The sequence below is a fragment of the Mytilus edulis genome, chromosome 7, assembly GCF_963676685.1.
Source record: "Mytilus edulis chromosome 7, xbMytEdul2.2, whole genome shotgun sequence".
Classification (NCBI taxonomy): domain Eukaryota; kingdom Metazoa; phylum Mollusca; class Bivalvia; order Mytilida; family Mytilidae; genus Mytilus; species Mytilus edulis.
In genome coordinates this window covers 19,552,798-19,696,976 of record NC_092350.1, presented here as the reverse complement: position 1 = coordinate 19,696,976, position 144,179 = coordinate 19,552,798, and the positions used below count along the sequence as shown (strand labels likewise).

Below are 144,179 nucleotides of genomic sequence, written 5' to 3'. Positions count from 1 at the left end.
TATGCAGACGACACATCACTTATTCTAGATGGGACGCCTTCTTCACTGGATGCATTTCTCTGTATATTACAATTCTATGCTGAGATATCAGGACTGAAAGACAAAATAAAAGTTAAAAGCATAGGTAGCAAAACACAGAGTCAGGACTACATATGTGAAAAGTTGGGACTGAAATGGGATTTCAGTACCTTCAAATTATTAGGTATCACTTTCTTTGTTGATTTAAATAGAATGTTAAATCTAAATTATGCCCATTTCGAATACAAGAAATAGAAAAAATATTACAAAAATGTTCAAAACAGTTACTTATAACGTTTGGTTATTTTGAAATTATTAAAAATTAAAAACAAATAATTTTGGGATGATGTTGTTCATGCTTGGAAAAGTATGTCTAAACTGAGACATCCATTTCATTTTGAAGAAGTCATTTTGACATTTATATGGCATTACAAACATATTTAAATTGCTTACGTCAGCGTTTACTATAAAAATTGGGCACATCCTGACTGTAAATGACCTGTTAGATTAACAAGGAAATAAATTATCATATGAAAATTTTGAAATAATGTATAATTTCAAACCCATGTTTCTACAGTTTTAAGGGCTCATATTATCACTTTAAAAGTGGCTATAAGCCATTGGAATCAACACCGAAAAAGAGAAAAAAAACATCAGGGTTTTATATCTTTTAATATTAATATTTTTTCAAGTCCGAAAAGTGCTCAAAGGACATGTATACTATGCATATAGATTATATAGCAGAAAGAAATGGGAAGGTATTCTTAATAAATTGTGGAAAAATGGAAAAAAAACCTTTTGTGTTACCAACGTTTCAAAATACATCAGGTTATGTTGGTTTCAATATAAAATTATTCATTGGGGACAAATGCTCTAGTCTTAATTGTAATTTGTGTATATTATGCAAGGAAGGTCCCGAAACTATCCTAATAGCACATTTACTTTTGGGTTGTCAACTTGTAACCAACATTTGGCACAATATAAATTCTTAAATTTTCGATATAATCCATATCGGAATTCCACTAAATTTGAATATTGTCAATTTTGGCCTCTATGACAATTATGAATTGAAATATAAAGTTATCTTACTGACAAAGGACTTCATTTGCAGATGTAACATGCAAGATATAAACCTCATATAAAAGGTCTTAACAATAATATGAAAGAAAACTTGATTTAAGAAAAACATATTTCTTTAAAATATTTTAGTTTGGAAGAACGCAACGTGTACTGGAACCCCTGGACTAAGGTCACTTATTAAATTTAAATTAGGTAAATGTATAAACATGTTTGTATATGAGTATTTGAAAGAATTTGTAAACTGTTAAACCATATGCATGCTTATATATATCTTGTACTGCTATTACTATTAATCCTATGTTAATAAAAATGTTATTACTATACTTAATCCATAGATTTCATAGTGTTAGTCCATAAAATACTTATTATGCTCAGTAATTGCACTTACTTGATTATTGTTAAACAAGATAAATATAGGATTTTACCTGTAAATTTATGAAGAAAAATAAATTATAGAATAAAAGGAAAGAAAAACAATGTGCCAATTTGGAAGATGCAGGTGAGCTTTTTAGAACCTCTATGTTAATGCATACCGTTTACATAAAAACAGTTTGATAGTAAGAACGAGTTAGGCTATTATTTTGACTCAAACTTTGAATCAGATTAAAACATATATATATGTATAGGAAAATACTTATGATATGATAAAATCTAAAATACATAGTGTTACAAGGGCAACCGAAAATGAATCATGTATATTTAAAACCTTCCTTGATTTGTTTACCACTTCTGACATATAAACTTTTTACCAAATGTAACAGAAAATATGAATAATTGAAGGAAACAACATCATATTAAACTCTAAAAAGAGGACCAAAAAAAAAAATTGTTGTTCATGCAGTTTTTAGAGACATCGTAACGTGTATGACCCATTGACATATACATTTCTACATATTGATTTGTATTACCTCCGTTACTCGTACTTTCCGTGTCTTTGTATATATTAATCACTTGTGTCTGTCCCAAGTCAGGAGCCTATAATTCAGTGATATTCGTGATTTGCTATATATTATATTTGTTTTTCTTTTATTGTCTTGTGCATAAATCAGGACATAAGTTATCTCGTTTGAAATTATTTAACATTTGTCATTTCGATACCTTGTATAGCTAACTACTAGTATGTGGTATGCGTTTTTCTCATTTTGATGTCATTTGGTTTTTGATATACATATAGATTATTAATTTTTATCAAACATGACTGAAATAATGTTTGTGGCTTTCAACGTATAAACTTTCATCTGAGTTTCATCACAGTTATTTGATCTCTTTAAAGAAAATCCAGTGGTGTCCTAAGAAAATATTTCGGCCTCTACTTGTAAAGTGTTAAAAGCATACACATGTAGCATGTTCTCAGAATAATGGGTACGTTAGGTGGGAAGATATTTATCTCTAAATCGCCATGAATAATCATCAATGTTAGGTTATTTCATATTATTTAGAGCTGTGTTTTTAAATAATGAAATGAAAAAAGGGGGATGGATATATTGACATTTGGCTATATTTTCAACATATCTAACGAATGTGTTAGAAAAATTAGGTTAAGGATACGAAACAGCCCTCTTATTTTAAAAAAACAATTGCAGGTATTGTAGTATTAAGGTATTCTGGTGTTGTTGTTTTTTTTAAAGTACCTCCTTTTTGAAATATACACCACACAAACATTTATTTATGATAAAGAATCATTTATCCTGTAAACAGAATAATTAACATCGAGTTCATTTGTGTGATAATCGCTTTTAAGCGACTTTATGGACGTGTATTATATAATGTTACAGTGTAACAAACCTAATCAATCACACCCTTAAAAACACCCTGAAAATGCCCAACAACAAGACATATAAAACTGCTACCTTTTTTGGCCCTATATCACATATTTATGAAAACACATTAGATAGATAGGGGATACTGTTGTGCTCATGTTTAAGTGTATAGGTGGCACACTTTCCCTTCTAGCTATTTCTGATTATGAATTATTTTACAACATGCATTTATCGCAAAGCAACACATATTATACAACTCACCTATACTAATAGGTATCGTCTAGTTCCAAACTGATTCCTTAAATCTTACCTGTCCTGAAGACACCCATCGTTGTCGCGTCTACCATTGGAGGCAGCGAAACGACATGATTTGAACGGAGAGCTAAATACACAAGGGAAGCATTTTTATCGAACCGCATCCCGGACTGTAATGGATATATTACGTAGGAAAATATTTATCTCTAATTATTATGAATAATATATGGTAGAATCGTGAAGGAAATATTAATGAGTAGAAGAGAGAAAAGGCATTCTGTTAAACAAAACATTGACCTTTTAGTCAGATACTTATTTCTTTGTAGATTGTATTTCACTCTGTTTTGCAGTTTCGTTTTTTATTTTATTATGCCCCATGCATGGGCATTATGTTTTCTGGTTATGTTTTCAAACGTAAATACTGGCGATCATAGAAATCAAATCCAACTCTCTTTCAGAGAATTGATTTATATTTTTATAAGAAATTTGAAATGTAATAATAGATATTTTGTGGATGTTGCACTCATTTGTTGACGAATTGAACATCTGGTGCAGTAACATTGTTACTGTTAATGTTATTACAATGTAATATTCTTTTAGATTTATATGTAACCATCTACTCAATCCTGATAAAAAAAAAATATTATTTATTATTGGGCAAATTTTTATTTCACCTTTTTCAGATGGTACTGGTGCATAAGTGATATTTTAAAGTTAAATACTAGGTAAATCGTTTACAAAAATCTGAAATAGATTGGGACTGAAATTGTCTCCTTGTCGAACACCAATACTAAATAACGAGAAGAGGAATGTTTGCAACGGGACTTCTATCCACCAGTGACTAAAGAACGAACATGTTAACAACTTTATATGGTCAATGTATGACCTTTAACATTGAGCAAAACTAATACCTTATAAAGCTATTGCCAACTGAATGCACCATAATGAGAACACGAGAAACAATTTAAACAAAAAAACAAACGTAGAGTTTTAAAACTAAAAAATAATTAACGAGAGAAACAGCAACTAACGACATGATCATCCACTAAATGTTAGGTTCCTGCATTTAGACAGACATACTAGTGTGACAATATTTAACATATTTGAGATATCTTGACCCTCTCCTACCATTTGAAGTGATACAGCAAACGAACAAAAAGGCATAACCAATAGTATAACAACGACTAATACAAAAGACAAAAGATGTCAGTTATAAAGATGTCAGATTTAGATATATTTGTTAATTTATTTGAACATAAGTTGCATATCTGACACTCAATAATAAACACTCGACTTGGATATAATTGTATTGTTAATGAACGGAAAGTATGCAGGTTTATACACACGACAATTTATGATAAATAAATGTTATTTCTTATGCGGGGTTCACACATTGCCGATTATTTCTCCCGTTTGAGATCAGACAGCGATACGACACGAAAAGTGAAAAAGTCGGATTAGTATCCTCAATTATCTGGAATGTCCTATTATTGTCTGAACGCAGTCGTTTTAGTTCGTAACAGATTCCTACTGGTCGGGAAGGGTCCGAATAGTTCGGCAAAGCACCCCGACAGTTAGGTGCGTCCCGTAACATTCGGGGAAACTCAGCCGATTTTGTCTAGTCGGATTACAATCGTGCCTATGTCGTGGCAGATTCTGCTGTATCGGATCGAATTCCTAACAATGTTCTGTGTATTCGGGACGGTGTCCTGTGGAACGGGAATGATCTGGAGAAGTCCCGACAATAACAGAATACAATACGACTGAGACCAGACAAAGCCGTTTGCAATGCGATAGAGCGGACCGTGATAGGATTACGTTCCGACAGTACCTGATCATCCCGATTATGCCGACAGTTTTCGAACGGATAACTTCCGTCAGCGTCGGTTCATTGTCTTGTCACTATCTGATCTCTGTCGGATTACATTCGGTAGAATCGGGACAAAGTCGTGACAGACTCGGTCGAATTTTACCTGGCGAAAGATACAGATCGAATTTCAATCCACGATTCACAGGATCTTGATCAGACTTTTGACAAATTTTAATCGGGAATGGTCCTGTCAAGGACGGCAGTAAAAATCCTGAATGTGTGACCCCAGCTTAAAAGATTCACTCATTTTGAATAAAAGATTATTATAAACTTTCTTTACTATTTAAGCCTGTTGTGGTGTTGAAAGAGGAAACTACTGCTTGTAACGGATTGTATACAGATAGTATATACATATATCATATAACCAATTAGTACTATAATTCAATATATACTAACATCCTGCCTTCAAGTACTTGTGACTTTTGACTGTGGCGGTTTTAAAGGACTTTTGTGGTCATTATTTGAATGGAAACTTGCAAAATTTATTTAAGAATATGAGGAATATAGTTTTGCAATTTATTTTATCATTTCTAATGTTGGAAACTTTGCAAGGTAAGACATCTGAGTGAAATTTGAATAGAAAAAAACACACAAAAGAAAAAATAATAATTGAAAGTACTCTAAACTTAATTCACATTGTTAATTTGGACTGAGAAAAAACTTTGAACTTTATTCATATTGTCAATTAGGAATGAGAAAATGTTTTGCGAAATCTGTAAACATATTTGACACGTAAAAATTGAAAACGTTTTTTCTGCTCACAGTCTAGTTCAAATTCGGTTTCGCATGAGAGTAAAATGTAACAGAAATCTTCATCATCTAAGGAACCAAGAAAGGCACTGGGTTTTAAGCATAGTAGCTCGCACCATAATTCATCCCGAATGTCGGATAAATAGTCACACGACGAAATTGCGTGAATACACGGGTCGGTGAAAAGTTTACCACATTTATCACATAAAATACTATCACTGTTCGTATTTTGGAGCAAACAACACAGGGATACTATGTAATTTGCCTGTTTACGCAAATACGGAAAGTCTAATGCAACTGTCCATGCAGGATGAGGCTGAAATACTTTATGTATCTTACTGAAAATGTTAAAATCACTATCTATATACGTTGTTGCCATTCCTTAAGTTCATATTCAAAAATAGATCTGTGAACTATTCGCTTCCATATACGCTGAGACGGAAAATGTCCGCTATCCATAAACTTTGCTTTGTTAAATAGTCCGATAAATGGTATTTGTAGAGTTAATCCACAAATACCATTTATCGGACTATTTAACAAAGTTTATGGATAGCGGAAATGTCAAATGTAACACAATTTAAACGGGAAAACTAACGGCATTGATGTACAAAAAAATGAACGAAAAACATATATGTAACACAGCAACAAACGACAACCACTAAATTACAGGCTTCTGACTTGGGACCGGCACATACATAAAGGATACATGCAGGATTCCAACCCTCTCCTAACCTAAGACAGTGTTGTAACAGTACTGATAAAGAACGAACTGTAAAAATCAGTTTATAGATTTTTAACTCATCAGATGGATACAAATAGAAATATATCTAACAAAACACAGAGTGGACGTAGCCGGGTTCTTGTACATCCCAACAACAAAAAAACACTAAGTACAAATTTGACAGTATACTGAGTACTCGCAGTTACTGACAACTAGTTCAAAGTAAAAAACAACCATTTAAAAAATCATGCATCTAAGACTTAATGTATTTGTTCTATGCTTTGCAAGGAAAATTATTAAAAAAAAGGGGGAAAGATCATATAACCTAACAATACCAAACGCTCAAATACATGTATATCAAACAATTATTAACAAATGGAAATCAATGTCATATTCATGGCATAGGCAATTTTTAAAGAAAATGGTAGGTTAAACCTATCAAAACACAAAGAAAACCATCATTTTTTTTTATATATATATTTTGTTTAAATATTATACCGGTTCAGAAGTCAATATGTTCATATTATCAGGGCTGAATTGTGATTAATATAAAAAAAAAAAAAAAAAAAAAAAAAAGAAGACATTATTTATTGTATATTTGGAATATTTGGAATATTTAATGTATTTAAAATTTCTAATCAAAATAAAATCATACGGTTCTAGTCGGAAGTTAGAAACGCCCATGAGATAATGTAATGGAAAACTATTGGGTTGAATAAAGTCATGAAAGTGTTCATTTAGCTTTTTTAATAATTTATCATTTTTAAGAGTGTGCGCATGTATCACATACTACATATATTCCGTATATAGTATTAAAAATATAGCTTTTGACGTTCATTGGCACTAAACCGGTACACATTTTTGTTTGGGGGCAAGCTGAAGCTAGACTCCGGGTGTGGGATTTTATCGCTGTATTGAAGAGCCATCGGTGGAATTTGGCTGTTATCTGCTCTTTGTTTGGTTGTTGTCTCTTTGACACATTCCCCATTTCTATTCTCAATTTTATTATAGGTATCTTTTCTGCATCAGCGGCGTCTACGTTTCTCGACGTTTACAAGACTTATATTCTGATGTGCACTTGTCTTTTTTAATATCCTGAATGCATTGTTACTGGTTGTGATGTAACATGAAAACTCCGGAAACGGAGAATAAGACTATAGTCACATACTTGACATTCTGATTCCATATGTACATGTATTATTATGTTAAAAAGAAATTACAATTAAAAAAAGAAGATGTGGTATGATTGCCAATGAGACAACTGTCCACAAGAGACCAAAATGACACAGACATTAACAACTATAGGTCACCGTACGGCCTTCAACAATGAGCAAAGCCAATACCGCATAGTCAGCTATAAAAGGCCCCGATATGACAATGTAAATCAATTCAAACGAGAAAACTAACGGCCTTATTTATAAAAAAAGATGAACTAAAAACAAATATGTAACACATAAACAAACGACAACCACTGAATTACAGACTCCTGACTTGGGACAGGCACATACATAAATAATGTGGCGGGGTTAAACATGTTAGCGGGATCCCAACCCTCCCCTTAATCTGGGACAGTGGTATAACAGTGTACAACATAAGAACGAACTATAAAAATATAAAAATAGAATATATAAATACACAATAACAACAACAAAAACAAACACAAAAGACTTCAAATGGACATCAATACATGCAAACAATAAGCAATAATCGGTCTACATGTACAGATATTCCACTGTATTTCACTTGAAAACTTGACTTTTCACCATAGTGCGTGGTTATTAAAAGACAGATTTAAACATGAGCAGCTAATTACTATCAGTAATATATTTTATTGAAGTGAAGTCTTTACTTTTCTATGTTGTTTCTTGTGTACTATTATTGGTCTGTTTGTCTTTTTTTATTTTAGCCATGGCGTTGTCAGTTTATTTTTGGATTAATGAGTTTGACTGTTCCTCTGGTATATTTCGCCCCTCTTTTTTTGAAATATATCTGCAAAAGTTGTTATCTATCTGTTACAAAAAAAAATCGAAATGTTCCCCCTGAATTTGTTTCTACCGGTGCTTTTTTTTTATATAAAGTCTTCAAAACTTTGCACGAATTCACAGTATTACAACACTTACATGTTTTTTGAGGTTCTAACAAAATTACAGCCAATTTGTAAAAAAACTATTAATCTATGAACGCCTAAAGATATATCATAACAGCAATTTGACAGATTTTGTCAACTCTTTAGTATTGATCCATGTCAATTTCGTCATATTTTTTTCTCTCTTTCAATTAAAAGTGAAGTGTCAAGGACAACTTTAAAATAAAATAGAATTTTATGCGACTGGAAAGAGATTTAGCTTCAAATGTAGCTATAAAACCAGGTTTAATTCACCATTTATTTTTACATAAATGCCCATACCAGTTGTTAGTTTAAACATATGTATTCGTCATCATTACAAATATATCATCATACAAAATACGTATCAAGAATAGGATTCGGAAACAAGCTGACAGTTGTAATCCATTCGTTTGACGTGTTTGGGCTTTTTAGTGTGCCATTTGCTTAGGAACTTCGGTATTTTTGTTATTTTACTTATAACATAAATAGATATACATATTTGTATGCTTACATAAGTCAAACAACCTATAAAGATATAAAGACAACACATTTAAGTTATTGCGAATTATATTTTATGTATTTTAAGCATGCGTCGGCGTGTTTGATGTCAGCACTTGAGTCACTTATCGTATCTCAAATGTTAACAAGTTAAAGAAGCTACATATTATATTTCATTGTAAGCCTATTAACTATGTATTATATATTAGTAGTACTTAAAATGTACAATAATTTTACAAGAGTGTTTAAATTTCTAGTTAAGGAAACATTAATTCCTAACATTAAGTATTTGTCTAGATTTATAGTACGTGGATTCCTTTGCATCTTGAATTTCCTAGCATCGAGGTCTTATGTTTCGGCTATGCTGCGTTTTACATACAACCTTTTTTTTTTTTTTTTTTTAAATCAATGGAATAAATAGGGTTGCAGAAACCTAATGATTTTATTTATTGAACGCCTAATTCATTTTCACGTGCCATTAGATACACAACAGTAAAACGGTATCTACAAGGCAATAACTAGCAGTATGTAACTAGTGCAATAAAGAACTTGTTAATGTTAAAAAAAACTTGTTTTTACCTATAATTGCTTACATCAACTTCATTTGAACTTTGTTGGATAGTTGTCTCATTGGCAATCATACCACATCTCCTTAATACTACATTCTGTAACGACTCATTCTCCTGGGAAAAAACATCGACACATTTGCAAGTTGTACTTTTTGACAGAAAAGGATATTAAAATAGCCATAATTTGTTTTATTTAGCAACATGCAAATAATCCACGAAGCTTAAAGGTTTTCTGTAAAACCAACTTCTTAGAATCTCAAAAAAAAAAAGGCATATGCAAATTGTCACCAAAAGTAGGGCCGTATTTGTAAAACCTGTGTATACTACCGCTGTAGAAGTATGAGTGGGGATGTGTTTAATTAATATTTATACGTTGATTCCTATGCAATTTACTGCTTTTTTAAATGCGAATAAATTAAACTAAGCTGGTATTTCATGCTTTTTCTTTGTCTATTGACAGCATATTTGTCGTCTGGGCTATTTCAATGTCAACAGTATGTTTTAATTTGTCCTATTGGACTTAAGTTTTCATATTTGACCATTCTTCTTTTACCAATATTTATATTTTGATTTTCAGTTTTTGGACAAAAATGTGCAACCTTAGAAAATCCAGCACACGGTCGAGTAAGACTGCGAGCAAGAGGCAGAATTGCAAAGTTCAGATGCTATCGTAAATACAAGTTATTTGGAAAAAAAATTATCATCTGCTCAGGCGACAAATGGAGTCTCCCACCACCTATATGTATACGTAAGTATGTTAAATATGTCCGAAACAAACTCAGATCTTTCCCGAACCTCCTTTACGATACAGTTACAGGGGAGGTTATGACGTTGCTAATGTGAAATGTTATTTTCGGGACGTCGAACTATGACTTATCGGGAAAGGATGCAGTTCTCGACTGATTTTTAACATTCAAACTTATTCAACTTGAAAATGAGTTCATGGACCCCTCTTTTTTTAAATGTCATAAGGTTTGATAACGTAAGAAGATTATGTGTGCCAATTTTCATGAAAACACCAATAGCGCAATTTTTTTTAAATTTGATAAATATACAGCAAAAAATGATGTTTTTTCTACATTCATGAACATTTGATACATATGAGTTATTTGAAAAAACAAAATGCACAAATTTAAATGATTATTAATAAAACAGAATTTTCAAAAAATTTAACAAAAAACAGATTTCTTTTTTTCAAAACAAGATACAAAAGAGATAAGTATTGCTGTTGAAAGGAAAAATACGTCCACTAATTCGAATTTTGAGCAAATATAAAAAATTTCGACCTCATTTTACTCAAAAAGTAGCACATGAAGGTATATTTTTTATTACATATTTGATTTAATCAGGCAAAACATAGCCTATATGCAATTTGTCAGCAAAATTTCAATATGGGATCAAAACTGTATCGTATGCCCTTAATAGCTTTCAGGCAGCAAGGAAAGTCTGACAAATCTGCTTGTACAGAATGAAGTGTCTGACACCGGTTTGGCTTCTTGTGAGTGCTGTTTGTGTGTTGACACACGCTGTACTTAATCAGCATAATCGTATGATTCCCAAATGCAACCCAGACAAACTACAAGCTAATTTGAAACTTATTCTGCAAAATTGCGGAGGTCATGTCCTTCGAAAAGAATAATAATGATATACACTGCTGTAACTAGTTATATTATACAAAACGCTAACTTTGTGGGCAATGTCAAAGTCATAAATAATTTGACAGTGAAAGAGACGGAATTGACAACATATCTTATATTGATTTTAGCGTACTAAGCAAATTCATAGTTCACAATACTCTACCAAACCTTAAAAACGAGAGAATAAAACACTATTTAAGGTGAAATGCACTATTATATCTTCACACGAGAATCCATCTTACACTAACTAAGCAACGGTTTTACCAGGTTTAATTCATATCAACTTGTAAAACATTTTAAAACAAAAATGGTAAAATCATTTCAGGATAATCACATATACATGAAGTCAGGTGAAATTTCAATGCATGGAATTCCCTGGAAGACTGTGTCCTGTAGGCGATTTTTATTGTAGTTTTCAAAGAAATAAACACACCGAAGCAAGCAATGAAACCCAAAATCAATAGTGTAAAAAAAACCCAGGAAAACCAACGGTCTAATTTATATAAAAACGAGAAATGAGATACACTTATGAACCACAAACGACAACCACTGAACAATAGGTTCCTGTGTACATTGACAGATATTCAACTGTTCTAATTGACAACACATTCACTAAGTTCACCGAAGGCTATAAGGATAGAAAATAATTTTGGCTAACATTTAAGTCAAAACTTCAGACATTACACAATGAACTGTTACATTCATTACACAAGTATCTGTAACATTCATAACATAATGAGCTGTAATATTCATTACACAATGATCTGTAACATTCATTTCACAATGATCTCTAACATTCACTACACAATGAACTGTACCATTTATTACACAATGATCTGTAACATTCATTACACAATGATCTGTAACATTCATTACACAATGATCTGTAACACTCATTACACAATGATTTGTAACTTTCATTCCACAGTGATCTGTAACACTCATTACACAATGATCTGTAACACTCATTACACAATGATCTGTTACATTCATTACACAATGATCTGTAACATTCATTACACAATGAGTTGTAACACTCATTACACAATGATCTGTATTTTTCAGTACACAATTATCTGTATCACTCATTACACAACTATCTGTAGCACTCATTACACAATGACATAGGCGGATCCAGGGGGGCCCTGGGGGGCCCGCCTCCCCCCTTTCGTGGGAAAAATTTGGTTGATTATATAAGGAATCATTGAAGCATGACTGGAGCGGGCCCCCTCTTAGGTCAGTCAGCGGGCCCCCTTAGGAAAAGTTCTGGATCCGCCACTGAATGAGCTGTAACATTCATTACACAGTGATCTGTAACATTCATTACACAATGATCTATACCAATCATTACATAATGATCTGTAACATTCATTACACAATGATCTATACCAATCATTACACAATGATATGTAACTTTCATTACACAATGATTTGTAACATTCATTACACAATGATCTGTAACATTCACTTCACAATGAACTGTAACATTCATTACACAATGAACTGTAACATTCATTAGACAATGACATTCATTACACAATGAATTGTAACATTCATTACACAATGAATTGTAACATTCATTACACAATGAACTGTACCAATCATTACGCACTGAACTGTAACATTCATTACACAATGAAATGTAACACTAATTTCAAAATGATCTGTAACATTTATTACAAAATGATCTGTAACATTCATTACACAATGAACTGTAAGATTCATTACACAATGATCTGTAACACTCATTACACAATGATCTGTAACTTTCATTACACAATGATATGTAACACTCATTACACAATGATCTCTAACATTCACTACACAATGAACTGTACCATTTATTACACAATGATATGTAACATTCATTACACAATGATCTGTAACATTCATTACACAATGATTTGTAACACTCATTACACAATGATCTGTAACTTTCATTACACAATGATCTGTAACACTCATTACACAATGATCTGTAACACTCATTACACAATGATCTGTAACATTCATTACACAATGATCTGTAACATTCATTACACAATGAGTTGTAACACTCATTACACAATGATCTGTAACTTACATTACACAATGATCTGTAACACTCATTACACAACTATCTGTAGCACTCATTACACAATGTATCATGAGCTGTAACATTCATTACACAGTGATCTGTAACATTCATTACACAATGATCTATACCAATCATTACACAATGATATGTGACAGTCATTACACAATGAACTGTGAGATTCATTACACAATGAAATGTAATAGTCATTACACAATAAACTGTAAGATTCATTACACAGTATCTGTAACATTCATTACACAATGATATGTACCAATCATTACACAATGATCTGAAACATTCATTACACAATGATCTGTAACGTTCATTACACATCAAATTCATGGAATAGAAAACAGGATTTCAGTTAGGCAAATTGAACATGTCCGTTGTCATCTGTGAAACAGATATTCTATAAAGGTCAACATACTCTGAATGGTGTCCGTAAAATTTACCACAACTTCGCCACTTGGAACTCTTGGTTTAGTAGTTTCCTTGTAAGAAGCAACCATCTATCACGGAATGCATGATGGTAAATGTAAGCCCTGCACTATCGTATCAACTGTGGACTTAAATTGGGAAGTTTAAATCATTTCTTTTGTCTTAATGTTTTGTTTTCAATCGACCCTCATTGTCAATTTCTAGATACAAGTCAAGATATGAGGTAGGCTTATCTGTATCTGTTGTATCCTTTATTTCAATTTTGATTGGAAAGTTGCGTTTAATATAAACAGATTTACCTAACTGTTTTACAAATTCGATCATTACAGAATATAAACCCTCAATGTCCCACTCCGACGAATTCCGCCAAAGGCAAGACAGAAACCAATAAGACATAAGCATACATGCAATAGCGGAAACTTTGCTTAAGAATAAATACACAAATGAATGAAAGAAAATTTGCTTTAAAAAATATAATCATCTGGAAAAGCAGACGAAATATCATCAATTCAACAAATATTATCAGAAAACTATTTATTTTCAGGAAACGGTTGTGATAAAATTCCATCTTCAGGAAATCTTACAGTCACTACAGATCAAGGCGGTGCTGTATTAGAATTCAAATGTGCACCACCACTTAAATTAACAGGCGAGAAATTGATAACTTGTGATGGAACAACTTGGAGTGCCCCAGTCCCGTCATGTGAATGTAAGTATGTTTAGTGTAAATCATATTTTAATCTTTCCTGCAAAAGTGTTCATTCAAAACAAAACTAAGCCAAACCATGTTTTTCATCAAAAGGGGTTAAGTTTATCATGGGACAGATAAAATGGAAGGTGTACTTGCACAAAAAAAAACCAACAAAAATACTGAACTCCGAGGAAAATTCAAAACGGAAAGTCACTAATCAAATGGCAAAACAAAAGCTCAAACACATCGAATCAATGGATAACAACTTTCATATTACTGATTTGGTACAGGCATTTTCTTATGTAGAAAATGGTGGATTTAACCTGGTTTTATAGCTAGCTAAACCTCTCACTCAAATTTCCCTTCACTTGCTATAGAAATAAACGATATCAAGGACATAGTTTTTATTGTTCTTTCTTTCCTTGGCAGTAGTTGAAAGACTGCAATGATAGATTTCATTGCCTTTACCCTAAACCAACTGTTCACTGAGGGGTTACTTTTTGGCATTGATCAACATACAGGCATAGACAACTGTATTATAATTCGGCATAGTATAACAATTAAAAATAAGTTCTGATAAGTTTTTATCCGAATAAAGAAATAAAAAAACCCATATACAAACCAAATAAACCAAGGGAACATGCACAAATACAATAAGACAAATTAATTGAGCCATGCAACAAAACAAATTTTAGATTTCAAAAAAGCTTTTGTAAGAATTTTAATTTAAGTTTTATAGATAGAACTGTTTGACAATTATAATTAGCAGCTCGTTTAGCAAGCGCAACCATGGGTCGCCCGAAAGAATGTCAGTAGAGATTCGTTTTATAAGTCGGTACCTATTAAAACATTTCAACCCGCTGCATTTGTTTGCACCTATCCTAAGTCAGAAACTTGATGTTCAGTAGTTTTCGTTTGTTGGCGTGGTTCATAAGTGAATCTCGTTACTCGTTTTTCTTTATATAGATTAGACCGTTGTGTTCCCCGTTTGATTTGTTTTACTCTAGTCATTTTGGGCCCTCTATAGCTTGTTGTTAGGTGTGAGCCAAGGCTCCGTGTGGAAAACCGTACTTTGATCTAAATGGTTTACTTTTACAACTTGTGACTTAAATGGAGAGTTGTCTCATTGGCACTTATACCACATATTTCTATATCTTGAAAACAAAACTTTACAACAAATGAGATGATGTCAGCTTCCGAATTGTGAACTTTCCATTTCTATGTAGCAACATTCCAGAAGCATTCTCCCAACCTATCGTAAGTTCCTTGATAGAGGGTTGCTGTTCAATAGGAAGCTATTAAATCAAGAGTTTCAAATGGTGAAGTTGAAATCATCCCTTCGTACATTTTACGGACGCCATCACGAGTTGGTTGACCGTTATGAAATATCCATTTCACAGATGATATCGAATATGTTTCTTACGTCGTAACTACAATCCCCTTCCGTTTTCATGAATGTGACCTACCGAATTAGAATTTAACCGGGTTTGTAATATCATGAGCAACACGACGGGTTCCACATGTGGAGCAGGGTCTGTTATATATTGTTTATCTATAAAATATTGTTTACCATGTTGAAATATTGTCTGCTACTGCATACTTGATACATGTATGACGCAATTTTGTATGTTTCCTGATCTTCTTAGTTTTTATTCAAAAAGACATATGCTTTATCATTCTGTATGACACGATGAATATAATTTTTCATATTTTTTTTTTAAGTCAACTTATTAATATTATACAACTTTATTTTGTAAGCAGATGTAGAACCAGGAAATTATTGTGATTTTGAAGATGAAAATATTTGTGGCTGGCAACATGATAAACTAGCCAACTTTGAATGGAAATGGAATTCTGGTACCACACCTACTCGACGAACAGGTCCAAAATATGACCATACCTTGGGTAAAGATGGAAACGGTAGGAAAATTAACATACAATTATGGGAGTTCCCTTCTTTTTTTTTTACAGAAAAAGGTCGGCAAAAGATTAATAAACATTTGAAGGGGGAAAATATGTGTAACTAAACAATGATTTTATAATTAACAATGATTCGCTCTAATGTGTCAAAGAACTATTTCTTTATGCACTAGAAGTAATTTTAAGACAGAAAATATACATATTTCAAAATATAAAGTGATATATTATTTGAATTGATAATTGCTTCGTAAGACAGATACCAGTATGTGAATTGAATTTCTTGTTTTTGCAGGGCATTATATGTTTATGGAATCATCATCTCCTATAAAAAAAGACGACAAAGCAAGACTACTATCTCCGTACTTTCCCGCTACAACAGGTGGTCTGTGTTTTGAGATCTGGTATCATATGTGGGGAGTAGTAGGATACAACCGTAAGCATTTGTCAACAAATTATACAACCATTTCATGAAATACTAGCGTTTCAAATTGATCACATCTCCCATAGCTTGTTGTACTTCATGGGTTTTATTGATACCATATTTTCTTATTGATAAATATAGCTGTTAGGTACAGTAGTCACAGTTACTATACTTCATTATAAAACATTTGTGTCACTGATGAACACGTATATGTTCCAGTTGTTATAAACATAATTCCACCTCTTGTCCTCGGTCACTGAATGTGTAATTAAAACGAGTTTGACGACGGTTGCCACTAGCAAATGAGATCTGGTTACCCCTCCGAGCACATGTTTTAACCCTCAGTTGTTATGTTGTTTTATTCATGTGTAAATCACTCAGCAAATACATTGTACCTGGTATAACATTAAAGATAGTACTAAATATGTACGGGATTTTTACATCTTGGAATATTGTATATATACAGCGAAATGTACTGTTAAACACCACAACACTATCTGTTTAACGTTTTAGTCTTTTTTTTTATTAAAATTCTGTTCTAAATTTCCCTTTTTAGATATTGTTTTCATTCAGGAAAGCTTCTTTACAAAATACAAATCAAGATTTGACCTTCAATCGTTTTAAAAAAACACTGAATGTTTTTTTATTGCACTGTTACCCGTATTAAATAAAAAAAAAAAAAAACAATCAACAATATGTTCATTACATTATAAGGAAAACAAGTTTTTCTTGTTGAAAATAATAATTTGTATTTTAATAAAATTATGTAGATAAATATACTTTTATATAATATAAAAACAATTAGAGTGAGGGAATTTATTTATGCAAATGACCCAACAGATTGTCACGGAATATAAGTTCCTTCATAATAAAAGTTAAAAAAGGAAAATATATTCTGGAATATGATTTCCACAGGAATAAATATTACAGTATATGTTCCTAACGGAATAAATGGTATAGAATATTTGTTCCAACAGGAATAGATATTATGATAATGTTTATCACAAAGTTTCCATTGGAACTTCTGTTAGGCGGAACACATATATGTTGACAACATAACCTTTGTGCAAGAGTTTGAAATGTTTATCAGGATATTTCCTTTAATTTACGTATGATATTACTGATATTCGTAAAAGAAAGAAAGACAATCATATTTTTTGCTAAACAGAAGTTGGAAGATTAAAAATATATATTGGAGAAATTGGACAAACAGATACGTTAGCACAAAAAGCAGAGTTCGACGTTTCTGGGAATCAAGGTGACGAATGGATTAAAGCACAATTTCCAGTCGGAGAACAAAAAAAGTCTTTCAGGGTAATTATGCTTGCAAAAATCAAATTTTCATTCAGAGGCAATTTAAATTGAAAATAAACTTATCTTTATATATTAACTCATTACTATTAGGTGATAAACAGATATCAACTAATTAGAATTCTTAAGTTTTGCTATAGGAATTAGGGAAGATCTTTTTAGAATTCATTCAGCATATGTGCACATTGATTTTTGAAATATGTGTTGAAATTAAGTGCATTTGCTGATTCATTATTTAGCATGGGTCTACTCCACATGCAGTCTATTGTTTCATATTATTCATGGTTACCAAATAATTTAACTTTGGATGTAACGCGTCTTCTGATTGGCTGACGTTATTTTGTTATCAGCCCATAGACATAATTTAGTCATGTGACCGTGACGTCATCAACGTTTTTTCATGGTTTTCTACGGTTTAAAATGGAATTTAGAATTGAATTATAAGAAATGACTGTAATATTTTATCTGTCTATTCGAAATAACATAAAAAATGTTGTGCACACTGTTAAATAACCCACTACGCGTGTTATTCAGTGTGCACCAAATTTTTAATGTTATTTTTTCATAGACAGAAAAAATATTACAGTCATTCCTTAAATAAATTTAAAAAAATGTGTCACGCCCCTATTGTTAAACAATTAGAATTTTCTGTATGTAATCATAAAGCAAATTCTAATTGTTTAACAAGAGGGTCGTCACATAATTCTGCTTATCATTTAGCACGCTGTTTAGTGCTGACTTCGGTACTCGCATAGAGAAAACACCTATAGATCTATATTTCTAGTTTATTTGCCATCGAAGAAAATAAAACGTTTTTCTGGTACTCAAGATAACATTTTTATTACACAAAATTGTAAGTCACACAGCTTGCAGCATAATCCTTAATAAATTTGTTTTATTTATTTTTTTAAGTTTCGTCGTTGACCATTATTTATCAATTACTTTTCACTTAAATAGTCAATATATTTTTTTTCATTTTAAGATCTAGCGTTAAGTCATGAACGTATCATTTAGCACGCTGTTCAGTGCTGCCTTCGGTACTTGCATAGTTAAAAGTTCTCCGTTGACATATTTAGAAATTGTTTTAAAAAAATAAGGTTTAGATTCCCAAACGGCAAAGATAAACAGTTGTGGATTTGGCTATACTTTTTGGGGAACCCTTTGGTCATTTCGCTGCTCATGTATTCCAGTATTTACTCAAACTGGGCATTTTATGTTATCTTATTGATTTGAATATAACTTAAAAAAGTGCTTCATACGCTCCAATATAATGCCATGCTATGTTTTCATTTTTTAGCATAGAACCGTTACTGGTAGAGTACTAGTCTCCGATGGTATCATCATCAAAGTATTTAATGCTCGAGGCTGACATTTATTTACTACACACCATTTTAAAATTCCTCATTTTTAAATATAGATTGATTAAGAATCTATGATTGTAAGTCTGTCAAATTAAGTTGATCAAATGTGCCCAGTCGTTTTAGGTCAATTTGGGCCATATAGGTCTTCAAGTATTCATACAATAAAGGACACAATTTTTGTTTTGAAAACAACAAGAATAGAAAAAAATACCGAACTCCAAGAGGAATTTAAAATGGAAAGTTCTCCATACTAATAGTTGAAACACAGTTTGAACACCATAGATAACTCTCAATACATTTATCCACATACTCGACAGAACATAACATAAACTGTAGGTTGTGCTTTGATATATTGATACCGCGTTGGTACCAAGCGTCATGTTCCCATGGGATCATACTCACACCAAAATTTGAAATATTGCAACTGAAGCGTTTTTCTTGATTTACCTTCATCTGAAACACCCAAAATCGATAATTGGAAAGACTAGGATGTTTACGAACCGGACCAGTTAAAAAGTTTAATCCGAAAAGGACCATTCTTCTTCATCGTAAGTTAAATTTGCAAAGATATAGTAAAGTAAGTACCTTTGACTAATTTGCAATTGCGATGGCATGGTCAGTTTGTTTTAGACTTATGAGTTTGATTGTTCCTTTGATATCTTTAGCCTATCGTTTTCCAGTGTTCGTATATGTTAATAAATTTCCTGTTCATGTAAAGGCATTTTTCATCAGAAACTACTGAACTTTTGTAATTTCTTTGTATTTTCAGTTCATAATTGAAGGAACGAAGTTGAAAAGTTACTTGAGTGATATTTCTGTAGATGATCCTAAACTGTACAACTGTTCGGATGGTAAGGGTTTATATTACATCGATTATCTAACTGTTGATCATTGCAGAGAGATAACAATTTATTACATATACTGAAAATATATCACTCAGTTAAAAACACAAAAATTTCAGCGTATGCATTGATAAGGGACTTTCCGATTTAAATTTTTCCTCGGAGTGATTTATTTTTTAATATTTTATTTTTTCATGATGATGAAGCAAAACGATGAAATATGCTGCAAGGACGAAACATTTCACACAAAATACACGCACAAACTGATTCGAGCATTTGCTTTCTTAGTACTTAAGCCAGGCTATGATTGAAATAATTCCAAACAGCTAAACTTGCTCAAAACACATACTGGTTATTTTATGAAACTTTTCGTTGATCTTACTGACTGATAATTTCCATTCTCAATGGAGTCGAGTGATATAGAATCTAAGGACGCACATGGCATTTGTCAATGAAATTAACAACGTCGTCATAGATAAAATAGCGACAAACAGGTTATCATTGGTCATCTCAACTCAATTGCTTTTCTCACGTACGCCGTATCGGCTCAAGCGAGAAAATCAATATCGTTGAGATGGAAAACGATAATCTATTAATGCTATCACTAACATATTTCACATGAATCGCTCATCAATATGATTTTTCAAAACATCAGGATTTAAGATTTATACTTTAAAGTGATTTTGCTTATAGTACAGACGAAAATGAATACATTTAAATAAAATCTTCATATTAATTACTATAGACTACGACTTGTGCCAATGAAGAAAATTCCAAGATGGCAACCACATACAGTTTTCAAGTATCCGTCACTTTTCAACCTTTATTTTTATATCAATGAAATGATCTGAACTCACCTAATACTTTCCTTTTGCCCTTATCACTAGCCTCAAACATCTTTATACATGTCAAATAAACCATAAAGTGTTCTTATGAATTCTAAGGGTTATATTTGTTCATATGTTCCGAATTGCTGTCTCCATCGTAGTTATATTATGTGCCTGTTTTCTGTTCAAGGTTAATTGAACTCCACATATTCTCAATACTATTAAGGTCTGGACCTCGCGCTGATCATTCCATACCATGAAGTTGATTTTGTGCTATGTATTCTTTCACCGTGTTAACAACTTTGGCTCTATGAACCGGGGCATTGTCATCTTGGTATATGCAATCGTCACCGGGTAAATGGCGAGCAAAAACAGGCTAACCAAAATCATCAAACTCAGACGTGACCCATGGTCAGAATACTAGCAAGAAGGACTTAACTCCTCATCGTGTCGTCTCCAGATTAACACACGATTATCCATTCCAGTTTCCGCCTTCCAATCATCACTATAGATGATCCTTTTCCAATGAACTTCCACAGTTTTGTGCCTGTTCAATTTACACCATGCCAGCCCTTTTTTAACATTTGCAGCACGAATGCTAATGGATTTGTTTACAACAGGCTTTTAAAACCCTTCTTTATACAATTTTCGCCGAACAGTACGCTCATACACTGGTTCTTCCATATATTCATTAAAAACGGTGGTTATTACATGCAATGGGCTTTTTCTATCTGACTTGACAGTGATGCAGAGTTTGTGAGTATCCCGCGGTGTAAGCAAATTTGGCCTTCCCGTTTTCTCGTTGTTTTTTTCATCTCCTTCGTCCCTTAAAACGATGTATAACCCTATAATGCCTTATTTGCCGTGCAATGTCATGTCCTTTTATACCAGCGTTATACAATGCTGCAATGGCATTTTTCTCTGACATTGACAATTCTTTACGTTTTAAGGTCATTCTCAATATTATACAAAATGTTAACGAAGCAGACGATTCTAAACTTTCATTTAAGATTTCTTTAACAAAAAAGAGAGACAACTCCAACTTAATTACCGAGAAAACCCTTTTTGAAATTATCACTTCAATTGACATGACGACGTTAAATTATTTTCACTTTTGGCACGGTGTTGAAACAAAAAATGGTTCCTTTCGCGTCTAAGTACTTACTGTAATACTAAGCATTGTACTGTTATAATTTTTAATATTTTTTTTTTGTACATTGATTCATATCAAAAATGAGAAATCTTTTTAAAACTATTATCATATTTTTTAAATAAAATACTGTATACGATACATAAATTAAAGGTCACAAACTACATTAAAAACAAAATGATAGCGGAGGCGTCAGAAGGATCGATAATGTCTGTTTCACTAGTCGCATCATTCAAAAAAGTAAAATAAGTACCGAGCTACAAGGGAAATTCAAAACGGAAAGTCTCTTATTAAATGGCAAAATCAAAAGCTCACACACATCTCACGAATGAAAAAACAACTGTCATTATTTGATTTGGTACATGCATTTCTTATGTAGAAAATGGCGGTTTAGGAATGATCTCTTCTTTAAGAAATTACTAGAATTACATCACAAATGCATTTGATTTCTATCACAAATAAACATAATGTAATGTAAAAAAAATTTGAAATAACAAGCTTGCTGTTCAGGAGAATGGATATTCACTTTTACTATGAGAGGCAAAACACACTTTGAAAAATGAAAAAATAAAAATTTCAACACAGAGTACAAACGTGAACCTATTCAATTGCATAGAACACTAGAGGTGAACTCATGTGAACCAGAGGGCTTACAAAAAAATCCTGCTTCTTAAGGAATCATTGTTTTGTTCGTGAGCCATTCAATGTATTCGGTATGTGGATAGTCTAAAAAGCAATTTAAAGATACTTTTATTGTAGATTTTGAGGATTCTACAATAAGTTATCAAGAAACAACTGCAGCTGAGACCACAGAAGCCATTGTACAAACAACAGCTCCGTTAATCAGAACGACACCACATCAAGAAAGCATGACAACTCAACCAGTAACAACAACAGACGAATTTATAGATTTGTCTACACATGTGTTTTCTAGTAGTTCTGTTATACAGAATACCGACAGTTCAACTGAACTCAAAACAAAAGCAATAAAAGTATCACCATTAACTACTACAACCATGCTACCAACTACTTCCACAGTAGTAGAAACAACGATCAAAAATCATATAACAACTTCACCAGTTAAACAATCAAAAACTGTCATGACTTCTGAACCGATGACATCAAAAAAAGTAATAACAAAGCCACGTACGACTATCGCGAAAACAATTGCAACAATCAAGCAAACAAGGCCAACCACAAGGGAAACTACTGTTTCTTCAACATCTGCCTTTACGACGAAAGAAACTACAACTACTATTACAACAAGTACGAGAAGAAAAACAAAAATAACTCCGAAACCTACAACAGTGACTACTTCAACAACACGGAAACCCGAAACGACTTTTGTTGTAACTACGATAAAACCTACAACAACTACAACGAAGGCATTACCAACAACAACTAAAAGGACTAAACCAACAAATAAAAAGACTAAACAATCAACAGTAAAAACATCAACTACAGCTATTTTGTCAACTACGACAGCGAAACAAACGACGAATATTCCTGTTTTAAAAACGACGAAACACGTATATATATCATCAAAAAGTGTGTCAACTGAGTTAACTACACAAGAAGTGGTATCTTCGGACAAGAAATTAGATATTTATTCTAAAAATACTACAGCCTCGTCAGTATCAAATTTGACTACAACACAAGGTTCTGTTGATATAGTTGAACCACCTAAGAGGTCAGACAATACTCCTATAAAGCCTCTTATGATAGGTATAGGAGTAGGTATAGCAATTGGATTAATAATAGTGATCGGTGTCATTTATACATATCTTAAAAAACGACGGAAAGACGATATTTTTGAAGATGAAATGGAACCTATTGCTAAAAATGCTGTATATGACTGAATCAAAATACAATTGTGGTGAAGCGATATTAAATTTGTTTTGCAACATTGAACAGTTGACAATTATCCTTTTTCTGCTGCATCAGAAACTGTGCCTCTTCCTAAACTGTTATAAATGAGTAGATTATATCCCCAAACTCATAATCTTTAGTTTGCTTGACAAAATCAATACTGGTACTAGAAACACCAACGTGCAAACCCAAATCCCTGCCGTGAATTTATCTATAGCCCTGCCTATGATATTTACCTTGGGTAATAGTCTTCCAGTGTTATAATCACCTTAATATGAATAATTAGTTTTAATGAAATAGATGTTTGGAGGTTTGTGATATTATATGTTGTATATAAACTCTCCATGAATTGACCAACAATTGGATATGCAGATGTTTGACGCAAAACAGCGCAGATAAATATCGATCCAAATAAGCGTGTTGAATGCAATACGTTTTTATATGTAAACGTCTCTATATCATTTTTGAGATTCGAAGTAATACGGAGATTTTTTATTGACTTATTTTGAAGAAGAAACATATGTCAGTATAGCTTGTAGAGAAAACAAAGGAGGGGGCGTTTGAGTGAAAATTGATGCTAACAAAAGATCTTAATTGTACATTACGGCCTCGGTTTATTTGGGTTATTTTGCATGATTACTCCATGTTGAAATGAATCGGTAAGTTTGATGGCCCTTTTGGGGTCGGCTTTCGCCACAGGCACGTGTCTCTGAACACATTACCTGTTTATAATATTAAGTATATGGGTACAAAATATCAGAGACAGGTGCTTGTTAAACATTATTTCCTACAAAATAACAAATTGTAAAACCTTATTTCCTACAAAATAACAAATTGTAAAACCGTATTTCCTACAAAATAACGAATTGGTAAACCATATTTCCTACAAAATAACAAACTAGAAATTGATTTTCCTTTGAAATATCTTATTTTCCTGTGCATTAAAATTATGCAAACGTACTTTATGAATAATTAAAAACCAATTGTTCAGAGAACCATTGATGGTCTTTCCACCAGTAAAGATATTCTTTTATATGAAAATATTCAAATTTGGTTGTAAATGTCAATTTTAGCGTCAAATGACAGCTTATTGAACTCTGATTCCAAAAATATATGGTTTCTATACAAAAAGATATAAATAAGGAAGATCATTCTTTACTTCCGGTTTAAAAGATGTTACTTCCGGTATTTTTTTTATGGTTTATTTGACACTGATTCCAAAAATATATGGTTCTATATACTTTTACATTAATTTAGTACAAAAAATAGCTACTTCCGGTTTACAAATTGTCACTTCCGGTTGGCTTTTTTCTAGATCACATTGCTTGCAACCTAATGCAAAAAGCCCCATGGCTTTATCATATATACATATGAGGTAAAGGTCAAAATCTAGAACGTTAAATTTACCTATGACCTTGAGCTCAATTCCAAGGTCATCAGCCAAGGACCTCAAATCAAAAGACTCTAGGTCTCTACCTTATACTGTTAATTAGTTATATTACCATACAACTAATATTAGATATAAAAGGGGGGAAAACTCACCTCAAATGTCTACATACTCTTTCAACTAATATTTACGTGTTACGACATGTCGCAACTAACAATTGTGTGAAAATATTTTGTCGATATCTTATAAGATTTCTGAAAATAAGAGATCACAAGCCAAAATCAAAATTTTGAACATGACCTTGACCTTTGACCTTGATCTCATTTTTATTTTTTTTGACCAAGGACCTCAAATCAAAATACCCTAGACCTTTATCACTTATGGTTTTCCAGTTGAAAATACATTTCACTTATATCAAATACAAAAGGGGAAATTACTCTCATATGGAGTCTCCGGATAGCTTCGGTCAAAATAAATCAAATCATCCTGAGGATATAACGAGCAATTTCGTAAAATAAATTTGTCGGTTTCTTATACTGTTGCGAATATTAAGCGATCACAAGAAAAACAGTGTTCAGAGAGATAACTCTTACATTGAAAAGATTTTGGTCACGTGGTGTCAGTTACAAAAGCGTAATATCTGTTCGATATTATATACCATATGTCTAAGCGACATCTTGCGAAACAAAAAAAAATGCGAAGGAAAAAAATAATAATAATAATAATAATCAGAAGAAATCCAATAGGTCTTTCCACGGAAAGGTGGAAAGACCTAATAAATGTGCTAGTTTTAAGAATAGTTCATTGATATAGACAGTAATATAGTCCTACAATGAACGGAAAGACTTAAAATTTCAGAAAATGATTAGGAACGGTGATCCTGTCCTTAAATTTATATAGTCTAAACCGAAAGGGATTGATCTCCATCCTATTGTATTTTAATAATAAAAGTTTGCTACAATTCTTCACCTATTTCGTCTTTTTAAGATATAGGGGTATTCATTTCAGAATCATTTTAGAGAGGGGGTTACCATATTTGCAGTTTTAGTTACGCTTTGTATTTATAGAGGCAAGGAATTTATAAACCAGAAACTCCTTTCCTGTACTAACTCCTGTCATTTTTCTTTGTTTCTGGATCTTCCTCTATCACATATTCATGTCAGTTACTGTTTGAAATTATGTATTTGATTTAGATCGCAAACCGATTTCATTGTAAAAATGTGGTTATATTTATACCTTGCCTTTGTCCTTTTAGATAGAGATCTAGTGATCAACCTTCCTTTAATTATGTTATACTATATATCTGAGTGACGCTCAACAACATTAATATTGGTACAATTATTTCTGATTAAAAAAATTGTGTTTAATAAGTATATCACTTTTTTATTCAAAACATGTGTGTAAAATAGTTAAAATGTTGTGTGTGTTAAGAAATTTGCATACAATTATTGTCAACTCTATTGTTATCATTCTCAATTGCTTAAAACTCCTATGATTTGTTTATATAAATAATAGTATGCAATTAGTCCTGCCTTTGTCCAAATTGATTGAAGATGATTGAAAAAAATGATTTTAGCTAATGTAGTTTGCTAGTTTGCATCAGATATAAGACAACCAATAGTTAGCTTCACGATTAAAATTTATATTCTGGAAATGTGTTGTACTAAATTCTGTGAATTTACCAATACATATACCTACATGCACGTGTGTTTGTTTGAATTACTATGCATAAACATAAATGACATTTAAGCAACACAGGAATATCATATTCAACTTTCATTTTTTTGTTGCACTTCAGTGTTCTGTTGTGTAGTTGTTTTCCTCCTATAGTTGATGTGTTTCCCTTGGTTTCAGTTTGTAACTCGGATTTGTTTTCTCTCAATCGATTTATGACTTTTGAACAGCGTTATACTACTGTTGCCTTTAATTATTGACCATAGGCCAAAGTTACGCTTAAAATACGTTTTAAGAAAGTATATTTTCAGTTATTTCATTATTTGTCCCGCATTTGAATGTCATATGCACCTCTCTTATTAAACCACAGGAAGTCATATTTCATTGAAACATTATAACTTATCCAAACAGAAAGGCTTATAGTAGGAGTCATTATATGACTATTAGGAGAAGACAGAAAATATCGAAGAAACAATCAAAAATAATAATCCAAAGAAAACCTGACAGCACCATCGTTAAAAAGAAAAACGACATAAAGGCAAACATCACTCCGCAAATCCCTTTACAAAGAACTAAACACTATTTATTAACTCCGTAAAAAAACTGGGGTGCTCTAGAAGAGGAAGCATATTCTTTATAATTCAAACTGCTAGGTTTTACTGAATATAAGAATTATCATCACTAGTTTTAAAATGGAATGTCTAGAGCCAAACCAGCACATAACCTTTGTTGTTATTACAATGTCGTGATTCAATCTACTTGAAAGATAAGTTTTGAGTTTGTGTTGTCATATAAATAAAGGCAATAATAGTATACCGCTGTTTTAAAGTCAGGAATCGATTGAGAGAAAACAAATCTGGGTTACAAACTAAAATCGAGGGAAACACATCAACTGTAAGAGGAAAACAACAGGCACAACAGAAACACTGAAGTGCCACAACAACAAAAAACACAATGCAACACACATAGATACGAACTTTAAGATAACAACTGCCAGTTTCCTGCTTTGGTACAGGACATTAAATGGTTTCAATCGAATTTTGTTTTTCTATTGTTTCTATCATGTATATTTAGGAAAAACTGTTTTGGTCCATGACCATATATATGGAATTGCACATGCAAATATTTTTCAAATGCTTTTCATGTGCCAGAGTTGTTGCGAAGATCAATTTTGAATTGCCTGACTTCAGCAATTGAATTAATGGTCCCTATAGCTAAATCAAATTAAACAATAACATTTTAATTTATTTTTCGTATGAACGACTGATAACAGGGGGAAAACATTGTGATACCTATATCATTCAAATATTCTCATCGAAACACTGCAACGTAGTATAACATGAGGTAATTTGTTAGATTGGGATAGAAGTTTGCATATCACAGTCATATTTTTGTTTACACTTATATGCATAGTATTTATTAACCATATGTCTAATTATTTCAACCTCTCAAATAACAAAGAATTAAATAACTGGATATAGCTTGCATGAATATTTTATTACACTGTACTTCCTTCATACCGACAACCCTTAACTACCAATGGTCAAAAATGTATTACAAGTGTATTGGTTAAATAGAATTCAAATTCAAACTGCAACTTGAATACATATGTTGGTCAATTGGTATTATTAAAGGAAAACGATGTTTGAGCACAGTAATACAAAATACAATTTTGAGTACCCAAAATTGTTTAATCTTTAATAAGTTAGTTTTACATACTGGAGAAGGTATAGCTGCATATAGGCGTGGGTCAACATCGAGGATACAACAACTCAATAACATAACCAAAGTGTTTAACAAAATACCATTGATGAATTTCAACTGGTTGGGTTTAAGCGGTCCTGATGAAGATACATCCAGAAAAGCGTTCAGATGTACATAATTTAAAAAAAAATGTATTTTCCATTATGATAACCGGTACGTTATTATGTCATCCTCTAAGTCTTGAATAACTCATCATTATTAAACCATCAATGATGCAAAATTCTCATAATAACGAACACGATTTAAACATGAGATAATTACTGACAAGGTTAACAATATTTGACTGTTTTCTACACTAATACATATTGTTAATTAGGCCTAACAGATGTTGCTGTACTTCTCTTCATCCGGTTTATATAAACTTAAGATGAAATTGACATCTTCTCCTCAAAATGTTATATGATTCATACTGTTTTTTGCTAGTAGTATGTTGCTTAAACAGTATTACTATTGACCTTGAAATAAAATAGAGGCCATCATATTCTATAATAGGATTGACAATCATACTTACTATTATGAGAACCGGGCATACATTTTAAACTAGATGACCCAATCCTGATTGTGTTTTTAATTGTTCTAGTAGTTTCAGAGGAGAAGATATTTTTTTAAACTTTAACAGCGACAGATGACAATGTCAAGTGTTAAGAATAACTAACTTGACCCTTTGTGTCAGGTTGGAGTCAATTAATATCGACGAGAAACGTGAAGAAGCAGCAAAAAGAAAAATTGCAGTCGAATAATTTAGCAAAATGAAGATTTTAGAGTTTAGCTTAAAACAATCTAAATAAGATACAATATTTGGTCTTTTTCGACTAATTTATGCTATGTGTTGTTTACATAACATCACTAATAATTGTGACCACTATCTCATTATCAAATCCATATACCTGACATGTACAAATTACTGACACATTGGTGGAGGCTATTCACATCTTTATTTATAAAGAACAGGAATCTAACTACTACTTATGATATTATATATATTTGTCTTATGAATAAAGGCAACAGCAGTATACCGCTCTACTGGTCGATTTCTGGTAACAAGCAGAAATTCTTTCTCAAATATTGTTATAAGGGAACTGTGCTTGGAAATGTTCATTTAACATGTAAATAAACTCATCATAGATACCATGCTAGATTAAATTTTGTATTTATGCCAGACGTGTGTTTCGTGTACAAAAGACTTATCAGTGACGCTCGAATCCAAAAAAGTTAAAAAGGCTAAATAAAGTACGAATTTGAAGAGCATTGAGGACCAAAATTCCTAAACGTTTTGCCAAGTACAACTTAGGTAATATATTCCGGAGGTAGTTATCAAAGTTATCAAAAGTTATGTTTAGCACAATATTTCATTATTAGCCATTTTATCAATACATTTATCCTTCCTGTATGTTACTTGAAATCAGCAGGTGTCACTGTATTGAAAAGGAGCTCAGCAGTTAGTTTTGTATAATCAAGAACGTCACAAAGCAATACAATGTCCAAGCTCACATTACTTTCATCTACACTTTAAAACAAACCACAGAAATGTTGGTATTTAATTTATCTTTCTATCAAACAAAATAAACGATTTATAAACAAGAATGTGTCCACAGTACTATCGTAGGTGGGGCATAAAAATTGTGTGAAGATGATAGCAGTATGTCGTATATATGCAACACTTTATTCATTGCATAAAATGTATGACAGGAACTAGTTCCAAAGCAGTGAATAAAATCTGACCTCTTTTGATTTATTTCAGTTTTGTTTTTGTTTTTTTTGGTGTTTTACCGCTGCTTTATAGGAACGCATTTACGCGTTACCACTAGTTTTTGGTGGGGTTCGTGTTGCTTATTCTTTAGTTTTCTATGTTGTGTCAATTTATTTTTGATTTATGAGTTTGACTGTCCCTCTGGTACTTTTCGTCCCTCTTTTATTGGTGGAGGAAGCCAGAAAGACAGTGTCTGGAGAAAACCACAACCTTCGATAGGAAAACTGACAATCCTAGTCAATTAAGATTGGAGTCTTGTGCACGAGTGGGGTTCAAACTCACAACCTCAGTGTTGACTGGCGAGTGATTACAGTAGTAACTACTTAGACCACTCTGCCACCGAAGCCCCTGACTTATTTGCAATGTGTAACTACAATTAAAATAATGGATAGAAATGGATGTCATGAACACTGAATATTTTATTACTGAACTCATCAAAGAACAATACTCAACAAACTTTAAAAATAATACAAAACTAAATAATCATTAACCAATCTTGTTTGTATAAATATAGGTAACTTTTAACATCAAACAGAAACATGTATATGATAATAGTATTTGAAATTTTAAAAACTTGAACTTCAGAGTGAATGTATTGTTTCCTGGCAGAAAAACTAAGTCCACTTATACATAAAATACAAAAAAAAATGTTTTTTTTTCTACAAAATTTACCTATGGATACTATCTTATCATCATAATCAGGCTTCTGTCCAAGTTTGGTAGAAATCTGAAAAGTTTAAGAAAGTTATTAAAATTTCAAAACTTTAACCAGAGAGTGAATATTTGTGGACGCAGCCGACGCCACTGATGACAACAATGCTGACACCGATTATAGGATCGGTGTGTGTCCCTTTTACGACTAAAGTCGAAGCCTCAACAAAAAGAAAGTTTGTTTTATGATCTTTTATGTCATATTTTAATATTTTTTAATATCTGGAGAAATTGTAGACTGATGACCATTTTGACTTTGACAAAATGGAAAGATACATGTCTATTGTTTCATCCAAGATGTCTTTTTGTGGTGCTTTTGTGTATTTTTTGTTATTGCTCTACTATCTCAATAATCTATACTCCAAATCTTCTTGTAGTCATTATAAAATAAAATTTGTTCAAAAATATCCTCATAATATAGATGTTATTCTTCATGGTATAAACACTAAAAATTACAAAACTTTGATGAATCTACAAGATTGTTCATGGACAAGTTAATATAAATTCTTCAATCTTTAAATCAAAGCCATTTGTTTATGAGTTATGCTTAAAATCTGTAAAAATTGAAAGATTGCAAACTATGACACAATGATTGGAATGATAAAGCATGTAATAACATACAACCCACTAAATAACACAACCCTAACAGGCATTACATTAACATTAGACCTCATACATACATTCTACAACTCATGGACTTTCACCCTAACATGCCTTTGCAAATTTTCACTTAATACCTCTTCTATGGCAACTAAAACGGAACTTGTGGAATCAAATTGAAAATTTGTATATTGGTGCAACCAACACTGCTTCACTTGAAATTTAAACTTTCAAAATATATGAACTAGTGCAAGGCAAAAGTATTGTACTTTTACATTTTCTAAAATCAATTTATTATAATGATGTTGCTCATATTAAAAAAAACTCATATTAAAAAAAAAAAGAGAAAAAAATGAAGTTATGTAGAACATATTTCAGTTATATAGAACATATTTCAGTTATGTAGAACATATTTCAGTTATGTAGAACATATTTCAGTTATATAGAACATATTTCAGTTATGTAGAACATATTTCAGTTATATAGAACATATTTCCGTTATATAGAACATATTTCAGTTATGTAGAACATAATTTTCTGTGGGTACCATTTTTTCCATTTAAATGAATGGTTGATGTTATTAGTTAGGAAACTGATTTGATGGTCTTTCATTTTTCTTTAATCACATTTTTCAATGGGCTAGTATTCTCCTAGGTAGTCAAGATTTAAAATATAATTGCATTGTATCCTATTGAGTTTCTGCATCAAATTTATATTGAGTGTAGCAAACTTAGTTTAGTTTCAGTGTATCTAAAGAGCCAGTTTCTACTTATTTACAATCAGAAGAAAACCATTAATGGATATCAGAGAGCATTAAAACAATATGGTGATACCTCTCATTATAATGTAGCAGTGAATATAATGGCAAAAACTTTTTATTTGTTATAATCAGAATATATGTCAAGTGCATGGAGGAAATTCACATGAACATTTTCTTATATTGTATTAGAATGATTAATCAATGGTATCTCTTAAACCACAAATTCAATATTTTTTTTTACAACATACTGAATACAAAAATATCTTGCAACAATAACCAATATTTTTAAAAATACATACCAATATCTATATCCCAAATATATTAATAGACAACATAATGCATTATTTTCCTTCTTAATGAATTCTTCTTAACACAGGCAGTGAAAACAATATAAAAAGTTTAAATATACATTCTCTGTAATCTTAAATCTCTATAAATTATAGGCAGTGTATATCATGTATATGGGGCAGGGCATGAATCATTTGGAGAGACATAGTGTGCACTTTATAAGTTTTACTCTGTGCTTGTTTTCAAGATAAAACCCTTTGAAAATTTGACAGGAAATGAACCTCTCTATACTTTTTTTGTACTATTATCAATGGCCACTTTTTTGTCATAAAAGTATGAAAAAATATCAAGGATTTGATCAGATTTTCAAATATGGCTATTTAAACTACATGTACATGTAATAAAATTATGAAAAACGAAGTATGATTTAGCGTGTAAACTTTTGTATTGGCAATACATGGATAAAACCAGATCTAGAGGAGCAAACATCTTTATATAACTATTTTTGTATGAAAACACTTTTCAGAAAAATTTCTTCTGAATCTTTGGGTCTTTCAAAAGTATGTTGATGTTTTAACAATTTAGTTTTTTTTACAGTGCAGTCACTATACACTTTGTACTCACATAAATAAGAAGACTGTGAATCACAAGAACTGTTTGGAAGCAGACTGGACTTTCAACATTTCAAATAATTGGATGAGCAGACATCAAATTTATAATATATAGACCTCTGTTTCTAGTACTTGCTGCTTGGAGTTATATACATATACTAGAGCACTAATGAACTTTATATTAATAAAATAACTAGGTTACATAATAAATAATATTGAGATTGCAAATTTTAAAGTGGAGATTTTATTTTGTTCTTCTCTGGCCTATCATGTCTCATCTTTTTTTTCTTCCTGTAGTTTTGAAGCCCCTGTATCATTTTGATTGTCTTCCATTATCATAGTTAACTGTTGTTTTGCTGTCTCTAAGAACACATCTAAACTGGATAACTGTCTGTGCCTCACAACCTTGTCCTTCTGTAATAGAGAGAAAACAATACAGTGAAAAGATAAGGAGACACTTTAAGGGGGCTCCTGGGTAAAAATCATTTTTTTTTCTAATATAGGATTTCGCTATATTTTTTTTATAAATGAACTTTATCATATACTTTAAAGAAAAATGAAATAAAAAAATGGGGTCCCCATTCATTTAAGCTCACAATCTGCCTACGGAAGAAGCATACATGTTTGTTCATATCCTTTTTTTCTGTTGAGCTAATAGGAGAAATAGAGGTAATATTGAAGTAAAACTAGGACTCTAAAGAGCCTGTGTCGCTCACCTTTGTCTATGTGCATATTAAACAAAGGAGTCACAAATGGATTCATGACAAAATCGTATTTTGGTGATGGTAATGTGTTTGAAGTTCTTACTTTACTGAACATTCTTGCTTCTTACAATTATATCTATAATGAACTTTGCCCATTAGTAACAGAGAAAAATATTTGGTAAAAATTTACATAAATTTACCAAATTAATGAAAATTGTTAAAAATTGACTATAAAGGGCAATAACTCCTTAAGGGGTCAATTGACCATTTAGGTCATGTGGACTTATTTGTAGATCTTACTTTGATGAACATTATCGCTGTTTACAGTTTATCGCTATCTATAATAGTATTCAAGATAATAACCAAAAACAGCAAAATTTCTTTAAAAATTACCAATTGGAGGGCAGCAACCCAACAACCGGTTGTCCAATTCATTTGAATATTTCAGGGCAGATATATATTGACTTGATTAACAATTTAACTCCTTGTCAGATTTCCTCTAAATGATTTGGTTTCAGAGTTATAAGCAAAAAACTACATTTTACCCCTGTTCTATTTTCAGCCGTGGTGGCCATCTTGGTTGGATGGCCAGGTCATCGGACACATTTTTCAAACAAGGTACCTCAAAGATAATTGTGGTTAAGTTTGAATTAATTTGGCCTAGTAGTTTCAGAGGGGAAGATTTTTGTAAAAGATAACTAAGATTTACGAAAAATGGTTAAAAATTGACTATAAAGGGCAATAACTCCTAAAGGGGTCAACTGACCATTTCGGTCATGTTGACTTATTTGTAAATCTAACTTTGCTGAACATTATTGCTTTTTACAGTTTATCTCTATCTATAATAATATTCAAGATAATAACCAAAAACGGCAAAATTTCCTCAAAATTACCAATTCAGGGGCAGCAACCCAACAACAGGTTGACCGATTCATCTGAAAATTTCAGGGCAGATAGATCTTGACCTGATAAACATTTTTACCCCACATCAGATTTCCTCTAAATGCTTTGGTTTTTGAGTTATAAGCCAAAAACTGCATTTTACCCCTATGTTCTATTTTTAGCCGTGGCGGCCATCTTGGTTGGTTGACCGGGTCACGCCACACATTTTTTAAACAAGATACCCCAAAGATGATTGTGGCCAAGTTTGGATTAATTTGGCCCAGTAGTTTCAGAGGAGAAGATTTTTGTAAAAGATTACTTAGATTTATGAAAAATTATTAAAAATTGACTATAAAGGGCAATAACTCCTAAAGGGGTCAACTGACCATTTCGGTCATGTTGCCTTATTTGTAAATCTAACTTTGCCGAACATTATTGCTGTTTACAGTTTATCTCTATCTATAATAATATTCAAGATAATAACCAAAAACAGCAAAATTTCCTCAAAATGACCAATTCAGGGGCAGGAACCCAACAATGGGTTGACCGATTCATCTGAAAATTTCAGGGCAGATAGATCTTGACCTGATAAACATATTTACCCCATGTCAGATTTCCTCTAAATGCTTTGGTTTTTGAGTTATAAGCCAAAAACTGCATTTTACCCCTATGTTCTATTTTTAGCTGTGGCGGCCATCTTGGTTGGTTGACCGGGTCACGCCACACATTTTTTAAACTAGATACCCCAATGATGATTGTGGCCAAGTTTGGTTCAATTTGGCCCAGTAGTTTCAGAGTAGAAGATTTTTGTAAAAGTTAACGACGACGGACGACGACGGACGACAGACGCCGGACGATGACGACGACGCCGACGCCGGACGCCGGACGCAAAGTGATGGGAAAAGCTCACTTGGCCCTTCGGGCCAGGTGAGCTAAAAAATAACCGAATTACAGAAATCTCATAAATTTTACAATTATTTAGTTTATGTACAGCCTATTTGAAAACAATAAAAAAAAAATATAGTTCACCGATGAGTTAATAAAAATATTTCAAATTTAATGACAAAAAATGGCATTTTTGCACCAAAGGGAGATAATTTGGAGCTTTTTCAATGATATAAACATTTTAAAAGTCATCCGGGGCCAAACCGAATCATTTTTTTTGGTTGATTTTTGTACCATATCATAATGTAATAATTAATTGTGTAATAAATAAAATTTGTAATGAAAAAATAAAGGTGCATTTTTTTGCTGAAATTTTTGTACCCACGAGCCACCTTAAGAGGAGTAAGATCTTGTTTCTTTATTTTCAATTTATAACTTTTTCCCTTACTCCTGGGAATGGAAATTGGACTTAATTTTTTATTTTGCTGCAAAAGCAACAACTCTGTGATGCCTCCTGCAAATAATTGTATATTTGAAAGAAAGGATTAAATGATTGGAATTTGTTAAATGTACAGTGGCAAATATTTCATGCATAATCAGGACAAGAACAATTTAGAAATATCCCTTGAAAGACTCCACAGCAGCCCTTACCTGTTTTTGCTGCTCGATATAACTTTGAAACTCTCCCTAGACTGTGTCTACAGCAGCCCTTACCTGTTTTTGCTGCTCAATACAAGTGAAACTGCGAGCTACTGCTCACTGATGATACCCCCGCCGCAAGTGGATAATATTAATAGTGTAAAAATATGCAAGTGTTCGGTAAACAGGAAGTTGTCGAGTGATGAATCTGAAAACGCATCACACGGTATAGCTGACTTATAAAAATCCTGAAACCAAATTTCAGAAATCCTTGTATTGTAGTTCCTGAGAAAAATGTGACAAAAATTTTCAACTTGGCTATCATGTGTAAAATCATACAAGTGTTCGGTAAACAGGAAGTTGTCGAGTGATGAATCTGAAAACGCATCACACGGTATAGCTGACTTATATAAATCCTGAAACCAAATTTCAGAAACCCTTGTATTGTAGTTCCTGAGAAAAATGTGACGAAAATTTTCAACTTGGCTATCATGTGTAAAATCAGACAAGTGTTCGGTAAACAGGAAGTTGTCGAGTGATGAATCTGAAAACGCATCACATGGTATGGCTGACATATATAAATGTTGATACCAAATTACAGAAAGGGTGGATGTGTAGTTCCTGAGAAAAATGTGACGAAAGTTTCATGGGACGGACTGACTGACGGACGGACGGACTGACAGACAGAGGTAAAACAGTATACCCCCCCTTTTTTAAAGCGGGGGTATAATAATAACTTTGAAACTCTCCCTTGACTGAATCCATAGCAGCCATTACCTGTTTTTGCTGCTCAATATAACTTTGAAAGTCTCCCTTGACCGACTCCACAGCAGCCTTTACACATTCTCTACAATGGTTCTTCTCTTGGTCCAGTAACTCCCTTATTGATTCCTGTAAAATCATAAGTTTTTTATTTACCATTAATAAGCATATGGTTTAACCCCCAATGCAGCTGCTCTTTTAAAGTCCTAATTATCTAACCAAAAACAGTAAATTAAAGTCAACAATGTTCTGATTGGTTGGGTTGACATCCATAAAGGCTTACCACAGGGTTCGATGCTAGGGCCATTGTTGTTTAACATATTTATAAATGATATTTTTCTTTTTGGTAAAAATGGTAGTTTATATAACTATGCAGATGACAATTTTTTGTCTTTCTGTACTCCAGGTTTTGATTTATTAATTTCAACTTTGGAATCTGAATCAAAAATACTTATTGAGTGGTTCAGGGTGAATAAAATGCAAGCAAATCCTGACAAATTTCAAAGCCAAGTTTTGGCTGTTGGCAAAAAGACCTTTGAAAAGAACCCATCTATACATATTCAAAATTCGAACCTTACATGTGAAAAAACAGTAAAATTATTAGGCATTGAAATAGACTACCATCTAAATTTTGATGTTCATATCAGCTCAATCTGTAGGAAGGCATCACAGCAATTAAATGTTTTAAAACGTTTAGGCTCAGTATTGGATAGACTTAGTAAACTTGCTATATTTCATACTTTTATTCTTAGCAATTTTAATTTTTGCCCTTTGGCACGGCATTTTTGCACTGAGAAAAATTCCAAAAAACTAGAAAAGGAGTGTTCCGTTTTGTATATGAGGATTTTACCAGCTCCTAAGAGGACCTCTTACTTAAAGCTAAGGTTCCCTCCTTGCAGATCAGACGGACAAGAACAATGGCTCTAGAAACTTTTAAAATTATAAACAATATAGCTCCTGCGTGCTTACAAAATTTAGAGAATGTAAAAAGTCTAAATATTCTTTCAGGTATGTAAATATTCTTGAAATTCCACAGGTTAAGTCAACCTGTTACAGTAAAAAATCGTTCAAATTTGCTGCTGCTACTTTATGGAACAGCCTTCCAAACCATTTCAGGACTGAAAATAGTTTTTCACATTTTAAAAGTCTTCTTCAGTCCTGGAACGGTTTGGAATGTCCCTGTTCTGCTTGCAGATAATTCTTGAGCTGTTTATTATTTATGTTCCTTTTGGTTGTACTGGTCTAGCATGTTTTTACTTCATTCGAAAATTTGTTGCTTATTTTTATTGCATGCTATGTATGTGAGATTTCAACTTTGTATTACAGGTTGTTTTTATATTTCAAAATGCACTGTTTTTATGTTATTTATAAGTTTTTATATTCTGTCAAAAGCTCCTTAGAGCTTGTGTTGCTTAATTGTACTTATGCCGAATCAAAATAAAGTTTTCTTATCTTATCTTATTAAAAATATTCCCCAACTAGTGCTTAAACAAGAATGTGTTCATAGTACATGGAAGCCCCATTCGCACAATCAATTTCTATGTTCAGTGAACAGTGAAATTGGGTTCAAAACTCTAGTTTGGCATTAAATTAGAAAGATCATATCATAAGGAACATGTGTACAAAGTATCAAGTTGATTGGACTTCCACCTTTATCATTCAATGTGCTTATAAGAACTGAAGGGTAACAAGAGTGCACACACTGAAATGTCTCGCCTTCTTTACTAATCATTGATATTATGTTGATACTCCTAAATATAAAGCTTTATTATGACTGTCACATAAACTTAACATGAATCATGAAAATAAGGTCAAGGTCAGTTGAACCATATGCCAGGCAGACATGTACAGCTAACAATGCTTTCATACAACAAACATGACAAATATAGTTGAGCCTATTGCTTATAGTTTAAGAAAATAGACCAAAACACAAAAACTTAACACTGACCAATGAACCGTGAAAACCAGGTCAAGGTCAAATAAAACCTGCGCAACTGACATATAGATCATAAAATATTTCCATACACCAAATATAGTTGACCTATGACATATAGTATTAGATAAAAAGACCAAAACTCAAAAACTTAACTTTGACCACTGAACCATGAAAATGAGGTCAAGGTCAAATGACATCTGCCCGCTGGACATGTACACCTTACAATCATTCCAACCAACAAATATAGTAAACCTATTGCATAAAGTATGAGAAAAACAGACCAAAACACAAAAACTTAACTATAACCACTGAACCATGAAAATGAGGTCAAGGTCAGATGACATCTGCCCGCTAGACATGTACAACTTACAATCATTCCAAACAACAAATATAGTAAGCCTATTGCATAAAGTATGAGAAAATCAGACCAAAACACAAAAACTTTACTATAACCACTGAACCATGAAAATGAGGTCAAGGTCAGATGACACCTACCAGTTGGACATGTACACCTTACAGTCCTTCCATACACCGAATATACTAGACCTATTGCTTATAGTATCTGAGATATGGACTTGACCACCAAAACTTAACCTTGTTCACTGATCCATGAAATGAGGTCGAGGTTAAGTGAAAACTGTCCGACGGGCATGATGACCTTGCAAGGTACGCACATATGAAATATAGTTATCCTATAACTTACTGTAAGAGAGAATTTAACATTACAAAAAATCTGAACTTTTTTTCAAGTGGTCACTGAACCATGAAAATGAGGTCAAGGACAATGGACATTTGACTGACGGAAACTTCGTAACATGAGGCATCTATATACAAATTATGAAGCATCCAGGTCTTCCACCTTCTAAAATATATAGCTTTTAAGAAGTGAGCTAACACCGCCGCCACCGCCGCCGCCGTAGCCGCCGCCGCCGGATCACTATCCCTATGTCGAGCTTTCTGCAACAAAAGTTGCAGGCTCGACAAATATGGCTTTAACTTGTCAGTGGGGAGTAAAATTAAACATGGCATTGTAAAAACATTGGTTGTAGGTGATTCAACTACAATTGTATATAGACAAAGGAATATCACTCCAATTTTACAGATTACTTTAACAATGACATAATTTTTAGAACAGATATAAGATTACTGCACCTTCCACAAGTTATGCAATTTCTTTTAAACAAGTATAACATCATTTTGCAATTTGAATATCCAAGCATATATTTCATTGATATGTTTCTGAAAATGTTTATGGATAGAATATTTAAAATTTAATAATCAATGCACTATATTTTGTGTATCTCAAAAGGAATGATAAACCTTGGAATATTTAAAAATCAAGCCAATACCATAGGGTTTTGATTGCATTTCATGCAATTTTTACCCCAAAACTACCTTGACCAAAAACTTTAACCTGAAACAGGACAGATAGACAAACAGATGAAAGGACTGATGAAGGGAGTTAGAAAGAAGGAAGGAAGAACAGATGCAATGACCAAAAAACATAATTTCTCTAGGTTGGGCATAATAAAACATGAGATTTAAAGAAAAACAACTTATGTTTCCAATTGTTACAGTATGAATTCACAAATTTACAAACTAATAATAATTGTTAACATTCCACAAAAATTAGCATCTACAAGTATAGTTATAGTTGTGTAATTTCATAGTGACTTTTTGTAATAGAAACATGATACAAAATGTTTCTCATGATGTTTACAAATAATCTTGTTATAAGACATTGATGAAAATTTCACTGCTCAGTCAGTACAATATCAAATTCAAAGAATCTTCAAAAACAAATGCAGAACGTGACTGGGAAGTCGATCTAAAAATCATCTACACAGTTAAACTCATCATAAGAAAGTTATAGATCAAATATCAAATCATTCCTTTTCACAGAAGCTGAGAAAATGTGTGATGAAAAATCCCATGCTCAGTAGGCATAATAAAGAAGATCAGAAAATTGTCCAAACAGTACAACTCATTACAATGAATATCTGGATAAAATGTCAAATTATTTCTTAATATAGCATCTGAGAAATATGTAATGAAAAAAGCTCACTTGTAGTAGGCATAATAAAACAAAACAGAATTTTACCAGTGTCGGCCTTGCAGATAATGAAAATTTCTCACTTGGTACAACTCAGCGGTAGAGTGATATAAAACATAAATACATAAACATGTCAAAAATACCCTGCATTGTTGGTACATTAAAAATTCAAAGTGTTGACAAACAACATGTAACTGTCAAGCAAGTCTGGAACATGCTTACTCAGTATAAATTATTATTAAGTTCCAGACCAAAGATTAACACATTTTCAAATACAAAAGGGGAAAAAAACATGTGCATTGTTTAAGGTAAATGATTTAGAATCTATTCTTAATAATGAGGAATACAAGTATTGCATTTCTCATCTTATATAAATTTAAGACCTAAAATGTGTTAAAAATCATTTAAAATGTATCAAAAAAAACAAACTTGGTTGAATTTACATTCCTTGTGAAAAGAGAGGTATCTGCCATGTACACCAATAGTAGTAAAGGGAAGTAGCTAGTATTTTGAAAAGAACAATGTATTGGGGAAACAACATAGACAGTGAAAGACACAAACTTCTCAGATACCGAAACCCCATCCAAGTTAAGACTTTCATTATCTCTAACTTCCACACACTAAGTAGTCATAGACATGAAGTTTTACAATAAACGTTCTCCTATCCTGTCTTTTCATGTTACATACATAATATCATACCTTATTTTTTTCTTTTTCATCCAATAAAGCAGTTTTCATTTCTAGCAAGTATTTCTGCCTTTCCTCCTGTAAGTCCTCTTTTAATTTCTCCTGCAAAACAAGACAAAAGTGCACAATGATAAAAAATGACACAAACAATTGACATAAAAGCAAACAAATTCTATTATTCATTTGGCATAATTCATCTTGTTTATTGCATGTTTAGTTATGAAAAGTAATTTCTATATGCTCTGACTTGTAGATGAGTGTGTTGGAAGCAAGACATATAAGAGAATGCATCATAACAAATCAATTAATATCAAACCTGACATTTAACAGAGTGTTACAATATCATTTTACTTGCATAGAAACAGCTGGCCTCAGAGGTCATTCTAAAATTTAATCTTATTTGTCTTCCAATCCAATGTACAAAATACATATATGTCAATATGAACATTTATATAGCGACTAATTTTAAATTGGAAAGTCAAGTTGGCTTCTTCAAGTTCTATAAAGCTCATCTTTCTCCTAAATTCAATTTTCTAGTAAAACAGTTACCTTTTCTTCTTCCAATTTTTTGTTCATTTGAGTTTTCTCATTTTCTAATGCTTCCTCTAATTCTTTCCTACATCTTTCCTTTTCTTCCTATAAAATATTTCATCTGATGAAAAAGCAACATGTGTCTCTTATAGTTAACACTGAGTTATCTGTCTTGGACTTGACATACAAACTTATGTAATAATTTGTTTCTGTCATATATATTTGTTTTGCCTATATGGACATTTGATAGTGCAATGCAAATGCTGTAACTTAAATATATATGGCAACACTTTAACCTGCATGTAAACTGGAAATAATTCAAAGTCCATGGACAATAAATGTAAGGGTGCAGCCAATTAAACTCTATTGAAATCAGATGTTGTTGTTATACAAACATCATTGACTAACAATATGTTGTTCCTTTGAACTAAACTTATAACACTTGTTGACTCCACCAACCATGGAAACAGTATGCCTAATCCCTCCTCAAGGACTTCTATGAGACAAAACAACTTTTTAACTTAAGACTGAAAACAAACATTAAGACGTCCAATTTTGACTTCTTCAATTGATTAATCACTTTTATGGTGAATGCTAAGCTTACATCTGAAGATAAAATTAGCATAATATTTTTCTGCATGCAAATTTAGGAGCTTAAAAAAATTAGTCAACATCTTTATCTTGTAAATACTAGCTAAATAGCATTTTTGATATCACTAGTAGAAATTTAATATTTTTTCTTTGAAAGTTATGACAAATTTTTCTCGGACTTGTTAAGATTCTAGATTTTTTTCTTTTTTTTCAAAAATGTAAAAATTTGATTGAAATCCCATAAAGTTAATCATGAAATTGAATTGTGTAAAAATATCAGGAAACTAATTCACTTAATATTTTCTTTATTGTATAAAAAACGTATTATTTTCTCATATTTAGCAGCAAATGTTCTTTGTAATTTTCTACAAAGATTTGTCAAAGGAAAAGACATCATAAGGCCACTTTTGGCTCCATGATTTCAGATTGTTTAATGTAATAAACCTATTGAATAACATCCTTCAGCTGTTAACAAGACAGTTTGAAGTACTTATGTATCAGAGTTTTGTCTTACAAATTTGTTTTAGGTCTTCCAGTATATTGAATTTAAGTGAAAAATGAAGAACATAGAGTTTAAAGAGAGAATCAATCTTCTACAGGAAAACTGACAATCCCTATCAGTGAAGATTGGAGTTGAACACACCTTGCCAAGAGCCGTGTTAAAACTATTAAACTCAGTGTTGACAGGCTTGTTATTCAGTGCTGATCAATTTTTTAGATCACTGAGGCCAACATTTGAAACATTGACTAGAATGTAGATTTTTTATACCTCTAAACCTTCTTGTAATCTCTTTTCATAATTTTCTTTTTCCTTTTCCATTTGGAAATCAAATTCTTTCTGAAATTAAAAAAAATCTCTATTTACATATTTAAGCAGACATTAATTCTTTCTTACGAAAGTTTCAAGGAATGTAAAGGGCAAATAATGTTTTATTATTTAAGTACCACTTGACCCAAAAATCATGTAAAATGTGAAGCATGCACAATTTTATATTTGATATTGGGTTTATAATGCAAAATTATATCTTAACTACCCATTAATTTTACTTTTATCCATGGCTATGGCAGATAGAAAATATATGAAATTCAATAAGATGTCTAAAAAGGGAAATACCATCATCTTCAATCAGGACAGACAGACGGACAAACGGTACAACAACCAAACGGACGGACAACAGACCCAAAGACCAGAAAACATAATGCCCCTCTACTATTGTAGGTGGGGCATAAAAATCAGGCCAGACTGAGATGATTAAGAAATACACACAGTTTCTGTATCAACGGGGGTGTTTGTTCCACAGCAGGCAGTATTTGATCTTAAACTTATTAAACAATAAATTGATGTTGGGGGACTTAGTTTAGCATAGGACCCTAAGGACAATACATACACATGTCTAATTTTAGAGAACCAATTAATGAAATGAAACCAATCATGGCATGAATGTTCCTTATGAGGAGCAGACAAAGTGTTGTTACATTGAAGCCAATCCATCATCCAAGATGGCTGCCAGAGAGAGACTTAAAAACCCTATCTCAAGTTCATAATATAAAATAACAAGATGTAATGCAGATTTGTTAAATGCCAAACCTTTTGTTCCGCCACCAGCTCTTGTATCATTTCAGATGATTCCTTCTTTAATCTCAATTTCTCTTCTTCCACGGCTTTTGAAAACTCTTCTTTCTGAAATAATTGAATGTACAGTGGTTATATATATACTGCATGAATTTCATGCAGGGATGTTTTCTTGCTATTCTTATTCTAATTAGTGTCATGTCTAGCTAGTTGTTGACAATATTACATCTAACTTTTGTGTGTGAAATTATCACACTGTTGGAATTCAAATTACCATAGTTTTACTTCAAACTGTCATATAATGTTTCATTTTTGTCCTTTCCAGCAAACTTCATGGCAATTATATTATATGATTTTCTAATGTTGTGGTTGTGTTCATACAAGAGATGATCACAGTTGGATACATGACAAATCAGATTTACATTACATTGCTTCTAAAGAATGTGACGTCCAACTCATTAGTGTTCATGCCACATAACTATATGACTTAGAAAATGCTCAATGATGTCCGATATCAGTGTCTGCTTATTACTAAGATCAAATGATAAGATATGATAACCTTTATTTCAGACTCAAAGGTCCTAATGTATATTTACATATCACAAAATATTCTGCCTCAAGAGGATAAAATGTAAAATAATTTACAGTACCATTCTTACGGAAGTTAGCTTATCTGATTTATCACTTTCTTTTCAGATGGTGCTATTTAAAAAGTTTGCCCTACGATCCAAATTTTCCTTTCATAACATACAGTCTAAATAGCATTTTAAAACTCTTACCAAATCCTTGTTAATTTTTTAAAGAAAACACTGTCAGGTTAAATGTATCGGTATGAAAATTTTAGAAAATCTTTTCCAGTTCTAAAATTTCAATGGCTTATATCTCAAAACAAGGTCAGAAATTTTAGTTCTATAAATATATATTATCAATTTGTAACAATTTTTAAAAAATCTTGTTATTTTGAAACAGAAAAGCTAACATCCTTATTTAATAGATGTATTTCTGTATTGTTGTTTCAATGATTTTTATATTGTGTCTCTATGTATTTACACTGAACCAGGAAATACCATGTACAGCAATGGAGACTTTATTTCTATGACATAAAATCAACTCTGTGTATTCTACTAAAATATTTCAATTAACAATTAAATTGTAATATTGACTTTAACATTAAACTGAAACATATTTCAAAAATAAAAAATAAAAAAATCTGGTCTGTCGGATTTTTTTTCCCCATAGAATTTTATTAACTTACTGTTACATGATAATTAAGTTACAAAATCAATTAGTTTTAAAAAAAATTAATCAGCGATATCAATATCTATTAAAAGTTAATCTGATGAAATCTGATCATAAAATTTCTAGAATGTAAAGGAAATTAAATACATATCTTGTTGACATTACCAGAGCAGTGCATATATGACAAACATTAAATATTTATTCTCCAATAGTGGGAACATTTCTGTGTGTGATTCTCATCGGTTTAAAATAACAAAATGATAACTTCAAAAAGCAAGTTTTCACATAGTAAACACAAATGAAATACATGTCAACACTAAATCTCCATAATTATCTTTGTAGTATTTGACGGATCATTTAATTCTTTTAATTATCAGCTGTAATTCCTGAGGTAAACTCCTATCATCCCTTATCGCTTCCTTTCCATTATGATAGTATAAGGCATTCTTATACACTCTTGTGATTATTATTTCATTGAAATTTTTACAGGGAGCTAAAAATAGTCACACAACCTGTTTGATCAACCCTTCTGGTTTTCACCTATCAGTTGCTGTTATATGCATGGGTCTGGACAATTTGGTCCTGTTTCTTCATTCAACCTGTTGTTCACTTACTTGTTGCTGCCGTATGCATGCATCTGAACAATTTTGTCATGTTTCTTCATTAAACCTGTTGTTCATTTACCTGTTGCTGACGTAATGCCTGAGTTTGAACCTTCTGCTCCTGCTGAAGTATTTGTTTACATTCTCTTAGCACTTCCTCTTGTTGTGAAATACATTGCTTTGACAATTCCTGTAAAATTTTCAAATAATTTAGTTTTAGTTTTAATGATAATACAAATGTCAAATTCTTTCACTATAATTTAAAACAAAAGTGCACATTCTGAAATGTCTTGTCTGATTTAACTATCATTTACTGTGCTAATCCAGTCACTTCAACTATCCCTATCATTTTCTATGTTCAGTGGACCGTGAAATTGAGCTAAAAACTCTTATTTGGCATTAAAATTAAAAAGATCATATCATAGGGAACATGTGTACTCAGTTTCTAGTTATTCAGACTTCAACTTCATCAAAAACTATCTTGACTATGAACTTTAACCTAAAGTTGGACAGACAGAGGAACGGACGAACGGATGAACGAATGATCAGACGAACAAAAGATTAGTGTAACCCGACAAAGTGACACTACAACTTTTGAATTGGTTTTTATTTAGAAAGCAGTTGTGGTCAAGTGGTCTAGAGTGCAAGACATTAGTTTGCAAGTCACATGCAAACAGAATTTTACTATAGTTTAACAATTTCACTACAATTGGGTGTGGCCTAATTAGTTTTGTAGTAGCAGTAATTATTTAAGCCAAGATAAACTTCTAAAGGCTGGGATATTGATTTAGAATCAACAAATCAATATTTCATTACTTTATTTTCAATTTTTTCAGAACTCTTATCAAAAGTAAATCCTAATTTTTCCTTATGTGAAATAAGAGGTTCAAAAGCTTCAGTTTTTGTATAGCTGTTCACATTTTCATTGATGAAATCCATTTCTAATATCGTTCTATCAATGTACAATTTTTTCAGTCAATAATATTTATCAAGCACTTGTAATCTTTTTCTGGTATTTACTTTCTAAAAGTAAATCACTACTTTTGAAATGAAATCTGAGTCTAAATATCATTTAAAAGTTTTTCAAAGTAGTTTTTTACAATTAACACAAAACAGGCTGCCACAAGCAACAGTCAAATAGACAAGAAGATAAATATCTACCTCCACAATGAGCCTAGCCTAGCACTCAAAATGTAAAATCACAAAAATACTGAACTCTGAGAAAAATTCAAAACGGAAAGTCACTAATCAAATGGCAAAATCAAAAGCTTAAACACATCAAATGTATAGATAACAGCTGTCATACTCCTGACTTGACACAGGCATTTTCTCATGTAGAAAACGGTTATTGAACCTGTTAAACTCAAAGTTGTGAAACCATTACATTTCCTTAGAACTGACAGATTATTTAGCTATATCTTTAATTTCTAAACATGTTTTTGTTTTTCTTACTTTATACTGTTCCACAATGGTTGCTATGGCAGCCTGACTTTCAAGTCTGGCCTGACGGATTTCTTCACAAATAAGTGGATCCACCTGCACTTGTGTAGGTTTCGTCTTTGAGATGGTCCCATTTTCAGCCTGAAAATATACAGTACATTATTACACTAGTATAATTGTTTTAAAAAAACTTATTTTTAACTTTGTACATAGATATTTTAGGATATCGTTACTATAATTGTAAAGAATACGACAGGATAAACATCAAAATAGTAAAAATAATAAATAATTTTGAAATAATTTTTCATGAAATTCTACTTGACACTTTCCAATGAGGATTTTCTCAACGAATTTCATACTTATATAAAAAGAGAATGTGTCAATGAATCTCCTGTCTTATCACATGTACATTTTATTTGTCTTATTACCAGTACCTTTTACTTGTTTAATTACCAGTACATTTACTTGTCTTATTAACAGTATATTTACTTGTCTTATTACCAGTACATTTACTTGTCTTATTACCACTACCTTTTATTTGTCTTATACCGGTGCATGTACTTGTTTTATTACCAGTACATTTACTTGTCTTATCACATGTACATTTACTTGTCTCATTACCAGTCCATATATTAATCTACACTGCCAGTCTAATAACTCGTTTTATCACCAGCCTATTTACTTGGTTTATTATCTGTACATTTATTTGTTTTATTACCAGTACATTTACTTGTTTTATTACCAGTATATTTACTTGTCTTATCACATGTACATTTTATTTGTCTCATTACCAGTAAATTTACTTGTGTTTTTACCAGTACTACTTGTCTAAACTGCCAATCTTATTACTTGTTTTATCGCCAATCTACTTGTCTTATTACCTGTACATTTACTAGTCTTATTACCAGTATATTTACTTGTCTTTTTACCAGTACATTTACTTGTTTTATAACCAGTACATTTACTTGTCTTTTTACAAGTACATTTGTCTTATAACCAGCACATTTACTTGTTTTATAACCAGTACATTTACTTGTCTTTTTACCAGTACATTTACTTGTTTTATAACCAGTATATTTACTTGTCTTTTTACCAGTACATTTACTTGTCTTTTTACCAGTACATTTACTTGTTTTATAACCAGTACATTTACTTGTCTTATTACCTGTACATTTACTTGTCTTTTTACCAGTACATTTACTTGTTTTATAACCAGTATATTTACTTGTCTTATTACCAGTACATTTACTTCTCTTATTTCTTGTACATTTATTCCTTTTATTACCAGCACACTACTTGTCTAAACTTCCAATCTTATTACTTGTTTTATCGCCAGTCTACTTGTCTTATTACCAGCTAGTACTTTTACTTTTTCCTATAACCAGTACATTTACTTGTTTAATAAGCAGTACATTTACTTGTTTAATTACCAGAACATTTACTTGTCTTATTACCAGTACATTTACTTGTCTTATTACCTGTACATTTACTTGTCTTTTTACCAGTGCATTTACTTGTTTTATTACCAGTACATTTACTTGTCTTATCACATGTACATTTACTTGTCTTTTACTAGTACATTTACTTGTTTTATAACCAGTATATTTACTTGTCTTTTACTAGTACATTTACTTGTTTTATAACCAGTACATTTACTTGTCTTTTTACCAGTACATTTACTTGTTTTATAACCAGTATATTTACTTGTCTTTTACTAGTACATTTACTTGTCTTTTACTAGTACATTTACTTGTCTTTTACTAGTACATTTACTTGTTTTATTACCAGTACATTTACTTGTTTTATTACCAGTACATTTACTTGTTTTATAACCAGTATATTTACTTGTCTTTTACTAGTACATTTACTTGTTCTATTACCAGTACATTTACTTGTCTTTTACTAGTACATTTACTTGTTTTATTACCAGTACATTTACTTGTTTTATAACCAGTATATTTACTTGTCTTTTACTAGTACATTTACTTGTTTTATTACCAGTACATTTACTTGTCTTTTACTAGTACATTTACTTGTTTTATTACCAGTACATTTACTTGTTTTATAACCAGTATATTTACTTGTCTTTTACTAGTACATTTACTTGTCTTTTACTAGTACATTTACTTGTTTTATAACAATTACATTTACTTGTTTTAAATACATTCAAATTACTTGGTTTATTATCATATCATATTTCTTTACATTATTTTTTTCTTTAAAACATTCTCTGTGGACATTTCATCTCAAAAGACAACATCACAACTCATTCAAATATAAGAAGATGTGGAATGATTTCCAATGAAACGACTCTCCACCAGAGACCAAATGACATAGAAGTTAACAACTAATAATTAAGTCACTGTATGGCCTATCAAGTAAATTGTTCTTGTCTTTGAACTTTTAATATAAAAGAAAGATCTATGTCAAACTAATTGTCTGTAAATTAAATCAAGATCATTTCTTTCTTTGACAACCTTCTGGCTGTTAGTATGCCTACACTAGGAATAATCATTAATCTATATTTTATGATCCTTCCACAAATTAGTTGACATGAATTTTTCATTCAAACAATGGCCACTTTAAATAGAAATATAATGAACAATCACAAGTTTTAATCATAATAAATCAACACGAGAAGATCCATAGTGGTATCTTCCCAATGACATTTTTCTTGTTACAAACAGGGTTTTATCACATGATAACTTGTACATCTTTTTAAATAGGTCTGTCCTGTAACCAGGGACCACAAACTTTTAATGTCATAAATCAGTATTTATACTTGATTTTAGATAAAATACTGTTGTTGGATAAACCTTATTCTCAATGTAGAAAAGATTAAAGAATTGTCATTAGAAGAGTAGACTTTGACAACCCTTTAAATAGCTTCTGTGTAAAGAAGACTTAAAAAATGTCATAAGTAGAGTCTACTTAGTAGACTTTGCTAACCTTAAATAGCTTCAACGAAAAGTATATCAAAGAATTGCCATAAGTAGACTTTGACCATCCTTAGCCACAATATGAAAAAAAAACAAATAATTGCCATAAATAGACCTTGACAATCCTTAGCCACAATATGAAAGAAAACCAAATAATTGCCATAAATAGACGTTGACAATCCTTAGCCACAATATGAAAGAAAACAAAATAATTGCCATAAATAGATGTTGACAATCCTTAGCCACAATATGAAAGAAAAACAAATAATTGCTATAAATAGACGTTGACAATCCTTAGCCACAATATGACAGAAAACCAAATAATTGCCATAAGTAGACTGACAATCCTTAGCCACAATATGAAAGAAAACCAAATAATTGCCATAAATAGACGTTGACAATCCTTACCCACAATATGATAGGAACCAAATAATTGCATTAAATGGACGTTGACAATCCTTAGCCACAATTTGAAAGAAAACCAAATAATTGCCATAAATAGACGTTGACAGTCCTTAGCCACAATATGAAAGAAAACCAAATAATTGCCATAAATAGATGTTGACAATCCTTAGCCACAATATGAAAGAATACCAAATAATTGCCATAAATAGATGTTGACAATCCTTAGCCACAATATGAAAGAAAACCAAATAATTGCCATAAATAGACGTTGACAATCCTTAGCCACAATATGAAAGAAAACCAAATAATTGCCATAAGTAGACTGACAATCCTTAGCCACAATATGAAAGAAAACCAAATATTGCCATAAATAGACCTTGACAACCCTTAGCCACAATATGAAAGAAAACCAAATAATTGCCATAAATAGACGTTGACAATCCTTAGCCACAATATGAAAGAAAACCAAATAATTGCCATAAATAGATGTTGACAATCCTTAGCCACAATATGATAGGAACCAAATAATTGCATTAAATAGACATTGACAATCCTTAGCCACAATTTGAAAGAAAACCAAATAATTGCCATAAATAGACGTTGACAGTCCTTAGCCACAATATGAAAGAAAACCAAATAATTGCCATAAATAGATGTTGACAATCCTTAGCCACAATATGAAAGAAAACCAAATAATTGCCATAAATAGACGTTGACAATCCTTAGCCACAATATGAAAGAAAACCAAATAATTGCCATAAATAGACCTTGACAATCCTTAGCCACAATATGATAGGAACCAAATAATTGCCATAAATAGATGTTGACAATCCTTAGCCACAATATGAAAGAAAACCAAATAATTGCCATAAATAGACGTTGACAATCCTTAGCCACAATTTACAGAAAACCAAATAATTGCCATAAGTAGACTGACAATCCTTAGCCACAATATGAAAGAAAACCAAATAATTGCCATAAATAGACGTTGACAATCCTTACCCACAATATGATAGGAACCAAATAATTGCATTAAATGGACGTTGACAATCCTTAGCCACAATTTGAAAGAAAACCAAATAATTGCCATAAATAGACGTTGACAGTCCTTAGCCACAATATGAAAGAAAACCAAATAATTGCCATAAATAGATGTTGACAATCCTTAGCCACAATATGAAAGAATACCAAATAATTGCCATAAATAGATGTTGACAATCCTTAGCCACAATATGAAAGAAAACCAAATAATTGCCATAAATAGACGTTGACAATCCTTAGCCACAATATGAAAGAAAACCAAATAATTGCCATAAGTAGACTGACAATCCTTAGCCACAATATGAAAGAAAACCAAATATTGCCATAAATAGACCTTGACAACCCTTAGCCACAATATGAAAGAAAACCAAATAATTGCCATAAATAGACGTTGACAATCCTTAGCCACAATATGAAAGAAAACCAAATAATTGCCATAAATAGATGTTGACAATCCTTAGCCACAATATGATAGGAACCAAATAATTGCATTAAATAGACATTGACAATCCTTAGCCACAATTTGAAAGAAAACCAAATAATTGCCATAAATAGACGTTGACAGTCCTTAGCCACAATATGAAAGAAAACCAAATAATTGCCATAAATAGATGTTGACAATCCTTAGCCACAATATGAAAGAAAACCAAATAATTGCCATAAACAGACGTTGACAATCCTTAGCCACAATATGAAAGAAAACCAAATAATTGCCATAAATAGACCTTGACAATCCTTAGCCACAATATGATAGGAACCAAATAATTGCCATAAATAGATGTTGACAATCCTTAGCCACAATATGAAAGAAAACCAAATAATTGCCATAAATAGACGTTGACAATCCTTAGCCACAATTTACAGAAAACCAAATAATTGCCATAAGTAGACTGACAATCCTTAGCCACAATATGAAAGAAAACCAAATAATTGCCATAAATAGACGTTGACAATCCTTACCCACAATATGATAGGAACCAAATAATTGCATTAAATGGACGTTGACAATCCTTAGCCACAATTTGAAAGAAAACCAAATAATTGCCATAAATAGACGTTGACAGTCCTTAGCCACAATATGAAAGAAAACCAAATAATTGCCATAAATAGATGTTGACAATCCTTAGCCACAATATGAAAGAATACCAAATAATTGCCATAAATAGATGTTGACAATCCTTAGCCACAATATGAAAGAAAACCAAATAATTGCCATAAATAGACGTTGACAATCCTTAGCCACAATATGAAAGAAAACCAAATAATTGCCATAAGTAGACTGACAATCCTTAGCCACAATATGAAAGAAAACCAAATATTGCCATAAATAGACCTTGACAACCCTTAGCCACAATATGAAAGAAAACCAAATAATTGCCATAAATAGACGTTGACAATCCTTAGCCACAATATGAAAGAAAACCAAATAATTGCCATAAATAGATGTTGACAATCCTTAGCCACAATATGATAGGAACCAAATAATTGCATTAAATAGACATTGACAATCCTTAGCCACAATTTGAAAGAAAACCAAATAATTGCCATAAATAGACGTTGACAGTCCTTAGCCACAATATGAAAGAAAACCAAATAATTGCCATAAATAGATGTTGACAATCCTTAGCCACAATATGAAAGAAAACCAAATAATTGCCATAAATAGACGTTGACAATCCTTAGCCACAATATGAAAGAAAACCAAATAATTGCCATAAATGCACCTTGACAATCCTTAGCCATAATATGATAGGAACCAAATAATTGCCATAAATAGATGTTGACAATCCTTAGCCACAATATGAAAGAAAACCAAATAATTGCCATAAATAGACGTTGACAATCCTTAGCCACAATATGAAAGAAAATCAAATAATTGCCATAAATAGATGTTGACAATCCTTAGCCACAATATGAAAGAAAACCAAATAATTGCCATAAATAGACGTTGACAATCCTTAGCCACAATTTACAGAAAACCAAATAATTGCCATAAATAGACGTTGACAATCCTTAGCCACAATTTACAGAAAACCAAATAATTGCCATAAATAGACCTTGACAATCCTTAGCCACAATATGAAAGGAACCAAATAATTGCATTAAATAGACGTTGACAATCCTTAGCCACAATATGAAAGAAAACCAAATAATTGCCATAAATAGACGTTGACAATCCTTAGCCACAATTTACAGAAAACCAAATAATTGCCATAAATAGACCTTGACAATCCTTAGCCACAATATGAAAGGAACCAAATAATTGCATTAAATAGACGTTGACAATCCTTAGCCACAATATGAAAGAAAACCAAATAATTGCCATAAATAGACGTTGACAATCCTTAGCCACAATATGAAAGAAAACCAAATAATTGCCATAAATAGATGTTGACAATCCTTAGCCACAATATGAAAGAAAACCAAATAATTGCCATAAATAGATGTTGACAATCCTTAGCCACAATATGATAGGAACCAAATAATTGCATTAAATAGACGTTGACAATCCTTAGCCACAATATGAAAGAAAACCAAATAATTGCCATAAATAGACCTTGACAATCCTTAGCCACAATATGAAAGAAAATCAAATAATTGCCATAAATAGATGTTGACAATCCTTAGCCACAATATGAAAGAAAACCAAATAATTGCCATAAATAGATGTTGACAATCCTTAGCCACAATATGAAAGAAAACCAAATAATTGCCATAAATAGACGTTGACAATCCTTAGCCACGATATGATAGGAACCAAATAATTGCATTTAACAGATGTTGACAATCCTTAGCCACAATTTGAAAGAAAACCAAATAATTGCCATAAATAGACGTTGACAGTCCTTAGCCACAATATGAAAGAAAATCAAATAATTGCCATAAATAGATGTTGACAATCCTTAGTCACAATATGAAAGAAAACCAAATAATTGCCATAAATAGATGTTGACAATCCTTAGCCACAATATGAAAGAAAACCAAATAATTGCCATAAATAGACGTTGACAGTCCTTAGCCACAATATGAAAGAAAACCAAATAATTGCCATAAATAGATGTTGACAATCCTTAGCCACAATATGAAAGAATACCAAATAATTGCCATAAATAGATGTTGACAATCCTTAGCCACAATATGAAAGAAAACCAAATAATTGCCATAAATAGACGTTGACAATCCTTAGCCACAATATGAAAGAAAACCAAATAATTGCCATAAGTAGACTGACAATCCTTAGCCACAATATGAAAGAAAACCAAATATTGCCATAAATAGACCTTGACAACCCTTAGCCACAATATGAAAGAAAACCAAATAATTGCCATAAATAGACGTTGACAATCCTTAGCCACAATATGAAAGAAAACCAAATAATTGCCATAAATAGATGTTGACAATCCTTAGCCACAATATGATAGGAACCAAATAACTGCATTAAATAGACATTGACAATCCTTAGCCACAATTTGAAAGAAAACCAAATAATTGCCATAAATAGACGTTGACAGTCCTTAGCCACAATATGAAAGAAAACCAAATAATTGCCATAAATAGATGTTGACAATCCTTAGCCACAATATGAAAGAAAACCAAATAATTGCCATAAATAGACGTTGACAATCCTTAGCCACAATATGAAAGAAAACCAAATAATTGCCATAAATAGACCTTGACAATCCTTAGCCACAATATGATAGGAACCAAATAATTGCCATAAATAGATGTTGACAATCCTTAGCCACAATATGAAAGAAAACCAAATAATTGCCATAAATAGACGTTGACAATCCTTAGCCACAATTTACAGAAAACCAAATAATTGCCATAAATAGACCTTGACAATCCTTAGCCACAATATGATAGGAACCAAATAATTGCATTAAATAGACGTTGACAATCCTTAGCCACAATATGAAAGAAAACCAAATAATTGCCATAAATAGAAGTTGACAGTCCTTAGCCACAATATGAAAGAAAATCAAATAATTGCCATAAATAGATGTTGACAATCCTTAGCCACAATATGAAAGAAAATCAAATAATTGCCATAAATAGACCTTGACAATCCTTAGCCACAATATGATAGGAACCAAATAATTGCCATAAATAGATGTTGACAATCCTTAGCCACAATATGAAAGAAAACCAAATAATTGCCATAAATAGACGTTGACAATCCTTAGCCACAATTTACAGAAAACCAAATAATTGCCATAAATAGACCTTGACAATCCTTAGCCACAATATGATAGGAACCAAATAATTGCATTTAACAGATGTTGACAATCCTTAGCCACAATTTGAAAGAAAACCAAATAATTGCCATAAATAGACCTTGACAATCCTTAGCCACAATATGAAAGAAAATCAAATAATTGCCATAAATAGATGTTGACAATCCTTAGCCACAATATGAAAGAAAATCAAATAATTGCCATAAATAGATGTTGACAATCCTTAGCCACAATATGAAAGAAAACCAAATAATTGCCATAAATAGATGTTGACAATCCTTAGCCACAATATGAAAGAAAACCAAATAATTGCCATAAATAGACGTTGACAATCCTTAGCCACGATATGATAGGAACCAAATAATTGCATTTAACAGATGTTGACAATCCTTAGCCACAATTTGAAAGAAAACCAAATAATTGCCATAAATAGACGTTGACAGTCCTTAGCCACAATATGAAAGAAAACCAAATAATTGCCATAAATAGACGTTGACAATCCTTAGCCACAATATGATAGGAACCAAATTATTGCATTTAATAGACGTTGACAATCCTTAGCCACAATTTGAAAGAAAACCAAATAATTGCCATAAATAGACGTTGACAGTCCTTAGCCACAATATGAAAGAAAACCAAATAATTGCCATAAGTAGACTGACAATCCTTAGCCACAATATGAAAGAAAACCAAATAATTACCATAAATAGACCTTGACAATCCTTAGCCACAATATGAAAGAAAACCAAATAATTGCCATAAATAGACGTTGACAATCCTTAGCCACAATATGATAGGAACCAAATAATTGTATTTAATAGACGTTGACAATCCTTAGCCACAATTTGAAAGAAAACCAAATAATTGCCATAAATAGACGTTGACAGTCCTTAGCCACAATATGAAAGAAAATCAAATAATTGCCATAAATAGATGTTGACAATCCTTAGTCACAATATGAAAGAAAACCAAATAATTGCCATAAATAGATGTTGACAATCCTTAGCCACAATATGAAAGAAAACCAAATAATTGCCATAAATAGACGTTGACAATCCTTAGCAACAATATGACAGAAAACCAAATAATTGCCATAAGTAGACTGACAATCCTTAGCCACAATATGAAAGAAAACCAAATAATTGCCATAAATAGACATTGACAATCCTTAGCCACAATATGAATGAAAACCAAATAATTGCCATAAATAGACTGACAATCCTTAGCCACAATATGAAAGAAAACCAAATAATTGCCATAAGTAGACTGACAATCCTTAGCCACAATATGAAAGAAAACCAAATAATTGCCATAAATAGACATTGACAATCCTTAGCCACAATATGATAGAAAACCAAATAATTGCCATAAATAGATGTTGACAATCCTTAGCCACAATATGAAAGAAAACCAAATAATTGCCATAAATAGATGTTGACAGTCCTTTGCCACAATATGAAAGCAAACCAAATAATTGCCATAAATAGACATTGACAATCCTTAGCCACAATATGATAGAAAACCAAATAATTGCCATAAATAGATGTTGACAATCCTTAGCCACAATATGAAGAAAACAAAATAATTGCCATAAGTAGACGTTGACAGTCCTTTGCCACAATATGAAAGCAAACCAAATAATTGCCATAAATAGATGTTGACAATCCTTAGCCACAATATGAAAGAAAACCAAATAATTGCCATAAATAGATGTTGACAATCCTTAGCCACAATATGAAAGAAAACCAAATAATTGCCATAAATAGACATTGACAATCCTTAGCCACAATATGACAGAAAACCAAATAATTGCCATAAATAGACATTGACAATCCTTAGCCACAATATGATAGAAAACCAAATAATTGCCATAAATAGATGTTGACAATCCTTAGCCACAATATGATAGGAACCAAATAATTGCCATAAATAGACATTGACAATCCTTAGCCACAATATTAAAGAAAAACAAATAATTGCCATAAATAGATGTTGACAATCCTTAGCCACAATATGAAAGAAAACCAAATAATTGCCATAAATAGACATTGACAATCCTTAGCCACAATATGAAAGAAAAACAAATAATTGCCATAAATAGACGTTGACAATCCTTAGCAACAATATGATAGGAACCAAATTATTGCCATAAATAGATGTTGACAATCCTTAGCCACAATATGATAGGAACCAAATAATTGCCATAAATAGACGTTGACAATCCTTACCCACAATATGAAAGAAAACCAAATAATTGCCATAAATAGACTGACAATCCTTAGCCACAATATGATAGAAACCAAATAATTGCCATAAATAGACCTTGACAATCCTTAGCCACAATATGATAGAAACCAAATAATTGCCATAAATAGATGTTGACAATCCTTAGCCACAATATGATAGGAACCAAATAATTGCCATAAATAGACGTTGACCATCCTTAGCCACAATATGAAAGAAAACCAAATAATTGCCATAAATAGACGTTGACAATCCTTAGCCACAATATGAAAGAAAAACAAATAATTGCCATAAATAGATGTTGACAATCCTTAGCCACAATATGATAGGAACCAAATAATTGCCATAAATAGATGTTGACAATCCTTAGCCTTTAATGCTGAGAAGACCAAAGAATTGCCACAAAGTTGACTTATAAAATCCTTAGTTTTAATGCCAAGAGTAAGAAGACCAAAGAATAAAAAAGTTGCCATAAGTAGATTTGACAATCCTTAGCCTTACAAAAAATAAGACCAAAGAATTTCCATAAATAAAATCTAATCACTAGATCCCAGTTTATTAAATATTCTTTATATACCTGATGCATACAAAATAAATATTTCTGCTTAATCATAGCAACTTCTTTCAGAAATAATTGATTTTTTATATATAAAAAATTGCAATAAGCACATGAATATTAATCTTAATAGCTAAGTGTTTACCAATATCTGATAATTTCATCAATGAGTTTTTGATCAGATTTGTAAACATATAAAAGAACATCAATACTAATGATCTGCCCAATAATGGCACAATTAGCTGATAATATATCCAGGAGTTCATATAGGTAAAGGTAAGTGGACTTTTATTTACATGTACTTTAATTACTTATTTGTGCAGTAACAAACATTCATATATTAAATGTTAGCGCGAGACGGATAATAAGCCACATGCTCAAATGTTTGTGAAAACATGTGGCACTTTAAAATTTCAAGCTTCCTTTAGTACCAATTACAAAAGGTTCTGAAGAGAGTCTCAAATATGGGTAGGGCCCCCTGCCACACTACCCCCCCCCCAAATTCGCTTCTGAGTGTAATGTTGACTTAAACAGTGAGAACATTTATCAGTTAAATACAGATTTTTAAAAATTCAAACTTTATGCTGCGTTGACACGTAATTAGAATTCAATTCTCATTAACTAATTCGAATTAGTTTATTTCGCATTAAAAAACATCTGAACTGAAATTCTAATACAAATTGAAATGTGTGTCAAATTCACTTTACTGTCTGAACAATGATAACTTTTAATTTGCATTATCAAATAATTGATTATATAATTTTAATCATATTATTATTTAGAAAAAAAAAGAAGAGCGTGGATAGGCGGATCCAGGGGGGCCCTGGCTCCCCCTTTCGTGGGAAAAATTTGGTTGATTATATAGGGAATCATTGAAGCATGACTGGAGCCCCCCCCCCCCCCTTTAGGAAGTGTTCTGGATCCGCCACTGGTGTGTGAACAACTTTAGCGAATTTGATTCAAATTCAATTTGAATTAAATATACTTCTGAATGCAGCATTACATGCTATTTCTTAGTCTTGAAGATAAGCTTCTGTCCAAGTTTCATAACAATCCATGAAAGTTTACTAATCTATCATGTCAAAAAAATATAATCCCAGACTGTCTGTAAATATCTATGACAGTGTGATATATTAAAAAGGTGTGAATTATTTGATTACCAAGTAAATCACAACATGTTCTAATGAGTCTAAAATCAACACAAAGTTGGATATTTACAACACAACAGGAGTCAAAAATCTTTGAAACAATTAAATTCCCAATATAAAATAAGATATAAATAACTGTTTAATTTAATTGTGACTACAATAAGGTTTATTAAATGAAGGGAGGCTAGCTTATAATTAGCATTAATTGTTTCATCAATGAATAGATTTTACATAAGAAAAGAACTTTTGCAACAGCAAAAAAATAAATAAAAAATAAATTGTTGAACAAAAAGTCGCAGCACATAAGGTAACAAATATATATTTTTCATTTAATTGTAAATTTTAATTCATTTCTCAGTTGATAATTAGAAAATAATACTAACAACCTTTCACATGAGCAAGCTGTTAAAATATTTTACCAGTTGATGAGTTTGTGGGAGAAGAAGAATTCAAACTGCAATTTGGTAAACTGTTTTAGCCATTGCTAATAATATACCCCAAAAGGTTACTGTATGAGTGCAGTAAATGATTTGTTGTTTTACATTTGTTCTTTAAGAATATTTTATTACTATTTATCATCCAGAACATGTTTGTTTGCATTCTTTCATGTAACGCTTTTTCCCTTGCACTTGCTCTGTGCAACAGCGCAAGTTTTAACTAGAGATCTCGTAGTTAAGGTCATTGCAAACAGAAATTAAAAAACCTTTGTGAGTACTCTCATATACCCCACGCCCCCACATTGTCACTGGACAAACAAACTGGCCAGAGGAATTGCGTTGACAAACTGTTGCAGAAGTATATATTGGCCAAAATTTTAAGTTCATATAGGGGCATTACTCCTAGAAAAAAAATTTCATCTTAATATTCCATCGATATGCACATCTAAATAGTATGTCCTTATTATCTACAAAGTTTCATAAATAAAATAATAATAAATTGCCTGTGGTATAATAATTGGCAAATTTATAAGTGTCTGGGAAGTCAATAATTCAATATGGGTACATTTATGAAGATTTTAATAATATACATTATTATAATGATCAATGCTCTAAAGAACAGTAAATCAGGATACAGCCTAAACAATCATATACTTATATATATAAGTCACTACGGTCACTAACTTTATCGTAAATAGTTATTAATTACAGTAATATAGTTATTTTTAAAGGGTGAATGATCAATTACCACAATGGGAGAGAATACATGTAGTGATAATAAAACCTATTTTAATTATTAGAACTGATCTTAATAAAAGCCATCCCTTGCAAGGCATGATACAATTGCAGAATTAAAAAAAAACAAAAAACATAGAAAAATGAAATGTCAGAGAGATACAGAAACAAACAATTAATTTTGATAATACAAAGCAATATGCTTTCAAGGTTTTAAGAAGCATCAATTTTTATATAATTTGACACTAGGAAAAATTCAGGATATGTTCTACATAAATAGTGTTAAGTTGAAATCTGAGCTCTATAAATTTATAACAAGTCATATGATAGATACATTTTTAACAGGGAAACAATTTTGAACAGTATACTATACCTATGTGTCAATTTTCTTAAAGCTTTCAAGGTTTAAGAAGTATCAATTTATCTAAAAATAATATCAGGAAAAAATTCATGATATTGTTCTATGTAAATATATAGCGTTTCACTGAAATCTGAGCTCTATAATTTTTTAACAAGTCATCTGATCGTAATTTTTTGAACAGGGAAACATTTTTGAATAGCATACTAAACCTATATTTCAATTCTCATTGAATTCCAAGAATAAAAGATGTTTCTCAAAATTTGTGATTTTTCTTATAAAAAAAACTTATATTTATATATATTGTGTATATTACAAGTTTGATACATTTGTACCAGGAAAAGATACAATCAAAGATCAATAAGATGATTCTCAAACTTTGCGATTGTTTTTCACAGAAACCAAGTTTTTTCCAAATATCTGTTTCTAAATTCATCTAAAAAAAAAAAGGGGGGGCCAAGAGAGCTCAAAAATTGATACTTAGGTAGCTGATTTCAAAAATTTAAGCTGTTTTAAATAATCATAACTCATTATCATAAATAGGATTACCTGTAATCAAAGCTGAAAACAGGGAACAAAACTATCAAGTGTGAACCAAGTCTTTTTTGGTATGTTTATCAAATATGGTGTGTAGCTTACTGAATAATTCTGCTTAAAAATATAACGACTTGTAGTTTTTATGCATTGTTTGTTAACTAGAATGAAAATCAATGTATGCCATTGTTTGGATATTTATAGATTATCGTTGGTCATCTCAAGGAGACTGATTTTCTGAGAAAAACCAGCAAATTGAGATGACCAATGATAATCTGTTTATCATTATTTTACCTATGACAACTTTGTAAATTTCATTGACAACGGTACATGCACCCTTAGTCTCTAGCAATAATTTTTTATATCACTCTACTGTTCTGACAAAAGAAATTATCAGTCAAAAAGATCAAAGGAAAATTTTCGTGAAATAGCGATAAATATATATCTACTGTATCAGACATTGCTAACCAATCACAAATTTTTTTGATACACTTTTGAAAATTACAAAATTGTTTCCTTTTCGTTAGAATAATCTAAAAAAGACTAATTCTTATCTTTCAAAATGTTGCAATAAACTGTGAAATGAAATGACTTCAATTTTATCTTTCAAAATTGTGCAATAAACTGTGAAATGACAAGTATACAAGCAATTATGATTCCCATTCTATTTCATACTCAATTTTTTTACGGTTTACAGTGGCGGATCCAGAAATTTTCATAAGTGGGGGCCCACTGACTGACCTAAGAGGGGGCCCACTTCAGTCACACTTCAGTGATTCCCTATATAAGCAACCAATTTTTTTCCCAAAAAGGGGAGGCCCGGGCCCCCTGGGCCCCCCTCTAAATCCACCTCTGCTTTAGTCACCTCATTAAAAAGCATACACATATGGGTTTTTTGTAGCTGTATTACTGTCTTATTGATGCTAACCTACTTTTATTTGTTCATGTTTAAATTATATAAACATGTTTACAAAAAAAGTATTGAATTTCATCTGAAAAAGGCATTTTCACAAAAATTTGATCAATCTTTTTTTTCATTAAGTTTTTATATCAATGTTATTTTTCTTGTGGGAGATATTTATTTCAGATTTTTACAGCATCCACCAGACGACATACTTATCACTATAAATCATGAAATAAAATTAATTAGTATTTCTAACAATCATTGGAATTAAGCAAAATAGATTCAGGTTTTATTACAGCTTCATGGTCATTGAACTTGACACATTGAAAAATGAAACAAAATGCGTGAAAAACCTTCCCAGTAATCCAACATAAAACAGAGTGGTACGGTCAATTTCCTGTAAATTTATTCCACTCGTGCAAATTCTGAAAGTCTTAGCATTCTGACAAATCACAATAAGGATATTTTCATATATCACTATAAAATTTTAACAAATTTGGGGCTAACGGTAGCAGAAAATGACCATTTGACGCCTGGCGTGATTTAGTTAATAATGTTCCTGAAACTTAAAAATAATTCCAAATATTGTCCTCTTAAAAAAATTATCAATTTCAGTTTTAAGTGTCCTGCAAACGAAATTTTGCAAAAATATGTAAAATTTGACATATTTCAACATCAATATGTACCCTAGTGCTGAATAAATTTTTTGATTTAAAGAACATATACATTCTGCCGAATTTCATCTTACATATAAATAAGAAGATGTGGTATGATCGCCATAAATTGTTATAAATCATTGGAATCGTTTAAGGTATATGAACACTGATCGACTTATTAATATAGAATTCATAACTGGGCAGAAAATAGTTTTAAACGTTATCAAGCATGTAAAGATTCAAATTATAGACTTTATCAGCTGTTTGAATCTTGTAATATTAGTGACTGGTATAATGACAGGAACATTCACAAAACTACGGTGTTAGCAAATTACGGACATATAAAACATTCAAAAACGAAATTAGTTGTGAACTTTACCGATTTAGACCATTTACCGGATTTGTTATCACAGAAGCAACACGACGGGTGCCACATGTGGAGCAGGATCTGTTTACCCTTCTGGAGCACCTGAGATCACCCCTAGTTTTTTGGTGGGGTTCGTGTTGTTTATTCTTTAGTTTTCTATGTTGTGTCGTGTGTGCTGTTGTTTGTTTGTCTTTTTCATTTTTAGCCATGGCGTTGTCAGTTTGTTTTAGATTTATGAGTTTGACTGTCCCTTTGGTATCTTTTTTGTCCCTCTTTTATTTAAAAACCCTGTTAACTTTTTTTGTCCCTCTTTTATTTAAAAACCCTGTTATCTCCTGCTCAACGTAGAGCATATTCATAATTGAGATGTGGGGTTGCAACTTGCACCTATATGAATCGAAACCGGGCGCTTCAAACATTAACTAATGCATGAACGAACTTGCCTTATGTGTGATAATAAAACTGAAACTGAGGAACATGTACTAATTGAATGTCCGCTTTATTACAATTTAAGGAATGAACTTTATGAATCTATAAACAGTGTAGATGAGAACTTTAACATGTTTACGAACCGTGAGAAACTGTCTTTTGTATTGGGATGCCAAAACGTTAATGTTATTTATAAATGTGCCAAAACCTGCAAATCAATTTTAGACAGAAGGAGACATTTTTTATATCGATAATTTTTAGACTGTAAAGTTTTTGTAATTTGTTTTAGAAATTTTAATAAGTACATGTACATAGTTTTATAAAAAGTCCTTTATTGTTTGATGAAATTTTACTTTTTGTCTCTCATAATTCTTTTAAGAATGGCATTAATATCTATTTATGTTTTATGATATATGTAAATATTGTATTGTGTATATTAATGGTGAGACGTTAACAAACTATTTATCTATCTATCTATAAAAAAAAAATGACAAAAGTATATTTGATACCCATTTTCACATGTATTGTAATTAGAGTGATTACCAGTTCTATTTTTAGAAGTTTTCCCTGAAAACTAATCATGTCCTGTCATGTTTTGATAAAACAGTTGAATTAATTATAAATATTTACTATTTTTAGAACATTTGACTTAGAAGGAACTTTTACAAAATGTTTGGTTTATCCCAGTTCATGTTTTGACACCTTTGAGAAGAAATCAATAGATTAAAAAAATATTTCCTTATTTTATACAGGGGACATCTCCATTTAAGGTAAAACTTACTCTTTATTTATAATAATATATCGTTTATTATTTCTCTACTATCTTTTTGAAACACTTGCTGTAGAAAAAAGACAAGATTTTCACTACAATGGATACATGTTTAACTTAATTGTTTCGGTGTCGTAAACACAAAACCTTTCCTTTGAATTTAGAGAATATAATTCTTCACAATCAATCTAATTTCATTCAACCCTCATCCCTAAAATTTCCATGCATATTTCATAAAGATAGTAAATCAACTAGAAATATTATGCATCAAAATAAAATAAAAAAACAATTTATTTGAATTACTTTTAAAACAGTTTCTTGTTCCAAATGAACAATTTCTGAGTATGTTGTAATTGAAAATAATTTCAGACATTTCCGGTAAAAACAATGTCTTTCACAAAAAATCACCATATATTTTACAATAATCAATAGCAATAATTTTCAACTTGAGAGAATCTATTTGTTTGACAGGAAAAAGTCAACAGGACATTTATTAGCAATGTAATATATCTATTTAGGAATTATCATAAACTACCAGTCAGCCCTCAATTGTGATTTGTCAATAGAGATTCCCAACAAAACATCTACAAGACAAAAGGTGTGACGTACAATAACAGCAAATCGACAGATACAACACATCTTAATTCAGTCGACTAAAGCTCAGATCGGTTTATCAGAACTAATTGCATAAATTGATTTGGTCAGAAAGATTTATCTAGATCTGATTTACATTTCATGAAGTTATTATTACTTGGAATATTTTTAAGAAATACAAGACAATGTTTGTTTTTTTTTCAGGAAAATTTACAAGTGGATTTTCTGACAATTTCTAAACAGATTCTATATGCGTAATTCTACATGTTTGGATGACGAACTAGAGAAAAACTTTAAAAGGACATCAGTATGATTTCAGTTACAATTTTAGTACAATTTATAAATTATATAGATCATTATTAATATAACAACAGGAAGTTAGATATTAAAGTGAAACAGGAACTTTACTTTACACCTGAGTTATCTTAATGTATATCTAGGAGTGAAAAAATAATGTAAACACATTTTTTTGTGAAAGCGAAATAAATTGGAAAAAATACTTTTCTTTTTCACTAAAAAAAAAATTGTGCAGGATGTCTTGACAGATTATCCATAGCTGAGGAAACACGATAAATAAAATGCCACGATGTCCAGCCACACCAAAGAAGATGGATTCTAATCAAAGGAAAGACCCTAATGGAGTATTGTCACACAACGGAATCTGAATATTTAAGTGTATTAAAGACTTTGATGAAATGATCAACTGTACGGCTACAACAAACTGTGATACAGAAGAGGAATATAGACATCTTCCTACTATTATTTTCCTGGCTATCATTATGGTATTATTCATATTCTTTTCTGTTTTTGGCAATGTTCTGGTTGTTTTGGCAGTGATAAAAACACCATCTTTAAGAGAAGAAAAGTCAAACTATTTAGTGATCAATCTGGCAGTAACGGACATGTTAAATGGAGCCACTGTCATGCTGTCCACTTTTGTTGCTCTAACAACAGATACTCATACTGTTCCCTATTCGTTATGTAATTTAATGTGTGCTGCTAACTATTGTTTTATCATTTCATCCATGATGACATTGTGTTTTATCAGTGTAGACCGTTTATATGCTGTTGTTTTTCCGTTAAAATATTTAGATCTTATAACCAGCAAGACTTTAGCAATACTTATAGCTGAATCTTGGATACAAGGAATAATATTCTCAATGGTTCCTATAATAGAAGATTGGATAGAGTATGACTACTATGAAATAACGTGTGCCATACAGTGGCACAAAAAGGGAGATAATGCAATTTATTACGTTATTGTGGCATTCATTTTGTGTTTTTTAGGACCAGGTCTTGTACTTGGATTTAACTATATGAAAATATTAAGAGAAGCCAAAAAGAAAATGAAAATATGGGCTGTCACATTACAGACTTCAAAAAACAACTCTGTGAAGAAGAAAGTTAAGAAAGAAAGTGCTAGCGCTAAAACAGTAAGGAGTTTATTAATTGTTGTCTGTGCTTATTTCATATGTATGACTCCATTCAGTGTAACCAAACTTATCAAAGTGTCATCTCAAAGAGATATTATATCAGGCCCAGTTAATTCAACTGCAAGCTTGTTTGCCTTCGCCTCTAGTGTTGTAAATCCAATGATCTATGGGATATTTAGACGAGATTTCAGAAGAGCTTTCCAACTCATAATGCGCAAAAGACAGTCTGAAAATAGTGTAACCAGACCATGCAGGACATCATATGCATTAGATCAGTCGACTAATACATGATAAATTATTTTTAATATGTACATGTATCTAGCATTCTGTGATTGTCAATATATTTTACCAGTAAAATACAATTAAAATCATTTAATCTTTTGTGTTTATTTAAAAAAAATCATTTAAAACACTGTTTGTCATACACTTCAACACAAAATTTAACAATTTTTTTAATTAACAAAACCCTGAAGTTTCATTTTACATCATAGATGCAGATTAGTTCAAATTTCCATAATTTAAATAATTTACCTTATTTTGTCAATTTTTGTGGATGAACCTAAAAAAAATTAAAATACTGAAAATTCAGAAATTATAGTGTGCATTTATTATTTTAATTTCTGAAAAATGTGCATCAAATACTAGAATGTCAATATTGGACATTAATCGCATTCACAAAAACGTTGCAATAATATCTGAATTTACAGTTAAGAATCTTCATTTTTATTGTGTCTTGTTAGGAAACTAATTGCTTTCCCACATCAAATAATGGCTTCTGATAACCAGACATTCTTTGGACAATTGCTCTATTAATTATTTACAACCATTTGAGCCCCAAAAATAACATAAAACCATTTGCATAACTGATTTTGAAGAAAATAATTATGGTCATAAAAGAGATATCAGGTGTTCTGGAAGGGTAAGCAGATCTTGCTCCACATGTGGCACTTTTAATGAAGTAATATATTTACCAGTAGGTCAAATCCAATCGCTAACGGGTAGAAAATGTATTAATTTAAGTTACACTGGAAATGTTTGATACCAAATTAATCAACAAGTTAAATCATGGACATAACACAGGATTAGTGTCTCTTTGCAATGTTCAACATGTTTGTTGTATGAAAGATACTGAGAAGTAAAGTGCTAATATTAGAGTGAAGGAAGGAATGGAAGGAATGGTTTCTTTTTCAGCAGGTACTTAGAGCTTGCTTTCAGCAATTGCAAGCATTCTGTGATTTGATATCTCTATAAGTATTGTTTCAGAGAAAAAAGTATCTTTTTTCTTTGCAGAATTTTGTAAGCTAGTTCTTCTAAATTCCTCTGATATTTACTAATGAAGATTGAAAGAGTGAGGGTAACATGTGCTTGAAAACAATAGTTTCACCCAAAAAATTTCATATGACTGTCCAAGGTCATGAACTTTGTCAGAGATTGTTTTTAGATATATATCAATTTTTATTTTGTTTTTATGTTAATTTTGTGTTTATAGCAGATCTCTGATATACTGTGTTTAATCCATTCACAGTTTTTAAAAGACTCAGAACAATTTCATGTCTGACATATAGTGTAGACAATAGTCTATTGTTAAAGACCATAATGTTGAACTTAGGATGACTTGTTTTTCATGTAGTTCTGTTGTTATTTTATTGACGTAAACAATATCACATTTCATTCACATCAAAAACAGAAATTTATGAATACTTTTTAAAAACTTTAAATCAATGCAAAATATATATTTAGTTTCATTAAATCACCTTTAAATCTTTTAAATGAAAAAAAAATGAACAGCATTCTAATGTCCCCTACTGGTGCACATCTTTCACTTGTCTAAGAGCGATAACTGAAATTTATTCATTTATAAACTTTTGTATGAATTTCTTCCAAGGTGTGAGATAGTAAGTCATTTTTTTTTCTCATACAATTTATATTACCATGGGGCAATAACTTCAAAGTACTTATTGCTGTGAAAAAAATGATTAACACTAATTTTCAATTTGGTACAAATCAAATCAAATCAAATATATTTTATTGTCAATTAAAGACGCCCATTACAGGCAGAATAATCACACAAGTTAAATTTGGTACAATGATTACAAAATGATTACAATTATTTGAGTACAATTAATCAATGATTACAACGAAGAGAAAAGAAAGACACACTAATGCATATTTATAAAATGTATCATGTTTCAACTTTGACAAATACAGTGTTCCTAAAAAATATAGGAAACTGAATTTAAATATTCTGGTTTTTCCCCTGGTACAAGCTGAGACTAATATAGTAGTCTCAGGTACAAGACATTACTTACATAAATCTTTCCTTTATTCAAAAAGTTTTTAAAAAATCTAACAAGAAATGTAGTCATGAATATGTTTAGAATGCAATTTTCCTTATAATTCATATTTTCAAGGGACATAACTCCTTTTAAAGAAAGTTGATTAGTGCTGAATTTCAAACTACCGGTAGTCTAAGACATTGCTGTCATAAAATCCATTGATATATATCTCATGAAAAATTTGCAAAAATTGTGTGTGTGAGAGCGCTGACATTACAATACACATGGTATTTCCATACCTGTCAACTGACCCGTATTCTGCGGGTGTGACCCGAGATTTTCACAATTCTGAGGGATCATCCGGGACACCCGTGGGGTCATTGAAATAACCCGGGAATTCCAAAAATGACCTGATTTCACCCGTATTTCTTAGCCTTGAGATTGATTTCATAAGTAATATTCCTTTGAAATACCGGCAAATTCGTAATTCTTCCATGAACAGGAAGTTCATCTAGCTATGTAAACTGTCAAATTAAGTGACCCATGAAGTGCATGGCTTCACTTAACAGCTTTGGTGTCAAACACACTGTTAATTAACACCAATTGCCAAAGCTTTAGGTCGTAAATAAATTGATTGGTTTACAAACATATTTCAACTAGAGTTACTTTCCCTTATTTGACACCATTCAAAATTATTCCTTATATTTCCGTTTTAGGGTGAAAAAAATTAAATGTTAAAAATATCAAATTCAAATACATATTGAAAAATAACTTTTCATTATTTTTATACCTTTATACAATTTTTTAAAAAAAGTTGAAAATTATTTTTTACATTATTACTTCCTTTAACTGTATTACTATATTTTATCATAGTCTAATTTCCTTGTCAATTGTAAATTGACAGACCGTGCAAGGGCTGTATAGCCACTCAAGGTCGTTAAAAACTTCCATTTGTATTGTAAGTTGGTATGTTTAGGAAGGCAACATAGCCAGTAGTCACAAACATTTTAAAATAGCATTTGAAAAATAAATTCTTTTATTTGATGATCACAAAAAGTAAAGAACATAGGACTGTGTTACACAAATTTATAAAAATCTTTAAAAGTGTAATGAAATATTAATAAATAAGATTTAAAATGACTTAACCAAGTGAACATGCATTGATGTTTTGGTATCTTTGATATACATTATAAGAAAATGTACCATAAATACTGAAATTCAGCTCGAAAAAGTTCGTACGCGTTATGACCTGAGATTTGATTCTTCAATGCAGGTCATGACCTGCATTTTCATCGTCACAGGTTGACAGGTATGTATTTCTATTTCCACAAAAAAAGTTTTGCTGCTGGAGGACAATAAGTAGATGACAGCAAACACTTTTTAATTGTATTCCAGATATCTGATAGCATTCTATACATGAAAACTATTGGCTATAAGTGCTGATAAAACAGTCACTTGTTCATGGGTGTGCAATAGGACGTCTCATTACGAGTTGTCTATAATAGTTCAAAAATATAAATATACAAATAAGAAGATGTGGTATGAATGCCAATGAGATGACTATATACCATAAGACAACACAACAATAACAGAACACCATACATAACTTTCACAATAAGCCTAAGCAGATAGGTATAAGAAGATTGTCTATGATTGCCAATGAGACAACTCTCCATCCAAGAACCCACTTAGTTAAGTAAGGTCTTTAATTACAATTTTTTTTTTAAATATATAAGAGAGCATGCAAACTTGATATATTTTAAATATATTCAGATGAAATTGCACATGCTCTAGATACACACAAAAAATATTTCCTATTAGTCCAAAAGATTAAAGATTTATCATTAACGTAACAAAGCTGACAATAGAGCATAACATTTTCATCTCTATGATACATTGTAATAGTCATGATTATAGGTGATTAGATGATGATATAAATCCCATTCTGCTAATAATTGTACATGTATTCCAATATTCATGAGCCTTACATCAAAAACATCTATAATTTTGTATGACAATTTTAAAATTATGTTTGTATTTTTTTTTAAATATTGATCAATTAAACCTAAATTTACTTCAGATTTTACTTATTTAAGGAATTTAACCATCACCTTGGATATCTATGATTATAGGAGATCCTCAGATATATATGCTTGTTATATCAAAAGACTAGCCACAAATGCTGCAATAAAAGGTATTTGATTATTTTGTTTTGTACAAACAAAACAAATGCAAAATTAATGCCAGTCTTCCATGCAATCCAAATTGCTCAGCACAGTTGTTGATTGAGCCTGGCACACTTTAAAGTGACAAAGGAAGTGATACATATTTGACTAGGAAATGACTGTAATTGTCATGATTATAGGATAAAAACATAAAGAGGAGATGAAATAATTTGCATATTAGTTCATGTTGTGACAGAATATAATTTCCCAATAATATTTGTTCCAAAAAACTTTTAGCATATGACAAAAGTTCTATTGGGAACTTTCCTTATATAATATTTTATCCAATGCTATAAGAAAATTTCCTTCACAAAGAATAAAAAATGACATAAGGAAAGTTCTAAACTTCTGTTATCCAAAGTTTTGTTCCAGGGGGAACAAGTATTATGCGGAACAAATATATGTTCACAATGTAACTCTTGAAATTGAAAAACAAAGTTAAAAAGAGAAACCAATCCATTCATCAAATATTGTAAAGTAGACATACAATGTATACATACGGAGGAACCAACCTCACCCTTAAAGTGAACCTTACCACTTGAGCATGAAATTGAGGTCAATACCATATGATATTATTATATATATGTCAGTTAAATTGAGAATGGAAATGGGGAATGTGTCAAAGAGACAACAACCCGACCATAGAAAAAACAACAGCAGAAGGTCACCAACAGGTCTTCAATGTAGCGAGAAATTCCCGCACCCGGAGGCGTCCCTCAGCTGGCCCCATAACAAATATATACTGGTTCAGATGCACATTACTATTTATCTGCACATGCATTTCTCTTGCAAAATATTGTTGACCTGCTACTGTTACTAAGGAATAGACCATAATCTGAAAGCTTCATTATAATAATCTGACCACTGGAGCATGAAATTGAGTTCATGGTCATTTGTCATATGTCAGACCAACATTCATTTTTTGCAACCTATTCTCATACAAAATATTGACCTCTCAATATGAAAAGAAGGAGATGTGGTTTGCTTGCCAATGATATAACTTATCCAACAGATCTTAAGTTAAAATATCTTTCTTACAATTGTAGGTAAGGCAATATGGCAGACTCACAATTATACACACTATATGTACACTTTTTGCAATGCATCCACATATCAAATAACTTAACTTATTCAGTATAAATACTGAGGAACAGAGGTAAGTCAGAAAATCACTCCAACCAACAGATCAACAAACACTGTCTATATCACTCTGTTCAGCTTTTAATAAAATAACATATCACGGCTTTGTAATGTCAAATACATTGACCCAGCTTAAATAACTTTGAATCAGACATATCAGCAATGTCATAATGATAGAACAGACTTGATAAGTTTGACCGCAACTTATTAAGTCATCTTCCGGTTTGCTGGAAAAACAAAGAAAACACTTCAAAAAGACACAAATGTGGCCTGATATATTGATTATCAGGTTATCTGCATATTGAGATTGTAAAATATTGTCACCTATCATGTACAGCTACTGAGGACCAGATCTAAACATTTTATATGATTGGCTTTCCAAGCTTTTGATGCAAACCTGATAAAGATAATACAAGAGACATGTGATAGTTGAAAGAGTAACCTAAATGTGACAGATTATAATCTATATCAGCACAACTGTTGCTAGGGAATTTAGGGTGTTTGAACAAACCCTAGCCCTCCAAAAAAAATCTAGTAAAGAATATACATTACTGGATTCCATTTAAAGATATAATTATCAGAGCAATGATTCCAATTTACCCCCCCCCCCCCATCCTGTTTTTCCTAAAAGACATATGGCTACAGGTATAATGACTCTACTCTCATACAGATATAATCAGCTAATATAGGCACAAGTTTAAGAGGCTTGCTGGTTAAGTGGGTTAAATCATTGAACATTCTGTGAAGTATAGGTACAATTAGGGTCTTAGATTTCCACACATATTGATAGTTGTAAGTAAATGCTTTGTGATTTAGGAAAAATAGCCGAGGTTCAAATGTGTGTTCTTTTGACAACCGAACTTTAAAGTCAATATTGTCTAGTAGTGCCCATCTTCTTTTCTCTTTTTTTGTGTTTTAATTATTATAAAATGGTAAATGATTATATTTCCTAAAGTACTTCAGTAAATAATACACTGATATGATTTTTTGATTTCAGACTCCTGACCTCAGCTTGTCAAATGACTTAAGGAGGCTCGAGGGTATAAAAATTTCAGAAAAAAATCTAACATTTGTTTTTCATTACAAATTTTTTTTATTTCCTTTTGTAGTTGTTACTTTATCATATGGTACTAAAATCATTCAAAACAATCAATTCGTGTTGGCCCCAGACGACTTTCAAAATGTATACATCATTGAAAAAGTTCCAAATTATCTCCCTTTGAAGGAAAAATGCCATTTTTTTGCCTCTAAAATTGAAATATCTTTTTCAACTCATCGGTGACCTATCTTTTTTAATATAATTTCCATACAAGCTGTACTTAAACTAAATAATTGTAAAATTTCAGCGATTTCTGTAATAAATTTCTTTTTTTTCTTTCGATATTGCCTTTATTTCTCCTATTACTTCAACAGAAAAAAACCGCCTTCACACAAATGTATGCTTCTTTCGAAGGCAGATTGTGAGTGCAAATGAACGGTGACCCTACTTTTTTATTTTATTTTTCTATTAACTATAAGATAAAGTTCATTTGTAGAAAAATATAGAGAAATCCTATATAAATGATTTAGACCCGTGAACCCCCTTAAAACATCTATAGGGGTCAATTTATATGGAGATAATGTATACTAAAGTTTGAGAAGTTATAATTGTTTATGTCTTTTTCTTTTGTTAGTACATGTTTATTTAAAATGGATTCCACTGGTTCCCTATATTGGACCTAAGCTGCTTGTGTTTGGTTTAAAAATTTAAAGTTTAGAAACCACCTTTTTTAAATGTGTTCTTTCTGCTAATGGTGTTTTGTGCATTAAAGATTTGTGGACTTAATTACATGGTTGCAACATCTCTTAGGTGTTGTTGTAAAAGTCAAATAATATAGCAGTAAACTGCATTGTAATTTTTCTGCTTTTACATCTATTTTTTTTTATTGTTGCCAAAAAACAATGCACCTTTTACATTTAAAAAGATACAATGTTCCAAACTTTTGAACTCTTTTACGAATGTCTATGTTCATTCTGTTACCAGAGATGAGTCCAAATGGATGTCTTCCAAGAACAATATATGTTTACCATATCAAAACATGTATATAGATTAAAATAATCATATCAACAATTCAAAATAGCAATATTGCAATTAGGTAGTACTAAATGTAAACCAATTAAATGTGAGATAATTGAAGCATTTCCTAGGCCTATTCATCACACAATCAGAATGGGTAACATGAAATATAATCAATTGTGTTAAAATAACAATATGGTTGACACTTGACTACTACTGATTATACCAATTATCCTAATTAGACTAAAGTTTTTCACAGTTAGAACAAGCACCTGCTTGTAATTGTTAATAACTATAATAACTGATCCCACAAATAAAACACACCCTTTGTTCTGTAATAAAACAGATCACTACTTTTTTATCATATATTATCAACCCACTTGCCATTTTATTTCCTATTCTCATGGTTACACAACAAAGATTATATGACTGGTGTCTACTGAAAGTATTTATGGACAGTTTTATGTAAAACGTCAGTCTATAACATCATTAGAGGAACTATACACAGTGGTGTTAACCACAGATTATGCAAATTAGGGCTATACATGTACCGGTACATAAGTACATGTAGACTAGTTGCACTAATGAGCCTGTGGGTCTCTTACCTTTTAACATACCGGTATGTGCCATATGTCAGCAGAAGACTACAATCTAATTTGCAACTTAAAATATTTTTTATTTTACTTGACTTTATAAATAATTTTGCTGTGTACAATTTTTCTTTTATTAACTATACTTCTTGTCAAAAATGACAAAAAAAATGTTCAGGGGCAATAACACCTACAGGGAGTCAAAGGACAGTTTCAGATATTTTGACAACTGTTAAGCTACTGCTTCTCTTTATATTTTGGGAATCTCTTTATCTTATAAGGTTTTCAAAATAATAAGCCAAAATGCAATAAAAGATAATAATCATTATTTATGGGCAATCACTCATTGAAGGAGTTGAGTTTATACCTATTATAGTTTTCAATCTAACAGACTAAAATGGGAAAAAAAGTTGGTAAAATTGTCATTAAAAAATCGTCATTCAAGGGCGTTAACTCCTTAAGGAGTCTCTAAAGGATTTCAAATATGATCTCTGATTAGTTTCTATTGATTACTTATTTTTTTCTAGATAATCAGTAAAATTGGTAATTGTGGCAATGCTGACTAATTTATGTCTTGCTAATCATTTTTGCTATGTAAAATTTCTTTCTATATATATCATATATTCAGAAATAACAATTAAATAAACAACCAGATGCTCCGCAGGGCGCAGCTTTATACGACCGTAGAGGTTGAACCCTGAATGGTTGGGGCAAGTATGGACACAACATTCAAGCTGGATTCAGCTCTAAATTTGGATTGTGATTAAATAGTTGACACAGCATAGGTTTCTGACACAGAATGAATGTGGTCTAATGAACTTAAAATATTTTTTTTGCCTTTGAGCAATTCACTAACTATGCTGTTGAATATTAATCTTCTCAAAAAAATGTTTGAAGAAATTTTCTTTTTATTTATGAAATCTGAAATGAAAAAAATTTAATCCCCCCCCCCCCATTTTTTTTTCCACATCCCCCTTTCCCTTTTTCCAAAACTGATCTCATTTCAAATTTCTAATGGAGTTTGCAACAATAATTACTCATTTAAATACATCATCAAATATTAAAATGTAAAATAAAGTGCTTGTTATCACTGAATGGTAAAGATTGTTTTAATTTATCAGTTGGTAGTAAAAGTGAATATACCTTGTATATTGTATAAAACAATGATTTCAGTTGATTCAACTTAACTATTCTGGACCAAGAAAGATAACTCCAATTGAAAATTTCTAGCTATTGCACAATATTGTGCAATTAGATATTTCTTGCTATTGCGCAATACTGTGCAATTGAAAATATTTGCTATTGCACAATACTGTGCAATTGAAGATTTCTTGCTATTGTGCAATACTGTGCAATTGAAAATTTCTTGCTATTGCACAATACTGTGCAATTGAAGATTTCTTGCTATTGCTGAATACTGTGCAATTGAAAATTTCTTGCTATTGCACAATACTTAATATAATAATTTTGGATCCTGATTTGAACCAACTTGAAAACTGGGCCCATAATCAAAAATTTAAGTACATGTTTAGATTCAGCATATCAAAAAAGCCCAAGAATTCAATTTTTGTTAAAATCAAACTTAGTTTAATTTTGGACCCTTTGGAATTTAATGTAGACCAATTTGAAAATAGGACCAAAAATTAAGAATCTACATACACAGATTTGGCAGATCAAAGAACCCCAATTATTCAATTTTTGATGAAATCAAACAAAGTTTAATTTTGGACCCCGATTTGGACCAACTAATGAAAACTGGGCCAATAATAAAAAATCTAAGTACATTTTTAGATGCAGCATATCAAAGAACCCCAAGGATTCATTTTTTCTTAAAATCAAACTAAGTTTAATTTTGGACCCTTTGGACCTTAATGTAGACCAATTTGAAAACAGGACCAAAAATTAAGAATCTACATACACAGTTAGATTCGGCATATCAAAGAACCCCAATCATTCAATTTTTGATGAAATCAAACAAAGTTCAATTTTGGACCTTTTGGACCCTTCCTAAACTGTGGGACCAAAACTCCCAAAATCAAACCCAACCTTCCTTTTATGGTCATAAACCTTGTGTTTAAATTTCATAGATTTCTATTTACTTATACTAAAGTTATGGTGCGAAAACCAAGAATAATGCTTATTTGGGCCCCTTTTTGGCCCCTAATTCCTAAACTGTTGGGACCTCAACTCCCAAAATCGATCCCAACCTTCCTTTTGTGGTCATAAACCTTGTGTTTTAATTTCATTGATTTCTATTTACTTATACTAAAGTTATTGTGCGAAAACCATGAATAATGCTTATTTGGGCCCTTTTTTGGCCCCTAATTCCTAAACTGCTGAAACCAAAACTCCCAAAATCAATCCCAACCTTCCTTTTGTGGTCATAAACCTTGTGTCAAAATTTCATAGATTTCTATTCACTTTTACTAAAGTTAGAGTTCGAAAACTTAAAGTAATCGGACGACGACGACAATGTGATACCAATATACGACCAAAAGTCTTAGCAGTTTTCAAAGAATACAAAAATATGACATTTAACTTCTTTCTTTGATTTTTAGCCATGTCAGCCATGTTGGTTAATCAGCAGGATCATCATACATATTTTTAAACTAGATACCCTAAAGATGATTGTGGCAATGTTTGATTAAATTTGACCCTTTAGTTTCAGAGCAGAAGATTTATGTAAATATTTACAGACAACACCAACAACAACACCAACACCAAGTGATGAGAATAGCTCACTTTGCCCTTTTGGCCGGGTCAGCTAAAAAAGTGTAAATTTCACTTATCTACATCAAAATTTTAAAAGTACTGGCAAACCTTTTAGCTGAATTCAATGCATTTTCTTTATTTATATGTTCCTTAACCAGGAACAGGCTGATTTATCATACAGTGGTTTGCACTTTTCAGATGTTTAATTGCTTTGTGAGAAAGAATTTTATTGCTTGATCAAATCTTGCATACAATTATATATATAAGACTATACTGTATACATAGAGTTAACCAAATTTCCAAACAAAATCTCAAACTATACAAACCTGTTTATGACTAAGCTTTGTCACATCAACAGTAGCTTTGGGATGTAAAGCTTTGCGTAGACTATCAATCAAAATAGGGCCACTCATGTGATGACTTTCAGAGGAGTGAGTGGATCCACTAGGGGATGCTGGTAATTGTGGAAGTGGATTGGTTCCATCAATAGTCTTACACTCTCCAGAACTCTCACTGACAGATATGTGGAGAGGAGTTGGTCTATCTGAAGAATTTCTATTCTGGACCAATGGACCATTGGACTCTCCAAGGTCTAGGTAATTATTTTCTAAATGTTCATCCTCAACTAGAACTATCCCTGGTGAAGCCCCTAATAAATCACCAACCAAATCGACCGTCTGACTGTCACTTCTTAATGTCTGAATCCTATTAGTTGTTTCTAAATTAACAGTCCTGATCAGGTCTGCAGATGTAGCGCCAGAACTTGAATGTTGGCTAGAAGTTGATTTAAAACTTCCATCTAAAATATCATTGGCTAGGATTGCATCCTCTAAGTTCTATAAAACAGAAGAAAATTGTATTATAAGTTTGTTTTAATCCATTCAATTCCCTACTCTTATCATTCTCAATCAGGTTTCTTTTGTAGTTTGTAGACTTTTTACTATGAATTACATTTATGTAGTTAGAAAAAAATTGTACCTACGAAAATACATCCTCAGGATTAAGTTCAGTAAATAACTATTTGCAAATTACCTATTTTATCCTAAAAATCCACAAATTACTGATACTTTGAAACTTTATTCTAATTGGATCCTAACAAACTGTGTATTCAGAAATGATTGTAAGTTTTATAAATGTAAATAATGAGATTGGGGGAGTATAACAATGATTATAACTCACATTCTGAATTTGATACATATATGGATTTTTGTAGGTAGATTTTCCAGAAATTGCAAAATAATAATTAATATTTCTGTCCATTCTCGAAAAGTCTTACTGTTATTTAAGAATGTTATGTTAGTGATTGAATTAAAGTACCTACACCTTATTTTTCGTCTGAATTTCTGGTATTCGTATTGTCATTTGATAAAGTCATGCTGATTATAAGGACTTAGGTGCAGACAGTTTTCTCTGCTTTTAAAATCTTTCTATTTGATCTTGTTCTGGTTTTTTTAATTACTACAAATGTACAACCAAAAACTTCTTGTAGAAATATTTTTTTTGGTCAATGATTGAATTTAGTTATGTCAATCTCTGTATACTGATGAAGTTCAGGTGATTATGACTCATGTATTAATAGCAAAATTTTAATTTCCAATACACTGTTTGGTGGTGCACCTGATAGAGGCAGAATGTACAGAGTAGGTAACAGGTGTGAATAAGCAGTATAAGGACTGAGCATGATCGAAAGCGTATAAGATAAGAGATTGACAACAGTCACAAATTTGGACATTTTCAAAAAAAAAATGGCATTTTCTGCAGAAAAAAAAATTGTTTCAAAGACAAATTTAGGAAGTACAAAACACTACGTTTATATGTCATATTAGAAATACTTCAACAATGGAGTTGCAGCTCCTTTAGAAGTAAAGATGATAATTAGAACCACAAGATTGCTTTACTAAAATCTTTGTCTACTATTTCATTCACTGACCCCATTTTGGTCTCCAGATGTACCATCATAACGGTCTGTGTTTATCGAACTTCCTTCATTGGAATTATTAGTATCATCATTCAGTATAATGTCTGCTGATGAGCTTGGTACAGAAGGGTCAAGAACGGGAGGAAATCTGTTCTGACCACATAAAAGATCTGGTTTCACATTACTACCAGGACTGCTTCCTACAAAAAAGGAACAAATAATTTAATGATTTTATAATATAACATTATACAATTAAATGTCATCAGATAATAAATTGCAGAGTTATGTCCCTTTTAATTATTGCTTTACTTGTGTTGCAACATTAAAGTTTTGTGTCCATAATTTCTATAACTTATAACAGTTTTTGGAAAAGTTAACAATGCTTGCCACTTTCAAAACAGGACATTGTTGTGTCTGTTGATTACATGTAAACCTTGGCACCTTTTGATTACAAACCATTTTAGTTCTTACATTGCTGTCAAGATTTTTTTAAAGCTGTAAGGTTAGAATAATGCACACAAAATTATTGTTTTTTGACAACTTCTCCAAATAATCTTTGATCAGTAGAATATAATGTACTTTTATGGAGAATTTCCTCATTTGACCTCTGGAAATGTATTTTTGATACACTTTTTGTATCAAATGGCAGTATTTCTCTCTAATTTACCGTAACTGTTTACTTGATCTATAGCTGAGAATAATATGTAGTATTATCAATGTGCAATATAACACACAAATAACGATAATGGTTGCATTTCATATGACAGAAAATACGACAGCTCGACGTCTGTAACGTAACATGCCGTACAATTACGTCATTCGATATATGACGCCACGACATAATGACCCTTACATTTGGGACCCATTGGAGAAAAACATAACACTGTTAAATATTCTTTTAATTGAAAGAGATGCAGCAATGATGAGAAGCTTGCATAAATTTAACCATGGCCACATGTGTCCCTTCGGCACAGCCAGTGTGGACATATGTGTCCCTTTGGCACAGCCAGTGTGGACATTTGTGTACCTTGGACACAGCCAGTGTGGACATATGTGTCCCTTCGGCACAGCCAGTGTGGACATATGTGTACCTTCGGCACAGCCAGTGTGGACATATGTGTCCCTTCGGCACAGCCAGTGTGGACATTTGTGTACCTTCAACACAGCCAGTGTGGACATATGTGTCCCTTCGGCACAGCCAGTGTGGACATATGTGTACCTTCGGCACAGCCAGTGTGGACATATGTGTACCTTCTGCACAGCCAGTAAGGACATTTGTGTACCTTCGACACAGCCAGTGTGGACATATGTGTCCCTTCGGCACAGCCAGTGTGGACATATGTGTCCCTTCGACACAGCCAGTGTGGACATATGTGTCCCTTCGGCACAGCCAGTGTGGACATATGTGTCCCTCCAGCAGCAAGAGGGTTAATTAAGTTCTCAGTTTCTCCACTTTTACATATAGTCATTGTCAATGAGTCATTGCTGTATGACAATCTTGTAACCCTAACTCACTTGAACATTCTTAAAGAAATATATAATCCTCTAACATTAAAGACGTACATCATTTCATTTTGACATTGAGTGTTATGCAGTAAGTTCTCATCATCAACAATGTATGCCTACTGTGGATTCATTATTGTTTGGTGGATACCTTTGTTGATTTGGTGGGAACAGGTAAACCGTGAAATTAAGTGTTCAATGAATGACATACTACACAGACTTTGACAAAACCACGAAATTAAATATTGATGTGTCACAGGATAGAAGTTCCTTCATTACGTATGTTCCAAAAGGAAAATATATTCTGGAATATTATTTCCACAGGAATAAATATTACAGTATATGTTCCTAACGGAATAAATGGTATAGAATATTTGTTCCAACAGAAATAGATATTATGACAATGTTTATAACAAAGTTTCCGTTGGAACATGCAAATTTTCCTTAATTAATCCATGAAAAATTAGTACAAACGAAAAAAATAAATGAATACATAGTATATCATGATATATATTTCTGAAGCATATTTTCAGGGTTTTTTTTTACATTATTTTGTCTTCAGTTATTTCAATTTGATTTGAACTTTCATTGTCATTTTTTACAATTTAATTTGTTGACATATATAACAAATTTCAGGATAAAAAATAAAATTTGTGCTTATATCACCTGGCAATAAAAATATGACCTAACAATTAAATAAATTTCTAATTCTATTATGATATAAATTGATCCCACCAGAAATGACCTAGTAGTATTTTTTTGAAAAAACAGTATTATTTGAAATAAATTGTGTAATTTGTAGATGACAAATAGTTCTTGCATTTAATGCTTTTCTGAACATGAGATATTTCATCAGCCTGATGCCAAATTAGGGCACATCAATATGTACTTTGTAAATAACTCTAAGCAAGTTTTTAAAGACATTGTAGATTCAGTAAATTAAGTTTTGCAGAATTCCTGAATAGTAAATATTATAGGGATGATCAAAAAGATAGAAATCAATCAATTAAAAAAAATTCTATCATATCATATAACTTGTAACGAAAATAAAAATTCTAGATATTTCGTGATGTTTTTTTTATCAATTAGTTCTAAAGAATAGAGGTTGGAAACTGGGGTATATTTTTCAATTAAATATCAATTCAAAATAACTTCCATCAATTATTTTACAGTATTCCAAGACATTTACCACTCTTAAAATTTTACAGCTAACACTGCTTTACATCCTATCATTAATTACAACTTTGAAGAACAATTACACCTTTATACAAAATTTACATAAACATTTTCTAAATAAAACAAATAATTAGATGACAGTCAGGAAATTATTGTCCTAAAATAAGAAGTTCATAAAAGATAAAAAAAATAATATGCAATATCATGCAATGAATGATTCTTTATAGCATAAAAAAATCATATAAAACATGAAACTCAACTTTTATATCTAGTTTCAGTCAGACAAAATGTTTTTTACAGTCACCACACAAGACAGATAGTATCCAGTACTGAGTGCTGGTAACAGGCATGCATGATGATTGAAGTTTATAGCTGTCAACAGTTATTTGTTTAACCCATATTTCTTCCTCCCTTCTGTAGATCAGTCGCCATAGGGAAAGGAGAGAGAGGTAAAATCCTCAACTTTTGGATTTAAATTTCAAAATTTCTCCTCCTTTTTTTTAACACTTTGATCCTTGTAAAAACAGTGTCTTTGATATAAAAACAAGAATGTGTCCACAGTACATGGATGCCCCACTCGCACCAGATCATTTTCTATGTTTAGTGGACCATGAAATTGGAATAAATTCTCAAATTTGGCATTAAAATTAGAAAGATCATATCACAGGGCACATGTATACTAAGTTTCAAGTTGATTGGACTTCAACTTCATCAAAAAGTACCTTGACCAAAAACTTTAACCTGAAGCAGGACAGACGGACGAACGAATGGACGGACGAACGAACAGACAGACGAATGAATGGACGGACGAACGAACAGACAGACGAACGAACAGACAGACAGACGAACGGATGCACAGACCAGAAACATAATGCCCCTCTACTATCGTAGGTGGGGCATAAAAAAAAAGAAATGTGATATGACTGCCAAAGAGACAACTTTCAATACTACTTTATAGATCAAAGGACAAAGATATGAACAATCACTGGTTACTGCTGCTCTCTAACATCAATGATCAAAACCACAACCATTTTAAGTAAGTTATGTCTGCACAGTGTAAAGTATCCTTCATTTGTAAATGCTCCCTTTTTTTGCACTGCTATTACCTATCAAAAGATTTTAAAAGGAATCAAAGCACTGTGAGCGCTAAAAGGCATTTAATTGAAAACCAAGATAGTAAAAAGATGAAAACTCTAGAAGAGTTGGTAAAATTATATATCACAGCTTGTTATATCTTAAGCATCAACATTATTTTGAACTGTTCTGTCTTTCATGTACCTAAGCACTTCTATCAACCACTATACCATGTGTCTAAAGAAGTTGATTATATATACTATTAAAAGAAAAGACCTCATTTTGTGTGTCGCTTCTCTTCTTTCCACAATAAATCAATCATCATGCCTCTGGGTCCTTTATGTTCCATGCATAGTCCAATTTGTCATCCATTCTTATGATTATACAGTTTGAGTTAGGCCAGGATTTTTTAATTTCTTGGTTTACGGATCCGCCGACCCGATTTTGACGATTTCCAGAATAAAAATAAAATTTACTTTTCATGTTTTTTTATTCCCGCCGACCCTAAAAAATGCATTATCCCTGAAAAATAATTAAAATAATTTTTTTTTATGAAATGAAATACATTAATCACTAACAAAATTGATAACCCTTTCTGTTGTGAAAAAATAAAACTTCCAGTTTACGTTTCTAAAAATAGACATATCAATTATAACTGACCTTGAAATGTCGTTTGCGGAAATAATTTTGCGGAACGAAACTTGTGTTTAAAACCAATTACACAATAAGTTCGTTTCCCTTATTTGTCATCAGTTCGTAAGATGCATCATCTCATAGAAATAGACTTAAATGTGGACAGGGTGTTCAAGGCATCAAGTTAAAGTACTGAATATTAACAAATCATTTTGAATTTTCTTGTTTGATAGGTAATAAAAAAGTTACCGTCCATATGGATAAAAAAAAAAGAGAGAATGCGAGACAACAGCTTTATCCGATAATCTCGTTTTTCCATTGGACGAGTCTATTAGGTTTTTGACACGTGTGTTGAAACTTATTTTCGAACGACGTTTTTACATTTTTTTCTTTATCAGTTTTCGTGCTTGAAGATCACTATTCACCAAGTTTTCTGGAATTGATTAAGAGCTACGCGAATCTATTTTTCTTGTTTCTGAAATGACGATTAATTTCGTCTTTGTCCGTGCACCCCCCCCTTTTTTTTACTGTAAATTATTAGACAATGTCATGCGATGTTTATAACAAATGAGCAATAATATTTCATCGAACTAAAATTTAAGAAATGACGATAAAATAGCATGACAAACTTATTGTTAGAAAGGTGAAATATATATTGATTTTGCATATTTTTCTGTCTTTAAAGATGATTTTTTTTTTTTTTTCCCTGACCGACCGACCCGACTTTTTCATTGGGAAAATCCGTAAACCAACAAATTAAAAAACCGTGGCCTTATTTTGGGAGAAAAACAAGAAAAAAAAACCTCCAGATACTATTTTCTGTCATTGGACGGAATTTTAAGTCAGACTAGACTTCTGGTTTGCATAGTAATGAATGTTCATAATATACAGATTAACGCTTACATTATTGAAATTAATAGAAAACAAAACAAGAGGCTGTTACAACGGCCAGGTGAGCTAAAAAAAAGGAGGAAGGGTAGAAAAACAATTGTCCTGTCCCCAAGTACTTTTGATACCTTTCATTAAATCTTTTACAAAAATTCATCTTTCAACACTTAACATACTTTCAACTTAGCTCTGAATGTCCGCGATTTCGCAGGTGTGTTCTAGTAACATTTTAAATGACTAGGTAAACCTATCCTTTTTTAAAGACTCATAATCATAAATTTAGTTGAAAAATGTAAATGATTCTATCTTTGGAGATTATGCATACAATAATCAATGAGACAAATTGAAATAGTTGATTTTCCTTAAAAAAAACCAGGCTTATATCATATTCAAATTAATACGGAAAACATATATGGCACAAGCTAAGTGCACCCCACAAGAAGGGTTCAAACTCACAACCTCAGTGTTGACTGGCTAGTGTTACAGTAGTAGAATTTCTTTTGCCACTTGGCCACCAAGGACCCTATTTAGGAGCAGAAAATTAGATATTCAAATTTTGTTTTGTAAATCAAATCTAATACCAAGAACAATTAAGCAATATGAGCGTTTAAAGGTCATGTTATATTTGGCAAAACTAACAAAAGTCTTAGCCATGAGGTACAAGTACAAGTTCGTGACTGGCTTTTAATTTTCTGTGTTTAACATAGTTTGTGAGTTACTCATTGAAGGAAGATTAATCATTTATTTACTTTATGTGTTTTTAACACCACTTTTAAGCACCACTTTAAGACTATTTTGTAGAAGCCAGTTTTTTAATGGAGGAAGCTGGAGTGCCAGGAGAAAACCACTAACCTTCCATTGAAATTGAAGGAAGATGCAGCTGTACAAAAGTATAGAAAATGACATTAAACAAATTCAATAAATTTTGCTTGTTATGAGAAGTGAAAATGAAGGAGAATTGTGTTCCCATATATATCCATAGTAACAACAGTTTTAAGGAGGTGACAGGTTGAAAAATCTATCAGAAAATATTGAATAGTGTGAATTCATTATTTTTTTTGTTGGTTCCAATTATCATGGATTGAAGAAAAGTTAAAATTTTCATTGACATTTAATTTACGCAGTTTTTCAAAAATCAGCATACAAGCCCAAAGAAAATTTGTAACACATTGAACACTAGAATTTTTGGTTTACCTTGCCTGTTCCCATATCAACATTGGCATAGAATAATAATAAATCAACCAAAGGCTTTTCAAAATAAACATTCCTTTTGCATATCATCCTTAAGAAAATAATATTTTAAAAATAGAATCAAATACTGCTTTAATTCAAAATAAATTTTTAATGAAAATAAATTAGCCTCTTTTTTTGTTGTTGCTACCATAAAGAAAGGCAGAAAGATCAATTATGTTTCAAGAAAAACTGTTCTAATGTTTTACTGTATGCATGTTTCCCAGCACTGCACATTACCAACTTCCTGAGTGAGATAAACTGCATCCAGATAATTACCTAATGCAACCAAATTTCTGTAATCTATTGACAATTTTCACACGTGAAAATTATTCCTGAAACATCATCACTTATTCTTCAAAGAAAGTTAAATGTCAAATGAAAAAAAATATACTTCAGATTACTATTTCCATCTTAGCCTTTAAATTATGTTTCAATGATTTGGCTAGATTTCTTTTTTTGAAATATATTCTGAAATTTTTTCATGGCTTCACCCAAATGAATGCCATTCATATGTAAATTTGCCAATTACAGAAAAATATCTAGGAATGAAAAGATCTTTCAATTTACATTTTTGTCATTCAAATATCATATTTTCTTTGCATCAAAGAAAAAAATCCATTTATCTTGATTGCAAGATTTCTTCGTTCTCAAGTTGTTGTTTTTTTATTCAAAATAGTGTATTATTTTCTGTTTCATTTCATAAGAATTATAAAATGACATGACTGATGTTTTAAGCTATGACAATTTCTCCAGCTCTAATGAATACCTGTAGTTCTTATGCAATTATGCATCAATTTTATCTATTGATAGATCTAAAACCTTTTTATCTTTTAAAGTTCTATCGATACCTGACAATCATGACAATTAAGATTTCCAGATAATTTGAAATATGTGACTTCCTTGAAACTACCACAAGATCACAATTAAAAGAATACATCAAGATCTGTTTTTCATTCTTTTTTCTCCACTTGAATATCTCTGTTACAACAGAAGACCCCACCCCCTGTTTCTCTATAACTTAATAAAACAAAAACATGTTTTTTATTCATTTAGCTTTCCTCTCTTTCTATAATTGTTTTCTTAAATAATACATGCAGGAGCATTGTTCAGTCAATTATTTTAACATGCAATGTATAAGGGATAAATAAGATAGGGAGAATAAGTTAATTCTGAAAACAATATTTTCATTTTTATAGCTGACGATACGGCATGGGTATTTCTCATTAAATGAAGGCTAAACCGATGCCTACTATGTCCTACATCCTCGTTATTGGAACTTTCCATTTAAGAATTGAATGCTTCTCTTTGTAGTTTTATAAGGGTGTAAAAGCATTGAAAGTAGCACATTTTTCATTAAGGGCTTTATTTAAAATGTGTGCATTGCTTTTACCACCATAAATATTGTTTTAAAAGAATCATTCATTCAATTGTTATACCGGTAATTAGATTGTATGCATCATTGCTACAACCATGACATTAACAGGTGTATCAAGCTTTTCGTGTGTTAATTACTGCATTGCTACAACCATGACATTAACAGGTGTATCAAGCTTTTTGTGTGTTAATTACTGCATTGCTACAACCATGACATTAACAGGTGTATCAAGATTTTCGTGTGTTAATTACTGCATTGCTACAACCATGACATTAACAGGTGTATCAAGCTTTTCGTGTGTTAATTACTGCATCGCTACAACCATAACATTAACAGGTGTATCAAGCTTTTCGTCTATTAATTACTGCATCGCTACAACCATGACATTAACAGGTGTATCAAGCTTTTCGTGTGTTAATTACTGCATTGCTACAACCATGACATTAACAGGTGTATCAAGCTTTTCGTGTGTTAATTACTGCATTGCTACAACCATGACATTAACAGGTGTATCAAGCTTTTCGTGTGTTAATTACTGCATTGCTACAAACCATGACATTAACAGGTGTATCAAGCTTTTCGTGTGTTAATTACTGCATTGCTACAACCATGACATTAACAGGTGTATCAAGCTTTTTGTGTGTTAATTACTGCATTGCTACAACCATGACATTAACAGGTGTATCAAGCTTTTCGTGTGTTAATTACTGCATTATTTTAACATTGCCATGGATAACACATGCAGTAATTCATTGAAGCTGCAATATTTTATATAGAAATAAAATATGATATTGCAGTGCATCACAGTTGTTGTCAGCCAATTATAATTACCCACGCTGATGGAACATACATGTAATGAAATTATTTATCGATAATTTTAGGAAATAACAATACATGTTTTATTTATACAGAAAACTCAGAAATGAAGAAATAAGAATATTTTACACAAAATTTATTCTGAGTATCATAATTGTGGTTACAGTATAAATATTCCATTACTAAACCCATTTTGTTGTTTACTTCAGATGAAATTTACATAAGTTAAGGTCCCGATTAAACAAATAAAAATCAATAAAAAGGATGACTAGTTGATTAAGACTTATGTGTTTCACAAGTTATATTATAGACAAACATGCAATCTTGCACTAGATATTTCAATGAGATAATCTTTGTTCAATTACATCACATCAATAATGTATTATTAACTAATTACATTGAGTTTACAATTGACACAGAAAATATCATATCCTATTTATTGTATTTAAGAACATCTATAGTATAAAAACCAGATGCTCCGCAGGGCGTAGCTTTATACGACCGCAGAGGTTGAACCCTGAACGGTTGGGGCAAGTATGGACACAACATTCAAGCTGGATTCAGCTCTAAATTTGGATTGTGATTAAATAGTTGACACAGCATAGGTTTCTGACACAGAATGAATGTGTTCTAATGAACTTAAAATTTTTGTTTTCTCTTAGAGCAATTCACTATGCTGTTGAATATTAATCCTCTCAAAAAAATGTTTGAAGAAATTTTCTTTTTTATTTATGAAATTTCAAATGAGAAAAATTGAACCCAATTTTTTTAATCACATCCCCCTTTCCCTTATTCCAAAACTAATCTCAATTAAAATTTCTAATGGAGTTTGCAACAATAACTACTCATTTAAATACATCATAAAATATTAAGATGTAAAAAAAACTGCTTGTTATCACTGAATGGTAAAGATTATTTTAATTTATCAGTTGGTAGTAAAAAGTGAATATACATTGTATATTGTATATAACAAAGATTTAAGTTGATTCTGGACAAAGAAAGATAACTCAAATTAAAAAAAAATCTTGCTATTGCACAATATTTTGCAATTAGATATTTCTTGCTTACTATTCTGGACAAAGAAAGATAACTCTAATTAAAAAAAAAATTGCTATTTCACAATATTGTGCAATTAGATATTTCTTGCCATTGAGCAATACTGTGCAATTGAAAAGACTTGCTATTGCACAATACTTAATATAATAATTTTAGATCCTGATTTGGACCAACTTGAAAACTGGGCCCATAATAAAAAATATAAGTACATTTTTGGATTCAGCATATCAAAGAACCCCAAGATTTCAATTTTTGTTAAAATCAGACTAAGTTTAATTTTGGACCCTTTGGACTTTAGTGTAGACCAATTTGAAAACAGGACCAAAAATGAAGAATCTACATACACAGTTAGATTTGGTATATCAAAGAACCCCATTTATTCAATTTTTGATGAAATCAAACAAAGTTTAATTTTGGACCCCGATTTGGACCAACTTGAAAACTGGGCCAATAATCAAGAATCTAAGTACATTTTTAGATTCAGCATATCAAAGAACCTAACTGATTCATTTTTTGTCAAAATCAAACTAAGTTTAATTTTGGACCCTTTGGACCTTAATGTAGACCAATTTGAAAACGGGACCAAAAGTTAAGAATCTACATACACAGTCATGACAGTTAGATTCGGCATATCAAAGAACCCCAATTATTCAATTTTGATGAAATCAAACAAAGTTTAATTTTGGACCCTTTGGGCCCCTTATTCTGTTGGGACCAAAACTCCCAAAATCAATACCAACCTTCCTTTTATGGTCATAAACCTTGTGTTTAAATTTCATAGATTTCTATTTACTTATACTAAGGCCAACTAAAATTAATTAGTAGATTTTCATCCAAATTTTTTAAAAATAATGGGCGGGTGGGAGGATTTTATTTTTTAAATTTTATTTCATATGAAACCCTTTTGTGACGAGTTATTTATATATGCAAGTGTAATGATAAGCTTATATCATGTATACTCAAGTATGAGGAATCTTACATAATTTTTCAAATCCATAAATAAATTATACTATCTAATTGCGGCTTTAAAAACTAAACAACGAAAACGTGTGAGAAATGCTCTCTTCAGTTGGACTACCTTCACAAAATGTATTTGGGTTTCTAAACGATGGTTTGTATTCCCTTAAAATGAAGCAAATGCAATGGTATGCAATACATTTATTATCTATTATGAGTACATAATAAAATGAAAACTCGAATAGTGTTGAAATAATAGGGTTGGTACTTATGCAAGCTGAAATTATAATTATCATGTAAAACATGAACTTAATAAAAAAAAAAAGTATTGTTTAATGACTCTTTTGTGTGTATTGGGACATATGCTGTTTGTCAACATAAAAATAAAATGCGTATGTTTGTCGACTTTTTAAATTCAAAATACAGTCATAAATCTAACAAGTTCGTGCTTGTGTTTCAATATCTTTAATCCAGTCATGTTTTCTGTATCAATGGTTTCCACGATTCTTGTGCTTTGGGTATCATTCACAGTTTAAATTTCCTGACACAAAGCCATTGCATAAATAAAAAAATCCAGTTTTCTATTAAATCACAGAAATTTGTGACATACCCCGATTTGCGGTCTTGGAAACACAGTGTTTCTCGTAACACGAATATTTTTACGTCATTCTCGTAATCAATATTTACTCTCGGAATATGATGTTGTCATCATGAGAGCAGCAGAATATGTCGACTTAATCATTTTGGTTAGATTTACTCGAGGTGCAAAACCGAAATTTGAAACAGGAAGCTTCGAATGAAACGAAATTTAAACGGTTACCGGTAACGGAAATGAACAAAATCCAGAAATTGTAAATTTTATAAAATAAAAAAATTCGGGGCGGGCCAATTTCATAGGGGCGGGCGGGGATGAAAATCTATCAATTAATTTTAATTGGCCTAACGTTATGGTGCGAAAACCAAGAAAAATGCTTATTTGGGTCCCTTTTTGGCCCCTTATTCCTAAACTGTTGGGACCTAAACTCCCAAAATCAATACCAACCTTCCTTTTGTAGTCATTAACATTGTGTTTAAATTTCATTGATTTCTATTTACCTATACCAAAGTTATTGTGCGAAAACCAAGAATAATGCTTATTTGGGCCCTTTTTTGGCCCCTAATTCCTAAACTGTTGAAACCAAAACTCCCAAAATCAATCCCAACCGTTCTTTTGTGGTCATAAACCTTGTGTCAAAATTTCATAGATTTCTATTAACTTAAACTAAAGTTATAGTGCGAAAACCAAGAAAATGCTTATTTGGGCCCTTTTTGGCCCCTAATTCCTAAAATGTTGGGACCAAAACTCCCAAAATCAATACCAACCTTCCTTTTGTGGTCATATACCTTGTGTTAAAATTTCATAGATTTCCATTCACTTTTACTAAAGTTAGAGTGCGAAAACTAAAAGTATTCGGACGACGACGACGCAGACGACGACGCCAACGTGATAGCAATATACGACGAAAAATTTTTCAAATTTTGCGGTCGTATAATAAGATGTGGCATGAATGCTTATGAGATAATTTATATCCACAGAGACCAACGGACAAGGATTTTAAGCATAGGTCAACAGATGGCCTTCAACTGTGAGCAAAACCCATCTCATAAAGTAAGCTATAAAAGGTCTATGCATGACAAGATGCGAAACATTTCAAGTGAGAAAACTAACAGCCTGATTTTGGCTAAAAACAATAATAAAATTGCATTCCAATGTCTCCCACTGATAGATTTTTTAACTCCAAAACATTTTTTTTTTAAATGTAAAATGTAGACTATATTGAATGTAGAATTTACTTATCCAAGGAAATACAAATAAATGATCAAAACTGATTTTGAAACTCAGCATAGATATTGGTGAAAAATTACCATACAATTCCACAAGAAATGTAGGCTTGAAAGCACTTAAATTGCAATTTTCAATATAAATGATATTTCCAAGGGGCATAACTCCTGAAAACCAGATGCTCCGCAGGGCACAGCTTTGTACGACCGCAGAGGTCAAACCCTGAACAGTTGGGGCAAGTATGGACACAACATTTAAGCTTGATACAGCTCTGAATTTGGATTGTGATTAAATAGTTGACACAACATAGGTTTCTGACACGGAATCAATGTGGTCTAAGAACTTAAACTTAAAAAATTAAAAAATTTAAATTGGACATTAACCTATTATGGTCCAATATCCAAAATCTAAATGCATGGTTAGATTCAGCATATCATGGAATCCTAAGAATTCAATTTTTGATAAAATCAAATATTGTTCAATTTTAGACCCTTTAGACCTCAATGTGGACCAATCTGATAACCGGGCCCAAATATTAAAAATCTAAATAAATGGTTAAATTTAGCATGTTAAAGAACCACATATATTCAATTTTTGTTGAAATCAAACAAAGTTTAATTTTGGACCCCGATTTGGACCAACTTGAAAACTGGGCCCATAAATCAAAAATCTAAGTACATGTTTAGATTCACATATCGAAGAACCCCAAGAATTCAATTTTTGTTAAAATCAAACTAAGTTTAATTTTGGACCATTTGGACCTTAATGTAGACGAATTTGAAAATAGGACCAAAAATTAAGAATCAAAATACACGGTTAGATTTGACATATCAAACAACTCCAATAATCCATTTGTTAATGAAATATCAAACAAAGTTTAATTTTGGACCCTTTTGGCCCATAATTCCTAAACTGTTGGGACCAAAACTCCCAAAATCAATCCCAACCTTCCTTTTGTGGTCATAAACCTTGTGTTAAAATTTTATAGATTTCTATTTACAATTATACTAAAGTTATTGTGTGCAAAAACCAAGAAAAATGCTTATTTGGGACCTTTTTTTGGCCTCTAATTCTTAAACTGTTGGGACCAAAACTCCCAAAATCAATTCCAACCTTCCTTTTATGGTCATAAACCTTATCTTAACATTTCATAGATTTCTGTTTACTTATACTAAAGTTATTGTGCGAAAACCAAGAAAAATGCTTATTTGGGCCCGTTTTGGCCCCTCATTCCTAAACTGTTTGGACCAAAACTCCCAAAATCAATCCCAACCTTCCTTTTATGGTCATAAACCTTGTGTTTAAGTTTCATAGATTTCTTTTTACTTTTACTGAAGTTACAGTGCGAAAACCAAATGTCTTCGGACAACGACAATAACGACGCCAAAGTCATACCAATATAGGACCAACAAATTTTCAATTTTTTCAGTCGTCTAAAAAGTTGATTATGCACTTGCAGTGACAACAACTGAATTACAGGCACATACAAAATGTAAAACAGTTATTAATTATGGTTGTTATTGATGCATTAATAAATAACAAATTACTGAAGTGCAATTTATTATTTTCCATTTCCGTAATTCCCCAAATACAAAAATTCATGCATTCTAAATTTTCCAAACATTGGTTTTTTAAACCTATAAGAATGTTCTGCCATATGATACTGTAACTGTATATGCAAACTGAACCCATCATTACATTTACAGTTACATTATGTATTTGCATACATACTGCAGCTGTGCTATTTGAGCAGTCAAACTGCATTGACTGTATATTAAAATGTCATATACAGTCACTGACCGTATATCACCTTGTTTATGACGTTGACAATGCTTTTCCGTATAGTTTTATTTATGACGTCAATAAAACATATAGGTTCGCGGCAATTTTTACGTTGTCCGCTCACAATTAAAGAATGACGGTTTTTACCCTAGAATACTTCATTTTTAACAGTTATAAGAGTTGCAGTATATAAAGAATAACCATACATTGTCTCGAAAAATCAATCTGGTATTTGTACTTGGCTAGAAACAGGTAGAAATGCTCAGCACAGCCTAGCTTTCTATCTGTTTCTAAGCCTTGTACAAATAACATTGATATTTCAAGACAATGTATGGTTATTCTATATGTACAAACTACAATTACATACCGGTACATATAAATCATATTTTGGAAAGGTTTTTTTAACAACAACACTTTGGTATTGCTGCTGTAACATAATAAGATTGACAAGGGTAGTTACCCTTCATACACAAGCTTACAATATCAACTATAGATTTCTTTGTATTGAAAATCCATGTGCTGTTTCACTTTAGCATTTTGTAATACATATTTCATAATTTATTAAAATTCAAAATCAAAACGACTCTTTTCTCAGATAAGGAAAATTAAAACTACCGGTACTGCTAACATAAATAAAACTTTTAAAAGACACAAAATTTGAAAATCATCAATTCCGTCCTGTAAATGCCAAACCCCAATTTCTATGACTGTGGAATATGCTTAATGACACATCAACACATGTATTTGTTGCAATCTTTTTAGAACACTTGGTGGTTACACACATTTGACATGAAACATGCAGATATTCACAACATCTTATATCCCCAATGCTTGGATCATGCAATGGTTGATCCTGTGAAGCCAAACTTCTTGAATTTATCATGATGTTTCAAGTAGCAGGGAAAACGGTAAACAGACAGATATTTTTGTCATGGATTTCTCTAAAGCATTTGATATAGTTTCCCTACTCATCTCATTAACAAACTTCAACACTAAGGGTAACAGGATACAATGGGAATTAAATTTCTGGATAATTTTTTTTTTTTTAGCAATTGCAAGCAGACAGTAGTTTTAAAGGGAGAAAATCTGAGTATTTATTAAACATTCAAGTCAGGGGTTCCACTGGTCTTACTCCTACAGTTCATTTAGTTGCAGATGATAAAAAGGATACAATACCCCTATCCAGGTGCCCCGCAGGGCGCAGTTTATACGACCGCAGAGGTCGAACCCAAAACAGTTGGGGCAAGTATGGACACAACATTCAAGCTTGATACAGATCTGCATTTGGGTTGTGATAAAATGTTTGACATAATATGAGTTTCTGGCACAAAACAAATGTCAAGATATTACAAATCTATTGCACAATATTGTGCAATTAAAGATTTCTTCTTCAAATTTTGAGAAATTTGCAGAAAAAAAATGAAAAACTATTACCAGCCCCCTTTTGTTTGCAATTAGTCCAAAACCTGACATTTCTTTATACATAATTTACAAGTAGCCTAAGGAAGGTAAATCTGAACATACCCAACATTGTATGTTAAATGTTCTTGAGTTACCTCCCTTACACTGCTTTTTTTAAATTGTCTTAATTGTCCATTGACCAGAAACTAGTTTTTTCCCCTTTTTTTGGCCCTTTCGCCCCTAATTCCAAATCAATTTTCAGCAATAACCCCCCAAAGTCAATACTAACCATCTCTTAATGGTATGGAAACTTGTGGTATTATTTCAGAGCTATTTATACACTTAAACACAAGTTATTGTCTGGAAAATACAAAAATGCTTATTTGGGCCCCTTTTGGGCCCTAATTATAAAACGTCTGGGACCATAACCCCAAATATCAATCAATGGTATTAAACCTTCTTATTAAATTTCATAGAGATCCATACACCAAACAAAAGTTATTGTCCGAACAAGTTATTGACTGGAAACTACACAAATGCTTATTTGGGCCCCTTTTTGGGCCACAACTTCCTAAACCATTGGGACCATAACACCCAAAATCAATTCAAACCTTCCACCTGTGGTATGAAACATTGTGGTACAATTTCAGAGCAATTTAAATACTTATACACAAGATGATATCCTGTAAGTAGAAAAATGCTTGTTTTAGACCCCTTTGGGGCCCCTAATTCCAAAACCATTGAGACCATCATCCCCAAAATCAATCCCAGCCTTCCTTTTGTGGTATTGAACCTTCTTAATAAATTTCATAGAGATTTATTCACTTAAACTTAAGTTATTGTCCGAAAACCAATGTGTCTACGGACGACGACGCAGACGACGATGACTTCATACCATTATACGAACGCAAAAATTTGTTGCGGTCATATATAAACAATGAAGTAATTCCTAAAAAAAGACAAATTCAAATTCAAACAGCTTCCAAATTCATTCCAGCAAAACACAGAATCTTTTTTTCAGAAGATCCTGAGGTCCCGAATTTAAAGAAATCTATTTCTGGACACCCCGAAATTCGAAAAAAGAATTCCTGGATCCTGAAAGGATCAATCCCGAAATCCCGAGTTTAAGAACACCTGATCCCTGAGTCATGATTAATGTTCTCCCCCTTGATTTAGATATACCCTGTAAAGACTTACCTGCAGCAAACACTGCCCATGGGGAAGGACTGGCCTCTAAACCTGATGCCTGTTCCTGTGTTACATTAGGAGGGACAGGCTCAGCTACCTAAATGAAAGAAAATTTCTTTAAAATACTTCTTCTGATTTATCTGTTTGATAATCTATCAATTAATTTTCTTGACTTTATAATGTCTAATTATCAAAGCATAGTCAATCAAAAATTTTACCTAATCAAAGGATTTTTCTGTAGTTTTGTTTGCAAATTGTATAAATTATATATAAAGGGAGATAAGGGGCTTCAGTGGGTGTGACCTCTAAATGGCTTATTTTGGTCTCTTGTGGAGAGTTGTCTCACTGGCAATCACAAATCATTAGTTGCCAGTTATTATGCTGATAGTTGGTTGGTGGTGCTTCATTGGCACTGTGGCTTCCTCCACCAATAAACACTGGATGTCAAACAATTGTCATTTAACACCAACAATCACCAATTGATCAGTTAAGACAGAGATAAGAATTGCTTGCTAGAGTGGAACATTTAAATTGATAATTTGAAAGACTGTGCTGTTTGTATGTATATTGGAGTGGATAACATTATCAAGCACTCCTAACAACATTTGACCAGTAATATAGATCAGGTAAACCTTGTCTGACAGACATGTAGACCTAGCAAGAAACACATATACCAAATATAGTAACTAGTTATCATATTACTCATCAACATGACAAAATACCTTTGTTTTGTTGCAAGTGAGTCACATATGAAAAACAACTTCAAAATTATTTATTGATACTGATATTCTTCACCATCAGTATGATAAGATTAAGAAGTAAATGACAGCTGTCTGAAAACCAATCAACTCTTGTTAATAACTGTTTTGATGACAGGGTGTTTACATGATTCAATAAGAGCATGTGTTTACAGCAATTAACCATTAACCATTAAAGGTACATTTGGTACATTTACAAGGGAGGTGAGAATGTGGTGGACATAAAAGGTAATTATAACAACGCCAAAACATGACTTATTAGGAAATGATGTATTTATAAAATAATTTCATCATTAGCTTGTAAACAACATGAGGAATTTAAACTGTATTGTATGCCACTTTAATGATCTGAAAAGTGTGTCAGTGTAAGGGATAACTGCCAAGACTAAAAGATGGACAAAATCACATTTCTTTTTTATATATTATATCAAATATTTTACAGTTATGTTTCAGTGTTATTCTTAGTGCATGTAGTGATCAAAAAGTGAAAGAAAGAAAAAAACAATCAAATTCACAAAAATTAACATTTTAGAAAACCTAGGCCTGGTACTGATAATGATTATTAATTAAATTTCTATTAGCAAATCAACTTAATCTGGCTCTATAAGTAACTGTGTGTGATTCTTTTGAATTTACATTACAATTGTATCAAGAGAGATAACTCTAATTACTTCAAATCCACCAAAGTCTCCAAAATCATCCTCTTCTTCACCAGGGTCCATTTATCTGTTTGTTTAAACCTAAAATACAAAACAATTTTTTATATTTCATTATGGATAAGTCTATCTACTATTCCATTGACAAAAAAAAATTCATCAATAATGTTTCAACACACTATTATCGTTGATTATTAACACCTACATGTACACCAACTTGACTTTATGTGTAGATTATTGAGTTTTCCACACACTGATGTTGTAAAATATCATCCGCAAGCCACAATGTACGTGTAAACTTTCTTGACTTCACATTATGTTGAGCAGCTGATATTTAGTTATATGTATACGTAGAAGATATAATAATCTGTTTATCAATCTTATACTAGTTTTTTTCCCTCCTTTAGAAAAATTAACACTTGACAAAAGCAAGCTTGATAACATCTCCTCACATATTGTGACATTGCTCATAACTTCTCCTCAGAAATTGTGGTGTCACTGATTAATAATGTCTCCTTACATCTTAAAGCTTTGATATGAGAATAAGGTACATGTAGCGACTTAGCACAGAGATTAAACAAATATGACAAATTATGTTACAAGTCTTTAATATAAGGTAAACCAACAAATTTTTGCAAGCAATTTTTTTTAAAGTATAGAAAAATAACAAAAATATAAATCATTGCAGATATGTAAAAGTTGGATCTTCCTTATAATAAATACCTCCTAGTTGTTTAATAAACATGATGTGTTTCTTTGAATGTGCATGACATTGTATGTACTTTCCACAAAATTAGAAGTCCAAATTATGATGTTTTGAAAAACTGTTTTAATTTGGCGTCACAGCAAAATATTAAAAAAGACTTTCAAGACATTGTAATCATATTGACTATTACTACATTAAATGTAAAAATCAGATGGATAATCCAATATGGTTTGATAGGATATAATTTCAATTAGAGTTATTTCTCTCGGCCTTCATTTTGGATACATGTAGGTCAATCATGGTAATGGCTTTATTTCATATTAGACCAACCGAATTCAAACATGATCTACTACAATTAAGGATATTTACTAGATTGGAGTGATGATTCAACATGATCAAGTAAGAAAGCAAGAAATTAAATTGTTCAGAAAACCCCTTTTTTCTAGTCTGTCATGTCTGTGGCCAGTAATTTACTAATCAACCATTGAATTTGCTTAAATAAATCCATGAAGAAATTTATGCATGTAGACCCCTAACATTGGCAAAAAAAAAAGGAAGTACTTCCCCAAGGGTATCACCATCCCAGTAGTCAGAGCTTCAATGTTATAAATTATCATATCTATGATAATAATTATAATTTAACTGTTCACAAAACTTTATATATATGTCGTGTACAAGTTGCGATTTTGTACAGGTTATAACATGTACAAAAATATTGTACATGTTATAACTTGTATAATGCAAAAATACAAGTTATAGCATGTACAAAAGTACCTCGTACATGTTATAACCTGTACAAAATATTGCTTAAAAATGGTTTTAACTTGTACAAAATTTAAGATAAATCTTAATGAAGTAAAATATACATTTAAATTCACCAATGCATAAAGAACAACAATAAATATAGGCCAAAACGTGTCTTTTTCTGTAGAGGACAATGATCACAAAGTTTAAGAAATATATGTTTTATGACTTATGTTGGCAAAATGTGTTTTCATGTAATTGTATGTATTATGCAGTCGATCATGGCTTAAATAAGTGTGACACTATTTACTAAAAGCTTTGCATTTCCTAAATGACTATGACATGAGATACTAGTAGCTAAATTCTTCCAAAAATGTAAGAACAATGCCAAATAATTTTGGGTAGTACTCCTCCCTTTCGTTTTATAGCATGCACAGACTAAAACAATGTCTTATATGCTTACTCTGTAAAAGCAAGAGAGAGCTGAAATATTTCTCATCGGACCATGCTTCATTATTACTATCTTTGGATCTACTCTTCAACATTTTTGGCCTTCAGCATGATTCATGTTAATTGATAACTCATTTTTTTTATAAACTATAACTAGGATCATTGCATGAGGCGAATGTCATTTTGATGTTTGAAATATATATCCTCTACTTTGAAAGCATGTATTTGTGGCCTTTGGATGTTGTTTGCTCTGTGGACTGTTGACCGTTATGGAATAACCGTTTCACAAACGATATCGGATATGTTCCTTACGTCGTAACTCCAATCCCCTTCCCTTTCATGCATGTTTGTCTTTTTCATATTTAGCCATGGCGTTGTTAGTTTATATTCGATTTATGAGTTTGACTGTCCCTTTGGTATCTTTTGTCCCTCTTTGTTGTCTTTTAGACACATACCCTATTTCCATTCCCAATTTTATTTGTCATGTTTGTAGCCACATCTATCCTGACCATCCTATTATGTCTTTTAGTGTCAACTAGAATGAAAGTATTTTACTATTGCCTTCAAAGTGGACGCTCACAATTATAATTCATCAAATAAAGATATGTCCATAGATAGGCATACATTTAAGAGGATCATAAGACATGTCCCTAAGAAATGTCTTATGACAGGTCTTAAGAATGCTTCGTAATACCGACCTCTGGACATTAACTGTATCAAAAAAGGACAAAACATACTAACATGGAGGAATAATAAAAAAAGTTATGAATATATTATTAAGGTTAATAACATATGTTGCCATAATAGAAACATATCAATATTTTACGATTTTGTACAAGTTAAAACCATTTTTAAGCAATATTTTGTACAGGTTATAACATGTACGAGGTACTTTTGTACATGCTATAACTTGTATTTTTGCATTATACAAGTTATAACATGTACAATATTTTTGTACATGTTATAACCTGTACAAAATCGCAACTTGTACACGACATATATAACAGGAAATGAATCTTATAGGCTTTTCAGAATAAAATTGATAAAGTTTCTGACTTTATGAGACTTCACAACATTTATGGATTTTGGTAGCTATATATATAGTCTGACTGAAAAACTTTAGGAATTTCTAAATAAATTAACAGCATAATTTTAATTGTCAATAAATTTATAAAAACTTTTTCATTAAGTAGATATATATTGTCATATGAAATGACTACAATAAGTGTGTTTATTTTTATGTAAAGTGTTTTGTTTTATAATGAATTTTGGAATAAAATCAACGCAATATTTTTATTATTCCGTGTCATGTGTTTGCATTCTGTACCCTTTTGAATTGAAATGAATGCGATTATAAATATTAAATTTAAAGACATTGATTACAAGATCGATACACTGGCATCACTTTAAAACTAAGTTTGAATGCCATTTTATTGATATTATCAGATTATTAGTATAATAGAGAGTACTTTTTTAACACGTCTAGTTCAGTATTGTGCCTTCATTAACTTTGACTCGATAATGGGATATACTACAATTAGGTAGTGTCACATCTTGTCAATATATATATATATATATATGTTCCTGATTTGGCCTATTTTACTTTTCTATTTATGCTTCACCATGCTCACTGGCAAGGACTGACCAGTAGTTCTTTGGCAGTGTCTGCGCGTACCCGCATGTGGGTACGAATAGTCAAATTGCCTTTCTAGGCTGCACGTACCCACATGCGGTTTTATAATAAAATGTCGTCGGATCGGGAATGAAACGTGAAATATATACGGAATTTGTTGCAATTAGTGAATAAATTGATTAAAACTACTCAGAATTTTTATAAATATACACACATATATATAGGCAAGTGAACAGTTTTTTCTCAGTTAGTAAATATTCTTAAAATGGAAGAGAGTGATATTATAACTGTAGGGAAGACATTTCAGACTTATAATGAATTATAAAGATTTGTACAGAACTATCAGGCGTTAAATTTCATACAATTGATGAAAACGTAAACCTCCAGAGCATTAAAAAATATTTTACCACTGAAGCTTGGTAACAACTAAAAGTTAAGATCATGGAAAGAAGGGAAACATGCGACTGGATATGTATAAAGGGTAAAAAAAAAACTACACGATCAGGACTCGTTGGCATGTGATTGCTGTTTAGACTGGCAACATTTGAAATGTGCAGGGTTGAAATCTGTGCCAAAACAATCATATTGGATATGTAAAATTTGTTCGAAATCTTAACTAGTCAGTTACATGAATCTTTTATAATTGGTTTAAATTGATTTATTACTTGCTTCTTTAATTTTTATAAACTCAAGCTTTAATTTTAGTAGTTTTATATATTTTAAAATTTCAGTTTCTGTTTTACATTTTACTAAAAGATTATTTTAAAATATCATATGGGTATATTTTTAAATTATTAAAATGTTATTCTTTAAATTTTCATTTAAATTTTATAATAGTATTAATTTCTATCATGTTTTTCTTTTTAATACAGGGACTGTACAGTTTCATTTTACATCATTGTGCATTTAATTTTGCAATGTTTATTATGTATCATTATTTAATAAATACTACTGTGGATTCATTTATTTTCGTGGGTATCAATTTTCGTGGATTGCTAAAAACTTGCATATTCGTGGGTATTTGATTTCGTGGTATTGCCAATCTCTGTATACAAGGTTTATTAAAAATATGATATTCGTTGAACATTTTAATTCGTGGTTCACCTGTACCAACGAAACCCACGAAAATTGGTATCCAACGAATAATAATGAATCCACAGTATTTCAAAATATTATTTTTCATACTCTTCCCTCTCTCTACACGAAATCCCCATATTATCGATAATTTCCGTATACATTTCACGTTTCATTCTCGATCCGATGGCATTTTAATAGAAAACCGGATGTGGGTACGTGCAGCCTAGAACGGCAATTTGACTATTCGTACCCACATGCGGGTACGCGCAGACACTGCCTAGTTCTTTTGAAGGAGGTGCACAAGTTTTGGCAAATCATAATTTATTCAACATACGTATGATAAGTTTGCTGCTTAAATTATGTCAATCGAAAACTATTGATGCCATTATAGGTATAAAAGAAGAAGAATATAAATTATGTATAATGTAGTATCAGTATGTGATGTTTGTATTGTTCATTTCATTCATGTCACAGAATATAATTGACAATGACATGATTATGGTAACATAGATTATGGTCTGCTATAATATATAACATTCCAAGTGTAAATGTATAAACAGTTGTAATTACGATTTGTGTATCAATATTTAAATGTTTTTTTTATATCTAGAACGTCATTCACTGGAGGCTGACATTTTGTTTGGCTTAATATCAGTGAAAACTCTAGAGAAGCCCGAAAAAATGTGTGTCTCTGCATTTTTTGTATAAATTAACGACAGGACGGAAATTACCGAAGTGTTACGGAAATCCATGCAGTGGTTTCATGAACATTAACCAATCAGAGTGGATCTAGCATTACAAACTTTCCTTTTTGAACTCTGAACTCTGATGCTGGGGTATCCCTTCAGTAAACCATGCCAAAAAGCTTAAATTGAGAATGAAAATAAACAGACAGTAAGTATATAACAAGTTTAATGAATAAAGAAGGACTTGAGAAAGACAAATGTTGAAGGAGTTAGGTTTTTAATCATGTTGGGATTGTCAAAAGCGTGTGTCTGGTAAGTGGGTTGGGTCATCGTCACCGGTTCATTTATTTTAATTTTAATTGTAACATGCAACGTCTGCAAACGATCATATTATTAAACTTGATTACCAGCCAAATACATAACTACAAGGACTGACACTCATGACAAAATGTGTCTTTGCTTTTAACGTTAAAACATGCAAAAAATTCCTTGTATGTTTTGACTAGAGTTGTCTCCCTTGTCACAATGTTTTTCTTGTTGCTACAGCATGTACAGTGTTGCAACTGTGCAAGCTGATTATTAAATATATATTCTAGTATGTTACCAATTGATAAATAACTCGTTGTGAAAAGAGATTGCTCTTCAAGATTTCAGGGAATGTTGCCCACAAAACTTTCAGTTCGATAAAGCGCTCACAAGGGGTGGGGTGCCAAATGCTAGAAAAGGGGGGTTTAAAAAATCAAACTTTCGAAAATTTAAATGATCAAAACTGCACGTTAGGTTTAGTATTTTCAAAGTTTGATCAAATTTTTTAACTGTCAAAGGAGTAAGTTCGGTAAGGGCCATATTTGGCCCCAATTATAAAGTTCATAGTTACAAGACAATAAATGTTTTAAGTTGCCTTAAATACACGTGAGAAAGATTAACAGAACTGTTTTTGTCAAAATTTTATTCTAACACGTTGATTTTTACATCCCAAATTGGTCAAAATAAAGGGTTTTGGTGAAATTTGACAAAAACTGCTGGATTTCAACCAATTTAAGGACCAGGAAAGATAGAGCGCAGGCGTCGACAAACTTAATATTCAAATAAAACATGTGAAATGTCTTCACAAACATTATATTAAAAGATCTTTGTTGTCGACGTATGCGCTCTATGTTTCCTATCTAATAATCTATGGAAAATTTACCCATTTTCATTAATTTTTTCGTGAAAAATCAATATGAGTGCAACTTGTGACGTCATAATGAAACGCAAAAACGTAAAATTTTCAACAAAATGGCTTATTTCCTATCTAGTCACTGTATAAGCTATAATTCATTGTGATATTGGTCAATAAATCCGAATTTGAAATTGACGCTAAAAATGGGGGCCATTTTAGGACTTTACCAAACATACTCCTTTATTAAAGATATTCAGAATTTTATTATTTTAATTATTTGATCAAAATTTCAAAACTTTACACAATTTGCAAATTTGATATTTTAAAACTTTGATCAAAATTCCAAAAATCTAAACATGCTAAAATTTCAAAACTTTTTAAAACTTTGAATTGCTAAGTATTAGACGGACCAGTAATGTTTGATTCATTATTAACTTGTTATAGAAAAATTGAAGCAGGGTCGGAATTCATTTCTCAACCATGTCATTTTGAAGATATTTTAAAATCATTTGCAGCACCATTTTTGGATGACATAGTACATATACATGTTCATGTATCTACCGTAACAGTGGTCTGGCATTTCCAGAGTAAATGTGCCAGGTTGATAAATCTGATCTGTTGGAGAAAGAAAACAATAATTTTTATTATTTTGAAAAGGATCTGCATAGTATAAAAAGTAACCCATTTATCATGGTAGATAAGATAAAAATTAAAAAGGTTGGCATTAGTTACAAAAAAAACAGTTGAGTAATTATAAGGAATTTTCCTTTCAGATTGTGTACAGTACATTGTACATGTAAGTCTGGCATTTATAAAATATATTGTAAAGGTTGGCATTAGTTACAAAAAAAACAGTTGAGTAATTATAAGGAATTTTCCTTTCAGATTGTGTACAGTACATTGTACATGTAAGTCTGGCATTTATAAAATATATTGTTAAGTTATTTCAGTTATTTCAGTACCCAATTTTGGGTACTGAAATAACTTAACAATATATTTTATAAATGCCAGACTTACATGTACAATGTACTGTACACCAATATTTAAAAAAAACTAATCTGGAAATCTCTCAAACATGTCAAATATACATATTTTTTTTTAATTAGGAATTTAAATCTCCCTAATATATATTATTGTTGGTTTAGTCTGGAAATACCTCTATAAATTTATTAATCAGTTTCCACACTAGGCAAGAAAATATTCATGTTTCCTTTATAATGATTATCAAACTATATTTAGCCTTAACAATTTTACCATCAAACATGACACCAAAAAAGGGGGATTTCAAAGGGCTAACATGAATATGCATTCAAATTATTCATGTAAAGAGTCACTTCTCTTTCTACATGTGTCACTATTTAATGCCCTTTAGGCTTGTTTGTTTGTTGCAATATGATTGACCTTCATATTAAATCTGACAATGTGTCATTAAAGTAGGTAAGAAACTGAACATATTGATAGTTTTATCAGAGAATTTTATCCATGTTATCAGTAACAGTTATTATCATTAATGCATGTTATCAAAATGTCCAGAGATCAATGCACTTTTACATGTTACAAAAGGTCACAAGAACTACTGAAGTCAAGCCTACATTGTACATGTAGCATGTCATATATAACATGCCCTGCGCTTGGAATAAATGCTATAACATGTATAAGGTAAAGCTTGATAAACGCATTTTATCAAAAACTTGAACTGTAACTATAGTTAGATTGATAGTACACAATTGTAGAGTTATGTCTTATCACTTTTGTTTCAATCAGGGGTAAACAAAGTCAGCAGTACATTTTATCAACCAGTTTTATCTTCTTTTTTTTACATATTTGTAACTAAGGCATTTAAGTCAATCTTTGATAGTACAGAACATTATGTTGCAATATACATTGAAATGATCTTTAACTGACACAACATTCTTTGAGGTATGGACATACAATGATGGAATCTCTGCAGTAGATTCAGTTTGTGAGACACCCATCAGTGGGGATTCAGATTTTTCATAAGGGGGGCCTGCTGACTGACCTAAGGGGGTCCTCTCCAGTCATGCTTCAGTGATTTCCTACATATATAATCAACCAAATTTTTCCCATGAAAGGCCCCCCCTGGATTCTCCTATGCCCATACCAATTACCCATCATTAATGCCAACAACAAACTAATTTGACAACTGACTTTAAATTTGAAAAATATATTTTTTATTTCACCGCATGTTGACTTTTCCGTGAAAAAAACTCTTTACAAAGATTGGATTTCTGAATACAATGTGTGAGTACAAATGGAGAATGTGTACAGTATGTAAACAATGTGGTTTTGTCAATTTAGAATTCCTGCACTTTCCTGTCGCACTGCTTATGTTATAATTATATCATAGTAAGAACTGATTATTAGGTGACATTGTTTACGCCAAATGACCCTGGGTCAACCATTGTAACTCATTCATAAAAAACAACTCAAAAGATACAATGTATGGGAATCTTTCAACTCGTTATACATATAAGATTTCTTGGTGCACGTGTAACCTTCTGAATTGAATATTAATGCAGTCAAAGTTTGGAAATCCCCAACATTTTCATTCTGCAGTATATTCATAAGTAAAGAGGTTGGTGTTATGTTTCTCCACTCATATTACAATATGTTTACATTGTAGTTTAACACTGAATTACATCTAAAATACATGTATGTTTACGATTGTAGTGTGACCACGTTATGTACTGTTCTACAACATACAAGTATACATTTTATTTTAAAACACCTTGTCACTTGTACATGTTGTACAGTGTTGTATACTGAAGTTTCAACAGATTTTACATGACACTGATTATAAACAGGTCTACAATGTATTACAATAATAAGTTTAAAGTGCAGTTGTACGTGTAAAAAATGAACTTCCTATAGATATTTCCTTACAGAGGAAACACAAGCAGGACTTATTATTGAATTTCCTATTGTTATTTCCCTAGAAAGGAAACACCACTTGTTAATTGTTTGTTGTTGATTATTTCGTAGTGGGCTACCTTAGTATGGTCAAGTAACAGGTATTATGTTAGAGACAGACTGTGCCTGTTGTTTCTATGTATTATAAAAAAAGAAGATGTGGTATGATTGCCAATGAGACAACTCTCCACAAAAGACCAAATGACACAGAAATTAGTGTTGGATAATCATGATAATCGGTTGAAATTAAAACATTCTAAAATGTAAATATTTCATAGTATTTTCTTTTTTCAGGTTCTAACATTCCTGCAGACAAAGATATAACTGGTTTAAAAATTAACAATGGCATCACTTCATCCAACAGTTTCAGAGTATTATACAGATAAAAATGTTTTCATAACAGGAGCAACAGGTTTTATTGGCAAAGTCCTGTTAGAAAAACTGTTAAGGAGTTGTCCTAATGTTGGAAATCTGTATTTATTAGTACGACCTAAGAAATCTCAAGACTGTCATCAAAGGATCACAGAAATCTCACAGTCTCCAGTAAGTGAATATGTTTAGTGTGACAGAAATCTCTCATTTTGGGATAATTACATATGTATGTACATGATATAAAATTGAGAATGGAAATGGGGAATGTGTCAAAGAGACAACAACCCGACCAAATAAAAAACAACAGCAGAGGGTCACCAACAGGTCTTCAATGTAGCGAGAAATTCCCGCACCCGGAGGCGTCCTTCAGCTGGCCCCTAAACAAATATATACTAGTCCAGTGATAATGAACGCCATACTAATTTCCAAATTGTACACAAGAAACTAAAATTAAAATAATACAAGACTAACAAAGGCCAGAGGCTCCTGACTTGGGACAGGCGCAAAAATGCGGCGGGGTTAAACATGTTTGTGAGATCTCAACCCTCCCCCTATACCTCTAACCAATGTAGTAAAGTAAACGCATAACAATACGCACATTAAAATTCAGTTCAAGAGAAATCCGAGTCTGATGTCAGAAGATGTAACCAAAGAAAATAAACAAAATGACAATAATACATAAATAACAACAGACTACTAGCAGTTAACTGACATGCCAGCTCCAGACTTCAATTAAACTGACTGAAAGATTATGATTTCATCATATGAACATCAGGCACAATCCTTCCCGTTAGGGGTTTAGTATTATACCATCATAACATATATGAGAAGAACATAACCCGTGTCATGCCAACAACTGTTTTTAGAATAAATGTGTTTAGTTCCGATGCAAAGACCTTATCAGTGACTCAATATTAACGCCAAAATATGCAATCTTTAATGATTTGACAACAGTATCGTAATTATATCCCTTCTGAATAAGTCTATTCAAAGGTTTTGTAAGTTTCTGAGGTGAATACTGACACCTTTGTGCTTTATAAAGAATATTACCATAAAAAATTGGATGTGAAATACCTGAACGTATTAGAAGTCTGCATGTATATATGTGTTCACCGTGACAAAAATATCCCATTTTCAAATAATTATGCATGTACATCATCGTCATGCATATGTCATGTATGTTATTAGTATGTATGTCTATGTGTTAACTGTGCAAGAAATCTAACAGTCTGCAGTAAGTGAAGATGTTGACTGTCATTGAAACCTCCTGTACTCCTGTAAGTACATGCATACACCATGTACTTTTGTAGAGTGACAAAATGTCTGAAATATCTGTAGACCTTACTGTCAAGTCAGTAATTATGCCTATGCTTTGAAAAGAGGGGATATTATTAGTTACATAGTGTCCTAGTGACTTTAGATACAATATATAAAGATCTTCCATCATTACTTACATATAACTTACCTGAAGGACTAAAATCGTGAACCATTTTTTTTAGCTCACCTGGTCCAAAGGGCCAAGTGAGCTTTTCTCATCACTTGGCGTCCGTCGTCCAGCGTCGTCTGTTCACTTTTACAAAAATCTTCTCCTCTAAAACTACTGGGCCAAATTTGACCAAACTTGGCCACAAACATCATTGGGGTATTTAGTTCCAAAAATGTTTGCGATGACCCGACCAGCCAACCAAGATGGCCGCCATGGCTTAAAATAGAACATAGGGGTAAAATGTAGATTTTGGCTTATAACTCTGAAACCAAAGCATTTAGAGCAAATCTGACATGCATAAAATTGTTTATCAAGTCAAGACCTATCTGCCCTGAAATTTTCAGATGAATAGGACAACTGGTTGTTGGGTTGCCGCCCCTTAATTGGTAAATTTTGCGGTTTTTGGTTATTATCTTGAATGTTATTATAGATAGAGATAAACTTAAAACAGCTATAATGTTCAGCAAGGTAAGATCTACAAATAAGTCAACATGAGCAAAATGATCGATCTTGCTTGTGCAATGTAAACGCGGACTGGTCTTTTTAAGATCGATCCAAAAAAGGATCGATTCAACTTCATACATTTGTACCAGTGTAAACAGGGTCTAACTCATTTCTCAAGATAATCATACATGTACTTGTCCAAGCAGTTGCATTGTTTTAAAACTGGAACTAAAATAAAAAGGGGTCCAGATTTAGCCGTGAATAATCTTAAATGTTTTACAAATGTACTGTACATCCTGTACATATTTAATGCCATTGTCTTGTTGGGTCGATGTCTTATGAATTATTATACCCACATATTTTTTTTAGTTATATTACAGAAATATTGATACAGTGTATAATAATTTCATAACTTGTGAAATTGCCAAAAATATTTTTTCCTTTAAATTATTGATTCACTTACATTTGTGTACACATTAAATGACATATATGACAATGTATGATATATATAAATATATTTATCTTGTTTATTGATCAGATTATAAATTTTAAAATCTTTTCAATTTGTTTAAGGATTAAATAAATATACACCATCATGATCAATTATGTATTATATTCAAGGCTATTTTCCATGTTAATGTTTGTACCTGTATATAATGTATTTTAGATTTAAAATCTTTTACAATCAATATCAGCTGTCTGTCTTCTGGTATTTCAATTTAAGAAAATTGGTTATTCGAAATAAAAATTGATGGTACAGATTGAACTAGATTATTTTGCCTACATGCTAGAACCATTTCTGAATGTGTATTAGATTGTTGTGCATGTACATTGAAGATCTTGTAGATATGCGTTTTTTTAAAATACATGTATATCTTTCTTTTAACTTTGAATAAAAGTACATGTACATGTATGCTGCATTTAACAATATGATTACAAGAGTATCTGGTAAAAACTGAAACATAAATCAAAATGAGACACACTATTGACTCATATTTGAAATAGAATGTATCTTCTTTATTTGTCATCATCTGTGTTACCATACAATATCTAGTCTGTTGTGAATATTTTTACACTGTCCATCATACAACATCCCTTTTATTTTAATATTAAGAAACATCAATTCACTTTTTCCAGGTATTTGACAAAGTCAGAGCTGAAAATCCAAACTTTGACAAAAAGCTGATTCCAATACATGGTGATATAACACAGGAAGGTCTGGGTATCAGTGAAGAAAATGTGGAGTTATTGGAGAACCAAGTCAACATTGTGTTCCATAGTGCTGCTACAATACGATTTGATGAACCTCTTAGGTTAGTTATATACCACTAAGTTTTATTGGTATCTTTGAGTACAGACCACCCAAGGTGATTGTAACTTTTTTGGTTGTGATATAAGGGTTATAGATTTTCAAATGAATAAGAACATGGTGAAAAGTGTTTCTATATATAACACATGTACATGTAGCTAGCTACAGGTCTTCCAGAATCATGAACACGACTGAAAATAATAATTTCTTATAAGTTCTGCTGGTTTAGTGAAGTACATTTAATTCCTGTGAACTACCACATAATATGTTTCTTAAAGGATGTTTAATCGAATTTTAATGCAACAAAATATTTTAAAAAGTCAAAATCACTTATTCTGAATATCAAATTTTAATATTTCCCATTTCACATAGTTTTAACTTGTATTTGTTTACAATACATTGGTAACCCAACTCAATTATAAAACAGAAAATGTGTGTGAATTTGTCTTGTTAAAAAATAAATAATTTTCTGATTACTTGTCATTGATTCCCTTCATTGATTGGTACCATTCAACCTTTCTTCAGTGGGAAAAAACTTTTTTTGGTTAAATTCATGGTTCTGGAAATTAGTTTTTGGAAAGGGATATATATGTAAAAGTCTTTGGACATTGTAGGCTATTTAGCTGTATACATTATTGAATGCATTTCTCCTCCATTTGTGTATGGCTTTCATGGTCTTGGCTTCATGTATGCCTTAAAAGCTATCACATGCACATTGTGACTCTTGAATATCACTCTGTTAAAGTAGTACACAGTCATGACAGTAGTGGGTATATACTAAAAAGAAGATGTGGTATAATTTCCAATGAGTCAACTCTTCACAAGAGACCAAATGACACAGAACTTAACTATAGGTCACTGTACGGCCTTCAACAATGAGCAAAGCCCATACCACATAGTCAGCTATGAAAGGCCCCGATAAGACAATGTAAAACAATTCAAATGAGAAAACTAACGGCCTTATTTATGTATGTAAAAGAACAAAACAAATATGTAACTCATAAAAAAACGACAACTACTAAATTAAAGGCTCCTGACTTGATATGTTATGTTTACACCAAAATAAGAGGACATATAACAAACAGACACAAATAAAATAAAAAAAATGGATATCATAGTCCAACATGTTGAACCAACATACTGGACACTAGGGAACTGAGTAACAGATCTATGATAAAATGTAAACCAATTAGACTAACTACATTTATATCAAATAGAGAGCAACCTACCAACAAAAGTACATCTTGAAATGATATAAGATTAAAGAAGTCAGTGTGTGGTCTTCAACAATTTACATGTATCAGTACTATTTGGAAACATTAAATTCCTCATAATCTAAACAACTTATAAATGATTCAAACAAATGTAACTTGAGATACAGGATCAACACCAAATCACTGCATAAAATGAAAAGTATGTAACAAATTTCACTAATTAGAAAATAGGTATCTGACATGGGACAAGCATATTTATAAGCATAATCAATCTTTATATCAGGATCAGTTGTGGGGACAAAACACATGATAAATCAATCCAGATAATAAAACACTCAATAAAATGTTGTCAGTTTTACAAATCAGACAAACAAAGTCGCATGAAAAACAATTCTGTGTGCATGAAACACCATATGGATAAATTCAAACATCAACAGAAATTAAGTACAAAATAGTTTTTAACTGTTTAAGTCATTGATCAGCCATGAGAGTCATTCTTGTTCTGTCTACAGTATATGTTTGTTGTATGTCTGTAAATGTTTGAAATCGTCTAACCATTTTTGGTAAGCAGCTGTGTCATCAAATATAGCTTAATTCCTGCCAGAATTCAATGATACCTGCAGTAAAATTCAGCTTTTGTACATGTAGACGTTTGTGTGTTATGGCATTTGAACATGCTTTTATTAAAATATATAAATTTAGTAGGTATTTATATATTTATAGCATACAGCTACATGTTATTGCTAGATATACATGTATTGTGTATTGTACCTGTGGTTTGTGTCATATTCATTAGCACAATATGCCTGTATTTTCAGTAACAGTGAGGAAATAGATTCAAGCAGTGCCAAATCAGGCTCTGCATTAAGGTAAAAGAAAAGCTGCACTTAAAATACAGGGATAAATTTCAACATTATTTGCTATGCTGCTTTAATATAACTTTGTAAAATGGACTGTTCGATTCAAAACCAGAGAATATACAGGCCCAATAGTCCATTTGCCAATTCCATATTTGACCATGCACTGTAAATTCAGAAATTTATTGTGTCATGTGTGTGCATTCATTATTGCAATTTTGTTATTTTAGACTATTAATTTTTGCATATTGAGACAAATTCTGTTTAATTCATACATTGTCATACATAAATTTCAAAGTGTGAGTTTAAATTACATGTATCATGTGTATTGCAATTACAACCCTGTCACATTTTTTGCATTAATAAAAACATCCCAATTATTTCTGAATTTACAGTAATTAGAAAACATTTTTTCAGTTGTTTCCCTTAGACAGAGTTTCATTGAAAATAAGAAGCTTGGAGAAAGAGCATAATCAAATCATTCAATTACATGTAATATTTTGTTAGGCTAAAACCTTCTGATATAAATAGTCATGATAGGTTTTTTTTTCATTTAAAATTTGTTAAAATTATGTATATCATAGGCAGCAATTTAAGATTGGTCAGTTAAAGAACCAGACTACAAAAGCTTTAGGGAACCAAACTGTTTTGAAAGATCGAAACAGCAGTATCAAGTAGGGAATTGGCAAATAGAGTACTGTGGATTCATTAGTATTCATGTTGTACCAGTTTTCGTGGATTTCATGGGTAACGTAAGGGTACCCAAATTGCACTGAGTACCCAAATTGCACCTACATGTATTTAGAAAAAATAGCAACGGAAATCTTACAACATTTCCTAGAGACTAAACAATTTGTATTTTTTTTATTTGATACTATGCACGTCTTTCAACATAGGTAAACATATTTAGATATACACAAAACGTTCACAGTATTTATCAACAGATGGACTGTTTACTGAAAAAGCAAAATGTTCGAAAACGTCATCGTACGACGTCATCAAAACGTCATCTTTTTAAAATTAGCAAAAACATTATATTATAAGCATCCATTTTGTAAAATATGAAGAGTAAGCATGGACTCATATCCAATTGTTCAAAATATTTGAAGAAATTAAACAAAAGCTCGGTTATTAGACTTTTGACGATGTGAATTTAAGCATGGATGCAATTTGGGTACTCCTCATTACAGAATCCTGGATAGTTTGGAAGTTGATTCAAACCCATTTTTTTTATGGACTCAATATGGATTAAAAATCAAATTAGTGTACCTATACAATGAAGAAGGATAGGGCTACAAAATAAACACAGTATGGACATATTTTACTTGATCTTAAAAAAACGTAGGTGAAAAAACTGTCAAAATAGGTGCAATTTGGGTACCGTCACGTTACAGGTAAACCATGAATTTATATGTCCAACAAATAACAAGTTTCCTTTAGGCATGTATGCAGACATTGGCAAAACTATGAAATCTTTTTCTTCCATCCACGAAAATTGGTACCCCCAAAAAATAAATGTATCCACAATATTTTAAGGATAATGGCTACTGCGCTTTTGTTAAATTTTATCCCTTATAAGTCAGTAAGCGACGTCATGTGCAATCAAAATTCCTGTTAGGTCTATAGAAGGTTTGTCTAAAGACCTTTATTTAGTTCATGTTGATTGATGATTATTTATGTTTATTATTTAGTTATTTTTAGATGGCCACATGTTTTAAATGCCTGCACGCAAATATTTCTGTCATTCATTTTAATCATGTAACCTACATGTATGATTTATTGGAACATATTAATTTGTTAATTGATGACATGATTTTTGTCAATGGGAAAATGTAAACAGAAAACAAATATTTAGATTTGACAAACATAATACCATCATGACGATCTGATATATTGTATTTGCATATCTACTGATGTTAACGGTTAAGAAGCATTATTTTTTTAATGTAAAAATATTTTTTTAAATTTTGGGTGACAGAATTTTTTTTTTTTTGCTCTGCTTCATTTAACTAACATGTTAGAAAATAACACAATATTTTATTTAGATTATTTCTACTAATCAGTGAATTATCTTGCAGAGTGATCTTGCTATTTGTGGATTTAGTCGATCTTTCTAGATGTATAGTAATGATTCAGGATTTTTTCTTCTACTTTTATTCAATGACATTTATTTCTTTATTACTGTGATTTTCAACTGTTAGAAGTTTTTGATATCTGTTGTCTTTAAAGTAGCTTGCTCTCTATTTGTTCATTTGAAAATATATATTGGAATATTAATGTTCATGGATCTAGATAAAATAAACATTACATAAAGAATTCAGGAACTAAAAAAATCAAATTACTGTTCTCAGTTAATACACATGACTTTTCTAAAGATGGAATTAACCCATAACAGCTGTGTTCTTTGGAATCTTCCACTTGTAAAAGTTGGTTCTATGAAAAAAAGAATTTAACCCATTTGAATTGTCTTAATTACTGATTTCTTTTCCATATTGGAATTTGTTTAAAAACATAATTTTAGGGTTTGCAATGACTATGGTTTTCTTTCCTTGAAGTAAATTATGTGTTAAAGAGTTAACGATCTGTAGTTAAATTCACTGTTTTTACTTTTTACTTTTTGTTTCTGTAATCACTGATATTTTTGCAACAAGAATGTATCACGATTTTTTGATAATTATCATCTGGTTCATATATATTAAAAGAAATTAAGAACATTTCATATCTTTACAGATTCAGATTCAATATTTTATTAAAGTCTCACCACTTGCAATACATATAATACAATCATCATAATATATATGTTACAGTAAATAGGTGAAATTAGGAATTACGTGTAATTACTAAAATTTAGGAATTACATGTAATTCCTGATGCACTTAGTAAATACAAGTAATTCCTAAAACTGGTAATTACTGATTTTAAAATGAATTTTTACACCTATTTACTAACTGTTAAAACAATGTTGTAATATGGTCAACTGATCAAAAGTTATGGTAAAACCAAGGATTTGTATACAAATCCTTGGTAATACTAATTAGAAAATCAGTGAGTATTCAGCTATTGAAATTTTAAGGGTTTTTCAGAACCCAGTGTCTCGCCTACTTTTGCTGTGAGTCGCAGGCCCAACAAAAATAGGAAAAAAAATATTTATAATTTTCCTCTAGATACTATCTTTTGACTAGTTCTGTAGAATCTTCTATCAAAATTTGTTTAAATTTCAGGATGGTTTATGAAATCTAAACTTTAACTGCAGAGTGTATGTTATGTTAACTAGAAAAAAATAGTCCGTTTAAATAAGAAATATACGAAAAAGTATAGTTTTTTTAAACAAACTTCAGTTTATTTCTAGATATTATCTTATGATCATAAACAAGCGTCTGTCCAATTTTGGTAGAAATCCAGGATATTTTGAGAAAGTTATCAAAATTTTAAAAAATTAACCACAGTGTGAATGTAATGTTAACTGGCATAAAAACTAAGTCCCTTTATAAGTAAAATACGGAAAAACTTGATTTTATTTTTGCAAAATTTATTTCTTGAAATTTTTCTTTTGATCATAAACAACTGAAGCTTCTGTTCAAGTTTGGTAGAAATCCAGGATAATTTGAAAAACTTATCAATTTAAAAAATATAACCACAGAGTGAATATTTGTGGACGCCGCTGGCAACGGAATTATTAGGTTGGTTCGCTATGTCTCGCTTTTGCGACAAAAAACACAGGCTCGACGAAAAGGAAAAGAATGTCAACATTGAAAGTAAAACAAAAGGGATGGACCATTTAGTTGACTTTTTCAATCCACAAAAAGATCATTCTTATACAGGAAGAAACGATGATAAAATTTTGTTGGAGGTCTTGAAGAACTCATAAAAACACGGAAATATGAAAATGTGACTTTTAACGCCATCACGTCAGCTTCATCGCAAATGTTTGACAACAGAAGTCGTAGTTAAACCTATTTTGTAAAAGGAATTTAACTCATGTAATTGGACAAGTTGATATGCAGAGTATGCCTGATGGAGATTTTAATATAACAAAATTATGAGATTTTAAGAATTATCAAGATCATTTAACCAAGTTTGCCATAATCTAATGTCTATCTTAAAAAATAGCTGGCTAAGTTGCCTATAAATTTCTCAAAAATGTTTTTCTCAATTTTGGATTTATATCATTGTCTTGCATGCTCAAAATGATTTTTAGGGAGTTTCAAAGCTTATAAAACAACCATTTTCCAGTTTCAATTCACAAACACTGAAGTGTATGCACTTCTAATGTGCCTTATAATCCTTGATCCTTAAGTAAGCCCTAAAAATCCCTACCCCTTACTTTCTTATTTGATATCTTGAATTATGTCTTTAATTTTTAAACAAAAATATCAAGTTAGTAAATAGCTGTAAAAATGACAAAAAAAATCAGTAAATACCTGTAATCACTGAAACAACTAGTAAATACATGTAATTACTAAATTGACTAGTGATTACAGGTATTTACTGAAATGTTTAGTAATTACGTGTAATTCCTAATTTCACCTATTTACTGTAACATATACATTGAATAAAACAGTAATTTTATAAATTAAAATACAAGTGCCATTCTACAATGTTCTATAAAGAATTATGAGAGACTATAGAAATCAATATAAATTATTAACTATATATTTATCATGTCTATAAAACATTTCCATTATTTAAAACTATAAAACTACATTTATCATGTCTATAAAATATTTCAGGTCTGTAAAAACATAGTTATCAATTAAGCATATAAAAAACTATTTCTTCTACTTAAAATATTAAAGCAGGTCATATCAAAACAATCAGTACTTTTAAAAAGATATATAAACTTCTCATCATTAGATAAAATATTAAAATCACCATTACTTCTTTTAACTTCATAAAATAAACTTTCACGTAAATCTGCATATAAAGGACAATCTAAAATAACATGTTTCTCATCTTCAACTTTATCATTGCACACAAAGCAAACTCTTTCAATTACAGTTTTGTTTTCATAACAACCTGTTTCTATTCGCAAGGGGGCAACGCCACACCTAAATTTAGCAAATGCACTTCTATATTGTATTGAAATGTTTTCCTTCAAATACATCTCTATTCCAAAAATATCTTTAAACAATTTATAAGTACGTAATTTTTTTCCAACATTTTGAGACAATATTCTATTATGCCAATTTATCTTATAGTTTTCAAATAAAAAATATTCTAACTGTGTAATAACATTTTTATGTAACACATGTTTATAAATGAAATAAGTGTAAATCAATAATTAAACACCTTAAAATAATTTTTCTTTCAGTAATATTACATTTTTACTGGAGAGTTTGTTCTAATTAGCTTTTTTTTTGTCATTAGAAGTGGTCAAATTTCTTAATCATGTCTTTACATTGTAATTTCATTCAAATTATTATTCATTTCTGTCTAGATTAAAATCATCAACACAACTGTATACTTCTAATATTAAATATTGGTGTTCCTGCAATATTCAAGAGAATTGAGTGTTTATCATGTTTATGTATTCAGAAATTACTTATAATATATGGTATAATTAATATAATTATATGGATTTTGGAAAAATTGTACAATGATTTAATTGAGAGACACAATGGATACGGGGGCTGGAGGTATTTTTTTAACAGACTAACACTGGTCCATTGTATCTCCAATACATAATTCAATAATGAAATGTAGATTTTTTCACTTTCTTTTTAAGCATTATTTAGAACTGTTGCACCATTATGACCATAATATTTATTTTTTTTGAAAACAATGCTATCACTTTGCCATTACCTTTAACAAATTTTCTCAATAATTATTGAGATTCTTTTAATTTAGAACTTTCATAACTATAACATAAAAGAAAGGAACATGAAATATGTTTGACAGTATCTGATTAATTTGACCAATACAGGGCTTTTACTTTAGTGTTATTGTAAGTAGCAAGTATGAAATTTTTACCCAGGTTTCAAAGTGAGTCTGGTTTCTGTCTGTTTTGTTGATACTGATGATAACAGATTATATCCTGTTTCAGAGTTGCCATGGAAATGAATGTTTTAGGAGTAAGAAAAATGATTCAGCTGTGTAATAACTTTAAGAAACTAGAAGTAAGTATTATTTACAAAGTTTAACCTTGAAATGTTATTATTCTGGTCAAGGATACATGATTGATAATTTATAGAAGTCTAAACCAAACATCTATGGAATATAAGACAGTTCAAATCAGAAAATTATCATGAAAAGTAGTAACAATGTGATGATGTCATGCAGCAGCACATGGACTTTTAAAAAATACAACTTGTTAAACATTTAGAGCTTTTTTCTTGTCAAAAACCGTTAAACTACGAGCATTAGGAAAAAGCTCTAAATAACTATCGTTCTGAACTTGACCCACACAAAATGGATATGCCAATGATAAGTCCTAGTCAGTTTAAGGGTCTATAACATTATATATTATTACCATGATTATGTGGAATGGATATCTCAAATCAAGCTTAAGTTTCTATCACTGTTTTTGTACATCATTTTTGTTACTTTTACTTTAATTTGTAAATTGTTTTTCAGGTATTTGTTCATGTGTCAACAGCATACGCTAATTGTGATCGACCATTCATAGAAGAAATGGTTTACCAACCTAGTGTTGAACCACAGAAACTCATAGATGCTTTAGAGTAAGTTACCACGTACACTCAGCTTCTTAATACAATTTTTAAGAGTGAATCAAACCATAAAAGACCCAAAGTATAGCCAAATCAAGACTCAAAGCTCAAGTAGTCATACAATTTCAATCCTAAACTGATGTACAGTTCTGTTTGCAATAAGCAATAATTAGTATTTTAAAAAAATCATTGCTTACTTAGTATACAGGAATGATAAGATCTAGCCTGATATATCTCAACAGATAAATATATATAAGATACAAAAAACATATCTTGATATGAGCAAATATCTAATTGACAATTGTAGTCAAAGGTAAGTAATTAGATATTGATATTTTTATATTTAAATACTCTAAATGTTGTTTTATGGCAATCAATATGTAAATTATGTTATTATTATGATTATTATAAAGATGTTTTAATGTTGTTCATATATAAATATCTTTTTTCTGTTGACAGTTGGTTAGACGATGAGATGCTTGATCAAATAACTTCAAAATTGATTGGTGACAAACCCAATACATATACCTTTACAAAACAGCTGGCAGAACATTTGTTGATAAAGGAAGGATCAAATCTACCTCTAGCAATCTTACGTCCTTCTATTGTTGGTGCTTCATGGAAGGAGCCATTTCCTGTAAGTTTTCTGTACAAATTGCAAAGTAGACATATTTAAAATGTAGGGTCACATGTTACGTTGGTTTTACTCAGCAAAAACTTGGCCAGTAAATAGCAAATTATTGTTACACCTTCATCGATATTTAAATATTTTATGAAAAAAAGGTCTGTCAAATTTAGACTCTGAAAATTCCTTAATATTTAATTAGTGTTTCCAAAGCTTAATGTAACTCTTTGTTAGTAACGATAATGTGAGATAATGTAATTTTTTGGAAAATGATATGATGGAAAATTATCAGCAAAAATTTAACAGATATTTTTAAAGGAATTTCAGTGTTCAATCTCAGGATTAATAGTATCAACATTTTTTCCAAAACTTAAACCAACTATTGCAATATTTCATCTAATATTTTTTAATATATCCATAACATAATATTGATTTTTTTTTCTTTATTGTAATTGCTTTGTGTCCTACAGGAATTTGTATACTTTTTATATATTTTCAGGGTTGGATAGATAACTTTAATGGACCAAGTGGACTTTATGTGGCAGTAAGTTTAGAAGCTTTGAAATTAAAAAGATTAAAAAATCAATCAGCTTCTAAAAAAGAATCAATTTTGTTGATATTTATATGTTTTGTCCCTTTCGCAAAAAGGAGGATAGAGGAACTAAAAATACTTGGTGTCTGTCTGTCTGTTAATGTTGTAAGCACTCACACACTACATTTCTAGAACACTTAACCCTTAGACTGCTACGCGCGACTATTGTCGTTCCGATAAAGCAGTCCGCTACTGCTACGCGCAACTATAGTCGTTTTCCGTAACTCGTTTGTTTACACAGTTACCATGGAATGGGCGGAGTCAATATTCATGAGATTGCGGCAGTTTCGACTAGTATGGATTCTGATTGGATAAAAATCTGCGTTCTTTCGAGTGTCTCTTGACTTTAAATCAGTTATAAGCGATAAAACCGAAAGTGAAAAATTTTGACAAAATGGCGGATATTATTTGGAGAAATGGCCAACACGTTCAGAAGTATTTCAATGATAACGATTTAACAGCGGCAGCTGATTAAACAGATTTGGACGAAAACAGAAGATATAATAGATGGAAATAGAAACATTCTATCAAAACTGCGAACAGAAGACTTTTAAAGCGAGAACCACGGGGATTCCCAGACCTTGTTCAAAATGGATGACATGAAACAGGATTTGCGATGTTTATCATTTCGCCTTTCAAATGTGAATCAAAATTGACTGACCTAGACAGATTCGAACTTTAAGTTTGTCAAGATTATTTATTGATGAAAGCTATAACAATGAACTTGTCGTATAAATATATTTGTACATGGAAGTAAAAGTCGGCGCAGTGAAAGTCGGAGGAAAATACCGGAAAATATTTGCATAAAAAAGGCTGTTGGTCCGAGAAGAAACTTTTTTTTTCTGATAATCACAATGGAACTAGTTCTTAAAAGAGATTTTTAACTATATTGGTTTAATTCTGAAGTCATGGATACTTTTACATTGATGGATTCGTTAATAAAACATGAAAAAAATAAGTTTACCTTTGTTTACCTCTATTTGCACCTGTACAGGTAAAAAATGACCCGAGACTCACACAAAAATAAAACAACTAAAAAATACAGAATCTAACAATACTTTTTTATATAACTTTTATTGATGAATATTCAATATTTACAAAGATACAGCAATTGTAAGTGAACATGTTTATTTCATCAGTGATTAAAATTTTATTCAGCAATACACAAAAGTACAATAGAAATGAATGCAGCAGTCTAAGGGTTAAATTGGGTAACATTTTATACCAGCAATTTCTAGCATGTATAAGATAGAAAAAAGAAGTGATCAACTATTTTACAGAAGTTATGTCCCTTGGAAATTTAAACAATACAGAAAATTGCATTGTAATTTCTCTCACACATACATTTCTAGTATGATTTTTTGGGTAACGAAATATTTGCATAGATAGAGGGCATTAGAACACTTCAGATCAACAAGTTTAACTCTTTTTCCTACATTTCAAATAGTACTTATGAAAAATATGCTTTATAAATTTTAAGATATTGCAAGAGAGTTGTTTTTGTAAAAATGTTAAGCATGATTTTCTGTAATAACTATCCTGGTTTACTTTTAGGCTGGTAAAGGAATTTTACGATACATGAATTGTGACGCAATGGGAGTAGCTGACATTATTCCAGTAGATATACCAGTCAACATGATGATCACCATGGCTTGGTACACAGCAGTATACAAGCCAAGTACAGTACCAATATTCCACAGTACCTCAGGATCTGTAAATCCATTTACATGGGGAGAAATAGGTAGGCACCAAGTATAAAAATAATTTTGAAAAATTAATATTGACATTTGAATAACATGAATATTAGCTTTAAATGCTGAACTTTACACTGTTAATTTGTTTAAAGGATAACACACTTATTAAAAAGTTCTGGAGTTTTCCACACAAAAAAATAAGACAAAATGCAGTATACAAAATGGATGAAAATGCAAACTACAAAAAAATCACCACTAATGATAGCGCTTAATTCATGTAAACTAAATTGATTTATTTTTTGCCTCCTATGTTATTGTTTATGCCTTTGTGCATCTAATTCAGAATAGCTAATAAGTAAATGTGTCCATAGACCTTGTTGTACAAGTTCATCTTAGAAAGTGTGATTATGTGTCATTAGATGGAATTAATGGTATTTCAGAATTCTGTGGTTTTGATTTTGTTTTTAAAGTTCATAATCATAACACATGTTATACTTTATCTTTCCTAGAGAATGTAGTAATGAATTTTTGGAAGAAAGTTCCGTTAGATTCCTGTTTCAGAAGACCAAAAGCACCAATAGCTAAATCTGGGTATGTATTCCTAAGTCCAGTCTTCACGCTGAACAGCAGCCTATACAGCCCAGGCTTGTAAAATTGCTCTCGGGCCTGTAAAAATCATATCTACAGGCCAACAGAATTTAACTAAATAATTTCAAAAGTTGAGCTTCGGGCCTGTAGATTTTACAGTTCATCGTGAAGAATGTAAGTCAGGCATTTTTTTGGTAATGGTAAGACATACAACGTCTTATATTTAGATGAGCAAAACACACATATAGTTCGAAAAAGTTGCAATTCTACAATACATTAGGTACAAAAATAGTTGGTGTTTTGTTTGACAATTTAAAAAATAAACATACACCAAATGCTTGTGATTTGCAAGTCATAGTGAAATATATTTTACTTTACTCCCCAGCTGATATTCAATGTTTGAAATAAAGTTAATAGGCTTAATATTAAATATAATGATGCACCCATTTTGGATCTCTACCATATGAATAATTAAGTATTTATTATCTTTCAGATTTCTACTAGATTATTATATATTTGTGAGTCATATGATCCCTGCTTATTTTGCTGACTTGGGTTACTGCATGCTCGGAAAACGACCAAGGTAAGATTAACTTGAGATCACATGATTACAATACTGTGGATACATTTATTTTCGTGGGTATCAATTTTCGTGGATTGAGGAAAATTTACAAGTTCGTGGACATTTGATTTCATTGTTTTGCTAAGTCTGCATACAAGCAGTATTAGTAATTAAAAAAGATTTATTTAAAATTAGAAAACAATATATGAGGTACCTCTAGTTGTTTTCAGTCTACAAGCACTTGAATTTAGTCTTTTATAGAAAAAAAACTGTAAATCATATGGGTCAGTATTGACAACTTATTTCAAGTTTCTAGAAGTTGGTAATCTAATATTTTCCTCAGTATCTCAGTCCATATCAGACACTTCCACTTACATGATGGCTCATTTCAAATTATTATTTTTTTCTTTAAATTTTGAATTTGATATGCAATACAGCCTTATTGAATAAGATTAGTGAATCACGTCTTGTTTGGTTAGAACTATGACTGTTGTTTACAAATTCAAATGGAAGATCTGATGATAAATTCATACAGTTCTTACCTTAAATGCTAGACATTTGAAAGCCTAAAACAAATATGCCTAAAATTGAAATGGTATAAATGATATCTAACAGACGATTATATATTATTGAATTGATTAATTATATATACTGGTACCTTTGTAGAATGGTAAAGATCTACAATAAGTTACACAGAGCTATGGGAACTCTGACATTCTTCACTACACACTCCTGGGAATGGACATACAACAACTTAGACATGTTAAAAAGTAAACTGTCACCGGAGGATAGAAGGGTAGGTATCAAACTGAGGTTTAGAACTGACCTGAAAGTATACTTTTATTGCTAATTATGCAGTAGGGGCTTTGCTCGTTGTTGAAGGCTGTATGATGACCTATAGTTGTTAATTTCTGTGTCATTTGGTCTCTTGTGGAGAGTTGTCTCATTGGCAATCATAACATATATTAGTAGAAGAGATTGAGATTTAAAACTGATCATAAATATACCAAAAGTTGTGTAGTGACTTAGAAGGGAGTATACATGCATATACAGGCATATACACCTTATTGCTATTTGTCCCCCATTTCAGGCTTTCACAGTGGTTCCCTCAATACATTCTAAACTTGAACTGGATCTTCTTTTATACATGATTTTGGACAACGTTTTGAAAATTGCATTTATTATTTTGTTTCAAATGTGTTGTACCGTTCTGATCCCTAACATCACTGAAGAGACATTTATTGTCGAAATCCGGATCTGGTGTACAAAAAATATTGATACTTCATTTTTGTGGCATAACATCTTGGCCACAAGTTTATCATGGGTGTTAAATCTGTAACAATGTCAATAAGACCCATTAGAAGCATATAAGGTCACCATTTCATCCTTATGAAATAGTGTGATTTTTATCAGTTAAAGGAAAAAAGTAGGGTTTGAAATATCTTTGTACCATATCTGCCATTGAAGAATGAAAGAATCAAATTTATGACTCAAATGGTAATCATACCTGCTATAGATTCATCCCAAGACTCCAAATATATGATTGAAAGAACATTTATATTTTTTAATACAAAACATAGCCATTACATTTATATGAATTACACAGCTGAAATGTAGAAAATCAGTTCTATAATATATACATTGTATTTTCAGTTATTTTATTTTGATCCACGAGGTCTACATTGGCCGACTTACTTAGAGGCTTATTGTTTAGGAGCTAAGAAATATTTATTGAATGAGGATCTATCGGGATTACCAGCAGCTAAAGCTCATCTCAGAAAGTAAGTACATGTGCACTAAGGAAAACAATAAAAATCTAATGCCAATTAAGTGCAGACTAAAACACAACATATGGTAGACCTGCAAACCCTTTACTAAAACACAACATATGGTAGACCTGCAAACCCTTTACTAAAACACAACATATGGTAGACCTGCAATCCCTTTACTAAAACACAACATATGGTAGACCTGCAAACCCTTTACTAAAACACAACATATGGTAGACCTGCAATCCCTTTACTAAAACACAACATATGGTAGACCTGCAATCCCTTTACTAAAACACAACATATGGTAGACCTGCAAACCCTTTACTAAAACAAAACATATGGTAGACCTGAAAACCCTTTACTAAAACACAACATATGGTAGACCTGCAATCCCTTTACTAAAACACAACATATGGTAGACCTGCAATCCCTTTACTAAAACACAACATATGGTAGAACTGCAATCCCTTTAGTAAAACACAACATATGGTAGACCTGCAATCCCTTTACTAAAACACAACATATGGTAGACCTGCAATCCCTTTACTAAAACACAACATATGGTAGACCTGCAAACTCTTTACTAAAACACAGCATATGGTAGACCTGCAATCCCTTTACTAAAACACAACATATGGTAGACCTGCAATCCCTTTTCTAAAACACAACACATGGTAGACCTGCAAACCCTTTACTAAAACACAACATATGGTAGACCTGCAAACCCTTTCTTAACTTAATTCTTAGGTTTTCAATCCCTTACATGGGTGTTCCACTGGAATTCTTATTGACTAGGATTGTCAGTTTTCTCTGTCTGTTTTGTTCTTTTAGACTTTTAAAATTTGATCTACAAAAGGATATGTAACACTTAAAAATTAAGGTATCAGTTGATTTAACTTGTATACGATTATAATGTTTGTTATCAATTGATTTTTATACCTTATTAACGTTTATTGCTGATTAGCCATGCAGAGACCTATATTTAGTTATCTCTCCATTTGTATTGATAAATGTCTTATTGACAATCAAACCGCATTACCTTATTGCTGTGAAGAGTGAATATATTCACAAAGTTACATGCACAAAGTTACAACAGTTTTTGAAATTGTTCCTAGTTAATATATCTTATAAAATTCATGAATAAATGGAAATGTGGGAGTTGACATCAATATTACAGCAATCCAATGGCTTAGCTTAACAATGTTGTTATTTTTTGCAGCCTGAGAAACCTTAGATACATTTTCAATACAGTAGTGATAGTGGCCTTGTGGAGGGTATTGGTAGCCCGAAGTGACATTGCTAGAAATCTGTGGGTGTTTATAATTGGACTTGTTACAAAATTTGTGAAATTCTTCCGATTAACGAGTGCTGTGCGACGGTAACACAATATTGAGATCAAATAGCATGTTTGATAATAGTGCTGAAATACAGATAACAGAAGTGCAGAAGTCCAAGAACAAATATTTGTAATAATTATTTATGTATTAGTCCAAATCCAGCTCCAATAGGGAATGACAATTTGTGAGATATGGTTATGTCAAGGCAACATATTAATTTACTGTCTTTCCCTCATACCAAACATTTATTTTTATTATAAGAAATATAAGAAAAGACCTTTTTTACATGTATGTCATTTATTTATTTAAAAAGAAATTTCCTTCACCTATAGCTGTTGTTGCTATTCCAAGGTCATAATATTCTTTAAAAAGTACCATTTTCAACTAATTGTTATTTAGGAATGATTGAAAAAGTATTGAGGTTGATGTGACAATTTGTTGATTAATTTAGAAATGTACATGTTAAAGTAAATATACAGCAATATGACATTTAATTGCTTTGTGCTCCAATTAATTCTAGTCTTAACAAAATATTGTTTTGTCCTCATGGTATTTGATGTTTTTGTCACTAAATGTTAGGCACGCAACAATCAATCAAAATAGTGTTCAAGGGACTAACTCTGTAAGAAAGAAAATCATGAATAGTGTGAAAAAGTCCTTGCATATGATGACCTGTAATGAAAAGAATATGTTGATACCTTGCGAATAGAAATATTTTTCTTTCTTTATTATCTGTATATATCAATATACATTTGTCTTTCTAGTTGCTTTTTACATATCTTCCTTTATTTTTATATAATTATATATCTACCCTCTAAAGGCTATTCCATTTCACAATAACCCAGACCTCATCTTTCCCAAACATTGTATTACCACACATGGCATGCATGGGAAACATTGTCTTCTATCAATTATACCTTTGTGTATTTATGTATTTTGATTTAGTTGTATCAAAAATCCTTTTGTAAATCAAAACAACCTGAAGACACCATTCATAGAGAATACTGAAACAACAAGAGACAGTTGACTTTTTACAATAAGGATGAAACAATACACCAGAAACTATAATATCTGTTAGTTCACTAAGTGACAAGTGTCAAATTACCCATTATATTCTAACCTTGGGATATATGTTACAGTGGAATAGCCTAAAGTTATTTATGTATTAGTTATTGATACCTAGGCATTGTTTACTATGAAAATATCGTATAATATTAATCTTAGCTAAACTTTTTATTGACATGTTGCCATTTGTATATGGTACATATTGGTATTTTAAAAATACAAAACTCTCTTAAATTAATTTTTTAATGCAAACATAAATTGTATTGAAATGTCAGTGCATGCTTACATGTATGAGGGGGGATAGGACCTTTATCTGGACTCCTGGATCGGGTGTTTTTAAGCTCGGGTTTTTGGAATTGACCGTTTCGGGATCTGGGAAATCTTTTTTTCGAATTCAGGACTTCAGGATTTCATGTTTTTAAGCCCGGGATTTCATGTTTTTAAGCCTGGGATTTCGGGATTAGGACCCCTCCTATCCCCCCTCATGTATTGACAAGTGATAGTTGTTCACTTTGTTGTGAGCTCATATCTATTTCATGAAATTATGAATTGGTATGAGATTCTTATAGAGATGGTTTTCATGTGCCTTTAAAAGAACAAATAAAAAAATAACACAACCATCTCCTTAACAGCTACAGAGCATGTGTATAATTGTCTTTATTAAGCGATCAACCAATTAATATAGGTGTGAATTCAGAAGGTAAACAATAACAGTATTTTTCCTATCAAGAAAAGTGAAATTGATTTGTTATAAAAATGAAATCCTTTTATTTACAGTATTATCAATCTTATAGTATACATATACCCGTAATTGAATGAGTGAATTATTTAGGGGATCATGGATGTGGGAATTTAAAAATCGTCTTCTTTAATTAGATATTACGTTATCAGCAACTTGTACATTTTTCCTTCGATCTTACTGGCTAATATTTGTTAAGATTGTGGACTCGTACTGTAAGAATGCTTTTTTGAAACCTGAACGCAGTTGTGAAATGTGTTTTAATGCACGTTAATGAACATTTGCGCGGATAATAATTGCAAAAATTGCATTCAAGTTTTAATAATTGCCTTAAATTGCTTAACGTGTTGTTTCTACAAATGGCTTGAAAGAGATTGACACACAATCATGATACAAAAGTTGCTTGAAAATCACATGACACTGATATGACATTTAAGAAAACACCTAGCTATTTACTCTTTGATCTGGTGCAATTTATGTAACATCTAGCTAATTTTTTATGTGTTTCATGTGTTTTAAGACCTTTATAAGACAATTACAGACAAAGCATTAATGTACATCATCCTTTGAAAAGGAATTAAAACAGTTGATTTCATACCCTTTATTGTTTGTTATAGTATTGTGTGTTATGACGTTGCTTTGTGTAGAAAGTTAAGACTTCTTGTTATGTTTATAAATAACTTGTCTTTTTAAAGTAAATTTTAAAGTAAATTTCAAAATAAGCAAATATCCTCTGATTTAATATACAGAGTTTTGTTCTGTCAAACCGGATGTTGGTGTTTGTTGACAGAAAAAAAGGAAGTTTTGAAAAAGCTTGTGATAGAAAGGGAAGAAATTGAAAAAATATAGTTTTGAAAATTATTTCTTTTAAAGATAAAGTGTTTATTATGAAATATCTTGTATGAAGATAAATTCTCCAAAATGAATTTATAAATCCTTCACAGAAGTGTTCATAATATTAAATTTTGGATTATTATTTCCTCATGATTATCTAGACTATATATTTACTACTACATACATATTAAGTGTAGAAAAATCATCCACCATTGAGAAAAAGAATAATTTTAATCTTATTTCTTGGTTATTTATATGTTTTTCAAAGTCTTCTTTTAGAATTTGAAGATGAGTTATCACAGCATGCAAGCCAATGAATGTCCTGCTCTTGTGTTTTTTAGGAATATATTACTGCAATTGTTAATACCTTTAACTGTATTTATCAATACTTTGCAATTTTTCCAGAAATGTTTCAACAGAAATCTGAAAATAAAATTCTTTTAAAAATATTTACTGTTTTTCTGTTTATTGAAGCATCATTTTATAAGCATGTATCTGTCATCATTTCCCTAATAAAGTTGGCTTACAATTGTGATAAATTTATAATTTTAATGGGGAAAAAAGTTTTCAAAGTTATCCTTGTACATGTCTGCCATCATATGTCAATTGCACTGTCAGAGTCTGGAAATTGTGATTTTCGTAATTAAACTTTTCTTTGACACAAGGTAAAGAAGACTTATGGATTATGGAAACAAAAGTTGAAATTTAAGTTTCTACAAATTTTCATGTATACTTTTAATCCTAGCACTCTAATTGGTCACAACCACCTATGTGGGCATGTGGAAGTGTGCTTGTCTCCAATGACAGATGTCATTGGATCGTATTTGGTTAGGTCAAATCAAAGTCATGAAAATTGATATTTGCTGCTTCTCTGCTTACAATACAGAATTTAAGAGTAAGAGCAATGACTGGTCGGCTCGGAGTCAGAAGATTGTGTCCAGGTAGGGTGGCAAGAACTAGCATATGAAAAACAGCCCAGTCTGCTGGACAAGTACAAAGAAAGGTTCATATTCCTATCACAGTAACATGTTCCTCATCTTGATGATACTTAAGACTGGGAGAACATGATTTATTTATCGGTTGAACTAGCTTTTAGCAACTGCCAGCACTCTTAGATCGGCTGTTGGGTTTATGTTATTTGTTTTTACCTGCATTGTCAAACTGTTCTTGGTATCTATGAAAGGGAATGATTTTATATTTGGTCTGCTCCTTGATAATGTTGAATTGTAGCGTGTAAGCCATTCTTACATCTGCTGTTTCACTTCATCCTGTTTGCTTATAGATTAAATTTTACAACTCATTTTTCCTGGAAAATTTTCATCAAGTTTTTCAAAGCGTTTCTTAGAGTTGATTCCCAGTATAGATTCCTTTAAAAAGATTTTTCTTCACCGGACTCATAATTTAATTTAAATGAAGTAATACCATTTTTAAAACTAGACTATTTTTGCTAGCATGAATTAACTAGAAATGGTCTTCTTAGTTTTTCTTTATATAAGAAGTTCTGTTTTCTTGGCTTCAATGAAAGAGAGTTATACGATATGCTTCAGTCTGTATATGCTAGTTCTATCAGTTACATGTGGCGATGTAGTCCTAGACCCAGTATATGTATGTGTGGCTACTTGTCTTATTGAGTCATGCTGTTTCCAACTGATTTTACAGTTTGATCTTATGTTGTGCCTAGCTTTACACCACTGTCCATAGTAATGGAAAAGTTTATTGCTTAAACACATGCACAGGATCTGCTTACCCTTCTGGAGCACCTGAGATCATTCCTTGTTTTTTGTAGGGTTCGTGTTGCTTTGTCTTAAGTTTTCTACGTTGTGTTTTGTGTACTATTGTTTGTTTGTCTTTTTCTTTTTAAGCCATGCCGTTGTCAGTTTGATTTTGGTTAATGAGTTTGAATGTAACGCTTGTATCTTCTCTCCTCCTGCAACCCAATCAATTCTTTCTATTCCTGTTCAAAGTCTAGGGCCTGTATTACAGTGGTTGTTCTTAGTCTACTAGTATATGCCTTTTTTTTAGCTCACCGTTCCAAGGGAACGGTGAGCTTTAGCCATCACTTGGTGTCTGTCGTCGTCGTCGTCTGTCTGGTGTAAACTATTTCAAACATCTCCTTTGAAACTACTGAACCAAACTTAAGCTGAATGATCCTTAGGGTATCTGGAATACAGTTTGTGTTTTACTTTCTGTTTAGTTAAAAAACATGGCCGCCATGGCTAAAAATAGAACATAGGGGTCAAATGCAGTTTTTGGCTTATATCTCAAATACCAAAGCAGTTAGAGCAAATCTGACATGGGGATTAAAGTATTCACAAGGTAACGTTCTATCACCCCTGAAATTTCCTTAAAAGCCTCTTGTTTGTTTCTTGGTATCTGTACTTAAACATCCCGTTATTTTGTTATTATTCTTTGATAAATTTTATATTCTTGTCTTTCAATTTTACCTATATAGATATAAGAAGATGTGGTATGAGTGCCAATGAGACAACTCTCAACAAAGTCACAATTTGTAAAAGTACACAATTAAAGGTCAAAGTACGGTCTTCAACATGGAGCATTGGCTAATACTGGACAGCAAGCTATAAAGGGCCCCCCTTTTTTGGAAAAATTGGTTGATTATATAGGGAATCACTGAAGCATTACCGGAGAGCCGCCCCCCCCCCCCCCCTTTTAAGTCAGTCAGCGGGTCCCCCTAATAAAAAGTTCTGGATCCGCCGCTGTGAACTCAATCAAAAGACACATTTACACAAGTGAACATACATGTACACTGAACGAATAAATTTTATCTATGATACAATGTAAATACAAAATCAATAAACTAAGGGGTTATAAATGAAAAAAAAAATGAAAAAAAACATTTGCATTTTTGTGTTTCTTTGTTACATATGACGTGGCTATGTACTTAAACATCCCGTCATTGTGTTATTGTGCAATGGTATATGTTAGCTTACACATTTGTTTCTTTTTTTAGTGATTAAGATAATAACAATATAATGCTGTATACCTACTTTTGACATTTTTACCTATTAAAATGTTATGTGACTGTCATACAAGTGAGAGGTTTAGTTAGCTATAAAACCAGGCATAATCCACAATTTTCTTCATAAGAAAATGCCTGTACCAATTCATGAATATGACAGTTGTCCATTCGTTTGATGTGTTTGATATTTTGATTTTGCCATTTGATTAGGGACTTTCTGTTTTGGATTTTCCTCGGAATTCAGTATTTTTTAGATTGTTTTCTCTTTATAACTGTTGTTAGTTGTTGACTGTCATTGTTGTCCTTGTCATAATTTACTTCGGTGACAGATAGTTGTATACATTCTTGTCATTTGGACTTTGGTGGATAGTTGTCTCAGTGACAATCATTAAACATCCATTTTGTGTATGTGATATATATACCACTTGCCATTAAACAGAGATTCATTTATATTATTTGCCCCACTGAGAACTGTGTGGTATTGGTAAATAGAATCAGAGATATCCACCCCTACCCCTACCATATATTTCTTACAACAGCAAAATATAATTTTAACTGTTTAAGGATTAACCTGTTGCATTTACACTAGGAGACATTGCCTCCCGATTGCACTTGTGCTAGTTCCCAATTCACATATAATCCCGCTGGCCACGTTATTACCGGTGACCTCAACATTGTTAATAACACTTCTCTACGAAATGTGTTATCGAAAGGTCCGAAATATCGTGAGCCTAAATCCATCAATTGGAAATTCAACTTTAAAATTTTGATGGATTCAGTTGAGGATTATGCCAGGCAATGGGCTAAGCGCAAGAAGGACGATGTAGACACTCTTTCCGAATGGATTAAGGCAGTGAGGTCGTTGATACAAATCAGAATTAAGAAACTGAATGGGTCTATCAATGCCCATGCTACGTCAATCTTTAAAGACCCAAATGTTGCAAAACACATATCCTACCTCCATGACAAATATGTTGTTGTCCCCGCAGATAAAGCCCCAAACAACATCGTTTTTGTATGTAAACTCATTACATTAACTGCTTGATAAACGAATTAGGTATTGACAATTCACTTGGAAACTCAACATATACCCTCACGACACTTACCAAAGAGGAAATCCTGGATAATCATAGGTCTGTTCTGTGTTCCTTTGGAATTTCAACCAAAGATGAAGAACTGGATCTGCCATCACTGTATTGGATACCTAAACTACATAAGTGTCCTTACAAACAACGGTATATTGCTGGGTCTTCCAAGTGCTCCACGAAACCTCTTTCTAAATTATTAACATTTATTTTATCAGCAATCAAAGACGGGCTTCAAAGTTATTGTGAAACTGCCTATTCTAGAGGGGGCGTGAATCAGATGTGGATACTTAAAAATTCAAAAGATCTTTTAGAGTACATACAATCTAACTCTCCTTCATCTTGTAACAGTATTAAAACATTTGACTTTTCTACTATGTACACTAGTATTCCACATTCCATACTAAAAGACAAATTGAAAGAGTTGGTATTGCTTTGCTTCGTAAAAAAGAATGGCCAACGTAGATACAAGTATCTTGTCTTAGGGAGGGATAAATCCTACTTTGTAAAGGATCACTCTGATTCGAACAAAAAATTCTCTGAAACTGATATTATCAAGATGCTTGATTTCTTGATTGACAACATATTTGTTACGTTCGGAGGACGTGTTTTTCAACAGACTGTCGGCATTCCAATGGGAACAAACTGTGCCCCTCTACTTGCCGACTTGTTTCTTTATTATTATGAGGCTGACTTCATGCAGGAACTTCTTAGGAAGAAAGATAAGAAGTTAGCACTATCCTTTAACTCTACTTTTCGCTATATAGATGATGTTCTTTCACTAAATATTTCAAAATTTGGTGACTATGTGGAACGCATCTATCCAATCGAGCTAGAGATAAAGGATACTACAGATACAGTTAAGTCGGCCTCATATCTTGATTTACATCTTGAAATTGACAATGAGGGTCGGTTGAAAACAAACCTTTACGACAAAAGAGATGATTTCAGCTTTCCAATTGTGAACTTTCCATTTCTAAGTAGCAACATTCCAGCAGCACCTGCATACGGGGTATATATCTCCCAATTGATACGATATTCCCGTGCTTGCATTTCCTATCATGATTTTCTTGATAGAGGGTTGCTGCTCACAAGGAAGCTATTAAACCAAGAGTTTCAAATGGTGAAGTTGAAATCATCCCTTCGTAAATTTTACGGACGCCATCACGAGTTGGTTGACCGTTATGGAATAACCGTATCACAAATGATATCGGATATGTTCCTTACGTCGTAACTACAATCCCCTTCCCTTTCCTGAATGTGACCTACCGAATTAGACTATTTACCGGATTTGTTATCATATAAGCACGGGTGCCTCATGTGGAGCAGGATCTGCTTATCCTTCCGGAGCACCTGAGATCACCCCTAGTTTTTTGGTGGTGTTCGTGTGGTTTATTCTTTAGTTTTCTATGTTGTGTCGTGTGTGCTGTTTTTGTTTGTCCTTTTCATTTTTAGCCATGGCGTTGTCAGTTTGTTTTAGATTTATGAGTTTGACTGTCCCTTTGGTATCTTTCGTCCCTCTTTTTAAATTCTTATAAACAGTTATCCCTACCACATTCTGTCGATGCTTGTCCATAGTCTAAGGCCTGTTATACAGTACTAGTAGTGGTTTTGTTGGTTGTTGGCTCGTATTTGTTTTCAGTACGGTGATATGCATATTGTTTTTAGTCTTGTGGGTAGTTGTCTCATTTTTGGGAATCATACCACATCCAATTTGTATATGTGATATAAACTTCTATTTTGCTTCTTATATATTTGCTTCTTGAAGTTAGGAACCTGTTGTTCAGTGGTTGCCGTTTGTTGATGTGGTCAACATGTGTTACTCGTCTCTCGTTTGATAACTATTGATATGGACAAGACCGTTGGTCTTCCTTTTTGAATGGTTTTACTTGTAATTTTTGGGGCCCATAAAAGGTTGCTGGTCGATTTGAGCCAAGGCTCCGTGTTCAGGGCTGTGCTGTGACCTATTATACTTTACCTTTAACAAATTGTGACTTGAATAGAGAGTTGTCTCATACCACGTGATCAGTTATCAAGAAAAGTTGTGGGGGAAAAGGGATGAAGATACAAAGTGGTTAACACCATGGCCGAAAGCAATAGACAGTCATACCGCCATCGACCTTAAAACAGTATACTGAGAAAAAGACCGAGCAACACTAACTACCAAAAAGTAAAATCACTAAATACAGAACTCGAGGAAAATTGAAACGGAAAGTCCTCCATTGAATGACAAAATTAAAAACTCAAACATTTCAAAAGAATGGATAACAACTGTCTTATTTCGGACTTGGTGCAGGCATTTTCGTAAGTAAAGAAAGTTGGCTAAAACCTGGTTTTATAGCTAGCTAAACTTCTTACTTGTATGACAGTTGCCCACAATTCCTTTATATTGACAACGATATGTGAACATTGAGTAAAATGTCAAATATAGGGTAAATCAGTCAACATTGTGTTATATAATCACTAGAAAAACAAACAAATAAGTCCACAAAGAAAAACAAAAAGGCATGTAGATAAGATATAAGGATTTTCCAAAATAGAAGTACTGGTAAACTGAATCTGAGGATCCCTCCCCATTTCATAGTTCCAGCAAAGAAAATATGTAATTGTTTAAGGATTGGTAGTTCTTGATTTATAACATTTAATTCCTCTATAAAAAATAATGTTCCAAGAGGAACCATTCAAGGGAGTCACTTTCGCTTTAAAATTAATGTTCAATCTTACTCTTACAATTCATATTTTATTAGAATGATCATTGTGGATGTTAGGCAGATACGTATATTTATCTTATCTCCTATACTCTTCTGGGAATGTGATTGGTTAAAAACAACATCGTGGAGAGACCATATTTGATTAGTGAGTGGGCCTTATTTCAATACATGGCAAGTAGGGGTGTTACGCTACCTTATAAAAACAACACGGTGTTGAGGAAAAATCTTAAAGATTTTAACAGAAGAAATTGATGATGAACGATTGAAATAAATTCATAAAATACATTTAAAGCTAAGAAGTTATTAGTGTTGGTATTTGTTTTTTTATATACCAATGGATATAAGTTCTTAAAATACTAACGAAGATTTGATCATTTTGATAGGCACCTAGTCTTAATACTAAATGTTTACTGAACCCATACGTATCGTATTTGGTCCCAAGCACACTATGCAACTAATAATAGTTAAATATTATAAAAAAAAACATAGAGCCTTCTCAGCTTCTATATGCTTTTTTGATAAAAATATGTAAATTCATTTTTTTTAAATCTAATATAGCCTACTGTTTTTCGAAAATTACATTTTACCTTTTATTTATAATTGGATTTTATACAAAATATGGGTTCTACATGTTTGAACAAATTTTGAATTATCTACATAAATAATATTTGATGCTTACATATTTGTAATATATAAATTATTTGTGAATCTTATCATATGTTTGCATGTAGTGATATCTGAATATATATATATAACTGTCAATCTACTGTTATTATAAGAGACACTTAAATCCTTAATTCATACTACAGGTCTGAAAAATTGTGTAAAGGGGGAAATGTCATATTGAGATTATTTGAGTAATTATGATTATCTTTTTACTATTAACATGATTAATTAATGTAAATGCTGTCACTTATGACTAAAGGTTATATATTGTCTTTTTAATTAGTGTATTGCTTCAAAGTTGTCATGTTAAAAAATTAAAATGATTAAATATAAATATTGGTTGTAAACTTTGTGAATATGATACATACAGACAGGTAAAGACAGTGGAGATAGATACAAGGATTCATGATAAAAGTCTGACTTTGTTCATTGTCATTTGGGACTTCAATCTAAAATATTTTGTCTAATGATTTTACAAATACAATCATAATCCTCGAACATTAGGTTGACACGTTAAGCAGGACCTTTGTGTTTACAGATATTGCTATTCCAATAACACCGAAGATAGAATAGTCTCTCAATCCCTAATATATTGGCAATCACAAGGCAGTCAGCACAATAATTAAAACGAATGTAATCATTTATTGTGTTTTTAATGGTGGTATTAACTATAAGTTGCAAAATCGTATTGACACTTCTACGCTGTATTATTTTGATTTTAAAATGAGTTTTATCCAACCGTTTTTTAAAAACCGTTTAAATTTTTAATTTGTTTTGAGTCGTTCCCGAGAATGACTTAAAATATGTACATTTTACACTTGATTAGAAACTCAGTTTTTGCCAATCTTTTTCTTTAGTTTTTGATATCAAAGACATAATATCACAATCATCGTTCAAGGGTTATACCTTCTATAAGATGGCGGAGATATAGCCATAGACCCAGGTCACTGCTTCGCATTAGACGTACTGAAGACAGAACCCGGAGGTAAATTTAATGGAAAAGGAAAGAATGTAGATCTTACCATTCTGAACATTTTACTTCTTATCCAATTTTCTGTATATAATTATAGTTTCAATTCTATGTTACGTTTTTGTAAAAGATAATAGAATATTTATTTGCAATTTAGCACGAATATTTTGATATTTAGTTCAGTTTACTTTGGAAAAATATCCGTTGGTTTTTAAGGAGGCGAATTTGGAAACAAGGGTGTAGCTGTCTTTGGCATTTAAAGCACGTGCATACGCATTATTATTATTTCTTAATAATCATAATTATAATTTGTTGTCAACACAATTTACGTCACCACTGATAATTTTCTTCCTTTCCCGGAACTTTGATATTCACCACCTTATCTAAATATAAGATTTACAGCCCTCCCGAATTAGATGATTGATGATTTAATATTTTTTTCTCCGGACAGACTTTTTTCATTGCTATTCAGTAACTGTTCAACCTATACAAACATTATGAAATTTTTGTTGAAAATTGATGAAAAATTGTTGCCATATGTTGAATTTAATAAAGCAGATGAATTGTTGTTAAACAAAAAAAAATATTAGGGGTCAACCAGTTTGAAATAAGCATTTAAGTGTTATCACAACTATACATTTAATATTGAAAAATAAAAAACAATACACTTCTTTTTTAACTGATTTTTTACCGTGCGTATTGCTGTGCGTTTGTTTATTCATTAATGGCTAGAAGTATTTAGGAGAGTGGAGATCACACAAAACATAATTAAAAAAAAGTTAAATCACAAAAATACTGAAATCCAAGGAAAATTCAAAACGGAAAGTCCCTAATCAAATGATTAGATCAAAAACTCAAACACATCAAGCGAATGTACAACAATTGACATATTCCTGACTTCGTATATAAAAATGGCTCTAGGAAGAACATATTATCAAATCAACCCTATCGGGTTATTTATGAAGAAGCTAATTTCAATTGAATGTGGAAATTTCTTGTAAAATTTTGTAGACACGGTTAATATAATAATTGATTACATAATTATGTATAGTATATATATATAGTATATATATATAGTATAATAATAACATTGCATTAATTTGAAAGAGTAATCTGTTAGATATCCATAAATACCACTTTTGTAAATGTTCAAGCATTTTAAAACTGGAGAATTGAAGACATAAAATCTTTATAGTGTGCTACCTTAAACAATAATCTATGCTTGTCTTATGTCTACTTTACTACCAATTTGTCGATGCCATAGCAAGTGCACTATTGGTCAATATTACTTGCTTCAAGTGCTATACGAAATAGGCTGGGTACATATCAAGGTAAAATCAAACACATGCTGCTTCTCTGCTAGCCACACATCAATTAAGAGTATGAGCAAAATTGGGTTTCTCTGATTTCGAATAATGGGACTATGTATGGCGACATGTCTTCCTGCAGACTTGTGCACTAGCACAGAAAACATGACACCTTGCATATTTACCCCAACTAAATAGAATATAGGATATCTTCCTTATGTCGTACTACAATCTCCTTCCTTTTTCACGAATTTAGTCTACCGAATTAGACTACATGTATTTACCGGATTTTTAATAACATAAGCTACACTTCCGGAGCATCTGAGATCACCCCCAGTTTTTGGTGGGGTTCATTTTGCTTAGTCTTTAGTTTTCTATGTTGTGTCCTGTGTATTATTATTTGTTTGTTTGTCTTTATCTTTGGTAGCCATAGGGTTGTTAGTTTATTTTCGATCTATGTGCCTGACTGTCCCTTTGGTATCTTTCGCCCATCCTTTAAATACCTTTGTTGATGCCTGTTATACAGTGGTTGTCGTTGGTTGTTAAAACTGTCGTGTTATAGTGCGGTAACGTTCATATCTTTTGTACTCTAGTGGAAAGTCGTCTTGTTGGCAATTATAAAACATATGATTTGTTTATGTAATAATTCCACTTGGCATTTAACACAGATTAATTATCCTCATATTATTGGTAAGACGGACAAATGTGTGGTACTGATGATAAGAAACAAAACATCCCATTTCCAACAACACCAGATAACAAATATCTCAGTAATATGAGTGACCTGTTGTGTATTTGTTGGTGTTTTTTTTTATTTCCTACATGATTGAATTTCTCTATAGATAACCATGCCGTTATTCACGAATATGGCTGTTTTGCAGAATGTGAATTTGCATTGCTATACCACATGTCTCGGTATTTGTGCATCCATGTGTTTATTTTATGAAATCACTGTTGTGGTTTTGGTCGAACACATATATATGTGTGTTATGTAATAGTTTGTAGTTTGTATTCTGGATTTTGGGTACATTTCATTTATGTCTTATTTGTCAGTATAATCGAGTTAGTTTCCATTTTTCATGGATAAAGTATTGTGTTAGTCGAAATAATAATGACGTCGTTACATTATTTATTCAAAATAGCCTTTCAATATCGTCATAATCATGTTACTTCTTTGGACTAGTATTGTAAAAAATTGTATGAATTTTAAGATTATATATTCTTTACACACTGTTTCCTGTGCTGTCGTCTTTGGAAGATGTTCGTTGTTATTCTGTGGTTTACTCTGTGCTGAGTGTGCTTGCATGTGTGTGTGCTGTACTTCTGTCACGTAGAGGTGTCATTTTAGCGATAGTGTTTATTTTTGTTTCTGTTTCTGTCGGATAATAGCCTCCTTCAACAAACTGAAGATTCTGATATATATGTTTCTGACGAGTTCCGTTTGCAGGAGAAGACATCCAAGTAAATTAATTGTTGACGTAAAACCGTGGAACTAACTATATACAGTGAATTTTAATTAAACTTTAAAAACTGGCTAAAAACAGTAAGAGCCTCCAAAGCTCTAGAGGTTTGACACTAGGGCCATGAAGGCACCCAGTGTCTCTGCCTGTGGGATGTCTGTTGGTAAGGCGTTCCAGTCCCTTATAGTCTGTGGTTAGTATGATGTCTTGTGTGCATCAATACGTGAGTGCAGTACTTGGTATGCCTTTGGGTGTATATTTCTCCCTTTTTTTATTGGTGGTGTGAGTCGTCCTTCGTTCTCTATTGCTACCATATTATTCTCTATTCTACAGAACATCACTAGTCTGGTTTCCTTTCTTCGTTGTTGCAGTGGTTACCATTTTAGGTGGTCTATCATTTCTGTGACACTTGCAGTTGGTTTGTACTTATTTGTCACGTATCTGGCAGCTCTTCTTTGCATCTGTTCTATTTTGTAGATCGATTCTTTTGTTGCTGGGTCCCAAACAGTTGCGGCATATTCTAATGGTGGTCTAATATAAGCTTGGCTTTTTACTTTGTTGATGATATTCTGATGTTTCTCCTCAAGAATCCGAGTGTTTTATTTGCTTTGTCAGTTATCTTTTGGTATATGTTGTCCCCTTTCAGGTTGTTTTGGATGGTGAGACCTTAATATTTGCCTGCCTGCACTTCTTCCAAATTGTGACCATCGAGATTGTATGATGTTTGAATTGGTGTTTTCTTGCTTGTTACCCTCAATATGTTGCATTTGTAGGGGTGGAATTTTATGCACCATAATTGTCCCCATTCAGCTAATTTATCAAGTTCTTCTTGTAATATTTTTCCACTATCTTTTGATGTTATTATCAGGTAGGCGATGGTATCATCTGCAAACAGGCGAGCTGTAGCATCTTCTTGCTGATCGTTGATGTAATATAGAAAGAGGCTTGGACCAAGGACTGAGCCCTGTGGTACTCTTGGGTCAACAGGACTGATGTTGAATTGCATCCTTCTGGTACGACAGTATGTGTTCTTCCACTCAGCCAGTTCTTTATCCACCTATTTGTGTTGCCTTTTATTCCGTTATTATGTAGTTTGTTTACTAGTAAGCTGTTTCACAGGACCTACCTTTCCTGAAACCATGTTGTAATTTGTAAGGAATTTTGTTGTTTTCACCATGGGTCATAATTGATGATACAATTATATATTCCCTTACTTTACAGCAAATTGACGTCAGTAAGATTGGTCTGTAGTTTGAAGCAGAATACTTTTGGCCCTTCTTTTAGACCGGAGAAACGTTAGCTGAACGCCAGTCATTTGGAACCACTCCAGTATCTAGGGATTTTGAAAACAGCAACTGAGAGGTGCTGTCTCACTGTGTAGTTCTTTGAGGATTCTAGGTGATATTCCATCCGGACCTGGTGATTTGTTTGGGTTAAGGTTTTTCAGTAGTTTGTCTATGCCATGTGTTGTTATGGTTATGTTTTTCATAGTTGGTGATGTATTTTTAGTTTTCATTCGCTTAGATGATGTAAATTTTGTGAATGTGATTTTTTCAGAGAATTCAGATTGAAATTGTGCATTAAGGATGTTCGCCTTATCCGCTGGTTCAGTGTACAGTTTTCCTTCTTTCATTGCCATATGAGCGGAAAGTGTTACCAGCCATAACACTAGATTCAACCAACATATTTTTTTTCTTAAATTCCTTTACCATGTCAGGAATATGGCAGTTGTTATCAAATAATTCGTTTCAATATATCTTGGCGTTTGCTTTGTTGCCTGTCAGTATTTCTGATGTTTCTTTGCTTTTCTCATTTACATGATATAGTTGATGTGTTTCCCTCGGTTTTAGTTTTTAACCCGAACTTGTTTTCATTCAATCAATATTTGATTTTTGAACAGCGGTATACTACTGATGCCTGTATTCCCAATAAGTCAACAGTAGAATACCGCTGGTGGAAACTCATAAATCGATAGAAAAACAAATCAGGGGTACAAACTAAAACAGAAGGAAACGCATTAAATATAAGAGAAGAACAACAGCAAAACAGAAACTTAACATTAAAATGTAAAACACACAGAAACGAACTAAGCATTAGACAAAATCCGATTAGAATAACAAATATAACATCAAACCTAAATACATGAATTTGAAGAGGGATCATCAACAGAAGAAAAGGTTGCTAAAAACT

At 31.6% G+C, this 144,179-nt stretch overlaps 4 protein-coding genes across 6 annotated transcripts; 3 read left to right on the top strand and 1 right to left on the bottom strand.

Annotated features, from left to right (window-relative positions):
• The first annotated feature begins 5,380 nt into the window (after positions 1 to 5,380).
• Positions 5,381 to 24,372, top strand: LOC139480950 (zonadhesin-like). The gene is made up of 8 exons (XM_071263941.1): positions 5,381 to 5,535; positions 10,206 to 10,376; positions 14,325 to 14,489; positions 16,233 to 16,391; positions 16,684 to 16,824; positions 17,981 to 18,126; positions 20,254 to 20,335; positions 23,063 to 24,372. Exons 1-8 carry the CDS (start codon positions 5,478 to 5,480, stop codon positions 24,160 to 24,162), a joined length of 2,022 nt encoding a protein of 673 aa, XP_071120042.1. The 5' UTR covers positions 5,381 to 5,477; the 3' UTR covers positions 24,163 to 24,372.
• A 6,776-nt stretch (positions 24,373 to 31,148) lies between these two features.
• Positions 31,149 to 104,537, bottom strand: LOC139480967 (coiled-coil domain-containing protein 91-like). 2 transcript variants are annotated; one of them, XM_071263960.1, is made up of 13 exons: positions 104,444 to 104,537; positions 99,279 to 99,347; positions 97,859 to 97,946; positions 80,958 to 81,145; positions 79,354 to 79,863; positions 48,254 to 48,382; positions 46,884 to 46,991; positions 44,976 to 45,068; positions 44,157 to 44,225; positions 42,815 to 42,901; positions 42,278 to 42,367; positions 37,605 to 37,718; positions 31,149 to 34,131 (listed from the first exon to the last, which is right to left on the bottom strand). In XM_071263960.1, the coding sequence occupies exons 2-13, from the start codon at positions 99,327 to 99,329 to the stop codon at positions 33,985 to 33,987; spliced, it is 1,674 nt and encodes a 557-aa protein (XP_071120061.1). In that variant the 5' UTR covers positions 99,330 to 99,347; positions 104,444 to 104,537; the 3' UTR covers positions 31,149 to 33,984. The 2 variants fall into 2 exon arrangements, with proteins under 2 accessions (XP_071120061.1, XP_071120062.1); XM_071263961.1 differs by lacking the exon at positions 31,149 to 34,131 and adding an exon at positions 36,602 to 36,930 and having other exon boundaries at positions 37,565 to 37,718.
• On the top strand, positions 65,908 to 68,399 carry LOC139480949 (octopamine receptor beta-2R-like). Its single transcript, XM_071263940.1, has 2 exons — positions 65,908 to 66,002; positions 66,800 to 68,399. Exon 2 carries the CDS (start codon positions 67,291 to 67,293, stop codon positions 68,317 to 68,319), a length of 1,029 nt encoding a protein of 342 aa, XP_071120041.1. The 5' UTR covers positions 65,908 to 66,002; positions 66,800 to 67,290; the 3' UTR covers positions 68,320 to 68,399.
• An 88-nt stretch (positions 104,538 to 104,625) lies between the features above and the next one.
• On the top strand, positions 104,626 to 131,259 carry LOC139480968 (fatty acyl-CoA reductase 1-like). Of its 2 annotated transcripts, XM_071263962.1 has the most exons (14): positions 104,629 to 104,767; positions 108,947 to 109,195; positions 112,092 to 112,267; positions 114,296 to 114,346; positions 120,378 to 120,450; positions 120,908 to 121,014; positions 121,462 to 121,639; positions 122,127 to 122,171; positions 123,774 to 123,960; positions 124,423 to 124,504; positions 124,995 to 125,084; positions 125,730 to 125,859; positions 126,717 to 126,844; positions 128,055 to 131,259. In XM_071263962.1, the coding sequence occupies exons 2-14, from the start codon at positions 108,995 to 108,997 to the stop codon at positions 128,215 to 128,217; spliced, it is 1,611 nt and encodes a 536-aa protein (XP_071120063.1). In that variant the 5' UTR covers positions 104,629 to 104,767; positions 108,947 to 108,994; the 3' UTR covers positions 128,218 to 131,259. The 2 variants fall into 2 exon arrangements, with proteins under 2 accessions (XP_071120064.1, XP_071120063.1); XM_071263963.1 differs by lacking the exon at positions 114,296 to 114,346 and having other exon boundaries at positions 104,626 to 104,767.
• Positions 131,260 to 144,179: the final 12,920 nt, after the last annotated feature.

Coding starts and splice junctions, on each gene's coding strand:
- LOC139480950 (XM_071263941.1), top strand. CDS start 5,478: ATGAGGAATATAGTTTTGCAATTTATTTTATCATTTCTAATGTTGGAA. Junction 16,392..16,683: donor CTTGGGTAAAGATGGAAACG/GTAGGAAAATTA, acceptor TTGTTTTTGCAG/GGCATTATATGTTTATGGAA. Junction 18,127..20,253: donor AACAAAAAAAGTCTTTCAGG/GTAATTATGCTT, acceptor TTGTATTTTCAG/TTCATAATTGAAGGAACGAA.
- LOC139480949 (XM_071263940.1), top strand. CDS start 67,291: ATGATCAACTGTACGGCTACAACAAACTGTGATACAGAAGAGGAATAT.
- LOC139480967 (XM_071263960.1), bottom strand. CDS start 99,329: ATGGACCCTGGTGAAGAAGAGGATGATTTTGGAGACTTTGGTGGATTT. Junction 45,069..46,883: donor AGGCATTACGTCAGCAACAG/GTAAATGAACAA, acceptor CAATTATTTCAG/AAAGAAGAGTTTTCAAAAGC. Junction 42,368..42,814: donor AAAAATTGGAAGAAGAAAAG/GTAACTGTTTTA, acceptor CTTGTTTTGCAG/GAGAAATTAAAAGAGGACTT.
- LOC139480968 (XM_071263962.1), top strand. CDS start 108,995: ATGGCATCACTTCATCCAACAGTTTCAGAGTATTATACAGATAAAAAT. Junction 125,860..126,716: donor TGTCACCGGAGGATAGAAGG/GTAGGTATCAAA, acceptor TTGTATTTTCAG/TTATTTTATTTTGATCCACG. Junction 126,845..128,054: donor GCTAAAGCTCATCTCAGAAA/GTAAGTACATGT, acceptor TATTTTTTGCAG/CCTGAGAAACCTTAGATACA.